At 39.8% G+C, this 144,179-nt stretch overlaps 1 protein-coding gene across 3 annotated transcripts; it reads right to left on the reverse strand.

Moving 5' to 3' along the window:
• Positions 1-9,100: 9,100 nt before the first annotated feature.
• TBC1D19 (TBC1 domain family member 19) lies at positions 9,101-109,150 on the reverse strand. 3 transcript variants are annotated; one of them, XM_008140200.3, is made up of 21 exons: positions 108,963-109,150; positions 82,399-82,471; positions 81,065-81,110; positions 78,259-78,334; positions 72,510-72,584; positions 71,279-71,342; positions 70,244-70,290; positions 67,504-67,614; positions 63,590-63,662; positions 57,960-57,998; positions 56,293-56,405; positions 55,341-55,415; positions 51,664-51,726; positions 38,939-39,023; positions 36,311-36,355; positions 23,663-23,695; positions 22,285-22,394; positions 20,023-20,114; positions 15,456-15,571; positions 10,811-10,881; positions 9,101-9,593 (listed from the first exon to the last, which is right to left on the reverse strand). In XM_008140200.3, exons 1-21 carry the CDS (start codon positions 109,059-109,061, stop codon positions 9,519-9,521), a joined length of 1,581 nt encoding a protein of 526 aa, XP_008138422.1. In that variant the 5' UTR covers positions 109,062-109,150; the 3' UTR covers positions 9,101-9,518. The 3 variants fall into 3 exon arrangements, with proteins under 3 accessions (XP_008138422.1, XP_054585644.1, XP_054585648.1); XM_054729669.1 differs by lacking the exon at positions 108,963-109,150 and adding an exon at positions 108,483-108,505; XM_054729673.1 differs by lacking the exons at positions 82,399-82,471; positions 108,963-109,150 and having other exon boundaries at positions 81,069-81,110.
• Between the last annotated feature and the right edge of the window lie 35,029 nt (positions 109,151-144,179).

Here is a 144,179-nt window from a genome sequence, read left to right on the forward strand (position 1 = left end):
CTTTTCTCCTACATGAGGAGAGGAAGCCCTTCGTTGAGGGTAAGGCAGACACAGTCCTGACGAAAGGTGACAGAGGAAGAGGAAAACCTGCCTATTTCTTCCTATGGAATCTTAGCACTGACATTCCGACCCTCTCATTCTCCCCCCACTGCCCCCTCAGGGGTCAGGCCATCACTGGGCCTGCCATGGGTACAAGCTAAGTTGTATACTGGAGATAACTTTTTGCTCTGTTTCATGAAAACTTTGCAATGATTCCATTTATAAAGAAGGGGTTCCTCCCTCCCCTCCTTTTTATTTATTTTTTTTTTTGGGGGGGGGGTTCTACTCTCTATCTAAGCCCTGAGTAAGTTGAAACAATGAACCAATGAATAGGCAGAAGCCAAAAGAGAGAGAGAGGAGAACCAAATTATTGTGAAAGAAAGAAAAGCTAAGTCACCAAATGAGTGCAGTGCTAGAGCAGAGACAGTCACAAGTCTGGGTGTCTGAGCAGCAGCTGACCTATTAGGTCAGACCATCCTCAGGCTGCCCGAGGGAGCAGCTGCCCCACCCGAGAGAGAAGTGGCGTGGACCACCCCAGCAGCAGGACTGACTGCTCAGTCACCTCCGAGAGGCTCAGCCCATCCATCCCTGTCTATCCCACGCTCCTCAGAATTCCCTGCTTCCAGTCATCAATTCCCTAAACTTGCTTCTCTTAATCTGACCCAATTCCCACCCATCCTCCTCCATCCCCTCCCTAGAAAACCACTCCCTTCTGCTGCTGGCATTCCCAATTCCCAGTGTGAGGTCAATAAACACCTATATTTCCCCTCTCTTCTCTGAAGGTTCTAGTCACCTCCTCACTTACCTAAAAGCTGGCTGTGCCCGGGGGCCTGCGTCTCTTGGCAGTCCTCTCCAAAGGATCACTTCCTTTCTCCTGTGCCCGGGGCGTGCTTCAGCAGCCTTACTCTACCCCTCAGGCCAAGTTTAGAGTGTTACGCCCCCTTCTCTCTTGTGATTGCTCTGCTCCTTTTAGGCTCACCCCATCTGGTTATACCACTCTTCCTCCTCCAAGGTACAGCCCCCTCCTGGATTCAGGGACTGGGACATGAACATCAGTGGGGGACCATTATTTTTCTTTCCTCCTCATTCATTCTCATTAAAACGAACTTTTACAAGCAACTCAGTTTTCTTCTGCATGCCTCCTCCTGCAGTCTGTATTTGTCATCCTTCTTGGTGGCTTCAACGTGCACGCTGGCGGTTCACCCAGCACCATGGATTCCTGGTGTCTTGACTTCCTCATATTTTCAGTGTTGTCTTCTCCTTTACCTCAGTTATCCACCAGGCCTTAGATCGTGGCATCAACAAACATGGCACCGCATTTTCAAACGCTAATATCTCATTCTGACTGCAAATAGTACCCTTCCACGTTACTGGCAGAAGTATCCTTCCTTCAAAAGTGCTTTTACCTTTGTGCTGTGACCTTCAATCCATCCATTCTTCTTTACTCAAATCCATCACGACCCCTCATTACCCTTCATTTCTCTTATTTCTATCTTATATTCTATGATTCATCGTGATACTCTGTTCCTTATAACCCTAACATCTTTGCCACCGAATGAGGTTCAGAGGTCTAATAAACAGCACCCTCCTTCCTGCCTGAGCTGTGAGTTGAGAAAGTGAAAATCTCGGCAGATGGAAGCAGGTGATGTCATCTTTCTTACTGGTAGTTCATAGGGAATATGACTCAAGCATGGGCTTTTCAAAATCAAGTCTCAGACACCTCGTCACCCGTTACCTCCCATCCCACGGGGTCCAGACTTTCTAAAGCTCAGGGCGGAGAGGGACAGTACAAACCCTGTTTGCTGTGAGCTGCTGGATCCCAAGAGAAAGATGAGAGAAAGGGGTTGGCGTTACATGCCCCGCACCGATCCCAACCTCATCAGAAGTATCATTCACTCCTCCACAGGAGCGGGGGGGGGGGGGGTATGTGAAGAGCATGGCATCAGTGACCTCCCTCTACATGGGAGGAAACATTAGGACTTGGTGGTACATTTCCCCCAATACCTCTCTTTCTCCGTTACACCTGCCGTATAAAAAAGTCCAGCTTTCTGGGGTCATTTTCCTATCAGCACCAGAGCAGTAGAAGGTAGTTTTCAAGATACTTTTATAGATGTTATTTTATGTAATCATTATAAAAACCACAGGAGAGAAACTGGACAGGTAGAATCACCCATTTTATAGGTAAGAGAATTGAAACAATGTGAACTTACTGTCATATGTTACAGTTGATATGCTAAACCCAATGTATCTGAGAGGAGGTTAATTAACATATCCTTCGGATTAAGGGCCTGGGGCCTGAACAACAGTGGGGGACCATTCTTTTTCTTACCATTGGACATACCATGCCATTACTTCAAAAAAGAGGTGTTAGTATTCTATTTCCATAAAAAGTGCTGTCTCTTACCACATTTGTTACTGAAAAAGCAAACACACAAATGTATATAAAAACTATGAATTCCCAGCATACTACATTGCTCAAAGAAAACATTTGATGTTCATTGAATATACATGTACACCACACATCTAAAAAAAGTTTTAAGAGCAGAGAAGTAATACATAAACAATTACCTAATTAACATGATAAAGGCACTGATAGTACCTGAAGCCAAATGGTTACGTTAAAAAAACATTTGAAGAAGCCCTTTGGATAATCAGCAACAAAAAAATTACATAATTTATCTTGTGTATCGGTATCTCTCTGCACCTCATTCTGCATCTGCCTGTCTCCTTTCCTCCCACTGTTTTATCCCTAAATTGGCCAAACTATTAAATTGCTAATTTTTAAAATATTTGTTGTACTTTAAAAAAAAATAAGTATATTTAATAGAAAATTAGATGAACTGCAACACTTCTGTATATTCTATTGCAGGTTCTAGTCAGTGAATAAAGAAGAAAAAATAAAAGGCATATAGATTTGAAAAAAAAAGTAAAATTGTCTTTATTTGTAGTTAACATTATATATGTAGAAAATCCTAGGGAAGCTACAAAAAAGTTTAACAAGGTCTCAGGATACAAGATCAATATAAAAAAACCAATTGTATTTCTACATATTAACAAACCATAAAAAATGAAATTAAAAATACCATTTATAATAACATAAATATGTAAACAATTAGGAATAATTTTAACAAAATATGTGCAAGATCTATACATGGAGAACTATAAAATATTGCTGAGTGAAATTTAAAAAGACCTAAAGAAATGGAGTGAGATACCATGTTCATGTATTGGAAAATTCAATATTGTTAAGGTATCAATTGTCCCCAAACTGATCTTTAGATTCAACACTATCTCAATAAGAATCACAGCAGCTTTTTTTTTTTAAGTACAAATGAAAAATCTGATTGCAAAAGTTATTTATAAATGCAAAGAACTTAGAATAGTCACAATACTTCTGACATAGGTAAAGAAAATTACTTGATTTCCAGATTTATTCTAAAGCTATAAAAATCAAGACTGTGCGGTACTGGAATCAGGATAGACATAACCATGAAACAGAATAGAGAGTCAAGAAATAAGCCCACAAATATATGATGAATTGATTTTACAGAGGTGCTATTATTAAAGGGAAAAGACAGGGTGTGCTTTTTTTTCTTCAGCAAATGGTGTCAGAATAATCACATATCTATATGCAAAAACAGGATCCTCAACCTTTAACTTATATCATACACAAAAATTAACTAAAAAGTGAAAGGATCAGAGGCCTAAAAGTAAGAGCTAAGTGACAAAGTTTCTAGAAGAAAACAGGAAAAAAAATCTGTGACTGAGTTATGCAAAGATTTCTTAGATAGGACACACAATGTGAATCATTAAAAAAAAAAAGAAAGAAAGAAAAAAAAAGGATAAACTGAACTCAACAAAATGAAAATGTTTGCTCTTTAAATACAGTTAAGAAAATGAAGAGATTAGCCTATAGGCTGGGAGAAAAATTTACAAACTGGAAGTGTACCCAGAATAAAGAATTGGGCAAAAGATTTGAGCACTTTACAAAAGAATAATTGTAAGTGAAAAATAAGTATGAAAAGATGCCCAACATCATTAGTAATTAAGGAAATGCAAATTAAAATCACCTATTGGAATGACTAACATGATAACAGTGAGAGTTGGTGAGGATTTGGAGCAACCAGCACTCTTTTACACTGTGAGTGGGGATGGGAAATGGTAGAACTACTTCAGAACGAGTTTGGAGATCTCTTAGAAAGGTAAACTTATGCTGACATATGACCCAACAAACTCACTCCTAGGTATTTACCCCAAATAAATGAAGATATATGTCCACATGAAGGCTTGTGCACAAATGTTTATAGTAGCTGTATCCATAATACACTGAAACACGAGAACAACATGGATGTCTATTAACAATAACATATAAAAAAACTGTGAAGTAGTCATTCAATGAAATACTACTCAGTGATAAAAAGAAATGGACTTCTAATTACACAACAACATGGATGAATCTCGAAACATTATGCTGTGTAAAGGAAGCCAAGAACAAAAGAAAAAATATAGGTACTAGTATATATGATTCCATTTACATGAACCTTTAGAAAAGACCAATCTAATCTTTAGGGACAGAAGCATATCAGTGGTTGTCTGGAGTCAATGTGTATATGGGGGACTGAATGGGAAGGGGCATAACGGGAACTGATTCAGGTGATGGAGGTTCTGTGCCTTACTGTGATAGTGGTGGTGTGGTTATATACATTTGTCAAACCTTAGAGAACTGTATACTTAAAATGCACACATTTTATTCTACATAGACTATACCTTAGTGAAGTTGACATAAATGAGAAATATTGAGTGAACTTAAGCATTTCCAGGTGTTTTCACTCAAAATATTTTTCCCTTTTGGACCTCCACAAATCTTTGTTGGTAAAATAGTTGTGTGACATTGGACAAGTAAGTTATTATTTGAAACTGAGCAAGTTTCCTCATCAGTAGAATGAGTGGATTATGCTATTAGATGATTTCATCCATTCATTCAAAAAACATTAAAGCCCACCATGGGGCAAGCACTACACCAGGCTCTAGACAGATAAAGTTGAGAAAGAAACCGTTTTGCCTTAAGGAGTCACAGTCCAGTAAAAGAAAAAGACAATCACATAGTATAAGATTATGGTATAACTATGTATATTTAGGGTATGAGGGGAATTCATAAGAGAAGCAGTCTTCCCTGATGATGCAACACCTGAGTTGGGTTTTGAGGTACAAGTAAGAGTTATATTAAGAGGAAAAGAGAAGGCGTTCCAAGCACAAGGTGCTGTATGGGCGCAGGGCCAACGCAGAGAGACATACTATGTGTTCAAGGTACTTCAGGTAGCTTAGTAGGTCTGGAACATAGAATTCATGCTTGTAAGGTCAGGGTGGGTCTTGATTTAAAAAGTTAAAAAAGATTCCTCTTGCTTAAAATATATAGACAGGGGTCCCACCAAATAATGATTCTCATGATACAATGGATCGCCTAAATAGTCAAATAACTGTACTTCAGTTAGGGTCCTCTCTGTTGCAAAGAGAATCTTTTGGCTCCTGTGATGAAACAGTCCAGGGGTAGACTGGTGGAGTGGGACCTGGACATCAACAGGTCAACAGAACAGCTTTTCACCCTTTCCATTCCTAGGCTGCAGCCCATCCAGACCCTATATCCAGCTTCCCTGAACGATTAAACCAAAGCCTCGTAATCAAGTTTCATTGGTCCTCACTGGTCTTAGATTTTGCACTGATCCTGAAGCAATCCCTGTGGCTAGAAGGATAGCATATGGTGACTGGCTTGGTGAGGACCCAGAGGTCCTGGGGGTAGGAGTCAGCCTCACCTGAAGTTCATGGGGCAGGGGGTAGATTACCAAATAAAAAATAGAGGAGAAATGATGTTTTAAGAAAAACAGATCCTGACAATTTTCAGAACAGGTCCTGGGATACAAATGCATAAGGACAATTTTCTTCTTTCATATTCCATACTAGAGCTAGTCCATGGAAATTGACTTGAGAATAAAGTGATGTGAGAATCAGAACATGTATACAAAAAGCGATCACTCAATATTCCAGGCACCACATAAGTGGATGAATAGAGAACAAAGAGAAGGGCCTAATTAATTCTAATTGACAGCTCCGGGGTGTCATTACAATAGAGAAGATGTTTGAGAGGGGCCTTGATAAAGGGAGTTCCTGATAGACAAAGTGGATGGGCTTGGCTGGTTGAGGATCAGCGTGTAATCAGTGAGGCTGAAGTACAGGATCGTGGAGCAGTGTGGGAGCACAGCAACAGATCGACCGAGCTGTAGAGAATTTCCCTACTTTGCTAGAGCCTGGAGTTTATCTGTTAAGCAGTGGGGCACCATTTAACTTAAGCATGTAAGTGGCCTGTTGAATCTGTATATACTAGTAGAGAGCTGTGGGACTAGAGTAGACATTTCCTGAGATAAGAAGGAAGGAGATAAGTATAAGGGATATAAAGCTAAGTTGTGAAGTGGAAGGCTGCGAGGGAGTTCAAGGCTAATGGTCTTTGTTCTATGAAATAGAAAGAGTACTTGCTGAGTGTAAGGGGGTGCTGTGCAGCTAAGATAAGCTGGAAATTTCAATTAGCCAGCATGCTGCATTACCAAATGTTCTGATCAAGAAGACTGTTCAATAAACTCTTCTAAAAGGTCACACATATTACATTAGTGGGTGAACTGAAATCCAGAAGAGCCAAATATAACTTAGTCTCTGAGTCTATTTCACCATCAGTGCAATGCCGTAGGTAGAATGATTACATAAGCATCCCTGGTCCCTCAGATCCTTGTGAGCACCGGCAGAGCAGATGTGAGGAGGTGTTCGAGAATGGCAGGAAACAGTGAGGAGAATGCAGAAGGAAGGAAGCCAACCGAGGTAGTGGAGGAGGTGCAGTTAGAGATGGAGTGGGCAAGACAGCCGACTGCCCTGAATGCAGTATTCTAGCACGCATCCGAGAGCAGCGCAGGGCTGAGGGGTTTGCGACAGCAGCAGAATGCCTGCAGCCTTCAGGACTGGCTGGAGTCACCTGTTCCAAATGCAAGGACCTTACTATGCCCTGATAAGTTCGTTTTTTACAGACACCGTCTCACATTATCAAATAAAACCATAGAGATGCTAATGAGGATGGACAGTCTTCACATGTTAGCTTCTACCACTTGACCTCAAAATGCCATCATTAAAATTAATTACCAACATTTTATATTTGCTTGGTGCGTTGCAGTTTAAAAAGTCCCTTTCAAATATATTTTCTCATTTGCTCTTACTTAACCCTGGGAGGTACACAGAGCAAATACAATAATTTCCTGATGCCTGTCCTCCCTGCCTGCCCCTAATTGCAGATAAGAGAGTAAATTATCAAGGGACTTAGAGGAAGAAACAAAACTAGCCACCCTAGTGTTTTTCTACTAGACCACGAGACTGCTGCTTTTAAAAAGGCTTATGAATACTCTCATAAAGAAAGAGGCCGATGATGGAGCCTCTGTATAAATTTGACCATAGTCGTTTAAAATTCTCTCTCTTCCTTACGTGTTATTTCTCATTTTCTCAGAAAGAGGAGGGAGACAAGAGTCATAGGTGTGCACATAATTATCCTCAGGGTGAGTGTGCATTTGCACACACAGAATGGCAAAGCATATGACCTAACTGCATCACCTGCAAAAAAACACACAATGGGTTTGTTAGGAATCAATCGCTGAATAAATTAGTCCTTAGTAAGTCAATAAGTACCTGATGAATAAAAGCACATAATATTTTCAAATACCTAGCTATACCAAACTCCTCTACACTTGCAGTATTATGCTAAGACTCATGTATTTCTTAATATATATATATAAATAAATGATTCATGAATACATTTGGATAAAACAATACAATTCTAGGCATTCAGTAAGAGTATTGATATACAGTGAAACCTCGTTTCTCGAACTTAATTCATTCTGGAAGGTTGCTTGAAAACTGAATCATTTTTCCCCCCATTAGAAATCATGTAAATTTAATTAATCCATTCCAGACCCCCAAATGATTCCGTTTTAACCTTTCTTATATACAGTACATGTCTATGATACTGTTTATTCTATAAATAAGCACTTTAAAAACAAAAAAGACATGAAGTATAAATGAAAATTTAACAAAAAGGAAAGGAAATGTACAGTAAAAACTGAAATTTAACAATAATTATAAGCAGCAACAAAAGCAAAAAAAAACAAAAAAACAAACAAAACAAAACATGAAAATATTCACAGCTCAATATCCTGAGATTTTAACAGTGGTAAACTGACTTATTCGTGCATTCTCTCTTTTGCTTGTCACCTGAGAGATGTGTGACTGGCCATACGGTATCAGAATGAAAGGGGTGCCGGGTTGAGAAGCAAATGGTTCGAGATGGGAGATGTCCGAGAAACAAGGTTCCACTCTATTGATTTAGAGTTTTGTTAAAATGATCAGCATCTTGAATTTGAGACTAAAATCAAAAGAATGGTTTTTGGACTTCTTTTTTTCATACTATTATTCCAAATTACAGAAATGGTAGGCCTTTAGAAAGTAATATACGACAAGACCCTTCACTTATAATAAAGACCAACGTAAGACTGAGCCTTGCATGATGTCCGTTCTGGAGGGATTGTCCAGTACCTATTACTGGTCTCGCAGCTGCTCTTTCCTAGAAGTAAACTTCATTAAACCAACCGTCAGAAAAGCAAATATGGTTTTGATATTTCATTCCCTTCCTTGAATCCTTAGGTGTCCTCCAAAGTAACAGAATCTGGCAACAGGCCTCAGCAGTGTCGTCTTCTAATCGCAGGATGAAAGGTTGAGAAGTTTGAACAGATTATGCCATAACTTTGACTTTCTCCCCTACCCCAGGAAATAAAGAATACAATACTGGCAGGTGGACACAATTGTATTTGACCTCCCCTAGTACAAAACATTAAGTGAGAAATAAAGTGGAGAGAGATCTAGAAAATCTCTGGGGAAAGAAACATTGTTAAAAACATCAAAGCACATTTGAATTTCTACTTAAAAGCGTTATCTTTTTCAAGTCTTCTTCCCACTTCCTACCCACCCCTGGTTCTGAGTGAAGAGCAATTTATAAGATAAAACAATACATTATCTAGAGATAAATTTACAAACTGACATAAGAGAATTGTCCCAGAGGCTGCATTACCTCTTCAAGTTTATTACAGCATCTTTAGTTCTTATTGCATATGTTGTCGCATGCTTTTTACAGGTCAGGATTGTATCTATAGTACGCTCAAGTCGCCAGAAGTTCAGTCTATTGCTTCTCTCTTGAAAATCAGCAGCATGCAGTGCAATATTTGGTGTGCTGAGTTATTTTTTCAAAAAGCAAAAAATGACTTAGGTTTGTTTAACTGAGGAGGGAACATGATCTTTATTGGCTTATATACGAAGTGGATTTTGGTTTTATGCAGTTTGCATAGTTCATGATTAGCTTCTAATGAAAAACTTTGTGTTATCAGTGACCTTGAAGAAGATCAGGTGACAGTAGCAAACAAAAAAATCTGAAGAAGAGGCATAACTTTTAAAGTAGAAAGGTCAGCAAGAACTGCCTGAAACAAAAAAACAAAAAGAATTATTAATGTCAGTATTCTCATCAGCAAAGTGAAGCCTATGAAATATGGGGCAACAGAAGCACCATCACAATGTGATGCTGGCATCGACGCACCCTCTAAATTCTTCAGATGTGTCCTAACCTCTGTAATAAAGCTACAATGGTCCTTTTCTTCTCTGTGTATCTTAATGTTAGAACATGTGCAAAATGCTAGCATGGATTTTAGCCTTGAGCCTTCTTCAAATATACAAGGTAGCATGAGTTTATAAGAGGGCTAACATTTCAACTTGCTTCTATAAATAAACGTACATTAGGAATCCTCATTCTGTGGTAGTAGTATAAGGAGTAACTGACTTCAGGAAATCATTTCGAGATGGGACTAATGTTTATTCAGTTGCAAGATGCATAAACATCCTCTTCCCTTTAAACAAAGACTGTAGGCGGCTATTTTAAGGATAAAATGTATGATTCTATGAGAGATAACAAATAGAGTAATATGGTAAGCCACTGTTTAATTTAACCATGTTTCAGGTATACTACTGAAAAGAAACCAGCTTTAAGTAATTAACTCACAATTAAAAACAACCAAGAAAGCCCATTTATCATTAGTATAGCATCCAAACCAGTGGTCGGCAAACTGCGGCTCGCGAGCCACATGCGGCTCTTTGGTCCCTTGAGTGTGGCTCTTCCACAAAATACCACGTGCGGGCGCGCACGTACAGTGCGATGGAAACTTCGTGGCCCATGCGCAGAAGTCGGTTTTCGGCTCTCAAAAGAAATTTCAATCGTTGTACTGTTGATATTTGGCTCTGTTGACTAATGAGTTTGCCGACCACTGGTCCAAACACATGCCCTTTAACTCTCTCAGCTAGTTTTTCTTTGTTTTAGGAGCTTAACACATGGATGTAAACACTAATAAGAAAACACAACATAAGATCAATAGTTTCTATTAAATTACTAGGCGTATTGTTTCCCATAATGATTAGAATGGCTTTCTACAATAATCTTGTTTATGACTCTCTCACAAGATTATTTTCAAGTCATTAAGGAATTTTGAATACCTAATACTACTTAGCTCAGAACTTACAGGTTTTACCCACGTTAAAAACTTAAGCTATGAGTAAAGTGTGTCTCAGGCATCTGAGACTCGAGTGCCCGAGGCTGGCAGGCCCTCAGGAGCTATTTCCATCCCTTCGGAGTGAAACTTATCCTTACTTCAGCTGCAGCCAGTGATGTCACCTCCATCAGGTTGACTGCTCGGAAGGCAAACACGGCAGCTGCCAGGACTGGAAGAGAATGCACACTATTTCAACTGCTGGCCTCATCAGCCCCACAAGTGCACTGCTGTGCCCACAACCCCGCACGAGAGCTCAGAAGGGGTGCTTTTCACAAGCACACACCCGCACCGAGCGAAGGTCCTGCAGCGGATCTCCAGAGATTGCCTCTGGAGAACAGTGCCTGATAAACTGTATTTCACAGTTTTGGGGAAAAGAAACATTCAAAGGCCCTGAAAAGCCATTTTATAAATTGCTTCTTTCATACTTACAACTTAAATCACAACAGTTTTTAAATGGCATGAAGTTCTAATGACTGTCTTTAAATTAAGGTTTATTTTGATGCAGGTGTTTCTTACTAATGCAATAGAGAGGCTTCTAAAAAATTATAAGGAGACTGGATTTTTTAATATATCACATCGTGTTTCCTATGTATTGAGGTGGCATCATGATAAAAATGTGGCAATAACACCTTTTCTTGAAAGTATCTCCACAATATTTTGTTGTATTCATATTGTTATACCGAGCGTTGCTCTTTCTTAGAGGGTCACAAATGGACTTGCATGTGGGGAGAGCTGCGGGGAGGCTGAGCCTGCATTTGGCTACAGGAAAAAGCTGAAACTGAAAAAACCATTATAAACATCTTGAAGGTTAATGTTCTACTTTGAGTAGAAAACAACCTTTGGGTTTTTGTTTTCATTAAGCATAAGCATATGAAAAACGAGCAATGCTAACATGCACCACTTCTTATGTAATCTCCCATAGAACGCCCCGTGAGAGAATGAGTCATCGTGAACAACGGAAGGGCCCGTGGAAGAGGAAGGCAACCCGATAAGGAGACAGTACTCCCTGGAGATGATTCTTGACTCTCCCTCTCCCTTGTTTATTCCATCACCTGAGGTGGTAAAGCATTCACTGCCCAACGAGAACTGAAGTTTAGGAAATGAAATCTACAAAATTATTGGAAGACTGGTTCCTAAATACATTGCATAGCTAGAACACACACACACACACACAGATTTTTACTATGGGAATAATTAAAATAGCAATTAATTATTACACCAACTCTATGAGTAAAATACTACTATTGCCTCATTTTACTAATGCGGAAACTGAGGCACGGTAAGCTTGGGTGACATGTTTAAATCACACAGATAGAAAACAGTAGACCGAATATACCTGGGCTCTGGCTGGGGCATCTAATCACCATGTGATGACATTACTGACATGAAGGTTAGCAGTAACGATTTATTCCTGATGTGGAAATCTGTGTGCTTCCTAAGACTGTCTTCTCTGCTATTCCTCAGGGTAACTTCTAGAGATAGCATGAAGGGTGATGCCAGGTGGCCCTGGTAGAAGGGAAGTCAGGGTGCAGTCCCCTAATTTCCCCAGTGACAGGGAAGCACAGGCATTTTTCTAGAGGAGGACAGATTTTTGACAGCTTTGCAAAAAAGCATGAACATTAGCCAGAGAGAAAAATTCTGGGGGGCAAATGGTAGTGGTAAACAGAATTTAAGAAGTTAAGTCAGCCGAAACAGGTTTGGCTCAGTGGATAGAGCGTCAGCCTGTGGACTCAAGGGTCCCAGGTTCGATTCCGGTCAAGGGCATGTACCTTGGTTGCGGGCACATCCCCAGTAGGGGTTGTGCAGGAGGCAGCTGATCAATGTTTCTCTCTCATCGATGTTTCTAACTCTCTATCCCTCTCTCTTCCTCTCTGTAAAAAATCAATAAAATATATTTTAAAAAAAGAAAAAAAAAGAAGTTAAGTCAGCTGGCATTATTTAACGTGTAGCAAGGCATACAAGAGATCTGCGACACAGAATTTTCCCTTTAGTTGAAAAAGAGAAAACTTGAGTACTTTAAAGCCACTGAGCTTCTTTGTTTACAAAAATATCAAAGAAAACCATGAATGTGGACCAGCAACGTCTTTATGGTTTCCCAGTACCTGGGACCATGTTTGACCAGGAAGACATTTAGAAGCTAAGGCATGTGAGCACGCCTTCCCCTTCTGTGCATAATTTAACAGTCAGTGAGAGCTTGGCAGGAGGGTCAGATCTGCTGTACAGGAAAGAGTGTGCATGGCGGGAAATTGTTTTTCCAAATGTAAAGAGCAGGTCACTACGTGACCTCAGCACCCAGAATGCTCATGCGCTCATAACCTTTATTTATCTTGGTGTCGCATCACAGAAGTTCCTCTCTGCCTGCTCTTGTTTGCTCTGCCCAGCCCTTCCACAGCACGGCTTTGTTTGCCCGGGAGAAAAGGTCTATACTTTAGGGTGTTTTCCACTGAAATCATGTTTCATCTGATAAATAGAAAAGCTAATATTTACTTTGGTCTTTCAAACTATTCTCATTACTTTAATTTTAAGCAATTCTATCATGAACATTAAGACACCTTTGCTTTAAACTGTTTTTACAAAAGGCTCTGATTAATTCACAACTAAAGCCAGTAATATTTACTAAAATATTTCTAAGGACTATATTTAGTAACTCAATTGAGCAAAAAAGATGGATCCCAAATATTCAGAAGAAAAAAATAACAAAATATTTTAAATAATCAAAACTAACTTGTATCCATCTACCTGAAATTATCTGCCCTGTGGCTCTTGATTGGCATTCCAAGGTGGGAGCACCCCTCAGTACAGTGCCATTCTACATGGTCTATAATTCTTCCCTGTTGGTTTTTAAAAACCACGGAGGAAGAGTAAATGGCTGCAACAGTGTGGACTGAATTTCTACCTATTCATCATTAACTTTTTATTTCAGGTATTGCGTTCATAGCATGTGCCTGCTTAGAGCAAATACAGTATTCAATATTAATTTATTCCTTTTACTTCAGCTTGCTGAAGGGCGATAAGTCACAGAAAGAGAACATTTAAATTGGAAGAGACCTTGAAGGCCTTCTAATTCAGCATTTCTTTCATAGTAGAAATTTCAACCCTTCAGGTGACAATTAAAAAGCCCATCTACTTTTGGAAAGTCCTAATTATTAGAAAGTACTCCCTTATACTGAACCCTTTTCATTAACACACTCTAGTATCTTTTTGAAATTATACAAAAAGCTATATACAATACTTTCAAAAGTTAGGACCCACCCTGAGGAGAGTTATTTGGTGGAAAGACTAAAATCCTGTTGCCTGAGAAATGGGAGCAGAAAACAAGTCCATTTAGCCGGGAAAATAGAAGATTTTGGGGAAAGGAGCCGTTTCTGAGAGTAGAAAAACCATGCCGATGACTGGTTTACCGGGCGGACATTTCAGCAAGACGTATTATCCAGAAATGAAATGGGCGACCTGGTAAGACAGGGACTGCCCTGCACCAAAGTGTTCAGGGGATGAGGACCGCCGGAGAGAAACATGTGAAAGAAGTGATACCTGAGGACTTCTAAGACCCTTCTATCTCTAGTTTATATATGTCACTTCATTCAGCCAAAAGAGACGAGGGCAGACCATTCTTTCCTACTCATATTTAGATGGGCTTTAAAAACCATTGAGATAGAAAACATCAGTAAGTGGTATCTCGGAGTACACTAGGGGTGATATTTATCTTTGTGACATTTTATTATTACTCTAATTTTCCTTTTCAAAATGCCACCCAATTACTCTAGACCTCTCAGCAGTCAATAATATGTTAATATAGTCCCTAGAGAACCTTCGACAAGAAAAACATCTTCACTTAAGCATTATTTCCACAGTATCCCAGAAAGGTGTCATACTATACTAGCGATGTAAGGTAAGGAAACAAAGGCTTACACAGGTTAAATAGTTTATTCAATATCACACAACTGGAGAAGGTCGGACCCAGTACTCTGCCTACTTTTCCGCTTTCCATCTATTGTTGTAAAAACCTTGTAATATTTATTTGAATTTTCTGATAATATCAATGATTAAAATAACTGAGTCTACTTTGTACAAGAGAAGCAAAATAATATAATCAGTAAGAATCTGTGCTCTATGTGTTATACAGTTGCCTTGTGTAATATCTGTTGTAAAAACTGCTGAATTATTAAATGAGAGGTGAAACTGACTTCATGAAAAAACAAACAAAACATATAATATTTTTGTTTAAGAGAATACCTAAAAGAGGACATTCAGCCACCAGGGCAGGAGTCAGAGACCACTAGCAAAAAGGAAAAGGTTATGAATTCAGTATAAGTTGAAGTACAGAAGCGCGGGGAGGCTCAGTGTCAGTTAGGATTTCAGGCAGCAGTTGGGCTGGAGCACAGAACAAACGCTAAGACAGTCAGAGGAATCCAGGGTGGAGTGTGTACCTACACTCTGTTGCACAGGCCTCCCAGGTGCTGAGACGGTAAGCCCTGGTTGGACTGAAAGTGGTGGAGGGGGAGAAACGAACTTTCCTGGGAGCCAAAAAGAAAGACTGGGAATAGACCGGTGTTGGGCAGTTACACAGATGTATCTAGATCACAGAACCTCAGTACTTGCCTTCCAAGGCAGATACATGTTCATGAATTAACAATGACAGATAAGTGTAGACTTAAACTCCAATTACGGATGGTGACTGTTAGAAAGGAAAAGGACTTTACTATAGAGACAGCATGTGTTTTACAAATAAGCACTTACTCTTACCAGCAAGAATTTCTAGAGAGTTGTATCCTAGGATTCTATCCCACAAAAGCAAGAGTTGATCTGTAGCTAAGTATCCAGAGAAAGCTCGAACCATCCATTTAAATGATATGCGAAGTCTGTAAGCAAAGAAAAAAAATAAATTTTACCAATGTTTTTTTCTCTTTCTTTTGAAAAGGCACTATCTTAAAAAAGCTTGGAAGAGCCCAACCAATTCTGTTGTTAAATGAATCTTAGAAATCACCTGAGCATTTATAACACCATAGTCTTCAAATGATTGGTGAGATTGAGAGGAAGAATTATATCTGCTTGACCCTCATTTATGCTACAGTCCGGCCTTTCGAAGACTCACTTCTACCTTCTATTTTTCAGGGTATGTACTAATTAGCTATCAGTGAATTGATCTTGTAGTCTTGACAGTTTCAGGCAAGCCATGATCATTGGAATTTTTTTTTTCAAAATATTTGAAAGAATGCTTGATAGCTGCATAATTTTCCTACTCAATAAATTATATTCCTACATCTCAGTCAAATGGCTACATAGGATGAATAAAAGGAATTTCTGAAGACAAAGAAAAATAGTTTTAAAGTTATAAGGGAACTAAGAAATAGATTTCTAATTTCAAACCCTTCATTTTAAAGAGGAGGGGTTATCATAACTCTGAAATATCGACCAGAAAATGCAACTAAATTCCACCTCCCCCCCCTCCCCCCCAAAAAAAAAACCCTAAGAGGTATGAGAGCCCACAATTTATAAGCAGGTTATGTTACAACAACAATTTATCTCTGGAATCAGGAAATGAACTCTTTGGCCTGATCCCTTCTGTACTATCCATTACTATCTAAACATAATTTTTCTGCCCCTGAGAGATGCTAGACAAACTCTTTGATGGAACTGTTTTACTATTATGTAGGTAAATATCTGTGTTATTTTCTTAAAGCAAGAGAAAGGGGCCCAGATATTGTCTTTGTTGGTGTCATATTAACTCTCATAAGACTGAAAAAAGACCCAAAGTTTCAGAAATTTCTCAATATGAAAGAGAAAACTATTGTTCTAATAGAATAAAATACAAAGTACAAAATAATATTGACAAATTAGGTGTTTTGGTTGGTTTTAAAATATCTTTTTAGAGATGTCAAAGAAACTTTTAGTCACTGGATATTTAAAAAGTTTAAATTCATTTGATTTTTAAGTCTAAATTATTAACTTCAAATAATCTCATTTTACTGGATCTCTCATAGCATCTTATTAGAACAAATAGAGGCCCAGTGCACAAAATTCGTGCACGGGAGTGTGTGTCCCTCAGCCCAGCCTGCACCCTCTCCAATCTGGGACCCCTCGAGGGATGTCCAACTGCCTGTTTAGGCCCTATCCTACCAGGATCGGTCCTAAACAGGCAGTCAGACATCCCTCTCACAATCCAGGACTGCTGGCTCCCAACTGCTTGCCTGCCTGCCTTCCTGATTGCCCCTAACCACTTCTGCCTGCCAGCCTGATCACCCCCTAACCACTCCCCTGCCAGCCTGATTGATGCCTAACTGCTCCCCTGCCAGCCTGTTTGCCCCTAACTGACCTTCCCTGCAGACCTGGTCACCCTTAACTGCCCTCCCCTGCAGGTCTGGTCACCCCTAACTGCCCTCCCCTGCAGGCCTGGTCCCCCGCAACTGCTCTCCCCTGCAGGCCTGGGTCCCCCCCCAACTGCCCTTCCCTGCAGGCCCAGTCGCCTCCAACTTCCCTCCTCTGCTGGCCTGGTCCCTCCCAACTGCCCTCCCCTGCTGGCCATCTTGTGGCGGCCATCTTGTATCCACATGGGGCAGCCATCTTTGACCACATGGGGGCAGCCATCTTGTGTGTTGGAGTGATGGTCAATTTGTATATTACTCTTTTATTAGATAGGATAGTACTATATTGTGTTCTTCCTTCCCCCTGGCCAGCCCTGCCCCCAATCGGCCCCACCACCCTGATGGAGGGGCGAGGCTGGCCAGCAACCACTAGCAGCCCCTCCCCTCAGCCGGCTGGACCCCACCTGTGCATGAATTGGTGCACCAGGCCTCTAGTCTATATAATAAAAGCCTAAGCGACCATTACAGCGGAACTACCAGAATGACTGGTTGCTATGATGTGCACTGACCACCAGGGGACAGATGCTCAATGCAGGAGCTGCCCCCTGGTGGTCAGTGCTCTCCCACAGGGGGAGCACTGCTCAGCCAGAAGCCAGGCTCACGGCTGGCAAGCGCAGCGGTGGTGGCGGGAGCCTCTCCCACCTTTGCGGCAGCACTAAGGAGCAGTGAGCCAAGCAGTAAGGAACGAGGGGTCCTGGACTGTAAGAGCGACTGCAAGAGGGTGCAGGCCGGACTGAGGGACACCTCCCCGCCCCCCCGCCCAGTGCATGAACTTTGTGCACCAGGCCTCTAGTCAATAATAAAAAGATGATAGATTTTTACAAATATTTTGAAAGTAAACAATATACTCTATATAACCCATAGTCAAAGAGAAAGTCACAAGAGAAATTAAGAAATATTTTTAATTTAATGACAATGAAAGCACAATATATCAAAATTTGTTGGATAGAGGTAAAGCAGTCCTTCGAGGGCAATTGATAACATTATTAGAAAAGAAGAGAGCTCTCAAACCACTGATCTAACTTTCACCATAAACAAGTAGCAAGCCAAGAGCAAAATAAACCTAAAGCAACCATAAGGAAGAAAATAATAAGTATAAGAACTTATGCTATGATATTTAACGCAGAAAAACAATAGAGAAAATCAATAAAACCCAAAACTGGCTCTTTGAAAAAAGAATAAAATTAATAAACCTCTAGTCAGAATAAAAAAAGAGAGAGAAGATACAAATATCAATCTCAGGATTGGGAGAGGTGAAGTCACTCTGAGTCTATATATATCAAAAGGCTAATTGGGAATAATTAGGGAATATTATAAGTAACTTTATGTCCATAAATAAGATAATAGATAAGATGAAACAAGTACCAAAGCTTAATCAAGAAGAAAGAGGTAACTTGAATACCATATTTTCCGGCGTATAAGACGACTTTTTAACCCAGGAAAATCTTCTATACGCCCAGTCGTCTTATATGCCGGAAAATACGGTAGTTCTCTATCTAGAGAAATTAAATATTGAATTAGAAACCTTCCAACACTATCAGTTTTAATTCATGAAAGCCTTTAAAAAATTTATTTCTAGCTTGACAATTAAATTTGTATACTTTTTCCTGCATAAGAATTTTAATGTTTATCATGTCATTAAAATAAATTTACTTTTAATGATTAAAGTGTATAAATAGGTTAGAAAAAATATCAAATATCAGAATTTTAGTTTCTAGCAATCAACTGTCTTCATTCTAGTAAAGTCTAGTTATATTCAATATACAATATTTCTACCACATTCTTGTCTTATAATCTTCATCATTAACAGATTCCTGTTTTTTAATGGCTACCAAGGAAATAATATCAACTTAGTATTATCAATGTATGATATGAGATGTTGTTTTTATAAATGGCAGTTCTAAGATCTAAGAAGTCTGAAATTCAATGGTGCTTTATAGAAAAAAATAGAGAGACAAAGAAAGAGATCTATATATTATCTATCTATCTAGCTAGCTATCTAACTATCTAATCATTCAATCTTGAAACAACTGCATGAGGTAGAAATTCTCTTGATTTAAAAAATGAGGAATTTAAACTATCTTGATTTAAAGAAAGAAATTGAGACTTAGATAATTTAAATAACTTTACCAGGATTATACCATTTAGCAGAGCTAGAATTTGAATCTGGGTCTGTCTCTGAAATCCACCCACTCATCCATCCATCTGCTGTGGATTTAAGTGTGGATAAGATAAACATTAAACTGTTCCATTTCTCATTAACTCCTTTTGTGGCCTCAAAGAGTTAATGCTCCTTTCATATATGCCCTCCTGAATAGGGGGAAATTGTTGCACGGAGAATATAGTAACAAAACACTGTAAAGTCATTTAGAAATTTATGTTGCCTTATATACATTGTTATTTAAAAAAAGAGAAGAGAACCAATAGAATTTAAGTCCAGAGGTATCCTGCATATTCACTGATATTGAGAAATATGAACAAATACTAAAACTTTTGGAAGGAAAAATCACAGTGTACAACCATTGATAGGTAACTGATTTAGTTTCCTTTAACAAGAGCAAATTTTAAACTTACATAGCTCTCATAAAGTGCTCTCTGATCAATTTAGCCTAAACTGTCTTAATTTTAGTATTATCACATTTCTCAGATAGTATTTGTTTCCACAAACTTTTGCTTCAGTTTTGACCAACACCTTTCATTATGAATAGAAATTAGTTCATTTTAGTGATAATTATACCAGGCACAAAAATCCTAGCAAATAATCCTTCCAAGAATTTTTGGTACAATGCAGACTTACAATTTACTACTTGATAACTACTTTATGAGTAAAATTGTTAGTTTAATTTATCTGAAAAATTACTGCATCTTTGCAAGTGATTTACAATGATGAAACAGAACCTTCTAATGTCAAACAATCTATTCTTCAATTAGGAGAGGAAAATACTCACGGTTGAGCCCCAATTTCTCGTAGATGATAAAAGAGTTGGGGGAGATAAGTTTGAAGAAGAGTCTCAAATAGCAAACAGAGTGACACAATACCCTGCAAACAATAATAAGTCACAAGAGGAATACATATTTTAGTATTTATAAATTAACTGTTGATAAATTATTCAAATGAAAATGAGAAAACCAGTATCAACATAAATATTTTTGTCAACATATTTTTATATTGTTTAAGGGCCAAAAACAGGACATACACTAATGATTTCCAACATTGTATTTAAAGATACATTTTATTCCTCTTTATGGAAACCTACTCTTACAGATATGCAATGGAGCCTCCTTTTAACACAATAGGCTCCCCACATAACTTGGTATGTAATACTCAGAGAGTCCAAAGAAAACATCGTTTTATAGGAAAGCTGCTACTTTGTAAGCCATGCATTATCACTTAGGCCCAGCAAATTAGTTTTTTCTGGAAGCATGCCAGTTTCCAGGTATTTCTCTGGTGCCACAGCCACACCCTTTACTTTCTCCCCCCCCACATATCTCTTCTCTGCCAGCTGCCTCACCCATCAGGGAAAGAATTTCCTGATTTTTTCCACTTTCTTTGAAATCCATCCACAGGGAAAGATTGACTGCTGACAGCTTGAGATTTGCACCAGAAAGTTATCAAACAAGATTTTTTATTATTTCATACAAAGATTATTTTTTACTGAAATCTACTTTCCTAAAAGGGCTTTATTTGTAGAGTACAGGAAATAACCAATTTAAGCAGATGTTTTGCAAGTGCATTTTTTACTTGACAACTCTGAATAAAGTCTTTCTTGCAGCTCAGCATTCCTCAGGGTTGATTTTGGTAAGGAAGTTTTAATCCTCTTTTTGAATTTCTAAAGAAAAAGAGCTGTAATGGTTCCAAATAGTTCAGTCTAGCTGCAAGCCAGAAAAGGAGCCGGCCACTTCTAAGTCTTTATTCCACGGAATAAAGAAAGGGCAGAGGCAGGGCTGGCCCAATCAATGAGCTGAAAAAGGACACCTCAGGGTCAGTATGGAGACAGAGGAATACCCAGACGGCTTAGTGTTGAGCTTCGGAGCTCTGCACGGGGAAAACCCATGGGTGTGTACTGAGCAGCCAGGTCAAAACTCTGAAGCATGAATGGTATAGAATATGAGTGTAAGAAATCTGATGCTAAGAATGAAGCATTAGAAAAGAGAATTCTTGATATATTTCTGAGGATTCTAGATTAAGCATTCATGTAAGATAAGCACTAAATCAAGGTGTCTCAGAGAGAAGAAACCAGGATAACTGGTGGTGCCTCCTTTGTGCACTGGTGACACCTGGTTTCTGTTATTTGCCAGCTTTCACTAGCGATGCGTGAGAGCCAACGGGAGGTGGAGGAAGGGGAATAGGAGCACACAGTTTGCCGGGGGAATAAAGGACAACCATTTAGTTTAGCAGCGGTGACAAGGGCCTCTTTGGGGAAATTTGGTAGCCCTGACACATTCCAATGTAATGTTTCTTCCGGAGAGTAAGTCAAGTTGCTCAAAACAGGCCCAGAGGTGGAAAAAGTGTAACTGAAATAAAATAAGCACTGCTTTTACTCGGGCTCATAGCAGGGAGAAGATACAACAAAGGACCAGCCATGATAAAACAGATAAAAATGTTCAATGCCCAATCTGCTTCTCCTTGACTTTCATGTTGAGGCCAAAGGAGCTACCTATTGAATAAATACAAGAAAAATATCTAGTATGATAACGGAGAATTAGCCAAACATGAAACTGAAAAGTAAGTGACAAATACATTTTTGATTTTCATTAACAACAAAGAAGAGGTGGTGATGATAATCATAACAATAAAAACAGCCGCATTTATTGGACACCTGCCATGAGCCAGTGCCACCGGGCGCTCTGTAGGCGTTGCTGCAGCTCTGCAGGCCACAGAAACACAATGCTAACCTCATTCCATAGGTGAGGAAATCAGTCTTCAAAGAAGGTGGGCGTTTTTGCCAAAGAGGAGAATACAGACATTTCTATGTTTTTCTTTTAACATATAAAACATCATTTAAATGCAATTGATAAAGGACTTTTCCCCTTTTAATTATTACCAAAATATTTAAATATCAGTTTCTTCTTCTCTTTTGTTTGATAGAACCTTGTTGGTGACATCAGAAGTGAAAATTTGTTGCGTTATATTTTAATTGAGTAAGAGACTTTTTCTTGGATAAAAAACAGATTAGAGTCTGATTTGATCCAGTTTTTTATGAACTTACAGAAGGATGAGAAGAGATGGAATGAAGTCTGAAGAAAAAACGCACATACATCTCACGGAATATCTGATACAATTTGGAAGGTTCATTGTATAGAAAACAAAGTGGTGCAACTGAAAGAATAAAAAAAAATCATTGGTAATATTGCAGAACTACTAAAATTTAAAAGATAAATTTATGAAAATGAAAGAGTAAGTCCATCTCTTATAGTAATATTCATTCATAGACAAGTTTAAACTAGAGGAAAGTTTTAATCAAATTTTAAGACATAAATATTATAATTTGAAAGAAAGACAGTAACTAAAACTGAAGTGGTAAGGGACTAACTAGAGTTCCTGGGGGGATGAATTATGATTATTCTAGTCTACTGGTTCTAACTAAATAAGTGGTTATAGCTCAAGTATTTGTGGATGCTTAACATATTTTTCTAAAGTAGTATACTTAACCTCTATAGCATCATCTATTTCCTTAGCAAACATTTTCTCCCTGTGTGTATAAACCTTAGACTATTTCAATGACTAGAAATGTGAACAACCAGGAGTTGATGCATTTTGTGCTCTGAGAATTGTTAGAAGATTTAAACTTTCTGACATCATTAATTGTCCTCCAAATCATTCAAGTACCCCTTTTAAAAACGATTTGCTTCAAAAATTCTTGCAGGTGAAATTATTAAAATAGGACAAAAGGGCTACGATTTTTTATTATTAGAGGTAATATTTATGTCCTCAACCTTTGTAGGTTTTCTATTTTAAGTTCCTCTTATAAAAGAGATAAAGCAGAGCACCCTATAATCCACAATTTCCCCAGCCTACTGGTGTGCACAGCAACATTACATTACAGCATCAGTCACCCCAGCCGACACCATCAAGGAGAGCATAAGGCAAAGGTCCTAGGCCCCTTGACTCCTACTTTTCAACGTTTTGTATTACATCATTCACCATGATTACCTGATGTAGGACACTGAGGGCCTTTTTACAAAGGAAAGTATTAATTTACTGCTGATTCTTTTTACAAAAGTAAAGCATTAATGTATTTCTGTTTAGCCTAAAGGTTGGGGGCAGCAATAGTGGGGGCAACAATCTTCTGTCACCATATATTTGGCCCCCTTTATCCTTTACTATCTTCCTTCCCTCCTAACCACCATACTGTTGTCTGTGTCTATGAGTCTCGGTTTGTTTTAATTCTAATTTGTCACGCTCACCATCTAAGCAATTATGACGACATTGTTTTTTTTCCATTGGACATATAAACTTATACAAAACTCAATGTTTAAAAATGTTCACAATCACTTAAGTGTGTGGTGATGTGCTATAAAGTGTGATCTTCATGTTTAACTTTCTAAAGTGTAATAAAACAGTGAATATTTTCAAGTTCAACTTACCATACATTGAAAATCCATGAAAAGGGATTACACCTAAAAAAATAAAATAAAAAAGTATTTCTTTTCAATTAGTATGCCCACTGAATTATTAGGTAAACTTTAAAGGATTAAAACTGAAAATAGAAAGTTTTCCTATTTTTTGTTTCTACTTTGTTCATGAATGTCAGAAAGACTTAGTGATGGTAACTAACAAAAATAAATGCTTTTTAATATCTTTAAAATAGCAAACTAGAGGTTTGCAATATATATCCAGTTAATTTTCTATTGATAATGTTGAAAAATTAAAACTTTGAATATATACTACAAAACAGGGCAAAACTAGAAGGCAGTTCTCAGATCTAAGGTAAAGAACTAATTATATGGTCTCAGAAAATGAATAGATTATGTCCTTCCTGAAACAAATTTATCCTGTAAATGTGAAAACAATCTGTTAAAAAGAAAGGGAGCATTCCAAGGTACCCTTGTATAGATACATTCCTCTGTAAACTTGTCAAAAATGTTATCATAGAATGTGGTTTAGAAAAAGTATTGGCAGGATATAGTACAAATTCAATGTAATCTTTGGCAAGAATTACACACAAGTAAATGACACATCCACTTCAGAGAAATACTCAAAGCCTAACTTGGTGTGCTAAACATCTTGTCACATTGTAAGTGAAAAATCAGAATTTGTACAATGTAGGTTCAAAACAGAAGTTCTGCAATATACACGCCACTGAATATCTATCACTGTGCCAAGTCAGGCTGCAAACACATTACAGGAGAAAGCTGAGTTTACTGTTTTGAAAACTAGTGTAGAAATGCTTTAATCATCGACATGCTCAGAGGCAGGGCCTTCCGAGGTCATCTAGAGTGAGTTATAATACATTCTTGCTCAGTCTCCATTTAAAGCACATCCAGAGGCAGGGCATGCATTAGTTCCCAATGCAGCCGGTTGCAAACGTTGAACAGGTTGAACTTGGGGGAGTTATTTCTCATGTTGAGTTGAGCTCTGGCTCCGTGGAAGTCTCACTTATTATTCCCAGGTCTGACCACAGAGGTCACACAGAACAAGTCTAACTTGTCCTCACATAGTGGTCCTGAAGAGTTTCCTTAATCTATTTCTCCTGGACCAGCTGCAGCTCACCACAGTCCTTACAGTGAGGTGACTGAAACCACCAAGCATTTTCCCTCCCTGCGCACCACACAGCTAAGACACTGCACAGCTGTTTCTAACCTAAGTAAAGGATTATATTCTCACCTCTTTCACATTTGTTCTTTGGTGAGCCATCCTAGTTTGGGACAATCCTGTATTCCCTACTCTTCCTGGTCCCACTGTACTGAAGTATTCTAAGTATACCATCTAAGTCCTTATCTAAAAGTCTGAACAAGGCAGAGTGACAATAGGACTTGTCACTAGAGACGCCCTCCATGCTGATAGTAATTCATTAATTAGCACCTTATCGTGGTAAGTTAAGAGCACAGACTGAGTATCAGACAGATTCGATTGGGTTCATCTAGCTCAGTGGTCGGCAAACTCATTAGTCAACAGAGCCAAATATCAACAGTACAACGACTGAAATTTCTTTTGAGAGCCAAATTTTTTAAACTTAAACTTCTTCTAATGCCACTTCTTCAAAATAGACTCACCCAGGCCGTTGTATTTTGTGGAAGAGCCACACTCAAGGGGCCAAAGAGCCGCATGTGGCTCGCAAGCCGCAGTTTGCCAACCATGGATCTAGCTCTATCATTTAACAATTTTATGCTTTATGCCTTTTGGGTGAGATTCTTAACTTCTCTAAGCTTCAGTTTCCTCATCTGTCAATCAGAGATAATGCTAGAGCCTCATGATATGATTAAATGAGATATGGCTGTATCTTAGCCATCTTACCTTATAATAGACAAATATGCAAATTGACCGCACCTTTGCTACGCCCAAGCCACGCCCACCAACCAAGCCACGCCCATCAACCACGCCCACCAGGAAACCGTTGCAGGGAAGCACCTGCTCCGATCACAGGAGCCAGCCGAACCCGCTCCTGCGATCAGGTCGCAGTGACGCTGGGGTGCGGGCGGAGCCCAAGGCCCGAGAAGCCGCCCGGGGCTTTCTGGGCCTTGGGCGCCAGCCGGGTGCCTGCTCCGATCGCAGGAGCGATCGGCTCGCTCCTGCGATCGGGTTGCAGGGACGCTGGGGTGCGGCGGAGCCCAAGGCCCGGGAAGCCGCCCGGGGCTTTCTGGTCCTTGGGCGCCAGCCGGGTGCGTGCTCCAATCGCAGGAGCGAGCCGACCTGGGGGTCGGCTCGCTCCTGTGATCGGGTCACAGGGACGCTAGGTTGCAGTTTTCACCTGCACCAGTTTTCTGCCGGCACCGGGACCCTGAAAGAAGGTAGAAGGCGGTGGCCACAGCCAAGGCCTGGGTCCCCGGTGCCGGCAGAAAACTGGTGCAGGCAGCCAGGTGAATGAAGGTCTATTGCACGAATCTTCGTGCAAACGGGCTACTAGTTCTATATAATAAAAGGCTAATATGCAAATAGACTGAACAGTGGAACAATCGAACAACCGCTCGCTATGACGTGCGCTGATCACCAGGGGGCGTGCACGGAATATGGAGGGCACTGGCAATGGCAGGATGGTGAAGCAGGTGAATGGGGGCACCAGACCAAGGCAGGGCGCTGGTCGCTGTTATCGGGGCGAGCCTCTGGTGGTTACTGAAAATTCTTTGCTCCCGCGCCCCACAGTCCCGCTTGGCACTCCCACCTGCTACCGGCACCATCCCTGCTCACACCCGCTGCCAGCACCAGAGCTGCCGCTCACACCCACCACCAGTACCAGCCCTGCTTGCACCTGCAGCTGGCGCTGGAGCCGTTGCTCACACCCACTGCCGGTGTCCAGCACCAGTCCCAATTGCTCGGCGTCATCAGCAGTGCGAGCAGTGGCTGCCAGCCCTAATCACCCCTGAGGGCTTCTCTACCTTCCCCTGCTCCTGAGGGGCAATCAGGCAGCAGCTGCTGCTTGCACCTGCTGTTAGTCCTGGCCCAAATCGCTCTGCGCCCTCAGCGGGTGCAAGCAGGGCCAGCGTCATCAGTGCGTGGGAGCAGAAGCTGAGCGTCGGTAGCGGGACTGCCAGCAGACAGGGGGTCCATGGCAGGAGGGGCCAGGTGGGGGTGTGGAGGATGGGCCGAGACCCACCCCTGTGTCTACTGCAGCCTCATGGCCCACAGTTCTTTTTAAGGTTCATGAATTCGTGCACTGGGCCCCTAGTTAATAAATAATCATCATAGGCCCTTAATAAAAGTTAATATTGATATGATCATTCACAAATAAGCTCATATCCCTTTGTTGTTTCTAGAAGTAATTCTATCAAAGAATATGAGGAAAATCCAATATTATTGGGAACAAGCGTGCCACCCACCACCTTTGGATTTTTACAGCATCACAAGCTGTGATTCTCAGGGTGTCCTTCCCCCACATCCTCTCAATCTTCCAGAACACACCCCGTTCGTGTTGTCCATCTGTGGCTGAATCCTGTGATGCTTATCAATGTTCTTGTTCATCCCTATCTGAGTAGCCATCCTGTTCTTCTAACCTCTCCTGCTCTTCACACCCAATGCCAGAGCTCGCTTTGCTCCTCAGAGGAGGGGGATGCGAGGGGGTTGCTATGAGCCCCCTGCTGCCTGTTACCCCAGTGCCCCTCACATGTTTCAGGTTTTCTCACTTCCCTGAGGAGCTGACAGCTTCACCTGTACCCCAGGCCTGGTTCCTTGACTCCCCCACGGCAGGCAAGCTAGTCAGGTCCCTGGCTTGTTTCTGTGCAGCCCATGAGCTAAAAATGGCTTTTACATTTTAATGGATTATTTTTTTTTAAAGCAACAGAGAAGAATGTGTGATGGAGACTGTTTGTGGCCAGAAAATTTAAGATATTTCCCACCTGGCCCTTTTCAGAAAGAATTGGCCAGCCTCGGCTTTGGAATCCTGCCCACCCATTCTCCCCTCTTCCCCTCATGTGCAACACTCAGCAAATATGTTTGAGCCTCTACATGTGCCGGACATGGTCCTGACAGTTAGAGCTTCCTTTTTATCAGGGACAGAAATATCATAACAAAATAGTGAGTATACGCTGGACAGTGCTAAGTGCTATGAAGGGAAACCACGGAGGGCAGGGGGGGGGGGCCTCACTGACAAAAGAGCCACAGACACCAGGGAGGTGAGAGCCCCAGGGTGGTGACGGACAGACTGCGATCAGTCTGTGCAGATTAGCAGGGCTCCAGGCGGAGAGTGGGGCATCTGCTCTCTCTCCCACTAATGAAGGGAGGCAGGGGTGGGTGGGTGCTAGCAAAGTACTCACGGCTCCAGTCGGTCCTATTCCACTGCAGCCTTTCAGCCAAGGAAATCACACATTATTATAAATATCCTCAACAAGGTCACCATTAAACATCCATTTTCTTCACCGGACTCCACTTTCCCATCAAACAAATCTCTAGACTCTCTCCTTCCCATGAAGCCGAGCTTAGTTTTTTGAAAATTATCTAAATTAACTTCCTTTATGTTCTCATTATATGTCCTCAACTCTTTGTAAACTGGTTTCTAGCCCTATAACCCCAACTTCTACTGCTAAACCCAGGGATCTCCTCTGTGTGTCTTGGCCCAGAGCAACTAAAAGTTCCTTCTCCAACTGGAGCCTCCCCGACATTGATGCCCCTGGCAGATCAGGCTCCCTGCCTCCCAGAAACTCCTGCTGCTGTGTGTGTACACGTGTGTGCATGTGTGCCTGCGTGTGGCTAGTTCTCTCTTCAGCCCACTCCTTACCTGTAGCTACTCTGTCGTATTTGTTTTCTCTCTCCTTCCACCAGTATGTCCTTATTGACCTGCAAGTCAAACTGGGAAAGCCCAGTATCATGCACCTCATTCTGGATTCTCTGTTTCTGTAAAGGACTCCTTACCCCCATGGTCTTCAGGGAAGAAAGCTGTGAGCCATCTTTGCCTTCTAGTTCTCCCTCAGCCCTCAGCCCTAAATGTGACCCTGTTCCTTTCTGTCCCTCTAGGGGAAAGGACACATCACTGTTCAGGATTTGGCCAGAATCCAACATCAGCAGCCTCCTCTCTCTCCCCTAACCCACAAGCACAACTCTAATCCTACCGACTTGATTGCCACCCCTCCTTCAGCCTTGGGCTTAGGACAAGTGCTGTAGGCAATGCTCTCCTCCATCTCCACCCCATGCTGGACCCACTCCTTCAAGGTTTTAAAATCAACACTCCTCCGCAGGTCTCCCTCACAGTCCCTGCTCCTTACCCCCAGTCAATTCACTCATCGTACTCTTGTATCAACTCACTTGCCCTGAGGGGCATTGAGGAGCCCCTTCTCCTCTGTGCACCTAGACAGTCGGCACGATTTTGGCTATCCCACTTTCTACTATGTACGCCTGTATCAGTTCATTAGCCTGTTTCCCCCTCCGGTACTACTCTCAGACCAAGGCAGGAGCAGGGGAGGGGGCATGGAGTAAAGGCCCTGCTCTGGCCCACCTCTAACTGTACCCCTTAGCCAGACTCCATGTCCCTCCTTTCAGAACACAACCCAGGTACCCAAGACTGAAATTCCCAGCCCAAAGGCCCTGGCCAGCTTCCAGGCTCTGCATGGCCTCTTCGGTGGAGCCGCCCTCCGGGTGGAGAGGTGGCCAAAGGGGCTATTTGTGGAAGGTGTGAACAGAGTGTGCACCTGCAGGCTGGGAGGTCCACATGCACACGCATGAAGCCCGCACAGGTGTGGGATGGAGCCATGCCTGGGAAGGGGTGGGGATACCACCGCTAGGGACTGCTGAGGAGCCTGAGAATCTGAATTTGAACCTGGCTTCCAGATTGCTATAAAGGAATACAGAGATGGGCAAAGTAGGTTTACAGTTATAATACAAATAAATAATACAATAATAAATACTAACGCAAGAATAAACTCTTTTGTGTACTCATAACTCTACACCTACTTTTGCCCAGCCCTTTATCTGTTAAGACAAGAAAACAGAGTAGACTTTATCAGTTTATCAGTCTGGTGTATAACGTTTAAACATCTAGACTTATGGTAGGTGGGCCTTTATTTGCACTCCTGCCCTGAGCCCTATGAAGGTTAGTAATAGACCCGTCTTCACCTTTAATCCTTCAACCTCATTGGATAATACCAGGGAGGTTGTGAGGATTAAATAAGGTCATGTATGCAATGTGCTCAGATGCAAAGTCTATACTTAACTAATGTTTCCTTCTCTTATCATAGTGTATTATAATCATTTTTTCTCTCTCCCAACAGAATAAACTCTCAAAGCAGATTGCTATTAAACAAAACTCCTATAATCTTACTGCAAAAATGTTTTCCTTTCACTAAGTTACTGTAGAAATATCTGCAAAAGCAGATCAAGGTGTTCAGAGATGAAGATCTTACTATTATGATTTTCTTCTACAAATATTTATTAAGAGTCTGCTAAGTGTAAGAACACCTTAGTCAGGACAAGGCACTTTCAATTAGAAGCTTACAGTGAATGAAACAGTGAACTGCCAAGCAGCAGAAAGGGATTCATCTATTAAGACAACTCACAGCTAATCACACTTTCATTACATTTCCCTCAAGTTCTGAAATCGATAGTTGTTCTTTAAGCATAAGGTATAAGCTAAATGAGGCAATGGCCACAATTCACACTGCGTATTATCTTTACCATGCAACACAGTATCTTCGATGAGTAAGATGCTCTATATGTGTTGTTAACGATAGAAATCTGAGCAATTATAAATATAATCAAGACTTATAAATAAAATATTAAAGTATAAGAATAATTTATGAATAAGTAATCACCATATAGAACAGGAAACTCTCAATAGCTCAGTGTTGGCTTTGAAATGGCCAATGAAGTCACACAGAGATGGAATTTGAATACCGTGTGTTTCTAGGCAAACTACCAACACTCCGAGTCTCCATTTTTATTCCTGAAAATCGCCGGCCAATAAGACCAACTTCATTGGGTTGTACTAAACACCAATGAGTTAATATATTTAAAGTACACAAGTATAGTGTTTAATACACAGCAGATGCATCAATAACTGTAGCTATTTTATGCTCTCAGATTGGAGAGCACCACATTTCAGCATCAGCTTAAATGTAAGAAAATCTTGTTCTGTGTTAGATAAGGATTCGTTTCAGCTTAATCAAGATTAACCAGGGCTTAAGACTCCAAGAAAAGGTACACAGTCCACTCTGTTGAAGAAGGACAAAGTCAAGATTCTGGCAAACAGAGGTAGGAGGCATAAGAAGCACTGAAGAATCCATTAACACTCTAGGGCACATACCACCTAGAACATGTCTTTGATCTTAGAGGCTGTCATGTTCTTGGCCAGTGTTTTAAAATACTTTCCTTTGGCTCTCATCACTTCAGTGTTTCAAGGGTTGAGTTTCACCCACCTGGCCATCGTCCAGGAGTATTACTTCTAGCAGACATTGGGATGTGAGACACCATCTCTTATCTAGCCTAAGAGTCTGCTATGAATGATTATTTTAAGATCCTAGCCTTCCCTTATCAATCTGAAGAAATTCTTAAATATTAATTGCCCATTCCATTCAATAGAAATAATTTCACAAAGTACAAATTTAACGGGCCTTTGACAAAGCTCAGAATGGTAAACATTGTCAACAAAAATAAATCTTAAACTAGATGAGATATAAATAGTAAATATGACTCAGAGATACCCCAAATATTAACATGCTTTGCACTTTAAATATTTTCCCTTCATTTCCTCACTGTCTCTATTAATACTTAACATTTATAGTTGTACCATAACTCTCACATCTGATTCATTTTACTATCACTCCAGTTAAAAGCAAATTTTGACACTCTTCATTTGGGATTACATAATACAGTTTATTTAATTCATTTGTTGAAATAATCATTTCCTCTGTTTATCCTCATTCCACATGAACCTACTGGTCAGAAAGAATAGGGATTATGACAATGAATAAATTGTGTTCTCAGTATTTCCATGATCTTCCTGAATTCGAACTTCAGAATATGACTTTGTTACTTTTAGTACTTAAAATTTCCCCAAACATCAGAACATATCTGTATTTAAATATCAATGTAAAAGTCATACTTGATATAACATTTTAATTAGGTTTACAACTTATGTCTAAAGTTACACATCAAATGAATTTTAGATTATGAGATGCTTTGAATTTATTTAATTAATATAGATGACAAAGTGCATTGCTACTTATCAACTGGACACTTGCAAGCAGATTTAAAATGACCTATTTTCATGATTTCTTCAAAAAACTTTCCCTAATCTTTATTGCAAGGAGCTGTCCTGTGCACCGTAGGACATTTAGCAGCATTGCAACATACTGGTGGTACCTTCTTCCCCTGGTTGTGATAATGAGAAGCATCTTCAGACATTGCTAAACGTTCTTGGAGGGTTGGAAAGCGGGGGTAGAACTGCCCTTGGTTGAATTGCCCACTGTTCCAGAGTCTTAAAACTCCTCTACTTAATGTTCCCTGGCAATGAATGACCTTCTCTGTCTTATAGAAACAAATGGCACAGCAGATTGGGAAGTTTGCTTCGGTCTCAGCCAGCACTATGTGTAAGTCTTGCCTTCTTGTTTCTGTTCCTGCTCCTCCATATTCTCCTACCTTCATTCCCTCATTCATGTGCGAATGCTGACTGACCAGGGACCCCCTGCCACGCATGACTCCAGGTGCTGGATACCTGGCTGGGCACCAGAACTATTCTGGTCCTTGTCCTCTTGGAGCTGACATTAGAGTGACAGGAGGCTCCTTTCCTGACCACCTTCCCTAAAATACCCATGCCCACCCATCCCCTACCTATACTCAACTTCTTTCCCTTTTCTTGTTCCTGGCTCCCTGACATTATTTTCATGAGCTATTTATTTACTTGTTTACTATGTCTCCCTCATTAGAATGTAAGCTCCTTAGCAGCAGGCACTTTTACTGCGGGCCACTCACCTAGAAGAGGGAGCCAGAGCAGTACATATTTATTAAATGAAAAAATACAGACAAGTTATACATGTTGAACAAAGAATAAAAACAAGTGTATAAAATTCCTGTGTGGCATCTCCCTCAGATCAGCTGTTTAATGAACGTGCAGTTCCACGGAAACCTGCCCATTGACAAGGCCTCCCATGAGGTGAAGAGGTGACATTTGACACCACAGTGGCCTGTCATGTCCACGTGGGAAAAGGGGTCATGGGTGGGTGGGCGAGTGAGCAAATCTCCGCCCCTTTGAGTACCTGCCTGGCCAGGGATGGAGTGTCAGTGAGCTGCAGGCACACCCTTTCGTGTGGGCCACTGAGACCAGGAGACCAAGGCCAGTTTGGTGGTGTTGGTGGTGGTGGTGGTAGAAGTGTCCTTGAGATTTCAAAGTACTCCTGTCTTTGGCAGAGGTTGAGAAATGTTGGGTAATATAACAACTTTGCTGATTATCGTCTTGAGTAAAAACTAAAGGGATAACAGACCCACTGGTCTTTTCCTCTTCCTGTTCAGCTACTGTAGACTCACTGCCCAGAGAAGAGTCTTCCCTGAGTCTGGGAAGGTTCTAAAACAACCCAAGAGAAGGAAGATCCTGAAGAATTGGTATAGGAACAGCTGTGGGGCTACCCCATTAAGCATTAAACTATTTTTATTCTGCATGAAAGTCTTTCTAGAACCGAGTATATACATATTTTACTTTTTCAATATGTTAACCACTTTCTTTTCTTCTAAAAGATACTGTAACAAACTCAGTAATGCTTTCTGAGGCAATAGGGATAGTGATTAAGAATGCTGTGAAAGAGCTTGGGTTCAGAGCCTGGCACTACCCCTCACCAGCTGGGCGAGTTAACACTCTGTGCCTCAGCTTCTTTATCTATAAATAGGGATAATAGAAAATATTAGCACCGGCCTCTGATGGTTCTTGTAAGGATTAAACGAATTAATACATGTAATGGACTTAGCACTCTGCATGGTGTGTAGTATTGCTTGGAAAATGTTAGCTACTGTTGCTGCAACTATTACTGCTATTATAGCAATATTTTTTCTGGGTCCCTTGTGCTCATTATAAATGTCTTAACTTACTATAATAGGCTACAACCCAGAGATACCTTTTTAAAGGCACAGAGTTACTGGCTCTCACATAAAACAGTCCTGGCCTGACTCACTGCAATGTTCTAACATGCTGTTTTATAGTTTCCTATTTTCCTTTTAAGGTCTCTGGTTTTTCACTTCTACTATTGTCAGTCATTTCTTCTAACTCTATCAGCCTCTTTCCATGCTTCCATTTTTACAGGGGGCATAAAAACAGTAAACCAGGTTTGTCAGACCTGTGTGTTAGGAAGAGCTAGTATGTTCTAAAGTAGGTTGGCAAAGCTCTCTGATGAATAGGTGTAACCTCACTCCACAGACATCTCTTTTGGCTTTTCAGAGGTATTTTATTTCCTGATTTAGACAAATATAAAAAATTATATGAAAATTAAGTGTCTGGTGAGACAGATATAACTATGGTTCTATATAAATGTTAAAATTAAAAAGCCTCTAATTAGTTCAAATAAATGATCATTAAACTCTTACTAGAGCTAGATACTGGGGGAACGAAAATGAATGATATAGTCCTGAACCCCAAGAAACTTGCAATCTATAGGGGAGATAAAGCATAAACAAACACTGTCAAGCTAACACAGCAAGAGATACCCAGGCTTTTTACACTGGGTGCTATGGGTGCCCAGAGAAGGGCCCTTGGCAACCCTGGGGTGCAGGGCAGCTTCCTGAGGAGGAGGTGCTGAGCTGAGACTTGGCAGCCTGGTGAGCAGAGGTTGAAGGGGCTGTTCCAAGCCTGGGAACTGAGGCGGTAACCAGGAAGGAAGCAGCGTGGTGCTTCTGTAAAAGTTTGGTGTGTGTGTGTGTGTGTGTGTGTGTGTGTGTGTGTGTGTGTGTGTGTGTGTGATTAATAGTTTGCTATTGATATGATAAGAAAATGTCCTCATGTGCCATGCCAAGATGCCAAGAAGCTTGGACATTACTTATGAAGAGATGAGGCGCCATTAAGAAACCTCTAAGGAAAAAATAGCCATTATCCTTTTAGATGTGTAAAAGGAAAGGACTGTGAAAGCTAGAGCAACACTAGGAAAAGCTGGGAGAAGAGAGGCCAATGGGGCGTCTGTAGCAATTAATGAGCGACAGAGACAGGAAAGCCCTGAGGAGGACAAACAGCAGTGTAGTGAGGAAGAGAGGGGTCCCGCATGGATTTTGAAGATAAAAGTGGATGCTTCTGGTGAATTACCAGATGAAGGGTCCAAGACAGAGGTCGACTGCCAGGCTTTGGGCTTGAATTAGTGGTTAGATAAGAACAATTAACTGAGAGAGAAACAGCCGTTCTTTGTTTTGCTTTAAAATTTGATTTTGTTTTTCTCTTTTGAATAGTGGGCATAGGAAAATAAAATAATGAGTTCAGGTTCAGACATGTTAAGTTTGGGTTAGTTATTGTAGCGGTCAGAACTAAAGATATAAATGTTAGAGGAATTAACAAATGGAGCCAAGAAAGCAGATAAGAAGGCCCTGAAACAGTGTGACAAGGAGGGCAGCAGAACCAGGTAGGTGGGCCCAGAGGACACCAGTGCTAAAGGGGGTACAGGAGGGAGGCCAAGCGGACCTGGGACACACGGAGAGGTGCAGAGGACAGTGAGTTGTAAATGGAGTGGTCAATAAAGAAGCTAAACACACTGGCAACAGCTGCATTTTCGGAGGACTCACTCCATACGCATCAGGCACTGTGCTGTGTTATACCTGGTACCATCTATTATCCATTCGCTCTACATGACGAATCTGAAGTTCAGCCAAGTCATGTCACTTACCCAAGGACACAGGGTTAGCTGGCAGAACTGGGATCTGAACCCAGGGCAGATGGATTACAACGCCCATGTTCTTAACTTGGAGCAAAAGACCTTCTTCAAGATGCAGCTTAATAGTATCATAATGAGGACTGCTGGATATTGCTTTTCAAGAAGCATAACTTAAAAACTATTTAATCATCTCAAATAAACATTTAATATGTAATGAGGTCATTATACATTTGATCACTTTAATGAAAAAAGATTATTTCAGTGATATATTTCTTCATAATCTTTTTATTTTGTAAACACTATATTTATCAAATTGTGAGTACATGCCCTAACCGGTTTGTCTTGGTGGATAGAGAGTTGGCCTGCGGATCAGTGTTTCTAACTCTCTATCACTCTCCCTTCCTCTCTGTAAAAAAAAATCAATAAAATATATATTTTTAAAAATTGTGAGGATAATAAAGTGCAATACAAGGCAACTTCTCATCAGAGCCCTGCTCCAGTAAAGCAAAGGGGAGCTCCTGGGTGGACTAGTCATGTTCTTCAGAGAAAAACTAAGTGCCCTGGGCTTAGACACCTGTCTACTGAGTTTTCCCACAAATACCACCACTGGTCTCAAGGAAGACCAGAAAGGGTATCATAGTGTGCGCAAACCTGCTACAAACATGGAAAAGCTCATTAAAAGCGGTATCCTGTAGAAAGTATATTTTAGATGGTAATTATCTATTTAAAGATAGAGAATAAGAAAGTCATTCCTATTATAAAGGTTGTAATCTTCCTATTTCCCACTAGAGGAAGCAACAGCATTACTCTTACCATTTGGTGGGTAAAAGACAGCATATTCTTCTATTCCTAGTTTTCCTAGGAGAGAAAGCCATAGAGGGTTTCAGTCTGATTAAATAAACAAAACAAAAAATTAACTCACTTTGTGACTGTACTAGTAATTAGTGGAATTTTAAAAAACTACAATAGTAACACTGACAATAGGGTGGTGAAGGCGTGGGGTGGGGAGTAGGGGTGGGCTAGAAGGGGTCAATGGGGAAAAAAGAGGGACATATGTAATACTTTCAACTATACAGATTAAAAAAATAAAACTACAATAGTAAAATCTCATTTCATTGCATTTTATGGTAAGGAATTAATTTGAAAATATGCCAGTCAATTGTTGATATTAGCAAATCCTTTCATCAGTTGAAATCAACAGTATAAGCTTAAGTACAAGGCAAGCCATATAAAATAATTAAAAGAACAAATGCTTTCAAGCTTCTTAAGCTTAGAATTGTTTTTGCTAACTAGAAACAACTCTAATCTATTCATTAAAGCAATTCCTAAGCTTTGCAACGCCTCATTAGTTTACATTTTTATAGAATGTGTTGAAAAGTTAAAAATTAAATGTCTTTAACTATACGGTGGTAATACTTTATGAATCCCAAAACAGTTCATATGTTCCAAGAATAAGGCTAAGTATTTGAAATCAAAATTGTCTCAAAAAATTATACTCATCATATTCAAATGTTTAAAAGAGTCTTTAAAAATAGCTTTTCCTCAAAACTTTTAAGATTCCTGAATATCTTTAGGAAGTTTTTAAGTTTATATTGATAGTTTTTCTAACACATTGAGTTTATGGAAAAGTCACATACAATCTTGCTCTAAGCTTTAAGGTAATATTTTTAATTAAATTTAAAACAATTTTTGTTCTTGTTGGGGGTGGTGGCAAAGAGGAAATGAAAAATAAGAACCATGACTAGTTTAAGTGAAGGTGGAGACAACAGGACTGATTGTGTGTGTAAGGAGAGAATGGAATAAGGAAAAATAGATGATAGGTAGTAGATAGATAGACAGATAGATAGACAGATAGATAGATAGACAGACAGACAGACAGACAGACAGACAGACAGACAGATAGATAGATAGATAGATAGAGCAGAGCACCTGGTGGGTGCTCAATACTGTGCTAGATGTCAAGAGGCAAACAAAATAAGTATAAGACCAGTCCCCCAATCATGCGGCTTATAATCCAGACTGGAACATGAAACATTGAGGATATGTTTGCTAAATTTTCTGGCACAGGCTTTAAGTGTTTTAGAGGTTTAGAGGAGGGAGAAATTGATGCTGGATTGATGGCTCGGTGGGATATAGCCTAGTTCCGTGGTCGGCAAAATGCGGCTCGCGAGCCACATGAGGCTCTTTGGCCCCTTCAGTGTGGTTCTTCCACAAAATACCACGGCCTGGGCGAGTCTATTTTGAAGAAGTGGCGTTAGAAGAAGTTTACGTTTAAAAAATTTGGCTCTCAAAAGAAATTTCAATCGTTGTACTGTTGATATTTGGCTCTGTTGACTAATGAGTTTGCCGACCACTAGGCTAGTTCTTTAAGGACAGATGATTTTGGGGGAAGGACAGTGGAAATTCTTCCAGATGTGGAGGACATATGGAGGCTAGAATGAATATGGGGTAATGTGGGTTAATCAGGAAAGCAACATTAGCTGGGTTAAGACAGGAGCAACTGATGGACGGCCTTAAACCTTGGCTGAGTTTAGAGGTGATTCCATTAGACAATTAAGTTGTACAGTCAGGTTTTAGCACATGATGTTAAAGAAACAAGCAAACAAAAGGCTTCTATAAGTTCAAGGTAGGAGCAATGGAACAGAGAGAGCCCCCAACTTGGGTGGGGGAGCCTGATCCCAGAGTGTGATGGGGCTTGTCCTAGGGCAGGGGTTGGAGGAATCAGGCAGACACTCAGACTCAGTAGATAAAGGAGAAACCATTTCTTTATGGGACCAGCAGAGGGACCACACAATAGCTTTTAAGTGGTAGGTGTTCACCACTTAACAAAAAGGGGAAATTGGGAAAGGGTTCCAGGTGAAATTAGTTCAGTTGTCAGGTGATGCAGGGTTTTGAAATAGTGATACTATCTTGTACGCAGCTAGTGATAAAAAGGAGAAAAAAGCACTAAGAATTATTAGCATGCAAATTCCTTTATTGTGTTTTGTAGCTGTAAATAGAAAAACCTGGGGAAAATTTAACATGAAATATGTATGAGGACCTAAGGAACTGCTGTAGAACATTTTGAGAGAAGAAATATAGAAAATTAAAAAAATTAGAAAAGCAAATTCATGTGATAAACTTATAAAGGGAAAATAGAAGTCAAAAGGTAAGACAAAAACAGCAATAGAGAGAGCAAATAGTCTTGCTATGATAATGTAAGTGTTAAAAAAGATTTCCTTGCCCTGGCCAGTGTGGCTCAGTTGGTTGGAGTGTCGTCCCAAACACTGAAAGGTGACAGGTTTGATTCCGGTCAGGGCATATACCCAAGTTTCGGGTTCGATCCCTGGTTGGGGTGCATGTGGGAGGCAACGGATCAATGTCTCTCTCTCTTTCCCAAAAACTAAACTAAACTAAAATAAAACCATTAAAAATACTTCCTTTATGTTACTAAAATTTTACCTCTTATGTATGATCTTGGTGGTGAAGCACTGTTGTACGCAAAGTGACCCAACACAGATGTATCCCGGGAAAAACAAAGTAAAACCTGGGTATAACAATGGATAAAACAAACAATTAAGCACTGTTTAATTCCTTGCTATTTCCTGGTTGGGAGGCATTGAGGTAGAATCTTTCAAGTGCAGTACCACGCTTAGCAATGGGAAGAGTGCCCTCTATTGGTATATCCACGGTAAGTGTAACTGAGAATGCCAAGTGTGATGGCCAATGTTCCATCCAAGGATTTCTTACTGCTAGCCACTTAAACTTTAACGATAGCCAAAAAATGCAAGTTGCTGACTACCAGTTGATTCCTTTATTGTGTTTTGTAGCTGTAAATAGAAAAACCTGGGGAAAATTTAACATGAAATATGTATGAGGACCTAAGGAACTGCAGTGACATAGAGCAGCTTGGCAAGTGCAGGAAATGGTGATTGCTGGGATGCAGCAGCAGGTGGCTGGGCATGTCAGGGTGGGAGGGAAGGCAACTCAAGATATTTAGAAGGGATGACAGGTGCAGTGGAACAAAAAACAGCCCAATGCATGTTAGAAGCTGACCATCCTACCAGCAGGTAGAAGGTGGGAGTATACCAGAATTAAGAATGTCTATTGGGAGGGGACTGGGTTGCTGACACCAGCCTGGAATTTTGGGGCAGGGGGCCAATCTTCAGGAAGGCAATTAGTGACAGGAAATCTGGGTCTTGGTATTAGAAGACCAGGGGTTCAAAAGATGTTACTAAGAAAAGAAGTTGGAAATGACTGGAAAAGGCAAGGCCAATTCACAGAACAGGGACACAGAGTCAGGGCTGGACTAAAGCAGGAGTGAGTAAATAGGGAAACTATGGGTCAAAGACACAAGAAAGGGGTCAGCTTTAGAAAAACGATAAACATGAAGATTGCGCAGCAGTCAGGCCTAAGGGTGAAATGTGTACCAACCACTGCCACTGATTAATTTTATTATATTTTTAAATTTTATTTTATTGTTTAAAGTATTACATATAGTAGTACATATATCTCCTTTATTTCCCCCAGCTTCCCCTACCCCCTGTAATTTTACTATATTTTAAAATACTACACAAGCAATATGTGTTTATGATCAAAATAAGAAATAAAGATAATCAAAATAGGAAAGGCACTAATAATCCATGCATTGTTAATATTTTTATGTATATTCTTTCAGACTCTTTATACACACATATAAAATTTTCAAACAAAATAGGATTATGATACTGTTCTATAATCTACTAGCGTTCCCGTTGCAGGAAAAATCCTGCAATAGGGTTTCCTGCTGCACTCTACCCCACCCCGCCTCCGCTCCTCCCTTGTCCCCCAGCCCACCTTCTCCGCCAGCCCGCCTTCTCTGCCAGCCCGCCCCGCTCTCCTTCTTCCTTCTCCCCCGGCCCCACCTCCGCTCCTCCCTTCTCCTCCCCCGCAGCTTGCTTGCTTCTCTGCAGCTTTGCTCCCTTCAGCATCTCTTGGCTTCTTTCTAAGCTGTCTTGATATGCAAATTAGCCGCCATCTTAGTTGGGGTAATTTGCATACTCGTCCTGATTGGTTGGTGGGCGTGGCTTGGCTGGTGGGCATGGCTTGGGCATAGGAAGGTGCGGTCAATTTGCATATTTGTCTATTATTAGGTAGGATTTTCTCTCAATAATATAAAATAAATATTTCCTACCCATGTTTTTAATGTGCAGAATATTCCACTATATGGATGAACAATTTTACTTAACCTATCTTTTTTTTTTTAAATATATTTTATTGATTTTTTACAGAGAGGAAGGGAGAGGGAGAGAGAGTTAGAAACATCAATGAGAGAGAAACACCAATCAGCTGCCTCCTGCACACCCCCTACTGGGGATGTGCCCGCAACCAAGGTACATGCCCTTGACCGGAATCAAACCTGGGACCCTTGAGTCCGCAGGTTGACACTCTATCCACTGAGCCAAACCGGTTAGGGCTTAACCTACCTTTTTTATCGATCATTTAATTATCTCCACTTTCCCCACATTATAAACAATGTCACAGTGAACTTCCTTATCCTATATAATAAAGAGGTAATATGCAAATTGACCACCACACACTCACAAGATGGCTGCCTACGACCAGGCCAGCAGGGGAGTTAGTGAGGGATGATCAAACGACTGAACAAGCAGGCCACGTAGGGCAACCAGGCCAGCAGGGGGGTTAGTGAGGGATGACCAAATGACTGAACAGCAGGCTGCGTGGGGTGACCAGGATGGCGGGGGGGTGGAGGGGCTGTGGGGGGCAACCAGGCCAGCAGGGAAGCCAGTTGGGGGCAACCAGACTGACAGGGGGGGCAGTGGGGGTGACCAGGCAGGCAGGGGGGCAGTAAGGAGTGACCAGGCTGGTGGTGGTGGGGGGCAGTTAAGAGCGACCAGGCTGGCCACTCAGTGTGTATGTGTGTGTGTGTGTGTATATGTGTACATATGTATACCTGGGGGGGGGGGGTGTCCCTCAGCCCAGCCTGCACCCTCTCCAATCTGGGAATCCCTCTCACAATCCAGGACTACTGGCTCCCAACTGCTCGCCTGCCTGCCTTCCTACTGCCCCTAACCGCTTCTGCCTGCAAGCCTGATCACCCCCTAACCACTCCCCTGCCAGCCTGATTGATGCCTAACTGCTCCCTTGCCAGCCTGTTTGCCCCTAACTGCCCTCCCCTGCCAGCCTGGTCCCCCTCAACTGCCCTCACCTGCAGGCCTGGTCCCCCCAACTGCCCTCCCCTGCTGACCCAGTCACCTCTAACTGCCCTCCCCTGCCAGCCTCATCGCCCCTAACTGCTCTACCCTGCAGGCCTGGTCGCCCCCAACTGCCCTCCCCCGCAGGCCTGGTCGCCCCCAACTGCCCTCCCCTGCAGGCCTGGTTGCCCCCAACTTCCCTCCTCTGCAGGCCTGGTCACCCCTAACGGCCCTCTCCTGCAGGCTTGATTGCCCCCAACTGCCCTCCCTTGCAGGCCTGGTCCCTCCCAACTGCCCTCTCCTGCTGGCCATCTTGTGGCAGCCATCTTGTGTCCACATGGAAGATGGAGGGAGGGGCTGCGAGCCAAGGATGCAGGTAAACTTCAGAAGCTGAAAAGGCAAGAGAAGGAATTCTCCTCCAGAGTCTCTATATAGGAACATGGCCCTGGCAACCCCTGGTTTAGCCCAGTGAAACTCAGTGCAGACTTCTGACCTTCAGAACTACATCTTTGACCACATGGGGGCAGCCATCTTGTGCATTGGAGTGTTGGTCAATTTGCATATTACTCTTTTATTAGATAGGATGGATATATATATATATATATATGTATATATATATATATATATATTATGTATATATACATATATATACACATATATATATACATATATATATTAGAGGCCCGGTGCATGAATTCAGAGGAGAAAAAAGCACTAAGAATTATTAGCATACAAATAATAATAATAAGCCTGGTCAGGGGGAGGGGACATGGGCAGTTGGCTGGCCTGCCTGCTGGTTGAACTCCTGGTCAAGGGGACAATGTGCATATTAGCCTTTAATTATATAGGATATACAGAGTGGCCAGATTATTATGCATTCAGAGATCATAATAATCTGGCCATTCAGTGTATATAGATAGAATAGCCAAGTCAGTGTATATATGCATTGAAAATGTGATGAATATTTGGCTAATGGACTAAATTTTTTGTTATCTTCTACCCAACATTTCTTTATGTTTACAGTGGAAAGGGGGCTATTGAGTGAGCTCAGTCTCTTATGTTTCCTGGCTCTTTATTTTCCACTAGAGGCCTGATGCATGAAATTCGTGTAAGAGTAGGCCTTCCTTCCCCCAGCTGCCAGCACCAGCTTCCCTCTGGCACCCGGGACCTAGGCTACCCTCCGGCCCCGGTTTCGTCCAGAATGATGCCTGATCTAATTAGCATATTACCCTTTTATTATTATAGATTATATATTCTAAATGACTATTGCTCATATTTAAAAGAGTAAATTATTTTAATATTTTATTTGGTAAACAGGCATTTAACTGAATTATCTTATTAGTTCTAATGGTTTTCAGTTAATTCCTTGAATTTTTATATATTTATACTTGATAATTTCTGATATCTATATCTCTAATTTATTTTTCTTATCTTATTCATTAGTGAGAAATTTAAAAATGACTCATGTTCTTTTCATGCTTTAGTGGGTATATCTGCAGTATTCCTACATTAAGTAACATTAACTTACATTAAGATAGCAAATATTGGTTTTATATAAATATTATTTGTATGTTAAGAAAATATACTTCCATTCTAGTGTATATAGTAAAAAAAAAAAAAAAGGATGTTAGGTTGCATACAGTGTGAATATACTCAGCACTACTAAACTGTACACTTAGAAATGGTTAAGATAGTAAACTTTATAATGTTTTTTACCACAATTCTAAAAAAAATAGATGCTATTAAATACAGTCTCAAATATGTTTTGGGCATCTATTGACATAAACATATCATTTTAAAACAGATATAATTGACATATAATATATTAGTTTCAAGTGTACAATATAATGATTTGAAACTTGTATCTATTGTGAGATGATCATATCATTTTTATTTTTAGACCTATAAATGTGATGAATATTTGCCAATAATTTAGTAAAATAAACTCTAAAATATTTTATATCTAGAAAATATTATCAAGCCAGTAAATAATATTATCCTCTTCTCTTGGGAAACTTCCCTGTATCACCATGATAGGTAGAATAATGCCCCCTGTCTCCCCAGCCAAGATACACATCTGAATCCCTGGAACCTGAGGACATTGCACCTTACATGACAAAAGGAGTTTTGCAGAAGTGATTAAATTAAAGTTAATTAGTTTAGAAGATTATCCTGAATTTCTTGCTAGGCCCAATGTAATAAGAAGGATCCTTATCAATAAAAGAGGCAACAGGGCAGAGTCAGGGAGAGATCTGAAGATGCTGCCTGGCACTTGGAAGATGGAGGGGCTGCGAGCCAAGGATGCAGGTAAACTTCAGAAGCTGAAAAGGCAAGAGAAGGAATTCTCCTCCAGAGTCTCTATATAGGAACATGGCCCTGGCAACCCCTGGTTTAGCCCAGTGAAACTCAGTGCATACTTCTGACCTTCAGAACTACAAGAGAATATATTTATCTTGTTTTAAGCCACTAAATTTGTGGTAATTTGTTATAGCAACAATAATTAACTAATACAATACAAGTAATAAAGTATTTCAACTAGTATAGTGATAACTAATATAATTAAAGTAAAATAATGCAAAAGGAAAATTTACTTACAAATATCTTTCTACTGTTGCCTAGAGCCGTGGTTGGAAAACTGCGGCTCGCGAGCCACATGCGGCTCTTTGGCCCCTTGAGTGTGGCTCTTCCACAAAATACCATGGCCTGGGCAAGTCTATTTTGAAGAAGTGGCATTAGAAGAAGTTTAAGTTTAAAAAATTTGGCTCTCAAAAGAAATTTCAATCGTTGTACTGTTGATATTTGGCTCTGTTGACTAATGAGTTTGCCGACCACTGGCCTAAAGAGAAAACAATTCCTAGAGAAATGTTTGTATTAACTGTCCCTTAGCAGGCTGTTGAGAACACAGTCATGTTAGGAGAAATTCTGTGCTGAAATATATCCCTCTAGAGTCCCTGTTGCCCTAGTGAAGACTAGATATCTGAGCCTGCCCTACAGAGAATACTGGTGTCTGTAAGGTGATAATGCCAGAGGTGGTATGTTAGACATTACATATTGGGATGTAAGCAAAGAACTGCCAACTCTTATGATGATGACAATTTCAATCAAATGAACTAGAAAATTTAACTTTGATTACTTACTAATAAATAAAAATTAAACTTTATGAGGATGAGGTTGTACATGGTAATGATTTACTTTATTTAGAAGAGCTGTAAGAAACTGGACATTTAAGTTCGAACTACTGTTGCAATAGCAGAATCATATCTAAATTGTCCACACACAGCTGCAAAAGGTTTATTTGGACCGATGGCTTTCTTTAGTCCCTTGAATATATATATATATTTATGGTGAATGTTTTAGAGAAGTAAGTTATTCATGTAATAAAAGGCACATAAGAAAGGATGGAGACCAACTGGAGAGTCACTTTAATTTACAACTATGAGACAAGTTTTTCATTGTAGTGCCCTTGTATTTTTATCCAAATTTGGAGAACTTCAAATGAGAAATTTTCAAGGATGACTTTTTTAAACACTCTGCCGTAATTCACATTTTCATAAACTAAAGAGTGCTGGGGCTTACGGGGCTTTGAAACTGAACAGACTGGGCCTGGCCTTGGCAGCTGTGTGAGCTTGGGCTCAGCCTCTGCTTCTCCATCTGTAAAATGGGAATAAAGTTACCTCACAGGGTGTGGTAAGAATTAGTGATAAAGTATGTGAAGTGTCTGGAGCAGATTCTGGCACATAATAAGCACTCTCTAAATGCATGATGAAAATAGTGCTGACAATCTCACTTGCAATGACTGGAAAATACTGGGAGAAAAATAAAAAAGAAAGGCTTTTATTTCTGCTCCAGTTTCGTGCTTAGGCATGGGCTCTCAGATCTTTTTCTTATCACATTTTTATCAAGAAAAATACATTTGTAAAATTTTTCCCTTTTCTGTCTCCTTGACTTCCAACCTATACATCTTACATGTGTTTCTAATATTAATTCCTAGATCACCATGCCTGGACCTATCCAAAACCTGAAACCTCAGTCATTCTTGATTCTTCCATCTCTCTCCGCCTGCATATTTATCCAGCCACCAAAATCCCCCTGGCGCTGCTCTGCCTTTGATAGCTCCCTCCTTCTGTCTTCCCTTCCAACAAGTATTTATTGAACACTTACTATGTGGCAGCCACTGTTCTGCGAACTAAAAATACAGCCATAAGTAACAGTAACAACAACAACAAAACCCCAAATTCCTATCTTCATAGTGATTATGTTTTTATGAAGGGATATAGGATAAAAAGTAAAATGTATTACATGTCATTTGGTGTTCAGTGCCATGGAGAAAAATAATGCAGACAAGAGGGATATAGTGCATGCATAAACACACACACACACACACACACACACACACACACACACACACACACACACACACACACATATTGGGAGAAGTTTGCTATATCAGTTAGGGACCTGAAACTGGTCAGGCAATCAGTTTACAGCTCCCTGGGAGCAGAAAGGTAAGCCTGGAGTTGAAGGGAGAGGTCCACAAAGAGATAGAAAAGTGAGAGTTGTCAGTGTATAGGTGGTATTTAGAGCCATGAGAATAGATGAGAATCACTAAGGGCAAGGACATAAAAACCAAAAGAGGTCCAAGGACTTATCCTTGGGGCACTCCAACACAGGACAGGGAGATGAGGAGAAGCCAGCAGAGGTGAATGAATGAGAAGGAAACCCAAAATCATGATGTCCTGGAAGCCATGTGAAGAAATCAAGGAGAATCAAGGAGAGGGTATGATTAATTGAATGACCAAATACATCAAGTAAGGTCAGAAGTGGGGACGGACTATTTGATTCCGCAATATGAAGTTACTCATGACCTTTGGTAGAGCCATTGAGGAAAAAAAAAGGAAAGGAAAGGAAAGGAAAGGAAAGGAAAGGAAAGGAAAGGAAAGGAAAGGAAAGGAAAGGAAAGGAAAGGAAAGGAAAGGAAAGAGGAAAAAGGGAAAAGGGAAAAGGGAAAAGGGAAAAGGGAAAAGGGAAAAGGGAAAAGGGAAAAGGGAAAAGGGAAAAGGGAAAAGGGAAAAGGGAAAAGGGAAAAGGAAAGGGAAAGGGAAAAGGAAAGGAAAGGAAAGGAAAGGAAAGGAAAGGAAAGGAAAGGGAAAAGAAAAGAAAAGAAAAGAAAAGAAAAAAGAAAAGAAAAGAAAAGAAAAGAAAAGAAAAGAAAAGAAAAGAAAAAAGAAAAGAAAAGAAAAGAAAAGAAGTCTGCTTTTGGAGGGTTCAAGAGAGAATAGGAGGAAGGAAATTGAAAACAGTATCTACAGATTTTTAAAAAGGAGTTGTGCTGAATAAGGAAACAGAGGGTGGGGCAGTAGTTGGAAAGGATATAGGATCAAGAAAAATTTTTGTTTCATTTTATCTTGCTTTAATTTTCAGATGAGAGGATTAATGGCATATCTATATACTGAGAGGAGAAATCTGAAGATAGGGAAATTGACAATGGAAAAACTACAATTGCACTGCCTATGAGAACCAAGGGGAGATGAATTTTAGAGTCCAAATGCAGGGACTGGTTTTATCAAACATAAAAGCAAGGACAGTGCCACCATAATAACAGGGAAAGCTGAGTAGATGGTGCAGATGCAGGTAGGTGAAGTACATGCAGTGATGGGAGTACATGTGGGTTCTCTGTTGAGAGCTTTTATTTTTTTTTCAGAACCAGACATTTCTTACATTTCTATTCTGAAGCCTAAACTGCCCTATTCCCAGAATTTACTTCATACATACTGTGTTTGTATGGAACATTACAAATTATAGAGCTATCAAAATAATTGTCAAATTATAACTATGTATTTGCCCTTCCCCTCATTTTCCACTAAAATGTGAGCTTAATCTTCTTATGCAGCACCTGATACAGTATCTGTATCAAAACACTCACTCACTAATTTGTTTAAATGGATACATGAATAAAGCATATATGCTTGCATCTGGTTCTTCCTTAAACTCCATTCAATGGCATTAAAATATTTGTAACCAGGGCATACTCTAAATGTCAGTACTACTATTAAGCATATGCAACATAAGCCAAGCATATGACAGAGGATTTGTCATACAACAGAAAGAGTAAGTCCCCTTTACTATAAAGAAATTCTTCCCCATGAATATTTTATACACTTTGGACAAAAAGTTAACTTGCAGGTTGTCATGATGCCATTAAGTATGGAACCTGAAAATGATATTCACAATACCCAATTTACTTCCATGGAATAAGAGGCATTTTCTGTTTGAACACATTTTAAAACTCTCACATAATTTAGGACTTTCAGCACCAGGAAGTATTTTTAAGAATTCCAAGCAAAATAAAAACTGAATTTTAGAATGATAAAAAGTTGATTCATTACTCAAAACTTGGTTTCTATACTAGAGGCCTGGTGCACAAATTCGTGCACCAGTAGGGTCCCTCAGCCTGGCCTGCAGGATCAGGCCGAAACCGGCTCTCTGACATCCCCTGAGGGGTTCTGGATTGCGAAAGGGTGCAGGCCAAGCTGAGGGACCCCACCAGTGCACGATCGGAGCCAGGGAAGGACACAGGAGGTTGGCCAGTCAGGGAGGGACTGCGGGAGGGCTCCAGGGCATGTCTGGCTCATCTTGCTCAGTCCTGATCAGCTGGACCCCAGAAGCAAGCTAACCTACCAGTCAGAGCGTCTGCCCCCTGGTGGTCAGTGCATGTCATAGTGATCAATTTTTCTCTCTCACATGGATGTTTCTCTCTCTCTCTCTCTCTCTCTCTCTCTCTCTCTCTCTCTCTCTCTTTCTCTCCCCCTTCCTTTCACTCTCTCTAAAAATCAATGGAAAAATATCTTTGGGTGAGGATTAACAAAAAATACATATTTGTATACTGGACAGTGTTGTTAGCTATAAAATTTAGGTAACTACCATGAGTCATTCAGGAACAATATCTGTGTATCCTTGTAACATAGGCCCAGATTTTCCTTAAAGAGGGATTGCTGAACTTTTCTCATCTGTATACAGACACAGCTATGCCACATGCCATCTAATTCTGTAATCTAGTCACAAACCCAATAAATAGGTTAGACCCAGAACATGACCAGAAACATAAAATTCACTCCATTATCACCAACTATTTTCCCACAGAGCACTTATGTTGCTAGGAAGCTCTGCCAAAGGAAAGCTTGTAATTAATTATAAAAAAAAAAGGCTTTCTTTTGTCTTATCTCACACATACACATACGCACACAGACAAATACATACATATATGAATAATTTTCCTCAGAGACAAACTGGAACTCAATTTTTGATAATCAGATATTATTTTTAATGTGTACAATTACCTTTTTATTATTTAAAATCAACTTCTCTCCAATAATTCAGATAAATGATTAAAAGTTATTATCATGGAGAGTATATTTTGAGTAACTATCCACATGAGGAAAATTTAATTCTGCATAATTCCTAAAGACAGAGCCTGGATGGTATAATTATCCTTTTACTTATGTTACAGGGATAAAGATCCACATTAAAGCTTATTTAGTGTCATTTCCAAAGTTCTATAAGCAGCAAAGGCCATGAGATCTGTGACTGAAAAAATTATATAAAATTTAAAATTAATACAATGTAGATTAAAATATTGATAAAAATGAAAAATAAGGTTAAATCACACTCCTATAGTACTTACTGTCTGTGATAGTAATTTCTTTAACCCTTTGCACTCGCTTGCTTTTTTCTCGATTCCTTTATTCTAATGCTAACCGTGTCAAGTCACACTCGACATCCGAGTGCAAAAGGTTAATATCCAATGCTTGACATAAACACTTTAAAACAATTTAAAAACATTTTTAATGCCCATGTCTTATCTCCTTATCTAGAATAGAATGTAAACCCATAAAATCCTATCTAATAAAAGAGTAATATGCAAATTGACCATCACTCCAAGACACAAGATGGCCACCCCCATGTGGACACAAGATGGCTGCCATAAGATGGCCTGCAGGGGAGGGCAGTTGTGGGCAGTTAGGGGTGACCAGGCCAGCAGAGGAGGGCAGTTGGGGGTGACCAGGCCGGCAGAGGAGGGCAGTTGGGAGGACCAGGCAAGCAAGGGAGGGCAGTTGGGGGGGACCCAGGCCTGCAGGGAAGGGCAGTTGGGGGGGACCAGGCCCATAGGGGAGGACAGTTGTGGGTGATCAGGCAAGCAGGGAGGGCAGTTAGGGGTGACCGGGCTGGCAGGGGAGGACAGTTGTGGGCGATCAGGCAAGCAGGGAGGGCAGTTAGGGGTAACTGGGCTGGTAGAGGAGGGCAGTTGGGGGAGACCAGGTCAGCAGGGGAGGGCAGTTGGGGGGACCAGGACTGCAGGGGAGGGCAGTTGGGGGGGACCAGGCCTGCAGTGGAGGACAGTTGGGGGGTGACCCAGGTCTGCAGGAGAGGGCAGTTGGGGGGGACCAGGCCTGTAGGGGGGGGCAATTGGGGGGGGGGGCAAGGCCTAAAGGGGAGGACAGTTGGGGAGGACCCAGGCCTGCAGGGGAGGGCAGTTGGGGGGGACCCAGGCCTGCAGGGGAGGGCAGTTGGGGGGGACCAGGCCTGCGGGGGGGGGGGAGCGATTGGGGGGAGACCAAGCCTGCAGGGGAGGACAGTTGTGGGTGATCAGGCTAGCAGGGGAGGGCAGTTAGGGGTGACCGGGCTGGCAGAGGAGGGCAGTTGGGGGAGACCAGGTCTGCAGGGGAGGGCAGTTGCAGGGGACCAGGCCTGCAGTGGAGGACAGTTGGGGGGGACTCAGGCCTGCAGGGGAGTCAGACATCCCTCAAGGGGTACCAGATTGGAGAGGGTGCAGGCTGGGCTGAGGGACACCACCCCCGTGCACAAATTTTGTGCACTGGGCCTCTAGTGTGGTATATAAATACAATGGAATATTATTCAGCCATAAAAAAAAGGAGATTCTGCCATTTGTGACAATCTGAATGAATCTTGAGGGCATTATGCTAAGTTAAATAAGTCAGACAGAGAAAGACAAATAATGTATGATATCACTTACATATGGAATCTTTTTTAAAAAGGCAAAGTCAGAGAGACAGAAAGTAGAGTGATGGTTACCAGGGAATGCAGGCTGGGGGAAATGAGGAGGTATTGGTCAAAGGGTACAAAGTTATAAGATTATAAGTTATATATGATTAACAAATTCTGGAGATATAATGTATAGCATGATGATTATAGCTAATAACACTACTATATACATGAGTGTTGCTTAGAGAGGTCTTAAATGTTCTTGCTGCAAAAGAGAAGTTGTAATTATATGACAGATTAGAAGTTTAGCTAATTCTGTGGTGATAATCATTTTGTAATAAATAAATGTATCTAACCAACATATTGTTCAACTTAAATTTACCCAGTGTTATATGTCAATTATATCTCAATAAAGTTGTGGGGGGAGAGTGGAGAAAATGAATTTTCCTTCAGCAACTATTTGCCTATCCTAGAAAACAATGTGTACAGAAAAAGCAAGATATATAGGATATCTGCTTGATGTTTTCCTTTATTTATCAATTTTTAGAATAAGTTGGTGCTCTAGCAAATTCTAAAAGTGACAAATGAGATTTTAGAAAATATATCAGTAATGAGCTGTGGATTTTAATGTAGTTGATCTGTATGGAGTCGGTCACTATACTTTTTGATGCTCAAATTGTTGCATTTTTGGCCAGCAGAACCTGTTTCAGTTTCTAGTATTATATAACAAACCACCCTAAAGTATAACTGGTTAAAGTAACACACACACAAAAAAACACCACTCTGACTTCAGTGTGCAAAATCTTGTACTCCCATATAATCCCACAAAAGAACAAGAGTTAACTTTCTCCCAAATTTAGAACATTTAATTTGAGATAAAATAAGCATGGCTTGGATTTCAGGAGGATTCAGTTAACAACAGAGATATCTCCCAAGTTATCTGAATTAGAGAACTTAAAACAAGAACATTATATATTGTAATTTTTAACTTACCTGATATAAATAATCTTCAAATACAAAATAATAATCATCATTGCTTGCCGTCAACTTCACATCCTAAAATTAAAAGTAGAGACTGCTGAAAACAACCTAAATAAATATGTCTATAGTGCTAAGACATAAATGTAATATCTGGAAAGAATACTAAAATGACTTTACTACTTTATGTATGACTAGAGGCCCAGTGCACGAATTCGTGCACCAGTAGGGTCCCTCAGCCTGGCCTGCAGGATCGGGCCAAAACCGGCTCTCCGACATCCCTCAAGGGGTCCCGGATTGCGAGAGGGCACAGGCCAGCCCGAGGGACCCCAATGACGCACGATCAGGGCTGGGGAGGGATGCGGGAGGTTGGCCAGCCGAGGAGGGACAGCGGGAGTGCTGTGTCTAGCCCATCTTGCTCAGTCCTGATTGGCCAGACCCCAGCAGCAAGCTAACCTACCAGTTGGAGTGTCTGCCCCCTGGTGGTTAGTGCATGTCATAGCGAGCAGTTGAGCGGCCTTAGCATATCATTAGCATATTATGCTTTGATTGGTTGAACGGACGACCGGACACTTAGCATATTAGGTTTTTATTATATAGGACTACAAACTTCTCCATTAAATTTTATCACTGCTCTAAATTTACTTGACTAATATAGAATGTGATATACTATTTGACATTAAATTGCTGACACTTTTAAGGTTTCATTAGTAATTCCTTAGTATTTATTTCAATTCTATCTCCTTTTAAACCAATACTTAGATAACTTAAATAGTGGGAAAATAGATGTAATCATAATATCCAGAAACAATAATAACAATCTGGCCCCAAATTACTGCTCCAATCTCACCCTTCACTGTTCAGGTCCATTCTTGCCATACCCTCAAAATACAAAAAATCTACCATGCCGTTGCAATCATTCACTTGCAAGGCATCACTTATTACAAAAACCAAACAAGTAAGACAATGTTTATCTTTAAGAAGTCTACAACCTCATCAGCAAGAAAACATACAGAGTAGAAGAATGGGAACAATTACAAAGAAATACTGAAGAAATCCCTGATAATATTGGTCAGTCTACAAAATTCAACTGAGCCGTTGAGCAAAGCAGCAAAAAGAGGATGAAATGAGTATGGATGATGCTGGAAGTGGCTGAATGTGTGCTAGGTCTGGAAAAACCTAAGATTAAGAGAGAAGACAGGGTCCAGTCCACTACATCAGCAGACAACATGGGCAGAGAGGGAGATCCACATTCTCCACAGGGCTGATATTGCCCCTCAGGGGGTCAGAATTGGTTCTTGGGCGCCAAAAATTTTACGTATTGCAATGGTTTGTGGACCTCCAAAGTTCATCTTTATCCAACAAAATCTTTTCTTTGGTATTTAACTTTTACATTAGAGAAAAATTAGTTATCTTAGGAGGTTAGAAAAAGGAAAAGGTTGGCAAACACTACTATAAGCTGTCAGGTCATAGTAAGTGATGGGAAACTGTAGACGATGTGGATAAAACACACGTTTGTGAAAAAATATAGTCCAGAGAGAAACATTTAGTAATTTAGCTTAGGGAGGGTTTGATGATGTTCTATATTTAGTATTGCCTTGTTCCATTCATTTCTTTAACTACTAAAATAATTGACTTTATTTTCAGTTAAATTAAAAATGAGTCTTTGCCAAAGGGAGCTGTAATGAAACTTCAAATAATTTTTTAAAATGCTCATTCCCTCAAGGACTGATTTTAATAACATTTGGAGTTGTTTCAACACGATCAGCAGAGATCAACTAACACAAATTAGGAATAATCAGAGACAGATTTCTTCCTAAAAACACTCATGTTGTGGACAGTCAGGATTGATTCTGCCAAAACTTATATTCAATTCTTCAGACACAAGTTGTTTACCTCTTTCTCACATCAGATTTTCTTTACTGATTCAAACTGAAATTTATCCTGGCAGTAAAGGCAATGCTCCCTGATTTTCTGATTTTTTTGTGAGTCTTCTCTTATTTGACTAGGAAAGGGGTTGAAAGTCTTAAAGCCAAAAGATCTCTCGTACTGTTGCTAAAAAAAATCGCCTGAGCACAATCATAACCTCAAAATTAACAGTGGTATCTCTGATCCAAATCTATGTAAAAACTCTGAGAATTGAGACTTTTTATCAAAAGACTCTCCCTCTTAACTCTGCTCATCTTTGCTCCCTGAGAGCCTAGTGGTTAAAAGTGTGGCTGAGAAGTCAATTTACCCAGATTCAAATCTTGTCTTTGCTACATAATATGTAAATTTAAACAAGTTTCTTTCCTCTCCCGTTACCTCGGTTCCCTCAGCTGTAAAGTGCTAAAAAAAAGAGTACTTCCTGTTTTGTTATAACACATGCCACTATGTGGCTGGTGAGTAAGGAAATAATGTCAGTATAACATGGAAATTGTGTTGGTCCATATGCAATTTTTCTTTCAAAAAGGGGAGCCAAAACAGCAAGAGTAGAATTGCAATCATGAAAGGATGATCCCTATTACTGTATTTAAGAACGTTAAAGATGAATGACTGCACTGGGTGCTCCCTCTTCAGAAAGGCACACCCAGCCTTTGTTGTTTTATTTCCTCTCATGCCCACCTTAGCATCAACCCCTATAGCTCAGCCTACCACTTCAATCTACATTATTCCAGCATTTCTACTTTATTGTTTTTGTACATTTTTAATAGCTCCTGCAGGAGCAGCCTGCCTGAGCTACCCAATTCATCTCCCAAGCTACCAATTATTTGCCTTTGTTAGTACTCTGGTTACAAACTGCAAAAGCTACCCAACCCTATTTTTCCCATAAGCTCTATTTTTTTAATGCATGATTTTGTAGAATGCAATTTTTCCCCAAGAAAAAAAATACATTTATTGCCTAAGTGCTTGTATCTGCTACTCTTAAGGTAGCTGTCAGAATCAAATGACAATCTATGTAAAGAGTTTGGAACACTCTGTGGCACATAGTAAGCAGTCATTAAATACTTGTAGTTGTCATGTTCTCCCAGACAAATCTTCAGGTCCTCACTGTGTAATCTTCTCTCCCCCATTTCTGAGATGTGAAATAATATACCCTTCTCTTCTATCTTACAAGTTCTAAATTAAAAATCCAACTGTTTTAAATAGCCTAATTGTTAATTCAGAGTTAGTCATACCCTCTTATCATGTTTGCAGCATCTACATCTCAACTTCTAATCAGATACATGGAGACAAAAACTCAATGCATCCCTATTATAACACTTGAGACATGCTTAACCATGTCTAGAAACTAAGAGAAATAAAAAATTAAAAAATGCCTTCTATACAAGATAATAAACAAGTAGATCCACAAGAATGAAATAAATAAGATAAAAATATTATAGTCTGATATTTCTTTCAGTTGCTTTTTTAGTTTGTGCGGTAAACTTAAATTTATAAGGATAAGAAACCGTTATCATTCTCTTAATTTAAAAAATGGGAGGACCAGTAAAGGCTCATGAGGACAGGTTCAAAAGGAAAGAAGATAACATTGGATGGAGACTGCAAAATTTGAAGGTCAACCTTAACTTTATAAGTATAATGATCACTTAGAATTATTTTTCAAGGTTAATGTGTATCATTATACATAGTGCATGCCCTGCATGTTAAAGACTCTCAAAAATGTTTAATGATGATAATGAAATGAAAAAACTATGAAAACTTTTACTTACTTTATAAATAAGACTGTCCACCAAAAGGTCATGTTGTATCACATTGGTCTTAAGCTGCTCATAATACAAGATATCCTAGAGTTAAAAGTAACACAAAAAAGTTAAAGGTCAATCACATTTACAAAGTCAGCCTCAAACTTTAATAAATAATAATCATTACCCTCTCTATATAAAAGCCTAAGCAACTGTTATGATGGAACAACCGGAATGACTGGAACAATCAGTCGCTATGATGCGTACTGACCACCAGGGGGCAGATGCTCAACGCAGGAGCTGCCCCCTAGCCCACAGGCCCTGACAGGTGGTGGCAGTGGGGGCAGGGCTGGTGAGTGGGCGATGTCAGGCCAGCCAAGGCGGGTGCGAGCAGGGGCCCCACGGTTGCCCCACCGATTACCCCACAGATCGGCCCTGATCGCCAGCCAAGTCTAGGGACCCTACCCATGCAGGAATTTTGTGCACTGAGCCTCTAGTGGTATTATAAACACTAAGAGGATAGGGGCTTTATTTTACTCACAACTACATTTTCTACATAGGGCTTTATTTTACTCACAACTACATTTTCTACACCTGGCCAATACCAGATGCTCAATAAATATATCTCATTGACTTATACTGAGTTGCCATCTTTATTTTTCCTACTGTAACAACCCATTTCTACCACACATCTTCATGAACTAAATTGGCAGACCCCATTTCTTAAAAATTTACTGATTGTTCTGTTGTATGGATAAGTACACACTATCTAACTAATTATTAATAACAAAGACTTCTATGTTAAGAACAATTATTAAATTATATTAATCTTGTCATATAACTCAAAACTACAGTGTTTGAAAACAAAAAAAGAAGGTAAATAATAGACTAAAGAACAAAAGTATTTCCATTTTGAATAACTGGTCTGAAAAATAAAAAATCAATAGTTCAAATTTTGGCTCATCCTTTTCCTTCTTACCTCAGGTTGACTGGAAATATTCAAAATGAGAGCCCATAATTCAGCTCTCAGTGCTGTGGGGCTTCCTTGTCTGACATACTGTTGAGCAGCAGCACTATCTTGTTCTGCTAGAACTGGCAAAATATATTAAAGTCTCATTAGAAATTTCATAATTTAAGAAATAACAGTGGGATCTTTAATTAAAAATCTTTTGGGAAGCCAACATCTCATCTTTATATCACATCATGACAACCTTCCTTTGCTCTCTGTATTTTAATGTGGCCCTATTTACAGCCCTACAAGTTTTAAGCCTTCAGCTCCTCCACCTCCTACCCTGCCTGGTGAAAACTGTTAATGAAGTTACCTTGAGATAACTTTGCTTTAATTATAAGCTCCGTGAATCTGAAACTAGTGCTGCATATATATAATAATTTTTGGATTCTATGATCAGGTAAAGTCATATCTATAGAAACCCTAAGTTTCTTATGCACATTCTACTAAGTCATGAATGTTCTAGTATTTGGAGTTAGTATGATTTTTAAAGTATTTGGCTAAAAATTATAAAGGATATAAGATAACCATTCTATTAGGTGACTAATTCTTAGTTATCTTCCAAAAACAACAAAAAAGAGGGTTTTTAAAAGAAAACCCAAAAAAATGTGCTAACTTTTAAGGAAGCCAAAATTTTTCATAAGTAGCCAAGTTCACAAAATTGATATATTATACTTTTGCTTTTTTTCTTCATTTTTGTGTGTGGGTTTTGTTTTTTTAATGAAAATATCAGCTATTAAGTCTGGAAATAAAGCCCCCCCCACAAAAAAAAATACAAACACACACACACACACACACACAAATAAAAAGACATATTAGCTAACCACTGACATTTGTCTAACAGTACTGTTTCCTTATTTTTCTTCTTAAAAGAAGAAAAATATACTAAGTGAAAATGACAAAACCAAACAAAACAAAGAAGTATGAAATTAAAAAATAAAATTTTAAATTTGCAATTGTGTTTAATAAAAATGTCAATTCATACAAATGAAGTTTAAAAAATAAATATGATTTTGAAAAATTATACCAGGGAGTTTAGGATATGACTATATAATTGCCCTAGAAGGGTCATTCTGACACAAAGACTTATTTGTAGTTCATATTTCAAAGATAAAACAGGATTTACAAAAACAAAGAAAAAATCTTCAGAAGATGGGAACATTACTTCCCAGAACACTAGGCACCGCTCCAGTTATTAAGTCTCAGCATTATGAACAGTCGCCGGTAAGTGTGATGGTTACATTTTCTCCTGATGCCAGAGCATATTCCCATTAACATTAATGGAAAGTGTGTGGGTGCATCAAAGGGAGAACCTACCTCTTTGATTTTGAAATTAAATTCTACTGCTGAATGGATTAAGCTAACATCCTTGAAGAATGTGTGTCTGCATTTATTTCCTTTTTAGTGAACCATCTGTGTACATCTTTATCTGACATTTATTGATGAAGCCAAATGATGCATTTCCCCTCTTTAGAAAGATTCTCATTATGGTATCTACGCAGTTAAATATTACTCCTTTTTAGAGTTTTAGCTCTTTAGAGATTAAAATTCAGTTGGGGGTGGGGGTATATGATAAAGACATTTACTTAGGACTGTCTCATTTTCAGAAATTACCATAAGTATAATCAAAAGCTTACCTTTTTGCCCAATACGTACATGCTCATTTTCAAAAAGTTCTAAAAAAAAGATAAAATAAAATCATTAAACATAAATATGATCAGCCATATTTAAAATAATAATGGGTATATTTTTTTGGTATTAATACTGTTAATTATTTTAAAGTTGAATGGCTCTATAGAAAAGGATAGGAATATTTATATTTATATGCATAAAATCATTTTTCTAAACAGTTTAAAGTTTGTAGAAATGAAGAGTTAAGTGCATTTAATTAGAATAAAAAATGACAAACTACTTTTCTTTTGTTAAAATAAAACAGAATATCGTCTCAAAACACCAAAATGTTTCTGCTAATTCATCTTTGATTTTATCCTAAAAAGAGCAAAATTTTGGGTGACTGCCAGAGGCTGGGGTAGAGGTGGGGGCGAAATGGGTAAATGGAGTCAAAAGGTAAAAATTTCCAGTTATAAAATAATTAAGTCATGGGATGTAATATACACCCATGGTGCCTATAGTTAATAATACTGTATTGCATATTTGAAAGTTGCTAAGAGAGTAAATCTTAAAAGTTCTTATCACAAGAAAAAAAAATCTGTAATTATGTATGGTAAATGATGTTAACTAGACTTATTGTGGTAATCATTCTGTAATATGTACTAATATTGAATCATTATGTTACACTCCTGAAACTAGTATAATGTTGTATGTAATTATACCTCAATTAAAAACCATGTTGATGTATCATTGGCAAATATATTCTCCCATACAGTGGGTTTCCTTTTCAATTTGATGCTGGTTTCTTTTCTGTGCATAAGCTTTTTCTTTTTATATAGTCCCATTTATTTATTTTTCCTTTGTTTCTCTTGCCTTAGGTGTTGTATCAGTGAAAATTCTGCTATGTGAGATGTCTGATATTTTACTGCCTTCGTTTTCTTCTAGGATTTTTATGGTTCATGACTTACATTTAAGTCTTTTATCCATTTTGAATTTATTCTTGTATATGGTGTAAGTTGGTGGTCTAGTTTCATTTTTTTGCATGTACCTGTCCAATTATCCCAATGCCATTTATTGAAGAAACTGTCTTTTCTGTATGCTCTTGTCTCCTTTGTCAAATATTAATTGAGCATAATGGCTGGGGTCGATTTCTGGGTTCTCTGTTCTGTTTAACTAATCTATATGCCTCTTCTTGTGCCAGTACCAGGCTGTTTTCATTACAACGGCTTTGTAGTATAGCTTCATATCTGGTATTGTTATTCCTCCAACTTTTTTTTTCTCTCAAGACTGCTGCAGCTATTCATGGTCTTTTTTGGTTCCATATAAATTTTTGGAGTATTTGTTCTAGATCTGTGAACTATTCCATTGGTATTTTAATAGGGATTGCATTGAATCTATAGATTGGTTTGGGTAGTATGGCTATTTTAATGATGTTAATTCTGCCAATCCATGAACACGGTATAGTCTTCCACTTGTTTATATCTTCCTCTATCTCTTTTTTCAACGTTCTATAGTTTTCTGAGTACAGGTCTTTTACCTCCTTGGTTAAGTCAATCCTAAGTATCTTAACTTGTTGTTTCATTTTAATTAGCTATGATTGCTGAGACTTAGTAACCAAAGAATCAAAGGTTGTCAGCCAATTCTTGTCTCTACAAAAGTGGATGATACTACCAGGTGATACACTGAAAGCAGTACAAAATAAATTCTTTACAGAATTTATTCTATTATATGAAATACAATAATTTTGCTTTCCAAGTACCATACTATGGTCCAAGAATATGACACCCAAAGAAATCAGAACCAGAATTTCCATTCCTCAAAGAATGGTCTGAGGACCACTATGTTAATAGATGCATATACATTAGGAGATCTTGATTGGAAAAAAAGGTTCTCTGGTAAAATGTAATTAGAAGATGCTAAGATCAATGTTTACTTAGGACTTCTCACAGTTTTTAACATGGTAAACCGCACTGTAACTGTATATCTTTAAAAAGTATATGGTTTAGCCTTCCCAAACCTTATTTGAAAACAAGATCCTCTTTTTCACAGGGCATATGGTGAATGTTTCATGGCACACACTCAGGAAATGCTGTACCAAACGAAGATGCTTTATTCTTTCCGAAATAACAACCTGAGAAAATGTCTATTTAGCAGAACCCCCATCTAATAAGATTAATTATTATGTATATTCAGACAATAATATCAGAAATATGAGCCCCCTTGTTCATGAAAGAATGCTGATTCTGCTCATCCTTTCCTCTCACAGCATAGGTCTTATCACTGGTTTCCATAGTAAGTATGTGTGTGTGTGTGTGTGTGTGTGTGTGTGTGTGTGTGTATTTAAAATAAATGTATATTCATGAGAATTTATAGAAATAATAAATGTATGACTTTGTTATGATTATTAAATACAGATTCTACATTATAATGATAAGGATTCTCCTACCAACGTTTATATAAACCTGATAAGTTAGTGAGAAATGCACTTCAAATATAAAAATGGAAAATCAGTATGGGTAAAACATAGGTAATTCAGGTTTTTAAAGATAAGTAGGAAATGAGGGGAACACCGTGTAAATTATATGATTGTCTAACCACTAAGCTGTATACCTGAAACCAATACATAATAAAAAAGTAAAATAAAATTAATTATATATTTTAAAAAGATGAGTAGGAAGGATATAGTTTCTGTAAATCACACTTAAACTTAATCCTAAATATGAAACTTGCCTCTAGCCAAATACTATTAGCAATATTTTCAAAATATTTAGCATTACATTTCCAATTTAACCAAAGCCATAGACATATAGTAAAAAATAAAAAAACTATTTTTTACTACAGGCAAAAGTAGTTCTATATGACCTCATTTTTCTTTCCAAGTAATTCTGTTGCCTAGCAATTCTCAAGACAGGCAAAAAATTTCAGTATTATACCACTAAAAAAAGCTCATTGGATGAACACTAATTCAACCCCATTTTCAGCAGTCCTGCTTTGAAAAGTCAGGGAGCAAAAATAACTGCATCAACTAACAAGATTTTCAACTTCCTCCCGACCTACTGAGGTGCTCTCTCTTCTGCTCCAACTACCCCTTGTATATAATAGCCAAAGCCAGGCGAGTCTTATCTCAATCTTATATCTTCCCTAAAAACAAAAATTATGTCATATCTATGTATTCACTAGTCTCTGGCCCTTATCAGGATCTCACCCACATTTGTTGTCTTATGAGTGAATCAAAGAACTATACTCTAGATTAAGAGAAAAATTAGGTTTTCTAAAGCATAGCTATTATAAGTTTAGAATGATTTAAAACAATTCTTAAGGATTTTTTTCAAAAGTGAAAAACATAGATATCATTCAAGGTTATATTACTATCTCTTTCCCCTTTTGTTAGTTATATATGACTAGAGGCCCGATGCATGAAATTCCTACAAGAGTAGGCCTTGGTAGCTGCGGGCGACTGCCTGGATCCCTCCCTTGCAGCCATGGCAGCTGCAGGCCTGGCTTAGTCCAGGACATCCGATCTAATCAGCATAGCATGCTTTTATTATTATAGATTATCACTTGCCATGAACAGAAGTATAAGTTAAGATATCTGTCTCAGTCTGTTCAAGCTGCTGAAACAAAACTAGGTAGCTTATAAATAACAGAAAATCATTTCTCACAGTTCTGGAGGCTACAAGTGCAAGAACAGGATGGCAGGATAGTCAATTCTGGTGGGGATCCTCTTCTGCATTGTAGTGTACTGACTTTTCGCTGTGGAAGAGGCTGGGGAGCTCTGTTGGGCACCTTTTATAAAGAAACCAATTCCCATTCAGGAAGGCAGACTTCTTAGTTTTGAATCTTGGTTCTACCACTCACTAGTTTTTGTGACTTTGGGCAAGTTATTTCACATCTGCACTTCTTCAACTTTAAATGGTGGTATTACTTCTATCTCACATCATAGAAAAAAAATTAAAACCATAATACAATACCACTATTTAATGCCAGAATGACTAAAGCAAAGAAGATGGAATACACCCAGCATAAGCAAGCATACAGAGCAACTACTGTTCTCACACATTGTTGATGGAAGTGTAAACTGGTACTACCACTTTTAAAATTCCTTTGGCAGTTATCTACTGAAGCTAAACTTATGCCAACCCTAGGACCGAGAAATTGCATTCCCGGGTGTATACTCAACATATATTCACCAAAAGACACACATTAGGATGTTCACAGCAGCCTTATTTGTAATAGCCCCACACTTAAAACTTCCCAAATACCCATCAACAGTAGAATGGATAAATAAATGTGTGTGGTATGTTGATACAACAGACACTATAATGCAAAAAGCCCAAAATATATATAAATTCACACAGCAATATGGCTGAATCTCACAAACACAACAGTGAACAAAAGAAGTCAAATGTCAAAGAGTACATAACAAAACTTTATATGTTTTAATTCATATGAAGTTCAAGAATTGGCAAAACCAATCTATGCCGGGAGGAATTGAATAGTGGTCTTTGACCTGGAGGGTAAAAATTGAAGGAGATTAAGAGGGGGCTTCAATTTATTAATCTGTACTTGTCCAATTAATAAAAATTGCTTGAATCATTATCGTATGATATGCACTTTCCCCAAGGCATTAAAAACTAGTAATTTTAAAGGAGGTAATAAACACACCTTGTAGATTGCTGAGAGAGTAAAATGAGACAATATACATATAACACATAACATATGCTCAATAACTGTTTATTATTATGTTTGTTAATATTACTAAGAATAATAAATATCCAACTTCCTTATTTTATAGAGGAAGAAACAAGTGCAAAGATGTAAAGCGACTTGTCCAGGACACACAGCAAGCCAGTGGCAGATGAGAGTCTAGAATAGTTCCCTGACACCTGTCTAGTATTAGTTCCACTACAATACAGGCCTCCCACATTTTAAAGCAATTTTTACTTCCTTTTTATTATAGCTAAATATGAACCTGGGCTTTTATAATAACCATATTGCACTTCTATACAAAAAGAGAAAAGTTAGGGAAATTTTCTAAATGATTAAGGTTTAAGACAGGCGTCCTCAAACTACGGCCCGCGGGCCACATGCGGGTGTTTTTGCCGTTTTGTTTTTTTACTTCAAAATAAGATATGTGCAGTGTGCATAGGAATTTGTTCATAGTTTTTTTTTAAACTATAGTCCGGCCCTCCAATGGTCTGAGGGACAGTGAACTGGCCCCCTGTTTAAAAAGTTTGAGGACCCCTGGTTTAAGAGATAGTGATTTTAAAGCCTGAGTTCATTCATGGTAGAATGTCTGTGTTTGTGTAATTTGGTGCTATGAAAAATAAAAATAAATAAATAGTACTGTCCAATAAAGGGATAGATGAGGGCTGCCAATGAAGATTTTGCCAACAAAATAACTTGTATATGTCCAATGACTTATCGGAATTATTTTGAGCTTCAAATAAAAAGACAAGATCAAGTTGCACTCTGATCATGATAACATACAGAATTCTATTCAATACTTAGTAGAAACCAAGGAGAGGCAAAAGCATTCTTTGTTTTCAGATATAAAAATGTTACTAGATTCATTTGGAAATAACAAGATACATTTTTACCTCGCTCTCATTTATCATTTATCATTGATCATATGCCATATGGGAGAAATACTAACCAGGAGGCACTTGTGTAGAATCATCTATACCTAGTTGTCCGGTAGTTAAGCCGAGTTCTACAAATAATTCTTTCTGAAAAACAACACACACAGAATTAACATACATCTCAGACTTTGCTACATGTAAAAAAGTAATAATCTTCACCTAAACATCAGCGTAAATAAAAATCACAATACAAAACGAATCTTTGCTTCCTTCAAACATCTAAAGAAGAAAAGGCCTGCCCTAGCCGGTTTGGCTCAGTGGATAGAGCAGACCAAAGTGTCCCGGGTTTGATTCTGGTCAAGGGCACATACCTCGTTTGCAGGCTCCTCCCTGGCCCGGGCCCTGGTAGGGGCTCCTGCAGGAGGCAAGTCAATGTGTTTCTCTAACATCGATATTTCTGTCTTTCCCTCTCTCTTCCACTCTCTCTCTAAAAATCAATGGAAAAATATCCTCAGGTGAGGATTAAAAAAAAGAAGAAGAAGAAAAAGAAAAAGCCATTATTGAACCTTTAAATAGTAATGCACTGATTCAATATTAAGGAGCAGAACAACCATGACTTTTTTTATTACAGTATTGCTACGTAACATTTACATTTTTTATTTTCATGAGAAAAAAACATGAAAAGATAAAAGCTGTTAGGAAAAATCAACATATTATGGGGAAAAACTTAAATATACAATATTTCTCCAAAGGTAGAGCCTTTAGTAGTATTTTTCTTTCTCCTAATTTCTTTTACCTAAGAAAATTTTTACTTTGATGTCAATGTTTTAAAAAACTATTTTAAAAATAGTTCTTGATTTTTTGTCTTTTTAGGTAATAGGCTAATCAGTAAAGTAAGAAATGAATTATCCTTTGAGGAAAGAAATATTAACATTCAACTCTTTCCTGAAACACACATCTGCACACACTATATGTAACAATGGTCAATTCTAATATCATTGTTTAAAATTAGCAATATAATTCTGTATCTATGCTTTCTATGGTACTGTACTTCACTCAGCTCTTAATCAACTAAGCAATGAAAATATCCAAAACAACGTAATTAATTTTTAAGTAAGATTAGACTATCAAGTGCTCTGCTAAAATAAGAATAAATTAGATTTATTCTCCAGACTTCCTCTACTTATCTAGTAATGTCTAAGGAAAGTAATTATGTTTGTCTGTTATTTTTAAAATATATAACAATCCCATTTATTTGTATTATTTTTCTTCCCTAAGTAATTAAATATTTCTATTAATATTTAATTGCCTTAGTGTTTTGTTACTATTCAATTGCTAAAACCAAACTTCCTTCTTCTTTAAAAAATAAAATTAATTTTGATCCTCCCCAATTATCTATTATTATTTAAGTTCATAATTTACTAATGTCCCTCAGAAGACAGTTATTGAGCCTAATATGCACATACATTTCATTTTTGTATTAATTTTAAATAACTACCATTATATTTCAATTCTTAACTACACTTGATTTTCATCTGTACTTTAAAATAACACTGCATCATGTTACCAATTTTTCAGATTAAAGAGGTAAAATTTTAATGTTATTCTTCCATTTGCAAGCATTGTCTTCCATTTATTTTAAACTCTTCCTTCATTAAAATCATTAGAATTAATGATAATGTATTTGATTTTTTAAAATAAATTTGATCTTCATATTACAGAGGGACTTAAGTCCAATAAGTATTTCAGTATTAGGTTCTATAGTCACAATGGGGAATTATACTTATGCTAAGACATGTGAGGAGCATAAAAAAAACTCTGAACATCGTTTTCTATTCCACTGGTCTGGACTATTTTTTATTCAACATCAGTACACCTGGCCCCTAAACTCAAATTTCCTTTAAAACTCCCCTAAAATATCGTGCCTTCTGGGATACCTTCTTTGATATTCCAGGCTGATTTGGGTAACTCTCTATGCATATGGATTACCTTTTTCAACCTCTACCAAACCATATAATCACATCAGATCAAAACTATTTTTTTACTTGTCCATCTTCCCACTACCCCAAAGCTCTTGGAAGACAGAATGGCTCATACACATTTGCACTCCCAGAACTTGGATGGTGCTAAGTGACCCATAGTGGGGCTCAATAACATTAAACCATACCACGGAGCTCTAGTTCCACCCTGCTGCCTCCACCTGACTGAATTAGTAAACAGATGATAGTGTCTGCAACTTTATAGGAATTTCCGTTTAACATGGATGAGTCTATACAACATTGTGACCTAGATTTAAAGGCCATCCAGTATAGTAAGTACCTCATGACTCACTGAGTCTCACCAAGTTCAATACTCATACAGACAGATTACGGATATAGACAAACCATGCATCCTGCAGTCAGAATCATTACACATCCAGGCCCTGTGGTTCAGGAAAGGCAGGGACAACTATCCCTAATGACCACAGGAAGAAAAGGACTAACCATATTGTCAGCAGGTAGAGCCTCAATTTCTGAAAAATTAGTCACAAGCCAAGGCGGGTGCCAGCGGGAGCCCCCCCGATCGCCCCGCCGGTCACCCCACAGATCGGCCCTGATTACGGCCAGGTCTAGGGACCCTACCAGTGCACAAATTTCGGGCATCGGACCTCTAGTTTTACAAATAAGAAAAGTAAAGCTCAAGGTAAAAAAAACTTGCTCAAGGTCACATAGCTAGTTAGTTGGCTTCAGAATCTAATCACCTACACTGTATCTACACGCAGCAAATAGTTTAAGAGGTGAAATCCACTAAAAGACTTATTACAACAACAGCATAGAAGTTCTCTATCTTATACACTCCTCCACATACACACACACTCATAATTGGCCCACTATCCAGGGACAACCACTTTTTTCTGGTATATATCTCCATATTTCAAGAAACAAGTGTATATTGCTATTTTTAATTTACCAGTTTCAGATATTTACTGGGTTTATTTGTTTGTTTGTTTTTATGGGAAGTGAGGATTTTTAGCTCATGTACTTCTCACCATCATCCTATATAATAAAAGGCTAATATGCAAACTGACCAAATAGCAGAACAACTGGTCGCTATGACACGCACTGATCACCAGGGGGCAGACACTCAACGCAGGAGCTGCCCCCTGGTGGTCAGTGCATGTCATACCGATCACTTGTTCCACCGTTCGGTTGGTTTGCATATTAGCCTTTTATTATATAGGATGATGCAGGAGCTGCCCCCTGGTGGTCAGTGCACTCCCACAGGGGGAGCGCCGCTCAGCCAGAAGCCAGGCTCATAGCTGGTGAGCGCAGCAATGGTGGAGGGAGCCTCTCCCGCCTCCGCAGCAGCACTAAGGATGTCCCCCAAGAGCTCCGTACTATGAGAGGGCACAGGCCGGGGTGAGGGACCCCCCGCCCAAGTGCACAAATTTCGTGCATCGGGCTTCTAGTTTCAATATAATTATATATAAACTAGAGGCCCAGTGCACAAATTTGTGCACAGGTGGGGTCTGCCTGCCCCCCCCCCCCAATGGGGGCCAATTGGGCTGGGCCAGTGGGGGAGAGGGGACGTGGGAGGTTGGCCAGCCAGCTCCACCCCTGAACAGGGTGTGGGGGGCTGATCAGGGACAGGGCCAGCTGGGGGGGGGGGGGCGCCCCCCAATCAGGCCCACTGGCCAGCCACAGTGCACGTAATAGCAACCAGTCGTTCCAGTCATTCTGGCGTTCCGGTCACTTGGCTTTTATATATATAGATTCTTGATTAAATCTATATTGTTTGCATTAATATGACAATTTAAATGTAATTCACTGCTAAGCCACATAACATGTTATAAATGTGTTTCCTTTCTTATACTTTTAAATTAAATTCATTTAACTCTTCCTGCACCCTTTAACAATCTGAAAAGATCTTTCTCAATACAATTTTGCATGTGGTCAAGCCAGTCAGATTATCTGTACTTTCAGTGTTTTTCTTAGAGGCCTATACTTACCAATTCAGGGATGTCTTTTACTTTCAGAGGAACTTGGATTAAACCCAAATGAGTCCTGAAACTAAGAGAATCACCATTTTCATAATTTGGGTTGCGAAGATTAATTAATACCTTTAAAAACAAACCCAACAAAATTGATTAGTTTTGTATAGAATGTTTACACTTCTAAAATTGGCAGTGATATACTTGGTGTATCACCACAAAATTAAAAACTATTTGGGGTTAATCATATACTTCAATAACATTCTAAAATACTGGAAAATTGTATTAAAATGTTAAAATACCATAAACATGCTTTTAATTAGGATGGCTTAATATTCCAACAGATGATCTACCATTTCATTATAACAATTTAAAAATTTAATTATAAAGGAAACTTTTTAATGGTAAGAAAAAATAAAAATTGTTTGATTATAACAATTTACCAGGAAAGGTGACAGAAAAATAAAAATTGCTCGACTGTAATATTTACCAAGGAAAATTTTAGAACCAACTGTAACCCTTTTAAAAACAAATATTGACAATGTTTTTTAGAAAGATACTAAGGTAATATTGGAAGGTATCACCTCTAAATCAAATCCACATGGAAAAACAAAAGAAATTTTCAGAAGCCAAGCTAACAAGAAAGACAATTTACATACTTTTCAAAATTAAGCAGATAAAATAATTCTTGGAAATTTGCATATTGTTTAATCTAGGAATCTCATTTCTATGAGTATAGTTGTGGAAATAATATAAAATGTTTGCAAAAATAGTGCAGAAAGAATGTTATGAAGTGCTGTTTATAATGGAAAAACATATAACAACTTAGACATCCCATTCAAGGGAATTACTTAAATAAATTATGATCAATTCACATAATAAAATACATAACTTATTATTACCTACATAATAAGTTATGTAGGTAATAACATGAAAAATGTTCATAATATAGTATGTTTTAAAAATTATGATAATTGTGTCTATTGCTGTATGATGTATTATGAGTAATTTTATTTAAAATTTTCTTCTTATGTATGTTTTCTTATTTTTCTATCAACATTCATTTGGGGGAAAGAATAATAATAAGTTTTTAAAATATTTTAAAGTTGAAACTCTTGAGGGAAATCAGCAATCAAGAGACCAGGGAAGGAGATGATGATGATAGAAACACTATCATATCTGAGGAAGGCATTGAACTGATAACTAATCGCTGATAAAACGGAATGTGCTATAATGCTCAAAGTTTCACAAAATTGCAAACACTAGATTGAAACTAAAAATATCAATGGTATTTGTTTTAAAAATAAAAGATTTAGAAAAGAATCAACCGTGTTAAATACAGACTAATCGAGAACAGCACAATTTCAGACTACACAAATACTGCATGGAGAACTCACAACACAGACTGGGAAAGAAAAGGAACCTATGAATACATGGATGATAGGAAAGATAAAATATTAAAAATGCAGACACTATAACTAAGGAAATAACTATAGAAAATGTTCTTGAATTAAATAAGAATCCCAGCATAAATAGTAAGGAAAGCATCAATTCAGCAACAGTTCCTAAGGAAACAGAATATAACACTATTAGGGAGAAAACACAGTTAAAAATAACCATATAAAAATTACATGAAATTTCAGCCCCTGGTGCTAGAAAAGGAGTTTAGAAGAAACCTTTAATAAGCTAAGAGAAATAATACCATCACTATACAGTTTTGACCAACCTAACTTCTCTTTAAATTTAAAAGGAGACTATTTATACTGCAGACAACTTGATGAAATTTCTAACAATGTTTAATGCTGGTAAACTGGTATCAGAGACAACAGGCTCAGAAAAGAAATAAAAATAAAATGTGAAAGATTCATTCGTTCATTTAACAACTATTCATTGAGCAAGAATATGCTAAGCCTTTGTTGGAGATAGAGCAGTAAAAGATAGGAAGAGCTTGCAGTAGGTTTTCTATTTATGCCTATCTCCAGGGATACCTGGGAGTCTGGTCAAGATGGAATGGAATGTACTAACTTGTCATTTATAATGTGCTATTTAATAGCCCCTGTGTTTATATTGTTTATTGCCTGGACTAGAACAAGGAGGAAATAAAAAGGAAAAAGATTCCCTGAGCACCTATATGTGCCAGGCAGCAAGCAACATGACTTATAGTCACTATCCTACATAATAAAGAGGTAATATGCAAATCGACCGAACGGCAGAACGACCAGTCACTATGACGTGCACTGACCACCAGGGGGCAAGACGCTCAACACAGGAGCTGCCCCTTAGTGGTCAGTGCGCTCCCACAGGGGGAGTGCTGCTCAGCCAAAAGCCGAGCTCACGTCTGGCAAGCGCAACAGTGGTGGAGGGAGCCTCTCCCACCTCCGCAGCAGCGCTAAGGACCCCTCGGGGGATGTCCAATTGCCGGCTGGCAGTTGGACATCCCCCAAGGGGTCCCAGACTGTGAGAGGGCTCAGGCCAGGCTGAGGGATACCCCCTGCCGCAGTGCACGAATGTCATGCACCGGACCTCTAGTTTTTTAATAAAAATCTTCCTAATTGATTTACTTGCCTCTAAACTTTCCACATTCTAATATATTTCCAATAGCAATATCCATACACAAATCTGATCATGTCATTCCACTGCTTCATTGACTTGGGGGCTATTTACATGGTGATTCCTCTGCCTAGAGATATTCTTGTATCATCATTTCTTTCACATTTTTCCCTCATTATCATACACATATTTAACCAATAGAACTTACCTCAAGAAAATCCTTAGGTGCATAAACAGGTCTGAAAAGGCTTAAATCTACAATTAAGAAGACAGATTATAAACAAAATTTCAGTTAACATAGTACATGTTTATTAGTAATAAATATTAATGATTCCTGCATTCATTACTGTGCAGCTAGATTAAGTCAAGCATTTGTAGAGTGATGGTTATTTGTCACACATTGTGATAAGTACTGGTAACACAAAAATAAAGACAGTCCCTCCCCCTTGACAGCCTAGATGGCATATTCTGAAAGAAACTGAGTCTCCCTTTCATATATTTGTAATAGATTATTTATAACTGAACTGAATACACAATGTCAATATAATATAAAAGTTCTATATGAGAATTCTCAAAGTGTGTAGAATACAAACAATACATTCTCAGTGAATTCCTCTAGTTGTACTGCCTTTGGAACTTGTGTGACACACGGCTTCCTATGTTAGCACTTAGCACTTATATCTTGCCCAGTCCCCCACACTTATTTTTAAGGAGGAAAGTGAGCAATTATGTAGGTGTGTACTTATGCCATTATATATACTTATCATAGTAAAGTATATATAGTTGTCATTAATTGTATGTTTATAAAATTGATTGACTCAGTTTTAAACATTAAAATTATCCCACAATAAGTTTTTAAAAACATTTTTAAAAACATTTTAGAAGTCTTAAAAACACCATTTAACTTATCTTTAATATCGCAACAGAATTAAACCTTGAAAAATATTTACCTTAACTATGAGTCTAAGAAACCTAAGAATTATTTAATTTACTCTTTTATAAAAATGTTTTCAAATACTGCTTTAAAAAAGGATAATTGCCTTAAATGTTCTCAAAATAAGAGAGAACACTGACCAAAGTTAGGAATTTTCAAACTGCAAAGCAAACAAAACAGATGACAGTAAATTAGTGGGAAAGGAAAGTTGCTATCTGTCCAAAAGTACTGTTAATATTGTTACTTTGGTCCACAATTAAGAAGGCAATTTCCCCCACTACCACATCTTGGAAAAAGCTCTTCTTATACCTGGTTCATCAGTTCCCATTTCATTCCATTTATTGAGAAGTTCTTTCTGTTCTCCAACTGGCCTCTAGAAAAGGCAATTTAAAAATTAGTTTCATTTTGTGAAGTTTAGCATTGCAGCTGAAAAATTAGAATCAATAACTCATCTAATAGTTTAAATAAGGTACTATAACATAAGGAAAAATAATTTCATTACACACAAACTTTTTTAGAATTACACTTAAATTATTGTTTAACTATTATGTCTAGTTTCAGTGGCTCAGTTAATGAGTCCATGAAAAGAAGGTAAATAATCTGTACTGGCCAGTAAATTTCACACACAAACACTGCTCCTTAGCCACATACTACACCGCTTACCCTCTCCAGCAATCTCAGAAATGCATTGCAAAGGGGACTGGCCAAAAGAGTGTGACTGAGTCAGTAGCATCATCTTCCTATACAAATGATAGTATATTACACAATACTACCTATTTAGACAGTTTTAATATAAATTTATCTTTTTTAGCACCATCCTCTGGTGTCTTCAGTGACTTGTCCTTGGATATTATCCGAAGTACATCCACTATATTCTGTTCAACAGCAGGGAACAAATAGCAGGTAGCAAGAACGAAGTGAAGAGAAACTTGTTCTCTCCTAATTGGGAGCAGCTAGAAAGAATCCAGAACATTCCTCAAGTGGCTTTTCTCTCCTTTTTCATCTCTCGCCGCTCAAAGCCCCGACTGACAGATAAATGTTGAGTACTAGATCTAAGTAAAGCTAATACTATTCCATCTAAATAGTTCTTTAGAGAGATAACAAATAATTCTTTTCATTGCCTATGTTAACACTGAAAGATGGCATCATATTGGCTATTACAAGAAGACAGTATGTCTGAACTCCATGTCTAATTCAAAAATATGGCAATTTTGCTAATTAGCCAGAAAATAGGAGTCAACAGGTAACTGAAATCCTTAACGTGCACCTATAACCTTTACAGCCAAGTCTCTAAATAATCTATAGTGTAGATTCTATACTTTATTTCTACTTATTCTCAAGTTACAGGTTTATTATAAAAAGCATTACAGCATACATAACAGAAATCTATATAGAATACACCCACATGATTAATATTTTATATATTTTTGTTTTAAAACAAACTGATATACTAGTGAAAAAGATAAATCTGCCTAAGTTATAACTTCATGATACTTTCTAGTGCTTGATTTATAATAAAATACTTAAATATTAAAAGTACCTTTCGTGCCAATGGGATACTCAGTTCAGTGCACATACTATTTAAACTCTTCAAAATTCTTTTTTCCCAACTTCCCTGAAACATAAAGAACAATCTATTATTGCTTCTGGTTAACAATACTGAAACTGATTGTAAAAATCAATTTAAAAAATTAAAGATATTATGAGTTATATAGAAATGGTGAGGTTGGTTGAGATTGGTTATCTTCATACCTTAGTTCAGTCAACAAATATTGATTACAGCCTCTGTGCCAGCTTTTCCACTTGCAAGAACTTCAGCCAGATGGTTAAAGAAGTCATTTCCACAGACATCAAAAACAGAAATAGAGTTTCCTGACAATGAAGGGAAATCCAAGAAGAAAGTGGCTGCTTTCAAGCTGGGTCGACCTTTAGGTTCCCTCAAGAACTCTAATCTCAATTAAGTAGTATTTATTCATTCCTTTGTTTACTCGCTGGCTCACTGACTAACATATTGAATGCTTTCTATATGCTACGCACAAAACTAGGACCGTGTGTAAATGTAATAAGGAGCCTTTGACTGGTTATTATAAGAAAGAAACTCCCCAACAAGTGGAATGACTTAACCAAACGGCTTAAATCAATGACACTGAGTTCTGTTTCCAGAAGTACTTAAGATAAAGGCAATGAACTCCAGAGGTTGCGTTGGGTAAACCAGAAGGTCCACTTCCGTTCCAGTTTTATAGATAGTAAATTTTTCTCAGGTTGTATTTGTAGAAGTGACTAAACCCTAACTCTCAAAAATAAATGCTCAAAAAAATCATAGTTATTTGTGAGCTATTAAATTAAAATGTTAATATACACTTAGCATTCCCAAAAAAGAGTGGAATTAGCAAATAAGTTCTTGAAAAATGACAGTTCATTAATACAAAATAAAAAGAAAGTAATGTTTTCTACCCAAAAGACTTATAAGATAAATAAAGTTTTAAAATGTTATTTAGAAGGAAAATAAATGGCCTTTTACATTTATAATGTTTAAATAGGAAGATATTACCTTTTACCCAAACTCATATCCTCGCCAAATGAAATTATTGTTGGCTTCAAATCAGTTTCCCTAATAATTGGAATGTATGATATTAATTCAAAGGATTTCAAGAATTTTATAAATAAGGTAATTTCTAAGCCATGAGAGGCAAAGGATTAATAAAAGAGTCATAACTGTATAAAAATCTTTAAATGGGTATTAGCTATCACCTTGCTATATTTTTATAACAATGGAAGTAAATAAAAAGTATTTTAAAATTGTATAATATTTGTTTTTATTTTTAAAGATTTTAATGTTGACATTATTACAGGAGTTCCCACTCCCCCCACTGTATAATAAATATGCAGCATGTAAAAAAAACCATTTTGAAACTATGAAATTAAAAAATTATTTTCTTTACTCTGACAAAAAATAAAGTAAAACAAAATAATAATAGCTCAGATACTTAATGGAAAAATATTTTAGTAATTCTTCTTTGATTACAAATATAACACATTTAAGATAATTTGGAAAACAGAATATGTAAAGAATAAAATAATAAATACATATCCACAAATTTCCATCATGCAAAAATAACCATTGTTAACATTTTATTCCCTTCTGTTATTTTTTCTACGTCTGTATATATATAACTGAGATATATATGTGAGTATACATATATACACTCATGTACATTCTTAAAGTGGAATTATATTGTCATATATTTTGATTTTCCCATTTAAGATTACATTCTATGCACTTTCCTATTTCATAATATTTCCTCAAAAATGATATTTTTGATGCCTGTATAACATTATCTTTTGGAAATGCCATGTTATATTTCAGCAAGCCCTATTGCTATTCATTTAGATTCTTTTAAAGTTTTTACTCTTATCATGAACATAAATTTCTGTGTTTCTCTGATTCTTCCCTTTAGATAAGATTCTAGATGTGGAATTATACTAGGAAAAGGGGTATAAATATTTTTTAGGAGGGAACTTTTTCTATTTTTTGTTTATTCAATTCATTCAACATTTTAAGTAATATGTATTGAGCATCTACCGTGGGACAGACACTGTGCCAGATGTTGAGATACAGCTGGGAAAGAGAGACACTGATGCTGTTTCACAAGGACTTCAGAATCTAGTAATAATACAAATGAGCCAAGTATTGTGGTAGGAAGTACAGAGTGCTTCCCATGTGGAGGACTAGAGACAGGAAGAGTTAACTGAGCATCTGTTATCTGGGGGTCAGAGAGCCTTTCAAAAGAAACTACCATCTAACCTGATCCCTGAAGAATATGCATAAGTTGGCTAGAAATACATGGGGAGTTTCAGGTAGAAGCAGCAGCATAAGCAATGGTCCTCCTTCTGGAACAACTGGGAGAGGTCAAATATGATTAGACAGAAAGAGTGTACATGTGTGTAGAAGTGGGGAGGGGAGTGGGAACTTGGGGAGAGACAGTGTGAGAAGCAAGAGATGAGACTTGAATCATAAAAAGGGGCAAGACCAGTTACAGCCTGGTAAGCAAAAGTAAAGGGTTGGAATTGTATCCTAAAAGTCTTAGAAGTTTTAAGAGGTGGAGTGACAATACAGAAGACAGAAAGACCAATTAGAAAGGAAATGAGAATTGAAATCATATAAAACTAACAAATTTCCCATTTTTGCTTAGGTTACCGGACTGATAGAAAACAGAGTAAATGCAGCCACATAGCATACCTTAAGTTTGCCTGAAGATTTCTGAACTGTTCAGAGAAATAGGCTGAATACCATCTGGAACCAGACTTCCAGGTTCAAATCCCAACTCTTTCACCTACTAGCTTTGTGAAGTTGAATGAAAGATCGTAAGAATAACTCACCTCACAAGCTTGCCATGATTATTAAGTGAGTGAATACTTGTAAAGCACTAGATTAGCACCTGGCACACGATCAGAGCTGTGTGTGCTTACTAGTATTATTTCACAAGAAAACCCACGAACTTGTATTTATCATGATGTGCATCCTTTTTCTGAAGGGTGTAGCAAAGTAGTTCCCAAGATATTTTACATGGAAATGGAGTTCCATGGTCATGTAAGTTTGAACAACACTAAATCAAAGTGAACAGTTTCTTTATTGAAGAACTTTTTTGAGCCTTTAACATTCAGAATAGATTGTAAGCAACAAAATTAAGAAGTTTTCGATTAAAACCCAAAGTATAAAGTAAATACCCATGAGTTTATACTGATATAAATAAGTGATTAAATAAATAAATAAATAAACAGAGAGGAGAGGAGAGGAGGAGAGGAGAGGAGAGGAGAGGAGAGGAGAGGAGAGGAGAGGAGAGGAGAGGAGAGGAGAGGAGAGGAGAGGAGAGGAGAGGAGAGGAGAGGAGAGGAGAGAGAGGAGAGAGAGAAAGAGAGAGAGAGAGAGAGAGAGAGAGAGAGAGAGAGAGAGAGAGAGAGAGAGACTCTTCCATAAGGAAAAAATCCAAATAATTTGTTGATACTCCCTCCTCAAGGAAGCAGAGCATAACTACCCCTCCTTAAGTGTGGACTACACACAGTAACTTCCTTCCAAAGAGTACAGTGTACAGAGGAGGGAGGGAGTGACTTGACAGTGAAGAAACCTCACAAATACTACCTCTGCCAGATGATCAAGGTCAACATTAACAAAACTTCCTAGCCACCTCCCCTAGAGCACGCAAACAGCACTTTCTACCTTACATTACAACTACCTATGTCCAAATCTTCTTAAACCATGAAGTTATGTAAAGGCAGAATCTAAGTTTTTTCTGAATCTCCATAGCACACAGCAGAGTGTCTTCTCCTAGTAGGTATTTAGTAAATATGTTTTAAATGAATATTGTAATCCTTGGTAGAAGAGATTGCAAATGCCTTTACTATTCATTCAACATAAACTTACTAAGCTCCTGCTATATAAAGGTTAGCATACTAGATATAATGGGCATATAAAACTGTTTTTAAATCATTGCTGCTTTCAAACGACATAAATTTCAGAATGATATGTACATAAATTACTATAATGGAATGCAACTGGTGATAAGGGCCATGAAATGATTGTGTGCTTCAAGAGTGCAAAGAGGGAGAGATACTTTTCAACAGTGGTAGTAACAACATCAGAGATGTCATCTGAGTTAATCCTCACAAAATAAATAGGGTTTTCATAATGCAAATCAGGCAGAAAGGGCTTTCCATGATGATAAAAAAAAATAAGAAAGGTATTAAAGATGCAAGAGGGAAAGACAAAATAATTCACTTGGATGGGCACATAGGACAGTTCTAAGACAGCAAAGACTGATAAAGTGAAAGGGGAAGCTGGAGACAAATAATAAAAATTCTTAAATGTTGGGCTTTGGAGTAGGCAATTAATTTGTTAGGCAATTGGGAGCCACTAAAAGTTTGTCAGAAGGCAGTGAGATACATTATAAGGGTTCATCTGCTTGTAGTTAAAGTTCATTGTGTTGAGATTACATAAGGTGATAGAGAGACTCATTGAAAGTTAAGAGGTGTAAGAATAAGGCAAGGATGTTAATTAATATCTGAAGCCAAGTAAGCACTCAATGAGAGATAGTCATCATGATCATCATCATGATCATTGTGATCACTATGGTAATAATGATGAAAAAGAATAGAAGGCTCTAAGACTATGGAAAGAAATCATTTTTAGAACTTAGTGACTCTCTGGATTTGGAAAACTGAGGTCAAAAATATTTCATGTCTCCATTAGTATAATAATGATGGAAACCAATCATCAGAACTAGGAAAGTCAGAAGATACACTCATTTTAGAAATAACATCAGAAACTTGGTTTTAGACATGCTGAGTTTGATCTAACAGAAGAAATGCACAGTAGACAATTGATCATAGAGGAATGGATCCAAAAAAGGTGTAACAGCAAAGCAGGAAGCTAAGCAAGCTTGAATTAGATGACCTAAATATTCTTAATAAAATAATTGGCAAATGTTCAAAATGAGTGAGATAGAGGTAGAATTTCAGGCTACACAAGCAACTTTGGGAAAACCTAACCAGAAACCAGGTAATACTAGTAAGTAATGAATTATAAAAGGATTGACAGGCAGCAAAATGAATCTACTGGAAGATGAATAAATGGATTTAGTCAAAATTAATAGTTAACCTAAAACATATATGATTTTCCTCCTAACTGTTCAACAGTTGGGAGAAGAGAACAAGTAGATGGTAGAGGTAGCCTACGCTGAGGGACACGTTTCAGGAGTTATTTTCTTTTTTAATTGCTTTTTGCAGTTTTTCTGTTTAAATTATTTTATTCTTTTAAAGTGATTTTTAGTTGTTTTCAGCCCATTTATAGTGTATGTTCGTTTGAGTTCTGCAACAGAACGCAATGAGTACATAACAGCCTGCTGTGAGAACAAATATATTTCACATATGCCATCAGCAATACTGGCTTCAAAAGTCAAAATTTTAAGGGGACAGTGCATCAGTTCATCCCAATTTCATGCCTTTAATATCACAGAGCTGGGGAACTTCTATCATACCAGTATTTTAAATTTCAGACCAGTATGGTACATAATATTTTTTTTCTACTCAACGTTTTCAGGATTACTTTAAGTGCGTGTGATCCTTTGTTACTGAAAGTAAAAAGAAGAGTATACAAATACTATTCACATCACTTTATTGGTTCTTACCCAGTTTTTCATACAGTGAATAACATATACTCCTGACACCAATAAGGATCTTTCATTCTGCATTATATAACCTGACATGGAAAATAAAAGTAAACAATAGCCAACCTGTGCTTTCCTCATGTATACCAAAGGCTCTTTAAGATGTTCAGGAGGTACTGCAGGATGACTAGGTAGAGGAAACCTAGGAACAAGAAGAGGCAGCTTAATATTGTACATTACTATTGATAATTAACTAATTCTCTTGGTTAGAAATTACTTACCTCTGTAGCCCATGTTATGAATGAAATAGAATATTTATTAGCAGTATATGTGTTGACACAAGGTGCAACAGCCTGACAAACTTCAACTCTTACCCTACCAGTACTGTAGTTTTAGATTAGCAATTTGATTACTTGTTAAATTGCATAATTATCTGGATTCATAAATTGAAGTAATTTAAAATATTATTTGGCTCTGTAAATGCTCATGATAATTGTCATAACTATTCATTTTAACAGAAATATAAACATTTAGAGGAATTTTTAAGGTTAAAAAAATCCATTGACATACTAACATATCAACTCTTTTCCTTTTCCACATGATTATATATTTTATAAAGCTGAAATAATAATAGAAATATCTATTTGAATAGCCATGTTTTATTATATAATACATTCATTTACAAATTTAATAAAATTTAAAATTTTAATGTTTTATGAATTGTTTTCTAAGTCACTTTACATTTTATATTCAAAATGTATTGTTTTTTATTAAGAAAACATTTATTTAGTCAACAGATTTTTGAGTCATTCTAGGTACTAAATATATGATAGTGATTAAGACAATATCCCCTGTTCTCATATATCTGACATTCTAGTAAAGAAAGACAGTGAATAATTATAAAAACAAGTAAATACATAAAATAACACCAGATAGTATTAAGTGTCATGAGAAAATGAGAGCAGGTGATGGGATAAAGTGCTTTGGAAGGGTAAGCAAGGCATCTCGGGGAGCATCTAGGAAGAAGCAGCCCAGCATACAAAGATCTGGGGCAAAGGGAAAGCAAGCATAAGACCCTGAGGTGGAAACATTTGGGATATTTAAAAATCCTTTAAAAACCCCCACACAGAATGGTTGGGATAAAGGCACAGAGTGATGTGAAATCACATAGAAGGCAATGGGAAAACATGATACTCAAATCATTTACTCCAATCTCTTTCACACAAAAAAAGTATAACTCCTATTGAAGTTAGTTATAGGGCCTGTAACTGCAGCTAGGCAACTATGTTCCATAATCAAGAACCATACATTGAATTCTCAAGAAATTCCTCATCCAAAGTGGGACATCAGCATGTGAAGGGTTAATGACATACTAAGCTACCTGTACCTATCCCAGAACCTAAATGCAAGAGGCTCAAATGTCCATAACAAATGTTTCTAGAATAGAAAAAAGTAACCTATCCTACCTCATTTAAAGACAGCTTCACTTACTGATTATTTCTAGCTAATTGTTTTTCCCACTAAAATCTGCATTCCATATACCTGAATAAATCACCTTTCACAAAGGAAAACATGATAACCTCTAGATACCTCAGTATTTCTTATATGCAAGATCACTTTAAAAACCATTATTTCATAGTGCTCATTATGTCATTTGTAAAGGGACATGTGGTTTAGAATTAAGTATCACTCCAAAATCCTTCTATTTTAATAACAATTACAGTACTTCTAAATGCAATAAAATTTAGAAATGTAGGATTGAAATTGGGTGCACTTACTGAAGAGAGAGGGTTGTGAGATAGAAACCTGTGCATCATTCTTCACTCCTTCCCCTTCTGATCCCCTAAACCTCCCCAAAATAGTTCTCAGCTTTTCCCTCCCCCACTGACACTGTTTCAGGGAACCAGCATCTCTGGTCTGCATTCACCGGTCAGACTGTCCCTGCTTCCATGCTATTTTCAACCTATTTGTCAATTTGCCTGGCTGCTTGGCAACTGTGCCAGGAGCAATGTCTTCCCTATTCACCAGTGCTTGCAATCCTAGTGTCTAGCATAATGCCTGGCGCACACTAGATAACCAATACGTTGTTGAATGGATAAAATGCAAATATGATCATGTCACTACTCTGCTTAAAATTTTAAATTGACATCCAAATGCTATTAGGATCCAGTCTACAAAGCCTTGAGTATGAAGCACATTCCTGCCTACGTGGCTAATATCATCCTTTACCATGGCCCTGTCCCCTATGCCACCCAGCCATTCAACTTCTGTTCCTTCACTGAGCCACAGGTCCCCCTCCAAGTCTCTGAGCCCACTGTTCCCTTCTGCCTAGAGCACGTTTCTTCGCATGCTACACTGTATTCCCAGTGCCTAGAGCGGTGCTGGCACATGGGAGGCACTCAATAAATAACTGAGGAATGATGGAATATTAAATAAACTACAAAAGCTAACATTCTAGATCTACATTTTTTGTAATGACAAACAGTTCTATATACCTCAATGGATGCTGAGGGCAAGTCCACATACACAAAGAAGTTAATTTTTTGTATGTTGTTCTTAATAATATAATAATATAAATGATGTTCAAAAGGATCATTTATAAAGAGAAAAAGGGTAATATCCCAAATGGTAGCAATAAAAAGAATCAACAAGCTTCAGTTTTCTGAAATATTAACTTACAAGAAGCAGCTTATTCCCTAATTACACTGAATAAATAAATTTGTAATATAATATAAATTTTGGTGACATAAAAACTCTATATAGTTATTATTCTCAGGCAAAACTGTAATTTTTAAAGTATTAACTAATTTTAAATGCTATAAAAATACTAATAAGAAATAATACAATGAGCATATATAACAATATTGTATTCAGCACTTACAAAGTAAATATAGCTAAACATAGTATCTCAACATAGGTAGGAAAAACTCACACACTCAGTTCACTATAAACAGCATTCTGAAGTTTCTTCTCCCAACCTGTTTTTAAAAAAATAAAATATATAAACATATTAGTTTCAAAGGTAGATATACATTATAATTAAATGTATCTCACTAAAACTGTAACATTATACTCATTTGTGAAAAAACTTTATCAGCTGCCAATTGCTGTGTAGTGTTATTAAGGATTTAGTTCATTATATCCCTTGGCAAACACTGAGTAGCCAAGTTGTCAACATTACAGTATATTATTGTTTAAGTAAAACTATTGCACCATTTCTCAAGATGGGAGAAAAAGTTCCTTCTTCTACCATTAAGTTGCTCAACAAATGCTGAAATCCCTAGTCATTGCACTGCTAGTACTATGAGGACTGTGCCTAGAGGAAGGCAAGGAAGAGCCAGGCAGCCCGGCTGGTGTGGCTCAATGGTTGAGCATTGACCTATGAACCAGGAGGTCATGGTTTGATTTCTGGTCAGGGCACCTGCCTGGGTTGCAGACTTGATCCCCAGTGTGGGGCGTGCAGGAGGCAGCCAATCAATTATTCTCTATCATTATTGATGTTTCTACATCTCTCTTCTTCTCCCTTCCTCTCTGAAATCAATAAAAATGCAGGGAGGAGGAGGGGGGGGAAGGGGAGAGGGAGAGGGATGGGGAGGGGAAAGGAGAGGGGGAGGGGGAGGGGAAGGGGAGAGAAGAAAGAAGAAGCAGCAGCCACCTCTGTCAGACACTTGGAAAACACAGACCACAAGTAATCAGTTACAATGAACTAGTCAGTAAAAGCCTAACAGCAGAAGTGGATTATTATAAGGTACCTACCATGAGTCAGACCAGTTATGTTGCCTGCTAACTAGTTGAACTTTTCTGGATAAGCAAACCACTTAATATCTCAGTTTCCATGTACAAAGGTTAGAACAGGGAACCTCTCTTCTTGCTCTAAAAGGAGGGGGATTTTTGTTGTTGTTGCTCATTGAAAGGGTAGAAAAGAGGAGGGAAAATAATTGTAGAAGGAAAAAATACCACCAAAAAAGGAAAAGACAAGTTGCTGAATGAGGAAGATTTTTCATATATTCAGGATGTATTTTGATCAGGAAGATAAACAGTATTTAAAACTAACTGATACAAAGCAGTCATTTCCCCAGTGACCCTAAATTTTTACAGCATTTATTGAAATGTCTGAAAATTCTAATTCTTCCCAAACAGAAATATATTCAGCCACTGTTTCACAAGTTTGAATAAGTAATTAGATGGGGATGAAATATTTCCTTCAAATACAGTATTTCCTTATTTTGCCTTAAAGAATTAGAAAGAAAAAAGCAACTTACAAACCTGATGTTTTAAAGAATCTCTTAATATCTTCTTTTAGAGATTCAAGTTTAATATCAGTTCTCTGAAGACTGGCCTAATTTTAGAAAGAAGAAAAAGAGGTCAAGATAAGTCATTGGTTTGATATTTAATGTTAATGAAAATTTTTAAAAAGCGTGTCCAAATGTACAGACTATTTAAAAACCCCACTCTGAGGTCAGAGCACCTGGGAATTAACTAGATGAGCTCAAAAGACAGAACTCTTTTTCAATTACTCTGAAATAGAGGATCTGTGGTAGTAAACATTTCTACTCAAAATATAAAAACTTATAGCTCATAACTATCTAACAACATCTAGTGTTTTTATCTTTATGAATACTTAACATTATTTTTCCAATAGAAAAAATAGATTTCATAAGTTCATTCTCCTAATATTATACCCAACATATACAGCATCTACACCTAATGACCAAAAATCCAGTTGCATCGTTAAAATGGATTTTTGAATAGTATTTTCCTCTTTGAATTGCTGCTCAATGTGAACCTGCATTTGTTGTGTACATTTATGGGAAATATATAAAACTACTATTTCACAAATGCTTATTAGTGTCTCTTTCATCTTCAACCATAAGCTTTTCCTTCTACTGATACTTCATACTGTAATTTTTACCAAAAATAGTAATTTCTCGAACCTATAATGGCTTCATGACTTCCAATGTGTTGATCTTTCATCACTTAGCTCTCTCTATCAGAAGAAGCCTACTTCTTAAGAAGTTATTTCTATTAGAGTATCTCATAAGCATTTCAAACCTATGAAATAAAAATATTAATCTTCCATTTACTACCTTTCTCCTTGTCTTCTATTTTTTAATCCTCATCCATGCAATTACTATCCACCAGATCTTCCAACTCAGAAACATCTGTTATTCTCAATTCCATTCTAACTCTTCTAGGAATTAACTCATTTCTGGAAAGATCGCATTGATGACAATGAGTTGTTTTTGCTTTTTTTAATCTCCCTGATTTCCACATAAAAACAGACCAAGCAACTCGATACCAAAAGCAAAATCCCATGAAAAACATGTGCAATAAAACTTGATAAGATATACTCTACAAGCCTAACATACAGGCAATTGGGGACACACCAAGGACACAAGATCTATAACGTATGGTAGTAGCATCTGTGGAGGGGAAACAGAGGGAAGCAGTAGGGTATCTGATATATGTAAAAACAGAGAACTTCAAAATAGCCAACAAGTTCATTGGAACATATGATAAGCCAATTTTAAACCAGGAGCTGAAACTGAGAGGGGTTTGGCCTCATCCTGTCGAGCAGATTAGGTCTGAAGAGACTGGAGCAGCCTAGCACCTGTGAATTCTTGAAACTGACCAACCAGTGCACCCTTTTCAGACAAGGCCACCTTTAAGAGAAAATACTGATAAAGCAACAAGAATTGAGGATGACAGAGAACCAACTTGTTACCTTGAAAACTGGTAAATAAAGTAAAAGTAATTTATCTTGCTTTTCCTATGGTAACTGTACCACTGGGCAACCAAATCTATACTAATCTATACTAATAAAAGGGTAATATGCTAATTAGACTGGACATCCTTTGGGTCAAAGCCATGGTGGCGGGGGCCAAGGCAGAGGCGGTTAGGAGCAATCAGGCCAACGGGGGGGCGGGGGGAGGGCGGGGGCAGTTAGGGGGCAATCAGGCGGCAGGGGAAAAGTTAGGGGGTGATCAGGCTAGCAGGGGAGCAGTTAGGGGCATCAGGCCAGCAGGCAGAGGTGATTAGGGGTGATCAGGCAGGCAGGCAGGTGAGCGGTTAGGAGCCAGCGGTCCCAGATTGAGACAGGGATATCCGGATTGGAGAGGGTGCAGGCCGGGCTGAGGGACTTCCCCCTTCCCCCCCCATGCACGATTTTTGTGCACCAGGCCTCTAGTCCTCTCTAATAATAGACAAATATGCAAATTGACCATACCTCCGACACACCCACAAGCCATGCCCACAAGCCACGCCCATCATCCAATCAGAGCGAGTATGCAAATTAACCCAAACCAAGATGGCTACAGCCACAGAGAGCAAGGTTTCCTAGGTAACAGAGGAAGCCAAGCTTTCCCCCTGCCCTAGCCAGGCCTAAGCCTCCACTCAAGCTACAAAGTTTCAATTATAGAAGGTAAACAAATTCAAACAAATGGCAGCAGAATGGAGCTTGAGAGAGCAGGCCAGGGTTGCTGCCAGCAACAGGGGAAGCAAAACTTTTCGCACACCCTGGCCAGGCCCACCCGCTTAAGGCAACAAAGTTTCAATTATAACCCCAGCACAAATGGCTGCCGGCCGGCCTTGGAGGGAGCCCCAGGCTTGGCTCCGCTCCAGGCTACAAAGTTTCAATTGTAGAAGGAAAATAAATTCCAGATACCAGGGCCTCCGCTTGGGTCGCCAGGGGGCGTGGCCGGCCTGCAAACCACCACAGGCCCCTCGCTCAGGCCGGCCCACACCCCAAGAGAAACCCCACCTGATCCAGGACGCCCTTCAGGTCAAACCAGCTGGCCCCCACCTCTGTACCAGGCCTCTATCCTATCTAATAAAAGAGTAATATGCAGATTGATCATCACTGCAACACACAATATAGCTACCCCCATGTGGTCAAAGATCCTGCCCCCATGTGGACACAAGATGGCCACCACAAGATGGCCAGCAGGAGAGGGCAGTTGGGAGGCACCTGGCCTGCAAGGGAGGTCAGTTGAGAGGGACCAAGCCTGCAAGGGAGGGCAGTTGGAGGTGATCAACCCTGCAGGAGAGGGCAGTTAGGGGTGACCAGGCCAGCAGAGGAGGGAAGTTGGGGGCAAACAGGCTGGCAGCAGAGTGGTTTAGGGGGTGATCAGGCTGGCAGGCAGAAGCGGGCAATCAGGAAGGCAGGCAGGCAAGCAGTTGGGAGCCAGCAGTCCTGGATTGTGAGAGGGATGTCCGACTGCCCGTTTAGGCCCGATCCCGGGGATCGGGCCTAAACGGGCAGTCGGACATCCCTCAAGGGGTCCCATATTGGAGAGGGTACAGGCTGGGCTGAGGGACAACCCCCCTCCGTGCACGAATTTCGTGCACCGGGCCTCTAGTCTATAATAATAAAAGGGTAATATGCTAATTAGACTGGACGTCTTCTGGACGTCCTTCCTGACTAAGCCGGGGCCAGAGGGACGCCAGCCGGGTCTGCAGGCGGCCCAGGGGAAGCCAGCCCAGGTCCCGGGTGCCAGAGGGAAGCCGGTGCCAGCAACCGGAGGAAGGAAGGCCTACTCTTGCACGAATTTTTGTGCATCAGGCCTCTAGTAGTAGATAAGAGGAAATGTCTCTTTACAAAGGAATTCCAGCTAATAACTAAAACAGATATGATATAATTCGAATATCACCATTTTGCAACCCCTAATAAATTACTAATTCTAGGCATTGAGCAGTAACAGCTAATAACATTGCAAAAGACAGATACTATGTGCTTCTCAGTGAAAGAACACTTGCTGCCAACATCAGCGGTCACCTGCGTCTGCTCAAGCCACTGGGTCTAGCTGTCAATTTACAAGTCACACAAAGGACAGAGGAACATGTTACGCTTCACCATGGGTGTGCAATCAGAAAAACCCAGTATGTGAGAAATTACAAAGGTCAAACGGGCCAGTTCTTCAGCGATAAAGTGTAAAGAAAAAGAAGGGAAGAGGAGGAAACCTGTAGATTTTTAAAGACTTTAAAAGGCACATCAAAAATATTTTTTTAATTGGCAAGACCAAGTTAGTGTCTATGGATATACATTTGGTTAATAAAACTATCAAGAAATGCAGGAAAGTGATTACCAAATCAGGTGGTGGGGGAGGGAGGGGTTCATGACGGGGATGGGGCAAATGAAGGGGTGTCTGGTATGGCTGGCAAAGTTTCCCCCTTTTTTATTTCTTTTTCAGTTTTTTTTTTTTCAAGAAAAACGATTTTAAATATAATAGTGTTACATGCAACAATCCTTAATATTTCAAGAAAATGATCTTAAATATAATGTTACATGCAATAAACATTAATATCTCTAGAAAAACAAATTTAAATATGATGTTACATGCAATAAACACCAATTATTTAAGAAAAGTTATCTTACATATAATAATACCACATGCAATAAATATTAATATTTCAAGAATAAAAGGATTTTAAGTATAATAATATTACCAAAACTGTACCAACACATTATTACATCACAAAAGTTGTAGGAAATATCAAAAATCTGCAAATAACAGGATTACTTCAATTATATTCTAGAATATTTTTCCCCCCTCTGGCTCTATTTTTGTTCATCAGTTTATGTTGTTCATTATATTCCACAAATGAGTTCGGTCATATGATATTTATCTTTCTCTGACTGGCTTATTTCACTTAGTGTGATGCTTTTAAAGTCTATTTTGTTGGATATGAGTATTGCTACTCCACCTTTTTTTTTTTCTTTTCCATTTGCATGGAAAATATTTTTCCATCCCTTCATTTTCATCCTGTGTGTATCTTTTGTTTTGAGATGGGTCTCTTGTAGACAGCATATAGTTTGGTCACCTATCCATTCAACTTAATTTAATTAGAGCATTTAATCCATTTACATTTAGGGTTATTATTTGAGCATTTAATCCATTTACATTTAGGGTTATTATTGGAGCATTTAATCCATTTACATTTAGGGTTATTATTGAGAGGTACTTATTTACAGCTATTTTAATGCTGTATTGCTAGGTTTCTCTCTTTGTTTCTTCTTCTCAGCAATCCCTTACAGAAATCTCTTTAGCATTTCTTGTAATGCTGACTTGGTGGTGTTGAACTCCTTTAGCCCTTTTTTTTTTTTTTTTTTTTGTCTGGGAAGCTCTTTATTTGACCATCTATTTTGAATGATAGCCTTGCTGGATATAGTAATCTTGATCTCAGATCCTTGCTTTCCATTACCTTGAGTACTTCATTCCATTCCCTTCTGGCCTGTAGAGTTTCTGATGAGAAATCAGGTGTCAGCGTATGGAAACTCCTTTGTAGGTAACAGTTTTCTTTTTTCTTGCTACCTTTAAGATTCTCTCTTTGTCTTTAATTTTTGGCATTTTAATTATGATGTGTCTGGGTGTGGGTCTGTTTGGGTTCTTCTTGTTTTGGGTGCTCTGTGCCTCCTAAACTTTTGTGACTTTTTCCTTTACCAGGTTAGGGAAGTTTTCTACCATTATTTCTTCAAACACCTTCTCTATTCCTTTCTCCCTTTCTGCCTCTTCGAGCACCTACTATTTAATATTGTTACGTTTCACATTGTACCACAACTCCCTTAAGCTGTCCTCCTGCTTTATAATTGTTTTTTTTTTTCTTTTTGGTTCTCTAATTGAGTGATATTTTCAACTCTATCTTCTAATTCACTGATTCAATCATCAGCTTCCCCTAATCTTCTGTGTATTTCCTCCCAATGTGTTCTTTATTTGTGTTATATCATTCTGTATCTCAGACTGTTCTTTTTTCATAGCTACTATATCTTTTTTCATACTGTTGAGTATTTTTATCATCATTACTCTGAACTGTTTCAGATAAATTTCTTATCTCTGCTTCATTTATCTTTTCTTCTGGAGAATTCGCTAGTTCTTTCACTCGGGGGTTGTTTCTTTGTTTCCTCATTTTGTTTGTCTGTTTTGGTTTGTGACTATGTTTTAGGTAGATCCTCTATACCTGTCAATCTCTAATGCAGGACAGTGTTAAAGGCTGCTTCTGACTAATTGGATCAGACACAGACTCAAAGCCTCCAGAGACTGCCTTTGTCTACAGACTAATAAGATTCTAACTTGAATTGCTCCCACGCAATTGTCCTCAGAGTTTTTTCAACAGGGAGGGGCAATTGCTTCTGCCTGGAAGCTAATTGTTACTTTTAATCTCTTAAGTGGCCTCAGGGCAAGGTGTTTTCCAATAGGGTGTGTCAACTGTCTTCCCCCCAGGCAAGGCATATGTCTATGTGGGAAAGATGTCCTCTGCTGTGTGAGGGAATGACTCAACCCAGGAAACTCGGGTGTCTGCCTTCTGAGCTCTATCCCCTGAGTCCCCAGTCCTGGGTTCTGCTCTCACAGCTCCAGTCTATTTCACCCTCCCTCCGCCAGAGCACAAGGTGGGTGGCTCCACAGGAAATTTTTGTGCATTGGCCCTTAAGGAGGGTACCCGAACTTTCAGCTGCCACTCCCTGGCAGACAGCACCCCACTGCTCTTCACAGCTAGATGTTATGTGGGTACCCTCCTCAGTTTGGTGCTTTCTGCTGGGGAGCCCTGCTTCAGGATTAGATCCCACAGTTCTCAGTGGCTTCCCCGACAGCTGAGATATCTCTCCAGGGCTTCAGCTGCCATCTGAGGGTGCCCAGCCAGCCCTTTTGTACCTCCACCCCTCCTACCAGTCTCTATGTGGTCTCCATCTTCAGTCCTTGGGTATCAGGGTTCTCTCCTGTGAGTTTTCCATTGATTATTCAGGAAGCCTTTCAAAGTTTCCCTTTTTTACCAGAGTAGATTTGACAAGGTAGTTCATCTTATAATAATTCATTATATTATAGATTTGTGTAGTTTCCATTTGTGTTTTATGAATAAAAAGCAGTCAAAAAAGATTTTAAAAGGGTTAACAAAGATTAAAAAATATATATCTCCCAACCTATTCCCTGTCTCCATTCTGAATTCCACACTTAAGTCCTCCTCCTTTCTCGTTTGGATTACTGCAACAGCTTCTGAACTAGACATCCTGACACCTTGTTTAAATTGCAACTACCAACCACCCCAGCCTCACAGCCCCTTATTCTTCTTTTTCTTCTTTCTTAGTATTTATCACCTCCTAATATGCTGTGTGATTAATTTATGTACTATGTTCATTGGTATAGTGTCTATCTCACTTCACTGGAAATGGTGAGCCCCACTAGTAGATATCTTTGTTTTTGTTCACTGCTGTATCCTAAGTGCCTAGGAGAGTTCCTTTCCTTAGTGGGTGCTCAATAAAAGCTTATTAAATAAATGAACCAGTTTCTCCCCTTTTCAGTCCATCCTCCAGCATTTTCTTCCTAAAATATAAGTCTTTCCTGGCTATGGATCTCCACAGCATACACAAGAAGCCTAAACTTTTTAACAGGATGGGCACATGGCCCTTCGCTATGTACCACCTATCTCTCCAAATTCAGCAGCTGCTCCTCCAATGAGCTGACAACATCCTCTCTTTTCTTACACCTCTTCCCTGAGCACATCCTGCTCTTTAGTCACAGTGAACTACATTCACTAATTCCCAACTGTCAAATATGTTAAGGATTACAGGCTTTTGTCCATGTTGTTTCCTCAGATGCAGGTGCTCCCTCACCACCTTAGCAAAGACCTACTAGTTCCCAAGACAGCCCTCAAATATTACCTGCTTCCCCTACTCCCCCCATTCTCATCTGCAAATATATCCATTCTGTTCCTCTTTTAAAGCACTTATCAGATTATACTGTAATTTTCAGCTCACCCATCTATCTTTCCATTACATTCAAGGGCAAAGACCATGTCTTCTTCATTTCTGCATCCCAAGTATCAACTGGCCATTAATTGTTGCTTGACAAAATTATATTGACCAAACTATATTATATCCTTTTTAACAAATTTTTCCACAAATAAACAAGGAACTTTATAAAAATTATTTTTAACTGAAGAGACTAGTTTCCAGTCTGTTACTCCTAGGATTTTAAAAGCTGCACAACCCTGCTCATTATTCAAAAGTACCATGGCAAAAGGAAACAGGTTTTCTTGCACTAAGCCTGTATTTGAAATGACTCAGAGGTAGCACAATTTAAAGAACTTCAAGAGAGAAATTGGTTATTACTTCTAAACATTTCAATACTTCAAAGTTGCTATACCTCTTAGATATACTTTTTTTCCCCTCACCTGAGAATATATTTTTTATTGATTTTTGAGAGAGAGAGAGAGAGAGAGAGAGAGAGAGAGAGAGAAAGAGAGACATCAATGCGAGAGAAACATCGATTGGTTGCCTCCAATACTTGCCCCAACCAAGGATCCAACCTGCAACCTAGTTATGTGCCCTGACTAAGAGTCGAATCTATAACCTTTTGGTGTATGGGACGATGCTCCAACCAACTGAATAGCCCAGCCAGGGCAGATATACTATTTTTTTATATCAAAGGCAAACCACATTAATTAATAATCTCAGCTAATTATAAAAATCTTAAGAAATCTGAAAATCAAAAACAGGACAGTGACAGAAGGATGACATGGTGAGGCACAGCAATTCTCAAACATGTTTTAGTAGTATAACCCCTTTTCCAAATGAAGTCTGAGCCCCAGTAGGAACCCTACTATATAAAACACACTGAAAGTGGTGTTTCTAGACAATGAAAACAACAGTCTTTTCTCATTGAGTGAGGTACGATTAACATTAAGACACAGCTTTATTCTGATAAAGCCTCAATATACACTTTTTTTTGTACTTTGTTTTGGTTGCTCAATATAAAGAAAAATCCTGATTCACAGAGATATGTGTTTGCTTTTTTAATGGGCTTCCTGGTGATCTCAGCACATCCCCAAATAAACTGCTGTAAAAAATCGGAAGAGAAGTGGTTGGAAATTTTTATTTTGAAAGCAAATCACTAAAATGATTATCAAAAATACAAACAAAAAAAAAAAAAGAGAGAGAGAGACAAAAAGCTTCTGATACTTGTAAGTGCTAAAAGTAGGCATGCCATGGTACCACCTCACCGGACGTGTTCCTGGCTCTCTTGCCCGCATCTCAGCAGCACACATTATGGGAGATCCTACTGAGCGGATGCACCTGCGCGCTGTTTGGCCAATGGCAACCGCATACCCCTGCAGTAGGATCCTCACTGGTACAATGTACCATGAGGGGACATGCACAAGCCCAAATACATTGAAAGACCAGTGCACAATTACATCCTTCCTCATTGATGACACATTTCTAAGTGTGCCAAACATATAAAGAAATATGGAAGAAGCAGGGGTCCCCCCCCCCCCGCCTGGGATCTACCCAGAAACAAGTGAATTTGGAAGCTCTATAGTAGATTATGAAGTATCCTATATAATAAGAGGTAATATGCAAATTGACCACCACGCCCTCACAAGATGGTTGCCTACGACCAGGCCGGAAGGGGGATTAGTGAGGGACGATCAAACAACTGAACAAGCAGGCTGCATGGGGTGACCAGGACAGCAGGGGGGGTTAGTGAGGGATGACCAAACGACTGAACAAGCAGGATGCATGGGGCGACCAGGCTGGCAGGGGGGTTTGTGAGGAATGACCAAACGACTGAACAAGCAGGCTGCGTGGGGCGACCAGGCTAGCGGGGTGGGGGGTGGGGTGTGAGGGGCGACCAGGCCAGTAGGGGGGGGCAGCTGGGGCAACCAGGCTGGCACAGGGGGCAGTTGGGGGCGATTAGGCTGGCAGGGGGGGCAGTGAGGGGCAACTAGGCCAGCGGGTGGCGGCAGTTGGGGGCAACCAGGCCAGCATGGGGGGGCAGTTAGGGGTGACCAGGCCGGCAGTGGGGGCAGTAAGGGGCAACCAGGCCAGCAGAGGGGAGCAGTTTGGTGTGACAAGGCCAGCTGTGGGGGCAGTTAGGAGCGACCAGGCTGGAAGGGAGGGGTCAGTTGGGGGCGACCTGGCCAGCAGCAGGGGGGCGGGGAAGTTAGGGGCAACCAGGCTGGCAGCGGGGGGCAGTTAGGGTTGACCAAGCAGGCAGGTAGGTGAGCAATTAGGAACCAGTGGTCTAGGATTGTGAGAGGGATGTTCGACTGCTGGTTTAGGCCCAATTCCCAGGATCGGGCCTAAACCAGCAGTCGGACATCCCCCAAGGGGTCCCAGATTGGAGAGGGTGCAGGCTGGGCTGAGGGGACACACAACCCCATGTACAAATTTCATGCACCAGGCCTCTAGTTGGATATAGCAATGCATTTGAAAGTTTTATTTCTTAATATAATTTTAAATCAAATATTTTTAATGAATAGAACATTCTAAAAATCATTGATGTAACAGAGCATAGTTTAAAACCCACTTGGGATTAAATGAGAGTGGTACTGTGCATCAGAAGACCTGGAATCATCTCTCAGTCTTATGTATTATCTCAGTCAATTGATTTAACCTCTCTGTATCTCAATTTTATTTTTTATTTTATAGGGAAACTAACAGCTAAACTACATTATTTTGAGACTCAAACAGAAAATTTTTCCAAGTTATTTTTAGGCTGTGAAATCCAATGTAAGTTAAAGTTGTGTTATAAAATGTAAGATATGCCCAGATGGCAAGGGGCTAAATGTAAAAGATTGGCAAGGAAGGAAGGAATGGAGGTAGAGATTTTTAATATATCTACAGCAAAAGCTAAGCCTTCTTTTAAACAAACTGCCTCTGGCTCAGAGCTGGCTAAGAATATGTTCAGAAATATAATCCAGCAAGAGTGTACAGTCCGTTCCTAGTCATGACCTTCACCCATTTACTTATGCTGGCATTTCTGATATCCTCCACCACTAACAACCTAACAACACAGGTCCATCGGAGGCGGGGCTTCAGCTGGTGGACAGGCTGCTGCCCACGGTTTTGAGTGTAGCCAAGTGCTGAGGGGAAGTCTTGGTCTTTCTGGATCCGGGCTCAGGGAAGGGGGCTATCGCTTGTCCTCACCTTGACAAATTGGGGGGCTGAGGACTGGAGGTGTGGGGTAATCAGAACGGGGTAATGGGGGGGAGCATCTCAGGCTAGTTTTTTTTTTTTTTAATATATTTTATTGATTTTTATACAGAGAGGAAAGGAGAGGGACAGAGAGCTAGAAACATCGATCAGAGAGAAACATCGACCAGCTGCCTCTTGCACACCCCCCACCCGGGATGTGCCCGCAATCAATGTACATGCCCTTAACCGGAATCGAACCTGGGACCTTTCAGTCCACAGACCGACGCTCTATCCACTGAGCCAAACCGGTTTCGGCATCAGGCTAGTTTTAAGGGCAGCGTACTTTCTAGGGACATTCTGAAGGTGTGGCTAAGTGTTCACAAAGTTTCTTTTAGGGTATTCAGAAGGGAGGGATTCTAGGGAGCCTTTCCATGGTTTTCTTGCTAGGAGGGGCTGGAGGGGATGTACAGGAGAGTTGACCCTGGGGTGCAGCGGGCAGAGGGGTACAGCGCAGGCAGAGGGGTGCAGGGAGCCTAATATTCCTGTCTCGGAGACTGGAGCCAGTTGATGGGCAAGTAAGGAAGCTGGTCGAAAATTAGGCCAAAAGGAAACAAAATTAAACACACACACACACACACACACAAAACCACATGACCATCTCCACCCCTGCCCTCCTCCGCGCCCCCCCCCCCCCCCACACACACACCCACGCGTGTTAATATTCCAGTGTCTTTCTACTTTCACCAGAACAGTCTTAATCCAAAGCATTGGCCACTGGCAATTTTAAATCTCTAAACGTAGCAAGTAAAGGAAACTAGAGGAGCAAAGTGGCTGAAGTAATAGCTGGGTCAAAAAGCTGAGAGGTAAATACTCCTGGCTTGAAGTACAAACCAGGTTATGGGAAGGTCTACAAAAAAAGGGTGGTAAGGTTTCTTTAATTCCCTCTAAGTGGAGAGGCCCCATCCCTCCACTTCTTACTATGCCACTATGCTAATCCTGGACTTCATCTTTCTGTGCCTGGAGAACATCAGAACTTCAGGGTTAGAAGGGACTATGGAGTTCTTCTAAGTCAACTAACTTGACTGATTCTCTTCTCCAAGTGGTTTTCTAGCTCCAACTTAGACTCTGAGTTACCTTTCCAGCTTACAAACTCACTACACCTTAGCCAATCCCATCTTTGAACTATTCTGGTAAAATTCTTTTTATGAGCTAAAATCCATTCCCCTTAAAATCAGCCACCATCATCACTCCAACCCCACCCCACAAGGTCCCAGAAAATAAGCCTAATTCCTTTGCCGTGAGACAGCCTCACATATTCAAAGATAGCTATTGCGTTTTTCCTAAAAGCCTCTCTTCTCAAGGCCAGATATATCTCCCAAATTCTCTATGATCTCTTCATATCATAGATTCTTCTTACCACTCTGGCCATTCTTCTCTGAGCCAAGTCCAATCCAACTTGTCCTCTACTGTAGTCACTTCCTCACTGACTTCTCTACTTCACCAATCCCACCAGAACAGGGGAGGGGAACATCCGGCCCACAGGCCATATAAGGCCCAAGAAATTTCTGCCAAGGCAACCACAGGCAGAAATCAAAATTCAATAAATCTAGGAGCTTTGTTCACAGCAACATAAATTTATATTAAGTGAATGATGTTATAAATATCCAAGTGGCCCTTGGCAGAAAAAAGGTCCCCCACCCTTGTACTAGACCCCTTCATTCTCAAACTTCTAAGTCGAAGGATCCTCTTAAAAATTAAGACTCTAAGAATGCCTTTGTTTATGTGAAGTGCATCCATTGATATTTACAGCATTAGAATATGAAAACAAATTAAACCCGTTTGCTTATTAGTATGGCAATTCCTCAAAAAAAATTTTAATTAGCATATGATTCCGCAATTCTAATTCTGAGTATATACTCAAAAGAACTGAAAGCAGGGACTCAAACACATATTTGTACACTCATGTTCATAGCAGCATTATTCATAAAAGCAACCCAAGTGTCCATAGTTTATCCAAAACTTGGGTAAACTATGGACACTTGGGTTGCTTTTGTGAATAATGCTGCTATGAACATGAGTATATACATACAGTACAACAAAATACTATTTGGCCTCTAAAAAGAAAGAAAATTCTGACAAATCTAAAACACTGATGAGCCTTGAGGACATTATAAGTAAAACTAGAGGCCTGGTGTAAGAAATTCCTGCATGGGTAGGGTCCCTAGGCCTGGCTAGTGATTAGGGCCAATCGGGGCCTTCCGGCTGCTAGCCGGGGCCTTCCTTTGTTCCGCACCGCTCCCTGGTAGTCAGCGCACATCATAGAGAGTGATGAAACTCCCGGTCTCCCTGGTGACACTTTGCATATTAGCCTTTTATATATATAAATAAGCCAGTTGGAGAAAAAACACACAAATATAGCAGGTCATCAAAAAACATTGTTTCATTTTATGCCATTTCATTATAACATTGATGAGATGCCATAGGAAGTTAATTCTTATTTATATCAATTACCCTAAATTGGTTTCAATATATGTCATTTCACTTAAAGTCAAGAACCTATCCATGATGTTAAGTGAGGACTTATTGTACCTTTTGATTCCACTTATAATAAGGTGAATCAAATTCATAGAGGCAGAAAACAGAATGATGGTTTCCAGGGCCTGTAAGGAAGGGGAAATAGGAAGGGTACAGATTTTCAGTTTGGGATGATGAAAAAGTTCTAGAGATGGATGGTGGTGATGGATGCACGACAATGTGAATGTACTTAATGCCACTGAAACATACATTTTAAAATGGTTAAAATGCCCTAGCTGGTTTGGCTCAATAGATAGAGCATCGGCCTGTGGACTGAACGACCTGAAGGGTCCCAGGTTTGATTTCTGTCACGGGCACATACCTTGGTTGCAGGTTCACTCCCCAGTCAGAGTGTGTGCAGGAGGCAACCAATGGATGTGTCTCTCAGACATCAATATTTCTCTCTCTCTATCTCTCCCCCTACCTTCCACTCTCTCTAAAAATCAATAAAAAAAATATTCTCAGTTGAGGATTAACAACAACAAAGAAAGGTTTAAATGGAAAGCTTATGTATGTTTTACCACAATAAAAATTATTTAACTCTTTTAAAATAACACTATAAATCCATTCATTATTTTTTGTGTGTGTTGTTTCCTCACCCGAGGATATTTCTCCATTGATTTCTAGAGAGTGTGGAAGAGAGAGGGAAAGACAGAGAGAAACATCGATGTGAGAGAAAAACATCAATTGGTTGCCTTCTGCATGAGCCCCGGCCAGAGTCCAGGATAGGGAGAAGCCTACAACCAAGGTACGTGACCTTGAATGGAATCGAACTCATGACCCTTTGGTCCACAGGCCAGCGCTCTAACCACTGAGCCAAACCGGCTAGGGCCATTCATTATTTATTAACATAAAATATTTTTATTTTAAAAAACTGTATTTTCAGAAATAAAAGTTAACGAGAAAAAGAGGCACTGTCTTAGATTTTTTGCAAACCTGATGTTTGACTTAATAAAATATAGCTGGATTCTTCAATATTCTGTAACATTCCAACTGGGGCACCATGTCGTTTCCATTGATACATGTGAAAAAAAATCAGTGTCACACAGATTGTAACTGGAAAAGGGGAGGGTACTGTAATATCCTTTTCTAATAATGTTGATATTCTCCTCTGATAGTACACCAAAATTTGACAAGTAGTAGTTTCAATTATTTGCAATTTTGAATGTGAATATCAATAAACTTCATATTTTATTACATAAACATGTATTATAGATCTGCCTTACACTTTGACTCAATCTCCTATTTATACATAATTTTGTAACATTAATCATTGATCATTTCAAATATATTAACTAAGTGATGCAGTGGACACATTTTATTAAACAATATCAAAAAGTAGCATTCTTTAACATCACCATCAATATAATTGAAGTCTGTAAATATTGGAAGCCATCAAGTTCACAGTGGTGAACACAAGCTTTACAGAATCTAATTTTTATTTAAAGCATAAATTTTATCATTGGCAACACATAACTGTTTTCTTTGAAATGAGGCTCACTTTGTTCATTTTAGAGAAAATATCTGCAAAATACCTAAGTCAACAATAGCATGTCAATCACTCTTAAGTAAAAATGGTGTTTCAGTTAAAAAAAAAAAAGCAGTTCCACTTGTAACTCAATCAATTAATTAATTGCAGAATTGCTTTTCCTCTTGATAAACATCTTATTTCAATATACAGCAGAAGTGCCTTATACATACTTTCCATTTCCTTGAACAGAATATTAAAAAGAAATATTTTCAAGAAATTAGATTTAATAAAACGAATCATTGTTTGCTGTTTCATCAAGGACACTCAAATAAAACTGGCTTTTTATTTTACTAAAAATGTGTGGTGATGAAGAATATAGTGACTACTAGCACAGTTTGGTGCCAGGTCCTTGATTGGTGCTAAGACACCAGCAGTTAACCCACTGCCATTGTTTTATATCATCAGCACAAATGACAGCACAATTAAATTTTCTTTTTTAAAAAAGGTATTATTGTATTATACATTATATATCTTATTTACTATCCTATCTAATAAAAGAGTAATATGCAAATTGACCATCTCTCCAACACACAAGATGGCTGCCCCCATGTGGACACAAGATGGCCACCACAAGATGGCTGGCAGGGGATGACAGTTGTGGGCGATCAGGCCAGAAGGGGAGGGCAGTTTGGGGGGACCCATGTCTGCAGGGGGGGCAGTTGGGGGGACCAGGCCTGCAGGGGAGGGCAGTTGGGAGGGACCAGGCCTACAGGGGAGGGCAGTTGGGGGGAACCAGGCCAGCAGGAGAGGACAGTTTGGGGGGACCCAGGGCTGCAGGGGAGGGCAGGTGGGGGTGACCAGGCCTGGAAGGGAGGACAGTTGGGGGCGACCAGGCCTGAAAAGGAGGACAGTTGGGGGAGACCAGGCTGCAGAGGAGGGCAGTTAGGGGCAATCGGGCCAGCAGGGGAGCAGTTAGGCGTCGATCAGGCTGGCAGGGGAGTGGTTAGGGGGTGATCAGGCTGGCAGGCAGAAGCGGTTAGGGGCAATCAGGCAGGCAGGCAAGCGAGTGGTTGGGAGCCAGCAGTCCTGGATTGTGAGAGGGATGTCCGACTGCCCATTTTGGCACCGATCCCTGGTGGGATCGGGCCTAAATGGGCAGTCGGACATCCCTCGAGGGGTCCTAGATTGGAGAGGGTGCAGGCTGCACTAAGGGACACGAATTTCGTGCACCAGGCCTCTAGTTTCATATAAAATAGTTTTAACCTGAAAGGATCTTATAGATCACGAGGGATTCACAGATCATACTTTGAGAATCACTCTACTAGACTATAGGCTTTTGGAGGACAAGAGTCTTTCATCTCTGTACCTAGATCCAGCACAATGTGATCATAGTAAGTTCTTCATAAACATGTTTTCAATTAATGCATTTGCACTACAGATTGCTTAGATCTACACCAGCAAAACTCCATGGGAAACACAAAATGAACAAGACCTTATCCTTGCTCCCTGGAATTTTTAGTCTGAAAAAGGAAAAAGCCGATTTTAAAAAATAAAACAAAAACCTAACTCCACTGTAAGAAAGAAAAAATGTTACAACAGAGGTATCATCCATAGAGAAAGGAACATTTATTCTAATGGAAGAAACTGGAAAGGGGAGCAAAGAAGTATAGGCTGTGAGGATGGACTGAGCAAGGGCATGGGGATGCTCTTGTGCACTGACAATGTGTGGAACAGCACAAGTTCCAATGGAATGTGGGAAGGAATAAAGAGGAGAATGAAGCCGATCACTCTCTTCTATTCCTCTCTATCCTGATCACCAATGTCAGATTAATGCTCCTAAAAACCACCTCATGTCTCCACTCTCCTCAAAATACCCCAATGACCCCATTCAATGCCTATAGAATAAAGACAAATTCGTTCTAGCATTTACAATCCTCTAAAAGCCTAGTTCCACCCAGCCTATATAATATCTCTCTCTCTCTCTCTCTCTCTCTCTCTCTCTCTCTCTCTCTCTCAGTACCCTACCACAGAAGAAACCCTCTGCTCAGCTTTATCGCTGTTCCTATATTGGGAATTCATTCCCATCTTTCCACCTTGAGTGCCATCCAAGCCTTCTTCATCCCCAGCCTTTTCTTTTCAATATATCCATACCTAGTATATGCCTATTAATTTGCATTCTTCTTTCAATAATTAACTGGACACTTCCTATGTTCCAGTTGTTGGGTATAAAAAGAAATCCAAAACATAGTTCTCCCTCACTCTTGAGGAACTCACAATGTACTGAAGAACATAAACAAAAAACTAAGAGAGAAGTGTGATAAAAAAGGATATAACAACCTTTCCCACATCAATCCCCAAACATTCTTTTATCATTAACATAATTTTGGACTTCATCTATTTTCTGTCAAGAGCCCATCACCACCGCAGAAGAGGGACTCATTAACGACAATGAGGTATCATCAACAAATCGACAAACAACAAGTGCTGGCGAGGATGTGGAGAAAAAGGAACTGCTGGTGGGAATGCAGACTGGTGCAGCCACTGTGGAAAACAGTATGGAGTTTCCTCAAAAAATTAAAAATGGAACTCCCATTTGACCTAGTAATCCCACTTCTAGGACTATATCCCAAGAAATCAGAAACACCAATCAGAAAGGATATATGCACCCCTATGTTCATAGCAGCACAATTTACAATAGCTAAGATTTGGAAACAGCCTAAGTGCACATCAACAGATGAGTAGATTAGAAAACTGTGGCACATCTACACAATGGAATACTACGCTTCTGTAAAAAAAAAGAAAGAACTCTTTCCATTTGCAACAGCATGGATGGAACTGGAGAGCATTATGCTAAGTGAAATAAGATAGAGAAAGATAAATATCACATGATCTCACTCATTTGTGGAATATAATGAACAACATAAACTCATGAACAAAAATAGATACAGAGACATAGAAACATGGAACAGTCTGTCAATCCTCAGAGGGAAGGCAGGATAGGGTGAGGGTGGGGGGTAAAAGATCAACCGAAGGACTTGTATGCATGCATATAAGCATAACCAATGCACACAGACACTATGGGGGGCATGTGCTGGGGGGGGGGTGAGTGACAATGGGGAAAAAAGGAGACATATGTACTACTTTAAACAACAAAGAATTTTTTTTTAAGTTGAATTGGATATTCCCGTTGCTTCCTAATAGTTTGGGTTCTTTCTAAAATTATAGACCAGATGTGTTTCTGTAATCCTAGTAGTCCTGGTAGACATGCATTATAGCCAGGAATGAGTTTTAGTTTCCAATTGGGAAGACTGGCTCTGTGCGAGCTGACCATGCCTTATACTCAATCTGTGTTGTGTAACTGGAGCCCTGCTCTGGTTTCTCTCACCTGAGGATGGAGCCCTCACTGGCTTTCTTTTGCTGACATCTCCAAGCTGGCCCTCTTCTCTGCCAGGACGGGCTGTCTTACCCTCCCCTTATGCCACAGCTTTACTTCTTAGCCTCTTTTCATAACATATTTTATGCCTGAAACAGTCTAAACTTCTCCTTTACTAATCAATCGTTTCCCTGTCATTTCAAGTTGGCCTTGCCTAATTCAAGAATCTGACATGACCTTCTCTAAGTAACTCAGTGCTGAAGTAAAACACGAAGAGATATCTTACTCACACAAAGCAAACTTGCATTTTAATAGGCATCTTATCCCTCAAGTACATAAATTCTATGAAGACAAGAGGTTACCTATTTTGAAATCCTGTACACCACCATCCACTTCTTCACTGTCTTACTTTCCAGGATTAAAGGGTATGACAGTAGCCACGGTAGATGTGGGTAAGGATAATACCACTTCAGATTCACACCAAACTCAATCCCAGTCCCTGAATTATTCATATATATCAGCTGCACTAGCCCAATCAGGAGCTTCCCCTAGTGTTTGCCAATTCCCACCTTCGAGAGAAAAAAGACAGACAGCTCTAGTCATGGCACAGGCTTTTAAATACCAATATATGTTCTATTTTATCCATGCCTTACATAAAATATCTTTATTTAAAATCTATTTAATTAAATCCATTTAATTTGCATTTTCCTAAAATAAATAATAAAGGTCATATTCTTTTCTCTTTTTATGATCTCTAAATTCTGGTGCAAATTTATGGTAATGAAGAATACAAAAAACAGTATTTAATAAACAATCTCTTAAGATTTTTAGTAGAGACACTAGCCTTGAGATGCTCTTGGGTTCTACACTTATGACAACATCCTATCATTTATATTATTTCTTCTCTCTCCAAAGCCTATCTTCTTTCAGGTTCCTTCCTTTCACAATTGTATTATTTATAATAATAATCTGAACAACAAGACCTATTAAATATTTAATGGAATGGTAATAACATTTGAGGTTTTACACAACATCCATTTTAAGTACAAATAATGCATGATACAAAGTAATATGCTGATTTGGTGCTAGACATCAAATGTGAATTTAGGCTATTATCCTAGTGTCTAGAGGATGAGTGAGCAAATGCAATTTTAAGATGTAGGTTGACTTCATAATAAAGTAACTCAAGAAACTCAGAAAAAACAACAACACAACATAACCCCTTTCTAGAACCACAAAATTCCATGTTATCACATTAATATTTTAAATAATTGAACTTCAATAAATAAAAGGATACATTAAAATAGAATCAATGTTTAATCATAATACTAAAAGAGAAGCAATAGTAGGGAAAAGGGTCTAAAACCATTTATATGGTTTAGAAATGTGCTGTGTGGTTTTATTTTTCTAATTAATTTGGGCCACACTGCTCTAGACCCTCTGGGTAGACACAGACAGACAAAATGGAAGCAGTTCAGAAAATGCCCTCTAGATTAAAATTTTAAAGGCATGTAACAAATAAAGAGCCAGTTGTTTAAAAGTATATTACCAAATCTGGTTGTAAAATTGCCTTTAAGCATTAGCTGATTTATATTGCATGTCTGAGCTAATTGATACAAACTAAGGCAAAGTTGTTACCACTTTTTTTTTCAAGTCCAAGACTGCACTACTTTTAAAAGATCTATGATTATATTTTTATGAATTTACTGGAGACCCGGTACATGAAAATTCATGCACTGGAGTGGGGGGGGGGGCCCTCAGCTCAGCCTGCCCCCTCTCACAGTCCAGGAGCCCTCAGGGGCGGAAGGCGACCCAGAGATCAGAGGAAGGCAATGCCCCATCACACCTCTGCTGCTGCCACTGCCGGTAGCACAAGCCTCAGCCAGCCCTGGTTACCTGAGCCTTGGGCGGCCCTGGGCAGCTGGGCAGCCACCGCTATCCAAGGCTTGCCTGAGCCTCAGGCCGGCCCTGGGCGGCTGGGGTGCTGAGGGGACTGGGGGACTTCAGAGGCAGGCGCGCCTGCCACCCCAGGGGGCTGAGGGGACTGGGCACTGCCATCTTGTGGCTGTGGGTGCCACCATCTTTGAGGGTGGGGCAGTCGATTAGCATATTCCCTCCTTATTGGCTGTGGGCACTACCATCTTTGAGGGCAGGGCAGTCAATTAGCATATCCCCTCCTTATTGGCTGTGGGCACCACCATCTTTGAGGGCGGGACAGTCAATTAACATATTCCCTCCTTATTGGCTGTGGGCACCGCCATCTTTGTGATGGAGCGAGGGTCAATTAGCATATTCCCTCTTTATTAGATAGGCTAATAGTATAGGTTTGTTATTTTCTTTATCTTAAGAACTAGTCAAATATAGGTTTTGAGTGTCCTATGTAATCATCTCCTTAAACTGCTTTATTTTTCTATTTCTTTGCCCTACTTTTTTATTAACCGTTAAATGTTATAGGTGCAGATACATAACCCTTTGCTCGAAATTCTGAAATCTGAAGAGCTTTGAAAACTAGTGTTTGTGTAATCGAATTGTGGCAAAATCTGCCCTGATTTGAACTCATTTGATGGCAAAATCTGATCTGACCTGAATTGACATGAGACTATTTATAGTCCTTATTTAACACACTGAGTGTGAAAATTCATACATTTGCCACATAAATATTAATCTATATAATTACTGGGTGCTGCAAGAACTTGGTAGGGATATTAAAGAACATACAGAATATGCATAAATTACCTTTCTAAAATTTGAAAAACATGTGAATTTTGAAACATATCTGGCCCCAGGTTTTGGATAAGGTATTGTCGACCTGTACTTATTTTTAATACTATCATCTCTACAGGAGGGTGGTTCTTAATTTTATTCACTGTTGTATGCCCTGGGCCTAGAATTGTGCCTGAGATAATAAATACTCTTAAAACACAATAATCAAAAAAAAAACAACATACAATTTTAAAAGGGGCAAAAGATCTGAACAGACATCTCACCAAAGACATACAGATGGCAAATGAATATATGAAAACTTGCTTAGTCCATGTTATTAACCAAAGAATTTATGTGCATATATGCATAACCCATGGACACAGACTATAATATGGTGAAGCCTGGAAGGGGGTGCTGGGGCTGGGGTGGGGTAGAGGGGATCAATGGGGGAAAAAGAGACATCTGTAATACTTTCAGCAATAAAGATAAATTTAAAAAACAAAAATAATAAATTACAAATTCAAACAACAGTCAGATATTACAACATACCTATTAGAATAGCTCTAAAATCTAAAACACCGAATGCTGGTGAGGATGTGGAGTAACAGAAACTCTCATTCATTGCTGGGAATGCAAAATGGTATGGCCACATTGGAAGACAATTTGTCAGCTTCTAACAAAGTTAATCATAGTCTTAGTCATACAACCCAGCAAACATCCCCTTGATATTTACCCAAATAAGTTGAAAATGTATGTTGATAAAAAAAAATCTACACAGGAATGTTTATAGCAGTTGTCTTCATAACTGCCAAAACTTGGGAGCAACTGACATCCTTCAATAGGTAAACTTATAAGCAAACTGACACATCCACACAAAAAAATATTATTCAGCAAAAAAAACACAACAAAACAAACAAACAAACAAAAACACACATAGAAGAACTTAATATATATGACTAAGTGAAAGAAGCCAGTTTGAAAAAGCTACATACTGTATGATCCCAACTATAAGAGATTCTTAAAGGCAAAACTATAGTGACAGTAAAAAAAATAAATAAATAAAAAATCACTGGTTGCCAGGGATTTAGGAGAGAAGAGAGAGGAATGAGTAGGTGGGAGCACAGATTTTCAGACAGTGAAACTATTCTGTAAGACACTGGAATAGTGGACACATGACATTATACATTTGTCAAAACCCAGAGAACTATATAACATAAAAAGTGAAACCTGATGTAAACTAAGGACTTTAACAATAATTTATCAAGATTGGTTCACTAATTGCAATGAATGTACCACACTACGCACATGTTAATAATAGGAGAAACTGCTCAAGGGGAGAGGGGATGTGTGGGAACTCTGTACCTTCTGCTGAATTTTTTCTGTATACCTAAAATTGTTCTAAAAAATAAAGTCTACTAATAAAAAAAATAAACCTCCCCAAGGAAAATTTGAGACACGCTTCAATGGAGAATTCTTCCAAGCATTTATGGAAAAAAACACAACCACAACAACCTCATACCAACCTTTCAGCAAATAGAAAATAAAAAAAAAGAGGGAACACTTTCCTATTCATTTTATCAGGCCAGCATAACCTTGATATAACACTTACGAAAGACATTACTAAAAAGGAAAATTACAGACCAATCTTTCTCGTGGGCATAGATGCAATCTTTAAACACTTACTAATAGAGTTTTGATAATGCATAGGATGTAGAAAGCCAGTACAAGATGTGTCACTCCCATCCTAACAAATGAGAAAAAGTGGTGTAATCTACAAAATCATAACTTTTGAACCCACCAGAAAATTGAAGATGTGAGACAATCCAGTGAACTAAATTCCAAAGAGTAACAAGCCCCTCCACGGACAGAGGGGACCCCAAATGTTTGACAGAGAACATGAGGAAAAGAATGCTACCATACAAAAGTGAGAAAGAAGAATTTAGCTAAGAATTCAACAATTGCAGATTAGATGTGGGCTAGCATGTCAATGTAGAATAACCGGGAGCTCAGAACTCAAGGGCGATTCCCACTCCCTCGCGTGCTCTTTCCCATGGGTCTACACCAGGTGCCCACACGAAAGGCTGAGGGCAGAGCATGGAGCTGCAGAGAGCCCCCTTTTGTGACACAGGGGTGCACGAAGGGACAGCCCGCCACTGCAGAACAAGCATAAAACCATGCTACCTTGCCCAGACTCTCCTCTCATGGGAGGAAAATGCCTCAAACCTCTAGGGGAGAGCTCAGGAACGCAACCACTCTGAAAGGCAGTAATACATGGCTTCTGGGAGTAAGGCAGATGCAAAAACCATCTTCCTCATGGAAAGGTAAGAACACCTTTGGGCCCAGGATCCTACACCAGTCTGAAGCAGAGGAAGCCAGCTCTAGGGCGGGGCAGGGATCTCTCTGTCACCCATTATCTGCCACCGATACAAGGCAGAGTTTGGCTGCAAAGGGAGAAGAGGAAGGAACACTGAGAAAGACCTACCCCAGTGTACATGGACCGGGACAGGGCCAGGAGACTTTGCCACCTGCACCTGCCATGCACTTAGGATGGGTAACAAACAGCAGACTACTGGGATAAGAGCGTGGAGAGAGACTTCCCTCTGGGACACGGGCAAGCAGGGACAGGTGTCCTAGAAACACTGAGAAAACCCCCCAAGACCCCCAGAACCCTTTCTAAGGACAAAGTGTATAGCAGCCCACCAAATCTGAAGCCTGATACAACTGAAGCTAATGGCAGTGATAATAAAACTTCTGACAGTGTTGACTGAAGCCTCTTCCTAGTAAGATACAGAACACTTGAACAAAATTGTCTGTCTATTTGACCTCATTGACATTTGTAGAACAGTAATAGCAGAACACTAATGCTTTTCAAGTACACATTCAACAAGATAAATAGCCCAAATAGCCCTGCATATATTTTAAAAATTAAACTTTTTATTAAAAATGTTCCCACAAAGAAAATTCCAGGCCCCAATGACCTTACCCAGAATTCCACCAGACATTTAAGGAAGAAATAATATTAAGTCTACACAAATTCTTCCAGAAAATAGAAGAAAAGGGAACACTGCCCAACTCAATTTCTGAGATCAGCATTAACTAATATCAAAACTAGACAAAGATGTTAAAATAAAACTACAAACCAATATTTTTATGAAAATAAAATTCACAAAATCTTCAACAAACTATTAGAAAATTAAATCAAGATATATATAAAAATAATAATGTATTGTAACCAAGTGAAGTTTATCCCTGAAATGCAAAAACAATCAGTATTGTTCACCATATTAACATATTAAAAATAAAAATCACATTGAGAATCTCTACATATGCAAAAAAGGTACTTAACAAAATTCAACATTCATTCATAATAAAACTCTCAGAAAAACAGGAGTAAGAAAGAGATTCTTCAACCTAATAAAAAGTATCTATACAGCATTGTACTAGAAACAGTAGCCAGTATAACAAGGCAAGAAAAATAAAAAACATATATATGGGAAAGGAAAAGTAAGACTGTCTTTATTCACATATGAAACATGTACTTGAAAAATCATAGCAATATACAAAAGAGATACTATAATAAATAAGTTTAGTAAGGCTGCAGGATACATGGCAAATAGACAAGTATCTATTGTATTTCTACATACTAACAAGAAACAACTGGAAATTGAAATGAGAAAAAGCATCAGCATTTATAATGGCATAAAAAAAGAAATACTTAGGGAAAAATCTTAAAATATGTGCAAGATTTGTATATTGAACTGTAAAACACCAACAATAGAAAATAAAGATATAAACGAACGAAGAGATAAAGTATATTCATGGGCCAGAAAATTCAATATTGTTAAGCGGTCAATTCTCCCCAAATTGATCTATAAATTCAACAAAAACCCAATCCAAAACTCAGGAAGATTTTTTGTAGTAATTTATAAGATAATTAAAAATTTTATATGGCAAAGCAAAGATAAAATTTATATGGCAAAGCAAAGGATGTAGAATAAACAAAACAATTTCTTTTAAAAAGTTGGAGGACTAATTACCTGATTTCAAGACTTACTATAAAGTTACAAAAGTAAAAAAATGTAGCATTAGCATAGTGATAGACAAATAGGTCAATGGAACAGAATAGAAAGCCAGACAGAGTCCTCTGTGCGTGTGTGTGTGTGCATGTGCGTGTGTGTGTGTGTGTACTAAAGGAATTTTCAACAAAAGTGCCAAGGAAATCAGGAAATAAGCACTAGAAATAGGTGTGGTATTGGGCATCTACATGCAAAATAAACCAAAACGCTTTACATAGCAACATACACAAAAATGAACTGGAAATGGATCACAGATCTAACTGTAGAAGCTAAAACTATAAAACTGCTAGAACAAAACAGGAAAGATTCTTAGGTAAGGCACAAAAAGCACAAATCATAAAAGAAATTGATAAAAAACATATCATCAAAATAAAAATGTTTTGCTATTTGAAAGACCTAGTTAAGAAAATGAAAAGATAAGCCACAGGCTGGGAGAAAATATTTGTGTCCTTTATATAAAGAATCCTTACAATTCAACAATGAGAGAACAAACTATTTTTTTAAAGGGCAAAGGATTTGAACAGCTTACTTCACCAAAGAAGATATAAGCATGATAACACACTCGATATCATTGTTATTAGGGGAATGCAATTAAGTCTCAGTGCGGTATCATTCCTCTCCTACCAGAACATTGTAATTAATACATAAAAATTAGTTAATAAAAAACTGACATCAGTATTAGCAAGGATGCAGAGCAACTGAAACTCTCCTAATTGCTGGTAGAAATGCAAAATGTTACAGCCACTCTGGAAAAGTCTGGCAGATTCTTACAGAATTAAACATACACTTATCATACAACTTAGCAATTCTACTCCTAGGTATTTACCCCAGAGAAAAGAAAGCAAATATCCAAACAAAACCCTACACCAGCATGTTTGTATCAGATTTACTTAAAACCTCTATAACTGGAAACAACCCATAACTTCATAACCCAGGATGCCCAGCAATCAGTGAACGGATAAACAAATCACAGTCTACCCAAACAATGAACTATTACTCAACAATAAAAAGGAACAGAACTTCTCTGTGGGAACCAGACCTATCAGGGTATATAAATATCTAATCACTATGTTGTACACCTTATACTAATATAATACTGTAAGTCAACTGCCACTGAAAATTAAAAACAATGTTTTTTTTCAAAAGAAACTGAACTACTGAAACACCAACACGAATGAGTCACAGAAGCATGATTCTAGATGACAGAAACCAGGCACAAAAATGTACGTACTGTATAATTCCACTTACATGGCACTCACACATACACAAAGACCTCTTAATCAATCTCTGCATCGAAGAACCTAGCCAGCACATAGGAAAATGCTCAGTGAATGCGGGGCGGATGGACAGAGGGCGGATGACTGCAGGGAGGGTAGAGGCAAGAAGGTGAGCGATGCTAAGGCAAAAACCCACAGACAGAAGAGGAAAAGTGAGGGAAGGCGTGGCCCAAAGATCTAAGCTGATTCCAGCCGTTTTAAATATTAGACCCTGTAAAGGGCTGTAAGATGAATAAATAGCGTTTCTGTGTCCTAGAGAAAGGCATGATGCGCCCCACCCTCCTTCAGAAACCTATTACCCCACGCGCGAGGCTGAGCCCGGGGACCTGGAAGAGAGGGCTTTCCGCGCACAGGAGCGGAGCTGGCGAGACCAGAGGCGGCTCTAGCCAGAGGGGTTCCCACGGAGCCCGCCACAGCCCCGTCCCCATCCCTTCCCACCGGCCTCCCTTACCCAGGCCTGACGTTCCAGCTGAGCGTACAAACTGGAGCCCTTGAGTTTTTGGACTATCTGAGCGATACTGAGAGACAGATCCGACTCCTCCTGCCACATCTCCCCTGCCGCAGCCCGCCAGGCGGCGGGGACAGGCCGCCGGCGCGGAGACAACGGGCTATGGGGTCCTGCTGAAAGGCTAGTGACACTTCTCCCGGACCTTATTACGCTGGGACTCCTCAGCGGGCGTTACCAGGCAACCGCCCGGCGTGCGTCCGTTCCTCTCTGGTGCCCCCCGCGCCTGACGACCCCAGCACCTGCGTTCCGAGTGCAGAAACGACACCAGAGGGTAGATCTTCATTTGCATTGTTCCGGCTTAGTCTGTGGTTGGAAGGCAAGAAGAGCTCTTTCCTCCAGAGCCACAGCGTCTCCGGTGCACGAGGGGAACTCGGAGAGTTGCTTATTCTTGTGTTTTATTATAAAGGATCCTTCCTCTTCCACCTTTCCATCTCTGCAGAAACGCGGCTGTGCACACAAAGACATGCAAATTACTTGCAAGAATAATCAGGCTCTGACCCTAGCAATGTGAACTTGGGCGAGGCACTTAAATTTCAGAACTCGGTTTCTGCCTCTCTAAAATAATACGTACCCAGTCCACAGATATTGTGATGATAAGCTGAGGTAACAATTGTAAAGCTGTCTAGCACTGTACTTAGCTCTCCGTCTTATTTGCATTTCTCCTGCTTCTATTCGCTGTGGGTTTATGCCAGGAATAAACAAACGAGGTCTTCTCATCTAACAACTTATCCAGGACGCGTTTATTATTAAGTTTTCTGGGACGCATTGGCAATTTAAGGATGACTAAGACATTGTCCCAGTCTTCAAGGAATATGCCATCTAGATTCCTCTTCTTTCATTTACTCAGTCACTTATTCAGAATTCATTCAGCTTTCAACTTACTGAGCATTCACATACAGGAATCTGTGTGCCCACAAAGTAAAACATGATTCTTGCCTTCAAGGAAACCTCAAAGATTTTTAGGAAAACTAGAAGTAGCAGAGTTAACTAATTGAATGATATTGCCAAAGGCAACTAGAAAAAGGCCTATGGAATAATACACAAACTAGAATAATATTGCCAAAATAACAAAAAAATTATTTCAAATGTGTCTATGCATATATATATTTTTTTATTTTTTTATTAAGGTATTATATGTGTACATATCTTACCATTGTCCCCCCCACACCCCACACCCATACATGCCCTCACCCCCCCCCCCAGAGATTTTAAATTAATTTTGTTGGGGTGACATTGGTCAACATGAACATATAGGTTTCATGTGTGGATTTCGAAGTTACAAAATCTGTATATAGCACCATGTGTCCACCACCCAAAGTCAAGTCTTCTGTCACCTCATATTAGGACCCCTTCTTCTTCTCCCTCCCCCCATCCCTACCCTGTCAACCACCACACTGCTGTTTGTGCTCATAAGTTTCAGTTTAATTTCCCACATATGAGTGAAATTGTATGGTTCTTAACTTTTTCTGTCTGACTTATTTCACTTAGCATAATGTTCATCCACATTGTTATAAATGATGCTATTTCATCCTTTCTAATGGCTGAGTAATATTCCACTGTGTATATGTACCACATCTTCTTTATCCAGTCCTCTATTACAGGGCACTTTGGCTGCTTCCATGTCTTGGCCACCATGAATAATGCTGCAATGAACATGGGGGTGCATATATCTTTGCATATAAATGATTTCGAGTTTTTCGGGTATATACCCAGGAGTGGGGTTGTTGGGTCATGTGGTAGCTCTATTCTTAATTTTTTGAGGAATCTCCAGACTGCTTTCCATAGTGGCTGTATCAGTTTACATTCCCACCAGCAGTGAATGAGGGTTCCCTTTTCTCCACAACCTCTCCAACACTTATTATTGTTTGTCTTGTTGATAATGGACCTGTAACAGCTATAAGGTGGTATCTCATTGTAGTTTTAACTTACATTTCCCTAACTTAGGCATATGTTTTAAGTAAAGCAGAGGTCAGGTTCCAAGAGAACAGACCAAGGTTGCTGCAAAAACTGTAGTCTAACTACCTTAAACTTTAATGTGCTTAGGAATCACAGATTTTTTAATTCAATAGGCCTCTAGTGGGATCTGCTAATCTGCATTTCTGGAAACACCCAGGAGATTGTGACCCTGTTGGTCTAAGGGCTACATTCTGAATAGCAAAGGACCAGAGCAGGTAAACAATGGGAATTCAAAGGGACTGGATCTCTGGCATCTATGCACAACAGCCTGACATTCATAACACCACTGTTCAGAATAGTGTAATGGGAAATGCAAGAGTCCAAGTAACCTATTTGGTCAGGGTTATTTGTTAAAACAATTTTGGAAAGAGGCAGGCAGGGAAAAACAAAGTCCTTAAAGACAATTAATGACAGACTCTACCCAACATGTAATTTCTCTACACAACATGTGATTTCTCTACAAAACATGTGATTTCTCTACAAAACATTCTTCCACAACTCAAAATTTCTCAGACTTGCAGATGAGTGAATCTCACCTCTTTACCATTTCTTCATCACAACACCTTACCCATTCATGAATCTCCCAGCACAAACCTCACTGTAAACGACATCAAAAGAAAGAAAACTATGGAGACGGTTCTTTTGAGATTGAAAGAGGTGACGTGATTAATAATTAAAAAGATAAGGATGCTTATGCTGAGAAGGTTAAAAATCACAGAGGGGAAAGAAGATGAAGCTGTGGGGCAGAAGAAAAGGCAAGGTGCCTGGAGTAAGAAAACAGCCTAAGCCCCTTCCTGCTATGTACCCTTGGGAAATCATGAGTCCCTTCCCACAAGAGGGTTTCAGCTTTCTCATTAGTAACAAGAGAGTAAAATACCCACCTATGGGGATATTATGAGAAACAAATGTACCCAGCATTAAAACATCAATAAGTATGAATCAATGAAATGTTAAAATTGAGATAATAAAACCAATGCTGTGTACTGTTGACAAGGGAATGAATGAAATAAATGTAGCAACATACATAAAAGTGCACAGAGTCTTTGAAAAAAAAAATTTTTTTTTAAGAAGAGAATAATTTGAAGTCTTCAAAACAACAACTTTGAAGTTTGGATTTGATTCTGAGGCATGCCCAGGCAAAAAAAAAATGTTTTTAATTCCAACATTTAAAATTTGTTTCTTACATAGATAGAAGCATGTGTGTTGGAGTATAATACAATTCTAGGATGCCCTCAGTTCTCTTTTTCCGATTCAATTTAGCAAAACTTTTCAGAACAACTGTTCTGTGCTAGAAATAGCAGAAACACAAAAATGAGTAAGAAAGTGTCCCTTCTCTCAAGGAATTCTCAATCTCAAATGGATGATGAAGCCAGAACACATGGAGCTGTAATGGTACAGAGACCCTGTTAATCTCCCACCCGTGTATCTAGAAATTATATGATGTACTTTGAAATCACTGCTGCATAAGAAACAGAGGGGAACTTTGACTTGGAAATTCTTACTCTACCCAGAGTGGGTAAGGATTGGGAAAACATTCTATATCTGACATTTTGGAGTAGACCGGGACTCAGCCTAACAGATTAATAGGAAAAGGGATCCAAGCCCATCTGAGTAGTTAAAACTACATAAACAGAGACAAAAGACAAACAGAGGCAGAGTGACGTCTCCTCAAAATTCCCTCCCATTCAGAACAGAGGCATTTCAGGGCCAACTGTGTAAGGCTCTGGGCCCAATCCTGCCTTTCTCAGGCCTGCTCTACTTTGATCCATTTCTATACAATATGTTCACTGTGGGCGAAGGGATGGAAGGATGCATGTGAAAACCACTGACCAGTGGCCTCACATGAGCAATGATACAGACATCAAAAACACCTGGCCAGCCTAACACAAACATGAGGTGCGCTTTAAGGTATACTGGAGCATGTTCTTACTCTATTCACATGCGTGTGGCCTGCATAAGCCTTACAATCTGCAATGGAAAGTATTTTCAGCTCTTGGCAGGCTGTGTCTGCCGAATAGATTGAACTGTGTGCTCTCTGGAATTGACTTTAAAAATAAAAAGCATATCGCCCTAACAGGTTTGGCTCAGTGGATAGAGCATCGGCCTGCGGACTGAAGGGTCCCAGGTTTGATTCTGGTCAAGGGCATGTACCTTGGTTGTGGGCACATCCCCAATAAGGGGTGTGCAGGAGGCAGCTGATCGATGTTTCTCTCTCATTGATATTTCTAACTCTCTATCCCTCTCCCTTCCACTCTGTAAAAAAATCAATAAAATATATTTTAAAAAATAAAATGTATTATGTGTGTCGTATCATGAATGTCACCGGCCTCAGTGTCTTTGGGAAGAAATGAGCTCATAGTGATACCAGCGACCTGCCACTGGATAATTAGCACCCCTCTCCATGCTGGAACAGGGCCTCCGGCTCCTTTTCAAAGTCTCGTCCAGTTACTCTGGGAGTCCTCAGGAAGTGGCACATATGTGGTTAAGAAAAAGTCTGTTTGTGGTCTGCTCTGCCTGCTTCAGTGATGTCTGATGCCCCAAAGCCAGTGTCCAGGCTGAGTATCAGACTATGCCGTCCTCCACTTCCCCATCCTTCATGGCTCTAAATAGGGAGAACTGGGCAGCTGGCTCCGTGAGCAAGCTCAGGACTGTGCTGACTCACAGTAGAAATTCCAAGCAACAGCGATTTAAATCATAGAATATTTATTATTACTAACAAGTCTGGACCAGGGTCCCAAGGTTGGCTCAATAACTCAGCTGTGTTTGTCTTTCTTTTCCATTCTGCCATCTTTGGCATGTTGGCTTCCACTCTCCAGTTTATTGCCTCCATCCCAATTCCAAATATCACTCTCTCCTTCCACTGCCTACAGAGGCAGGCATGAAGGGGGGTGGGGGGAGAAAAATAAAAGAGTTCCCAATGAATGTGTATGGTTCTTTTTTGAGGAAAGACTTTTCCCAAGAAGACTTACCCATATATCTTATTGCCTGAAGCTGTGTCACATGACCATTTCTAGCTGAAAGAGAGGCAAGCAAGGAATGATCTGGTGTTTTATCTTCAATCCTGAGAGAATGATGAAGAAGAATAGCTTGTAGGTTCTCCAGAGGGACAAAACCAATAGAAGGAACAGATATAGACATAAATAATAGATTATAGATATAGACATAGATCATAGATCATAGACAATAGATATAGATACATAGATACATAGATACATAGATATAGATATAGATATAGATATAGATATAGATATAGATATAGATATAGATATAGATATAGATGATATAGATACATAGATAGATTTATTTTTTTAAATTGACTCACATGATTGTGGGGACTGGAAAATCTGAAATCTCTAGGGCAAGTCAGCAGGCTGGAAATTCAGGTAAGAGTTGATGCTACAGTCTTGAGTCCAAAATCCATAGGGCAGCAGACTGAAAACTCCAGCAGAATTAGTTACAGCCTTGAAACAAAATTCTCCCTTTTCCAGGAAACCTCAATTTTTGGTCTTATGGTCTCCAGCTGATTGGATGAGGCCCACCCATATTATGGAAGGCAATCTGCTGTACTGGAAGTCAACTGACTGCTGATGCTAACCAACTCCAGCAAAGATCTTCACAGCAACACCTAGATTAGTGCTTGACCAGACAACGGGGCACTTCAGTCTAACCAGGTTAACATATAAAAGTAACCATCACAAGAGGCATCTGTCTTCTTAGCATAGTTCGTTAACAGCCTTGTTCTAATCACATCTTGTCCTCATCCACAAAGTCCCATTCTACTTGGACCCCTCTTTGTCTCCCTGACATTCTGACTTTCTCTATAGCACTTCAATTCTGATTTTCTGTTTTACGGGGCTCTTTGGCCCCTTACACTGCTGATTGTTCTTCTGTTACTAGTTTGTCCCTGCTAAATTGGCCTCCACTCTTGGGACTGAACTCTTGAGCTGGGTCCAGAGTCCCTTTCCAGGGTGCCACTTTTCAGGCATGTAGGTCTCCTAGTCCATTGTTCTGGATCCCAAACAAGGTGTGATTTTTCTCTCCAGATTGCCAAAACAAAGTTTAATTCATGAAATTAACCTTTTACACTTGGATGTCGAGTGTGACTCGACATGGTTAGCATTGGTAGCAGCTCGTATGTCGAGCCACACTCGACACGTAGTTTCACCGTGGGGGGGAGGGGGATTTTTGTCTATTTTTCTAGTATCTTTTCTTGTTTTCATTAGCATGAAAGGACAAGTAAAATGTAAATGCAGTCTCAACTGATGCCACCACCTAAGCTTCACCAATGGCATCTTCAAAGGCTATTTGTTTCTAAGACACATCAGTCACGTGAAAAAGGTTAGACCAGTACACTAACTTCCAGGGGTAGATTATTATCCACTAGCTTAGAGCAACGTTTAGATGGAAAGCTCCATATAATCACACCTCACCCTAACAAAAAACACAAAGATTGTGTTGTTTGTTCTAACAGAAAAGTCAAAGGAGGAAGAAGAGAGACGATTTATATTTGTGAAACATGTAAATGTAAACCAGGTCTTCATGTGGGTGAATGTTTCAAAAAATATCACACCATGAAAAATTATAGAGATTAAAATTACTCTTTGAATGTATCAATAATTTGAAATATAAAAAAAATCCAAATAAATAAGTTTGTATGAAAAGAAACTCCAGTTTTTTTATTCTACTGCCACGCTTTGTAAAATCTGGGGTATTTAAAAATTAAATCCCGAGTAGAATAAAGGAATCGAGAAAAAAGCAAGCGAGTGCAAAGGGTTAAACATGAAATACCTGTCAAATAGTACTTTTGTTAAGGGAAAGGGAAGGTGGCAGAGTAAAACCACAGTCTTTGGAGAAAAGGGAGGCGAGTGGTGGCTATGATTCACCATTAGTATTTTAGTCAGACTGTGTGTGTGTGTGTGTGTATGTGTGTGTGTGTGTGTGTTTGTGTGTGTGTGTGTATGAGTGTGTACTAGTATGTGTGTGATGTTTAATATCAAAACATACTAGAAAAAATTTAAAAGAGTGTCATTGAGCCCTAGCAGGTTTGCTCAGTGGATAGAGCATCAGCCTGTGGAGTGAAGAGTCCCGGGTTCGATTCGGGTTAGGGGCACATGCCCGTGTTACAGGCTCGATCCCCAGTAGGGGGCATGCAGGAGGCAGCCGATCAATGATTCTCTCTCATCATTGATTTTCTATCTCTCTCTCCCTCTCCCTTCCTCTCTAAAATCAATAAAAATATTTTTTTAAAGTGTCATTGACATCCTATATGAGATAAATAAATGTTTCCATCTCAACTGACTTGTTTGCAATTAACAACTTCACTTGATGATACAAATAAAGAAAGGGGCAGGAAATGTGGAGGATTGAAAAGCACATTTTAAGGTTTTCAAGATATAAGCCAAAGTGTGAAATTCTTTTATAAATTTCAAGAGTTACATTTTTATGTTCCTGCAACGTGGACTGTCAGAATTAGAACAAACCTGTGAAGCCCAACAAATTCATTTTCCTTTTGACAAGAGTGAAATTTGCTCTTTCCGAGAGTGAAATTAATGGAATTGTTTCAAGTCACACAACCAGATGGAAGCATACCTCCAAGTTCACAGCCAAGTTTTCTGATGATTTGTCCCATGCATTCCCACAATTCCAGAATGTTCATTTTTGGTGTGTGTCGTTTTTTGTTGTCATTGTCTATTTTCTTTTTCTTTCTTCCTTCCTTTCCTTCCTTCCTTCCTTTCTTTTTTTTTTAAGCTTAAAGATGCAGAGATTCAACATGGAGGGGGAAAATATTATCTCATTTAACCCTTGTAATACCTTCTAAGGTAGATGTTGTTTTCTTTAAATTTTACAGACCATCAAACATTATATAACGTGTCAAAGTCACAATAAAGTTTATAATAACAGAGCTGGGATTTGAACTTGGCTTATTTAGCATCACATTTCCTCTCTGGGATAGATGGGGGTAATTTTTGCCTCAAAAATGTTCAGGTCCCACCTTTGCCTTACAAACCCAACTAGAGATAAAAATGATAATTTCAGACGTTTTCAGAAATTTCTTCTCTTCATAATGATAAATTTAAACTTGAGAAATTCTATTTACTAAACAGGTTACAAAGTATAAAATGGAATAATGTTTCCTTTTATTCATTGTATATTTCTGCACATCCCTATAAAAGTTCCTCTGGACATCTAATATCTCCCTCTATATTATTAATTTCTACACATTAGAAGAAGAATAAAATTTTATTAAATCTTAGAAATGCAATCTTGAAAATGTAAGAAACAGTATTAGTAAGAAAAAAAGGAGCATGGGACTCTGCAGCTAAATAATACTATTTTGGTCTATTCTTCTAGAAAATGTATGTTTTCTCTAATAAATGGATAGACCTAAGGGTCATTTTTTCTATTCTTCATTTCAAAGATAATAACAAAATTCATGGAATTATTAGTTTTGTATTTGAGAGCAATTATTCCTCTAGCTAGTCCTTGATTTAAGTAGGCTTTATTAGACTTTGAAGTATATTGGCATTTACCCAAGATTCTATTGTTTTGCTCAAAAGAGTTTTGTTAGCAGAATATTTTTTTTTTAGTAACTAAATCACCTGATCAGAGAAACTGGGATATTATTTAGTTTAAAAAGACTTATTTGTAGGAATCTGATTTAAATCTAAATGAAATTCATCTTTAGATTCTGCAAAGAGAAAATATCATCCGAGCAGAAGAATATAGTGGTCATGAACTTGGGGCTCATGGTCTAAGCCCATTGGTGCTTTGGTTAGACCCTAAGATCAGTCATTTACTAGTTGTGTGATCTTGGGTACTTTTCTAAGGTTCTCAATGCCTCGGTTTTCTCATCTATAAAATGGGGATAATACCACTTCCTACTTCATTCGGCTATTATGAGAACTAAATGAGTCACTGAGTGTTAAGTACTTAGTAGCATGCCTGGTTCCTGGAAAGCCTTAGAGAATGTTTAAACCAGGGCTTCTCAGACTTGGGTGGGTATTAGAATTTCCTAAGGAACTTGACAGAAATACAAAGACTAGGGCTCTAGTCTACCTCAATGAGCTTGGGCCTTTATCCTTTTTATTAGCTTTCCAGGTGATTCTGGTACACATCAGATCTTAAGAACCACTGGTTTAAACAATAAACACTCGTTTATCTTTTACATATGCCAAGCATGGTGTTCAGTAACAAAGACACAGAGAATGCCATCTGTCAGGATTCAGTTACAAAAAAAAAAAAAAGAAAACGCTCTAGCATTTTTAAACAGAAACAGATTTGCTACTGAGCACTGAATAGTTACAAAGTAGTAGGAAAGCTCTCAGGAGCGAGTTTTAGACCAGGGCTACAGAAATGGCTCTCAGAACAACACTGCCAAGGGGGGCCCACCGAGGTGGCGGCTACCTTCACCACCATCAGGGGTGAGAGAATCAGTACCTTCAGGAACTGCTGACTTTGAGGATACAATGCTTGAGCTTCCATCTGGCGATCAGCTACCTCAACCATCACAACTGCCTCTCAACACCCTCAAAGCCTGGGACTTGATACCAGAATGCTGCTGCAGAAAACCCCAGAATCTTCTTGTCTGTGTTTGTCTCAACAACACCCACAGCAGCCCTAATTGGCCCCTGGCTCACTTCTACTCTCCAAATCTCCCATGAGAGCATCTAATTGGGGAAACTAATGTATTCCAGATACCAGGGCCTCTGCTTGGGTTGCCAGGGGGCGTGGCCGGCCTGCAAACCACCACAGGCCCCTCGCTCAGGCCGCCCCAAGGGAACCCCCACCTGATCTCAGACGCCCTTCAGAGCAAACCAGCTGGACCCCACCCCTGTACCAGGCCTCTATCCTATCTAATAAAAGAGTAATCTGCAGATTGATCATCACTGCAACACACAATCGCTGCCCCCATGTGGTCAAAGATCCTGCCCCCATGTGGACACAAGATGGCACCACAAGATGGCCAGCAGGAGAGGGCAGTTGGGAGGCACCCGACCTGCAAGGGAGGGCAGTTGAAAGGGACCACGCCTGCAAGGGAGGGCAGTGGAGGTGATCAACCCTGCGGAGAGGGCAGTTAGGGGTGACCAGGCCGGCAGAGGAGGGAAGTTGGGGGCAAACAGGCTGGCAGCAGAGTGGTTAGGGGGTGATCAGTCTATATAATAAAGAGGGAATATGCAAATTGACTATCATACCATCACTAAGATGGCAGCACCCATCGCCACAAGATGGTGGCGCCCAGTCCCCTCAGTCCCGCTGGAGTCCCCCAGTCCTTTCAGCCCCGCCGGGCGGGGGCGGGGAAGGAGTGGCAGGCATGCAGTGAGGTTGGAGGACCCGCCCTCAGCCCCCCAGCCGCCCAGGGCTGGCCTGAGGAGCAGGCAAGCCTCGGATGGCAGCTGCCCAGCCGCCCAGGGCCGCCCAAGGCTCAGGTAACCAGGGCCGGCTGAGGCTTGCGCTGCCAGCAGTGGCAGCAGCAGAGGTGTGATGGGGACGCTGCCTTCCCCTGATTGCCAGGTCACCTCCCACCCCTGAGGGCTCCTGGACTGTGAGAGGGGGCAGACCGGGCTGATGGACCCCCCCTCCTCCAGTGCATGAATATTCATGCACTGGGCCTCTAGTTTGTAACTAAAAGAGAACATTTTGAGCTCCTGGCCTCTATGGTATAGGAAAAAACACTGGAGGGAGGTTGAGTGCCCATCTATGCTTCCACGTAGACCAATCTATTCGTTGGCTAGTGCTGCCATAATAATATCCCACAGACTGGGTGATGTAAGCAACAGAAATCTATTTCTCACCATTCTGAAAGCTGGAAGTCCAAGGTCAAGTTGTTGAAGGTTTGGTTTCTCCTGAGGCCTCTCCTGCTTCCTGCTGTGTCTTCACCTGACCTCTCATCTGTGTATGTGCCCATCCCTGGTGTCCTCTCCTATGGACACAAGTGTCCCATTAGATTAGGGCCTTCCTCTTGTGACTTTGTTTAATCATAATTACCCCTTTAGAGGCCTCGCCTCCAAGTACAGTTACACTGGGGTTAGGGTTTCAACATATCAATGGGGGGGGGGGGGCATAATTTAATCCCGAACAATGAGTAAGACAGGCCTCGCCCTAGAAAAATTTGCTCTAGAAGAAAAGTTATAAACATAGTCGCAGGTGCTGTGTGTCATAACTGAAGCAGGCAGAGATTATGGTGACCATATAGCACAGGACAGGATGTAGGTGTCTTTGATGATGAGTTATATGTGTCTGTATAGAGCTTATAAGTAGAGTCCTTATCTGAATTCTTCGTTTCCATTCCATTCCATTCCATTCTGGTGCACACTCAGGGGCCCAATAGTGAGGCCAGAAGATGGTACAAAATACTGCCTGAAGGAGGTGGCTGACATTCGGCATAAATCTCCACTCCTTGGACTTCAGGGGCAACCTAGTGGCCGTGGGAAGGGGGAGACAGAAGCTTTGCTGGTTAGCACCCATTTTATTGACTGAAAATACATCATAAAGGTGACAATTTTGAGAAGAAGCAGATACAGTGCTAAAACCTTTTGTGTGTTTCCTCTAAGCCTCATCTCAGAATGATCTGCATTTCCCAGGATTTATATCTCAGCTGTTGCCAATGACTAGCCTCTTATTTGTGATGCCAGGAAGACCCAGATGCTCTGCCCTCTGACCCCTAAAGGATGGCATTCCCGGGGATTACTGCAGGAAGCGTCCCAGTTCAAGCCCTCTATGCAATATCATCCCTTTTTTGTCTAATTTATTTCTGCTCTTTCATCTTTTTGCTTTCTTTAGAATTTCTACCGGTAGAATCATTTAAGTTAAATAAGTTCATAATAACCAATTAATAACCATTTTACTTTTAATTATCTGTCTCTGTGTGTTTTATTCAGTCATGTTTTTTAGTTATTCCTAACTTTTTTGTATTGCTCCGCTTGTCTTCTAGGACTTTCTCTTTTGCATGGCAAGTTATAACTTAGTTTTCATCCCAAAGGAAAGAAAGAGATATAATTAAGGCCATGTGCCTTAGGCTTTCAGATATTCATTTAACAAATACTTATTCCATGTCTTCCATGTGCCCAGCTCCAGCCCAGATACTAAAGGTCCAGCAGTGGACCAGAATCTGGTCTTACAGCGCTTACACCCCACAGAGCAAATGCACGGTAAAGGCATAACCAAATAATCTTTTTAAAAGGACGATGTTCAATAATCCTGATTGGTTTAAAGAGAATGAAACACTGTGATGGGTGGAGGTGTCTGTTGTGTAGATTGGGAGGTCAGAAAAGGCATCTCTAACATTTGACAAGACTCACCTAGTTTACTTAGTCACCGACATCAAACTATGTTAATCATCTAAATAATTAATACAAACTTAAAGGTAATTATTGCTGTGTGACCAAATGAAAATAAATAAAAAGAAACGAAGCCCAGGCTGCTAGCGGTTGGAAATTTGGCAGCTCTGAGCAGCAAGTGTCTGCAGACGGATGAATAGATGTGGGTGAGAGCAGACCTTTCTCATTCAGTACAATCTCCTGCTTTGGTGTGTCCTGCCCCGCCCCCCTCCCCACTGTTTTCTGGGCACCAGGAATTTCTTTGCTGAACTCTCAGATGAGTGTGAATCCTTGAAGCTGCGAGTTAAGTGTAGCTGGTCTTTCCCGTTAGTAATCAGTAGAACTCAGGGGTTAGCCTTCCAGAGACCCTGCCATTATACTGAAACTTTTCCAATCATTGTCTTAATGAGCACTTACATTTAAAACACACCTTATCATGCCAACGGTATGCTGGCTTCTGATTACAAGTTGCAGCTCAATTGCTTCAGTCCTTACTCTTACATTATATTTTTCCTTCAACTAATTTTTGATTATATGAGTTGTGCTGTTTTGTATCCGACTACGTGATATTCATTCATTAAGCTAGCAGTCATCAAAATCTGTACCTTAAGTTTTCAATTATATTCCAGGCAGATACAAATTGTTCCTTGACAATAATGCAGGCTTGAATTAGATTGTGTCCGTGACTGTAAATATGGATAATAAAGAATTTAGGCAGCCCGGCTAGTGTGGCTTAGTGGTTGAGCATCAACCTATGAACCAGGAGGTCATGGTTCAATTCCCGGTCAGGGCACATGCCCAGGTTGTGAGCTTAATCCCCAATGTGGGGCATGCAGGAGGCAGCCGATCAATGATTCTCTCTCATCATTGATGTTTCTATCTCTCTCTCTTCCTCTCTGAAATCAATAAAAATACTTTTTTTAAAAAAAATGTAAGCAGTCACTTGTGAATAGCTATATTGTCATTATGTAGCCAAAATGCCTAGACAGTTGATTATTGCGGGGGGTGGGGGGGTTGGGAGGAGTTCTCCCCCCACTCTATTTTCCTTCAGATGATTCAGTGTATATGCAGCCTAGGAATTGTAAATGCTCAATTTCACAGCAGATTACAAATATACCAGCATGAGGCGTCAGGCTTTCCTCAGGAAGAACAATTTCTCCATGGACCAGTCCATTTTCTTAGGAATTCTTTGACGTTAATCTTGAATGTAACCTTTGCTCTTTAAGATGAGCTTCTGAATTTTAAACACAAAATTGGAGACAGTTAATGACATATAACAAACAGCCAATTCAGATTTTATTGGCTTTATCACTCAGTTAAACGATTTCCTTCCTTGTAAGGCCAAGCAAAACAAAAGGATGTTGAATGGAAAAATCTTGGAGACAAACAGATCATCTCAGAACATTTTGAGTGATCTCATGAAGCCTGGGAAAAGAATAACCTCTTCTATTCCAGAGTTGGATTTACTCCAGAGGCATGCCAGCTAGCATTCTCTAGGTTTGAAGTTTATGGAATAAATGTCTTTCTGGAGCCACCAGAGGCCTCGGAGCTTGTAAAAACGGTGCCATGCAGTATAGTGGACAAAGACCAGGCTCTCATTCTGGTTCTGCTACAAATTAGGTGTGAGGCTCTTTGGGTCTCAGTAACTCTCTAAAAGCATGATCTCTAAAGATCTTTCATCAAAAATCTATGATGGTGTAAAGCTAACAAGGAGTCCAGCAACTCAGCAATGCTGTATTTTAAGGAATGATATCTTTGGTAAGGTGATGAAAGAACCTAGAATTAAAGAGAATCTGTTAACTTTCGTATGAAATATTACAGAATTATAAACGAATAATGATTAACCTAGGGACAAAAGGTACTGATTATCATAGATCAAAACCAAACATTGATAGGCACTGGAATAGTGACATCTCCTATTTCTCAGATGTACTAGTAGTTCAGTTGTACTTATGTAATAACAACAGCAGCAGCAGCAACAAAATAGCCAACATACTATACCTGGCCTGTATCTAAATAACAATACATCTTAAGAGACTTTCTTAATCAACTCGATGTTTGGTTCTCACATCATCAGCTTCCTTAAATTAAATCATTTTGTACATCAAAATTACAACTCAACTTCAGAACAACCATCATTCAGAATCGCCTGAAATCTAGCTGAAGAGAAATCCTACAACTAAGAATATCAAGAAGAAGGCACATTGAAACTCGTAGGAGGGGTGGAGATGTGGAATGGGCTGGTCTCACACTCACATGTGACAGATAAAAAACAGGAGGAATATCCTTGCTGCAGAGTTACCCTCTGAGGAGCAAGGTGATCCAGCCTCACACAGCCCCCCACCCCCCCAGCTTAGGGTTCCAGCACCAGGAAGAGAAGTCCCCATAACTTCTGTCTGTAAAAACTAGTGGGAATTGTGGCTGAGTAAGAAAGAGGGCTGCTGGAGTCCCAGGCAGTTCCTCTTAAAGGGCAACACGAAAACTTATTTGGACTCCCTCCCTCTGAGTTCCAGGTCTGGGGATGGTTGAAAAGGTGAAAGGATTAAGAAATACAGATTGGTAGTTACAGAATAGTCATGGGGATGTAAAGCATGGCACAGGGAATATAGTCAATAATATTCTAATAACTATGTATGGTGTCTGATGGGTATGAGATTTATCAAAATGACCAGTTAGTAAGCTATGTAATGTCTAGTCACTAGGTTATACATATGAAACTAATATAATATTATATGTCAACTATAATTAAAAAAGAAAAACTAATTTCAAAGAAAAAATTTTTTAGAAAAAGAAAGAAAAAATAAAGCATTTTTGATCTGTGGTTCTCATTAATCAGAATAATTTCTCGTCCTTAATTTTCTTATCTATAAAATAGGAGGTTTGGCCAAAATAACTCTAAGATTCTCCCCATGTCTAAAATTCTGAGTGTATATTTTTGGATAGTTTGTAAATATGGACTTTAATTCATTAAATTCCACCAAATATAAGGAATGTAGCTTCCTCAGCCACTCCCAGCGCCAACACGGTCCGGGGAGGCCGGGTGGACGCCGGCTACACCACCCCCTCGCCCCCCGCCCCAACCGGAACAAAAGCTGCGTGTGGTATGTACCGGTCTGTATTCATGTGGTACTCTCTTGAGTTGTCCCCTTGCTGAAACCCACAACCTACAGAGGCACCACCAAAGTGTCCCGCCCCCACATGCTTGTCTTTGGGCAGAGACAGATTTTCCTCAACTTCTCTGGGGTCGAGTTGACCGTTGATTGCCTGGATGGCTTCCGGGCTTAGTCGACAGGCCTTGGCAAGACCTCCTCCCTGAGCTGAAAATCATGGATGTTGGCTGGGGTGTGGAGGTTGTGGGCCGCAAAAGAGAAGAAGGAAAAGAGGAGGGCGGGCAGGTGGCCGGAGAAGAAATCCATGAGGAAGGAAAGAGACCTGATACACTGGGCTCCATGGGCAGTATGCATCCCGATGATGCTTCCCGCTTGAAAACTGGATGTGATATGTATGTATTCAGAGGATGTTTCCTTGAAAAACCTGTCTGGTTTTTTGTTTTGTTTTTTGTTTAGTTCCATACAAAGATTCCTATTTATTTATATCTGAAACCCGTATGGTGCCCTGACCGGTTTGGGTCAGTGGATAGAGCGTCGGCCTGCGGACTGAAGGGTCCCAGGTTCGATTCCTGTCAAGGGCATGTACCTTGGTTGCGGGCACATCCCCAGTGTGGGGGTGTGCAGGAGGCGGCTGATTGATGTTTCTCTCTCATCAATGTTTCTGACTATCCCTCTCCGTTCCTCTCTCTGTAAAAAATAAATAAATAAAAAAATAAAATAAATAAAATATACTTTAAAAAATAAAATAAAACCCATATGGTTTTATGGAAAAAAAAAAAAAAAAGGAATGTATGCTGAGCCTTGCAAGACCCAAAGAGAGGAACACCTTACCAGAAAGCAAAATGGTTTCCTAAACAGTTTTCATTTGAGGACTATCAAAAAGGACACTTCAAGTCATATATTCTCCCTTTCCCCCAGAAAACCTCTCCTGCTGCCTGGCCTGAATTACAGATTCATGTGTTTAACTTCAGACCTTATCTTCTGGTAAAATACAAATGCCTCCGGAAAGGTCACACATTTAACATTATCAGTCATTTTACCTTTGTTTGAATGCATTTTTTTCTTTTCAGTCTGACCCTGTCTGGTTCCATAAAAGATTTGAAGCTGCTTCTTGGGAATGAGTTGAGATCAGATTTTATGAAAGCCCAAAGGGGCCAGGGGAGAACACAGGAAGGAGGGTTCCACCAATAAGAAAAGCTCTATGTAAATTGCAAAGTGCTGTAAAAATATTAGACGTTGTTATTAATAACGGGGAGAGGCTGGCTGGCTAAAGATAAGCCTTGCTCATTTCCCAATGATTCAGAGTCTGCTATTTCAACATGTCAAATTGTTCTTTATTCTCCTATGAGTCTTAATGTTCCTTTTGTGATTCTTTGGACACTTTGTTTGAAAAAGAAATCCATTCATAATTTGTTCTTTACCTTGCTCATGTTGCTTTCCTATTTCCTGCATGTCATGAAATTCTCTTAGCCGCTGCGCCGCCTGGGACCACTATTTGCAGCCTCATGATCTTCTCTGTTTCCTGGAAATGCAAAGATCTTTTCTCTGTCTTTGCAGAAATAGGTATCTATTAAGCTCAGGAAGGGAAAGAAAAGAACGACTTTAATTTGAAATGACTCTCTCAACATGACCAGAGCTGACTGGAGCAACACTAATAGGTCCGTCAGAAACAACAAAGACACAGCCCATTTTCGAAGACACAAAAATCAAGACATTTCTAAGTTGTGCTGTACAGGTCAGGTCTCCAAGATAACATAACCTTGAAAAAAGAAATGCATCAACCCTGAGAATTAGACTGACACTATGTCCACTTAGTAGAAGATGCCAGTGCAAGAGGAAGCGCCAAGAAAGAGAAGCAGTCCTCTGGGGGTAGCCTTTCTGACCCTGCCGGCAGAACCTAATATTGGATAAACAATTAAAATATCCTGCTAAGGAACTGTTTTACCGTGATGTAACTCTTGGCCTGAATTTGCATTCTCTAAAACAGGATCGTAAGATCAAGTTCTTTTTATATGCATTTATCTTATAAAAATAAAGCTAAACTTCAGTGTTATGTACTGTTAGGATTGCCCATATTTAGTCACTGGCCGTATTGCACACCAAGCAATGGGAAGTACCCTGGCTGAAGAGTTTCAAGAAGGGCTGACCATGGTTGTCTGACACACTTCACTTTCAGCAGTGTGGGACCCATGGACTTCAGCAGGGGGTAGTCGCTTTAGATTGTGTGCTCAAGTTTCAATAAAAGCAACCCCCCAAAATGGGTCAATAACAACAACAAAATGATACCTGCAAAGAAAGCATCAACCAAACTATATTGTATTTATAATCAAAGGACCCACATGCAAAATAGCCAAGTTGTATTTTGCAACTCCTGGTACAAGCCCTTTGTCAACCACATGACAATGTAAGACGTTATTTAAAAAAAACAATGATATAACTAGAAGTTGGCCATATTCCTTGACCATTTTAATAAATCTATGTAAAATAGAGGTTTACATCCACTTTTTAAGTGCTTGCCCTCACTTTAAATGTACCTTGTAGTTTAGATATTAGTTATTGATGGTCTGGAGACATCACCATTTTTAAGTCCCTTAAAATCAAGCAGGAAAGGATTCTGGGAAGAAGGCAGAGTAGGAAGTATCAGAAATCCATCTACCCACTCAGGCAATAATCACACTGACAGAATCTGTCTGATATAACAATTTTTGGAACTCTGGAGTCTAGTGAAGGCTTGAAAATTTCGGGGGAAGGCTTGGATGGTCAATTTCAGCTCTTAGCTCAGCACCGTCACCCACTCTGGTGGCGAGGAGCTGTGCACATGTTCCTGGAGCCACTTGCATGCAGCGTGTGGGAGCCAGGGTCGGCAATAAAAATCATGTAATACTAGGGATCTGTAGTCTGATTCTGATGGTGGCTTCTGATCGCAGAAGTACAGAGACTTACTGTTGTCACACTTGCCTGCATTGTGCTAAGCCCCTGTTTCTCCAGGTGAAGTGACTTCCAGGAAATGTAAAGGGCCGGAGCCTTTGTTTTCTCCCTTCACTTTTTCTTTATTTCCTTTATTTCTTTTTGGATTCAGACATTAAAGACTAGAACATGCAAAAGCAGCCACACATAAGGGGGAAATTAGAGAGTCACCACATGCCGAAGAAAAGGTACAGGCTCAGAAAAGGCCTAAAAAGGGATTTAATTTACAACTCAGGTCGACTCTTGCCAAGACACAGTCCACGGCAATCAAAACTAAGCAAAGCAAAGCAAAGCAACAAAAACAAAAACCCAGAAAAACCTGGGCAAAGGGGAGAATCTGATTTCCAGTTACCACATTATTAGACACAAATGTCCAGTTTTCAACAACAAAAACTCACAAGGCATACAAAGAAATATAAAAGGGAAATATAAAATATGTATATATTTCCCTTTGTACATATACAAAGGGAAATATATACATATACATTTTAAAACTGTCTTCAACCCTAGCTGGTTTGGCTCAGTGGATAGAGAATTGGCCTGTGGACTGAAGAGTTCCAGATTTGATTTGAGTCAAGGGCACATGCCCTGTTTGTGGGCTCTATCCCCAGTAGGGGGAATGCAGGAGGCAGCTGATCAATGATTCTCTCTCATCGTTGATGTTTCTATCTCTCTCTCCCTTTTCCTTCCTCTCTGAAATCAATAAAAATATATTTTAAAAAAATAAAAATAAAGTAATAACTGTCTCCAAGAAAGACCTGATGACCTATTAGGCAAAGACTTTGAAACAACTGTTTTGATGGTCAAAGGTTGAAGAGAGACATGATGAAACTCAAGAAAATGATGTATGAATAAAACTGTAAATACCAATAAAGAGATAGAAAGACTAAAAATAAACCTAAAAGAAATTCTGAAGCTTAAAGTACAGTAACTGAAATGAAAAATTTACTAGAGGGATTCAAAGGCAGCTTTGAGTAGGCAGAAAAAAGAAACAGCCAACTTGAGGATAGGACAATAGAAATGATTAAGTGTGAAGGACAGAAAGAAAAATAGATTTTAGAAAAGTGAACAGAGCCTAAGGGACCAGTGGGACACCATCTAGAAGAAAAGAAGGAGAAATGGGGTGGAGAGAATATTTGAAGAAACAATGGTCAAAAACTTACCAAATTTGATGAAAGACATGAATATAAACATCCAAGAAACTCAAAAAACTTCAAGTAGAATGAACTCAAAGAGACCCACACTGAAATACATTATAATCAAACTGTTGAAAGACAGAGGAAGTATCTTATTAGTTCATTACAAAATAACAATAACAAACCCATTATATATTAACCTAAATATTTTCATTTAAAAGAACTGTATTTTTAGAAACAAAAATTAGTGCGTAAAAGAGATTTCTACAAATCTCTCTGATGTTTGTCTGGCTTAATGGAAGACAGCTGGGTTCCTCAATCTGCTGTGATATTCAACCTGTGGTGCTATGTTGTTTTGGTTGATGAAAGCAATCTAGTGTCACACAGATGTGTAACCGGAAAAGGGGAAGTGTTTTGATATCCTTTTCAGATACTATGGATAGTCTTCTTTGATAGCACATCAAGTCACATAATGAAGTCAAGTAGTCAGCCCTGACTGGGTGGCTCAGTTGGGAGGAGTGTCGACCTGTACACCAAAAAGTTGTGGGTTCGATTCTGGGTCGGGGTGTGTGGGGATGGGGAGGGGAGGGAAGGCAGGAGCAGCAATCTATATTTTTCACTCTCTCACTCTCCCTTCCTCTCTCTCTAAAATAAATTTTTTAAAAGCATATCGTTGGGTGAGGATTAAAAAGCAAGCTAGCAGGCAGAACATGAAAGACCCCCTACTGCTTTTCAGCAATATTTAAAATCATGTGCTATAAATCTAGCACTTTACAAAATTTGGTTTAATTGAGTGAGAAATATTTGGAATGCTCATAGTAGATGTCTTAAGACTGAAACCAAATAAGCCACATACCACCAGTGGAAATACTAGTTCCTCCCAAGGTGGTGAAAATGGCTAAAACAACACATTGAAACAGTATGGTTAAAAAAAAATACATACTCATGGGCCAGAAAATATTGTTGGAAGATGTCAAAAATAAACCCTTAAAATTTGAATAAATTAGTGTTAGTACAAGTTAAGTTGCTGGGGTTCTTGTTCCAGCATTACAAAGGGTTCAGCAATCTGGAGAAAGGCTGTGTGTAGATTAAATAAGAGTCCAAAGACGAAAGATAATTTTGAAAGGCATTGGGGGTCAGAGGAGCTTAAGCTAAATGAGCTAAAATTCTCCTTGTCTCAGGACCCTGGCTTTTTATTAACACAATTTGTCCTAAGGCAAGGTGGAGATAATATACTTCAAAGGGTAGGGTACAGAAGCATTGGGGAATAGCCTACAGCTGTTCAGGTGTTTGGCCAACAGGAGGCAATAACATGTAGATTAAGATGCCTTGAGCTGTCTGGCAGCAAACAATGATCCTATTCAGGTTTGGGGGAAGTGCCTTTCAGCCATTCCAACAGGTGATTATATATGTGACTCAGCCCTTGTTGAGCCCCCAAGTTTCATCAACCTTTTGACAACACTCTTGAAATTATGACATGCTGGAATTGGCTTCTGGCATTAAGTGGTTTGGGAAGTTTGTTATTGTGTTGGAGGAGAACACAGACATTTGTTGGCATGCTTCACTTGATAGAGTTTTTGGGGTTCTGTGTCAGTACTCAACAGAGGAAGCACTACTTTTTTGTGTTTTTTAGAACCTCAAAGGAAAGGAATCTAATAGAAGACTTCAATAGTGAATTCAATAGGGTATGACTCTTCCATTCAAAAAAGTAAGAGCCTGGCCGGCATGGCTCAGTGGTTGAGTGTCAACCTATGAACCAGGAGCCCATGGCTCAACATTCCTGGTCAAGGCACATGCCCAGGCTGTGAGCTGGATCCCCAGTGTGGGGTGATCCCCAGTGTGAGGCATGCAGGAGGCAACTGATCAATGATTCTCTCTCATCATTGGTATTTCTATCTCTCTCCCTCTCCCTGTCTTGGGGGTGGGGAAGGGGGAATATATATATATAAATATATTATATATAAAATTTTATAAAAAATTTTTAAAAAGAAAGAAAGATGTTTTAGTTAAAATCTGTGTTAGTGTCACCCCTGATGGGGCAAGAGTACTGATAGCAATAAATAAACACATTCCTGGGGGAGACTGAAAGAGAGCACTGCTGGTTTGTGCAGCATTCTAGTGATACTCTCTTGTCATCACAGAAAAGGCCAGCGGATTGGTAAGATTTACATTTTATTTGTACAAAAAATAAAGTATTATCTTTAAGTTTCACAATGATTTTACCTTGAGATAACTGCTTTGTCTGTGGGGTGTGTCACATGTTTCAACAAGATGAGAAATGACCACGAAACCCTTGGGAACGTGTGGTGAGCTGAGTTATCGGTCTTGGTTATTCATTCTCCTGCTGTAAAGTTACACTCCAAAACCCTTGACGTGGACGCGTGGTGAGCAGAGTGCTCTTTCTACTTTGGAATCTGGATTTAGCCTGTGACTCATTTTGGCCAAGGGGATGGGATGTTATAGCAGAGGTAAATTACACTAGCCAGTCCCTGAGAAGAACACGCCTGGATTGCTGCTGCCTGTCAGCCGGGGCTCTGGAATGAGACTCATGGAGCAGCCCAGAGCCAAATCCATTAACCACAGCCAAAAGCAGAGTCACCCCAGACCTGGAACGAGAAAAAATGCTTACGCCAGAGGCCACTGAGGACAGACAAAGCAGTTATCCCAAGGTAAAATCATTGTGAAACTTAAAGATAATACTTTATTTTTTGTACAAATAAAATGTAAATCTTACCAATCCGCTGGCCTTTTCTGTGATGACAAGGGAATGTCACTAGAGTGCTACCTTACAGATGTTTTTGAAACAAGTAAATATGTTAGATCTGTCACTTCAAGGTAAAGGTAATTTTTAAAGATGAGTACAAAGGTCATTGCTTCTTGCTAATATATTTATGCAATGGAGGGATTATTTTGGAAACTGGTGCTGGGAATTTTTCACAATTATTTCATGTTACTGCTCCAAAGAGTTTAAGTTTGTTACCTGTAAAAGCAGCCATATCTACACACTTGAAAAACATGGAAACTGAATTTTCTGCTGTTTAAAAACCCTCTATTGAGGTTAAGATCAGTGTATTTTACTGTGTGTAATAATTCTTTTTTACTAATTAAAGAATTTATTTTTTCAAAAAATCTTTATTGTTGAAAGTATTACACATGTCCCCCATTTTCTCTCATTGATCCCTTCTAGCCCACCCCTGTGCCCTGCCCCAGGCCTTCACCACCCTATTGTCTGTGTCCATGGGTTATGCATATATGCATAGCAGTTCTTTAGTTTATCTCTTCCCACCCACCCACCCTCTCCCACCTTCCCTCTGAGTTAATAAAGAATTGCAATGGATTTGAATGCCATTTGTTAAAAATATAGACAGAACACCTTACAATTGGTTTACAAAAATAAATGATTGACATCAGGGAAGATGGAAATTTCCTAGCTGAATTTCAGTAACAGCCCTTGCATAATTGATAGGTGGGAATGAAAAAATGAGTATCATGATTTGGCAAGCAAAGCAAATGGTACACCAGTTTGGTTCCATCTACATATCTTTGTGAAACATCTTTTTCAGGTATGATGCACATAAAATCGAGTGTCAAAATAAGCTGAAATTAGAACTAGACCTTTGAATTGCCATAATACAAAATGGTAAATCAAGACTTTCAAAAAGAGTGAAGCACATTCAATGACTTTGCTGCTACTAAAAACATTGTGATTATTAATAATATATAGCAATGGATATAAATAACATATTGAGTACAAAAGATTTATGTATCACAAATAATAAAGCTATTTTAAAATATCTTATTTTATATCATTTTAAAATATTCAACTAGAAAATTTTATAATGATAAAATTATGGCATATACCAGTATAAGCAAATCATAAGTAAACTGACTTGAATTCAATGTAAGCCCTCAAAAATATTTTACCAATAGGCATAGTACAATCAGAAGATCCAATACCACTCACAAAAAAGAAGAAGAAAATAGAAAAAGCCCATTTCCCTTATATCTGTGGGTTCACACCTAGGCCCTCGCATCTATGCTTCCTTAGTTCCTGTTGGGCCTCTCCCTTTCTATTGAAGCATGTACACCTCCATCCTGTTTTGAAATAAAACACATAAGAGCATCCTCTCTTGATCCTTTAACTTCCTCTAGCTGAGGTTCTATTTCTCTTCTTTTTATTGCCCAATTTCTGGACTAAGTGGTCATAAATGGTGCCAATGTTGCTTGTTTGGTCCTATTATCCCAGCGCGCACACACGCACACAAGCGCGCGCACACACACACACACAGTCAAGCACACACACACACACGCACAGACCCTGCTCACCAGACCCTGCAAATATGACACCATACTTCTGAAACTGGTAGTTCTGATGTTCCCATAGGTCTTAACATCAAATCGAAGTCTTTCTTTGGTCCTGGACCTCTTGTCCCCAATCAAGTTTATTGCCCTTTCACTTTACTTTTACAAACTATAATAAAATAAAACCTTTTGCACCCATTCTGCATTACTGCGGGAAATCCAGTGTCTTACCAGATACAGCTTAAGGTCACCGGGTGAGAGATGCGTGTCACCTCCCTCAAGATGATTGTCCCAGGCTGTTCTATCGGGCACCTCTTACCATCTTGACACTCTTGCCCAAGTGTGGACACAGTCTTTTCCTAATTCTCCAGGGCCCTGCTAACACAAGTTTACTGTGAGGAATTATCACATAGTATAAAAATGTTAAACATGGTATCTGTCATAAATCAGACACCACAAATCCTAGAATTCACTGGCTATGCCCTTCATGGAGGGAGGGCAGAAATGGGACCGAGGGGCCATCAATATTGGCAGCTCCCTCCTCAGCCCTGGGCCAGCCACCATGTTGCAGAGGGTCCACTCCTGGATCAGATCAAAGACCCTCCCCATCTTGTTCTGTCGCTTCCAACTCCCCATCTCTAGCGCTATGCAGAGAAAGCTAAACTTCCAAAAGTCTTCATGTTCTGCCCCCCAGGAAGACCGCGCTTTCACCTCATCACATAAAATAGTTTAGTTTGGTGGTTCTCAATCCTGCCTGCACCTTGGAGTCACCTGGAGAGCTTTTGAAAAATTCCAGTGGTTGGACTGCTCCTATACAGATTCTGATTCGTATTTGGAATCGGGGCCAAGGTATGGTCATGTTTTCAAAGCTCCCTGTGCGGTTTAATGTGCAGCCAGAGTTATGAAGTCCCAGCTACCCTGCTGATGGTCTCAGCTCTCGATGCCAGTGTAAGAGTCTGCGTTCCCTTCTGCATCGCTAAAGACTTAACCACGCCTTTCTCCCACCAGATGTGAATCCCGTCAGTGACGTTAACAAAATCAATAACAAGCAGAAGCTTTGAACTTATTCATTTCCCCAAAGGCTGCAAAGACCGCCCGCCCCCCGACCCCAATCAAATTCATAAACTCGGCTCAAGGCCAAGTGTTCAGGCTTCTTCTAAGCCCCCCCGAGCTTTCCCTAACCCTTGGGGGGCCAGTTCCAATTTGGGTCAGGACTGATTGTGGTGGCAAATTGCGTCTCATCTCTCTTCCAGAACAAACCAGGGGGGTGGGGGCTCTCTGACTTTTTAAAAATGTTTATGCCCTAGCTGGTTTGGCTCAGTGGATAGAGCGTCGGCCTGTGGGCTGAAGGGTCCCGGTTTTGATTCCAGTCAGGGGCACATGCCCAGTTTGCGGGCTCTATCCCCAGCGGGGGACATGCAGGAGGCAGCCAGTCGATGATTCTCTCTCATCATTGATATTTCTATCTCTCTTTCTCCCTCTCCCTTCCTCATGAAATCAATAAAAATATATTTTTTAAAATGTTTTTAATTTTCTGATTCACTGCAGGAAACGCCGCCATCTCTCCATTTGCATTGACACTTGATCTATCTTGGCTACAGTGAAGCTTCATAAGCCAGATCTCACTTCCCTGGCTCACCTTCTGTCTGTTCAGCATCCTCCTGGTCTTCCTCTCACTCATTTCCCCAAGGCTCAGGTCCTGGTTCTCAGCTTCGCTTCGTCCCCACACTTCCTCCAACAGGTTGTTCATGATGATATCTTCAGCAATGACACATGCTCAGCAGTGGGGATACAATAGAGAGCTTAAACCAGCATGGCCTTCCCTCCTAGGGTTTACACTAGTGGGAGCACATCGGACTCAACAAGGCATGCAAGCAGATGCAGAAATGCAAGTTGCCTTGAGGAAAGGGACAGAGCTCTATAAGAAGGGATGCACCTAGTTTTAGAGATCAGGGAAACTGACATTTGAGCTGAGATTTGAAGGATGGGAAGGTGAAATCAGCATGTTCAATGGCTGTGGGTCTTCCCCTTAGGGAACTCCTTAAAGAGACAGTGCACCTCAGACTATTGCTGTGCCTGACACTCAGTGTCAAGCTTCAGAAGCTCAGAAAATATCTATTGATGGAAGATTTATTCCAAACTAGAGGCCCGGTGCACAAATTCATGCATGGGTGAGGTCCCTCGGGGTGGCCTGTGGAGATGAGGCTCCAGCTCACGCTCCCCAGCCTCGCAGCCCTGCAGCCCCACCTGGCACCCTGCCTTGGCCTGGTGCCACCCCCTCACCTGCTCCACCATCCTGCCTGCCAAGCAATCAATTGGGGCTGGGCCCCCCTGCCCAGCTCCCTCAGCACCTGGGAGCCGGGTGGTGGCCCTGCCTCCTGCCGCCACCACTGGTAAGCTGACTGCAGAGCAATCGGTAGGGCAATCGGGCCCCTGCTCACACCTGCCTTGGCCTGGTACCACCCACTCACCTGCTCCACTATCCCACCGCAATCCCGCTCTCATCGGGGCCCATCGGGGCCAGCAGCACTTCCACTGCTGCCCGCTGCCAGTGCCACATCTCCAATGTCTGCCATGTTCCGTGCCGCCCCCCGGTGGTCAGCTCACGTCACAGCAAGCAGTCGAACTCCCAGTCTCCTGGTTGAACTCCCCATTGAACGACCACCTGAGGGGACAATTTGCATATTAGGCTTTTATTATATAGGATAGCAAAACATTTCTGAAGTGACGGTTATTTTTGCCCATTCAGCACATCCCCTCCAAGCAGAGAAATGGATTTCTCCTCCAATCGAGTGATTCCTCTGTCCTACCCTCACCCCGGTCCTTCAGCCATTCCTCTGTGGAAGGCCACAGTGTCCCATTCACCTGGACTTGGAAAAGGGTTCAAAGGTGAGAAAGTGACCAGGCTGGGATTTCTCCATTTGCAGTTGAAGGCACAAGGAGAACATGAAAATGAAATGGGGGCTGCTGATGGCCCTCTTCCCTACCACATGGAGAAAGCTCATCTTTAACAGGTGAGAAAAAAACAACAAAGAGAGACCAGACAATATGACAGGCAAATGATGTAGCGTTCCGGAGCACTGGGGTTCAATTCCACTCCCAATTGCCCCTAGAGCTACCATGGTTTCTGGAAATTGGTGTTAAGTTTGTGAACTACCCATTATAGGATTCACAATGAACTCCAGTTCACAATGAACTTCAGTCACTTTGAGTTAAAATTCTGTCCCTTACAACGGACAGAGTCCTGTCTAAGACATGCTGGCTTAACTTGATTCACTAACAGATTTTAGGGGGGTTAATTTGTCTTTAATTAATATAAAAATTATGCCCATTACTTATTATGCCCACAAGTAAAATCAACAAACCATGTGGCACTGGAACTATAGGGATGAAAAAAGAAGTGGCCCGGATGGTGTGGCTCAGTAGTTGAGCATTGACCTATGAACCATGAGGTCATGGCTTGTTCCTGGTCAGGGCACATGCCTAGGTTGCAGGCTCGATCCCCAGTGTGGGGGGTGCTGGAGGCAGCCAATTAATGATTCTCTCTCTCCCTTTCCCTTCCTCTCTGAAATCAATACTATCCTATATAATAAAAGGCTAATATGCAAATCGACCAAACAGTGGAATGACTGGTCGCTATTATGCACACTAATCACCAGGGAGCAGATGCTCAATGTAGGAGCTGCACCCTGGTGGTCAGTGTGCTTCCACAGGGGGAGTGCTGCTCAGCCAGAAGCCAGGCTCATGGCTGGCAAGGGCAGTGGTGGTGGCGGGAGCCTCTTCCACCTCCACGGCAGCGCTAAGGATGTCCAACTGCCGGCAGCTTAGGCCCACTCCCCATGGGGAAGAGCCTAAGCTGACAGTCAGACATCCCCCGAGGGCTCCCAGACTGTGAGGGGGTGCAGGCCGGGTTGAGGGAACCCCCCTCGAGTGCACAAATTTTGTGCACTGGGCCTCTAGTATATACTAGTATATATAAAAGAAGTGGATGCCACTGTTATACAGTCAACAGGGGAAACACTCAGCAAAGAGTTACAATACAGTGTGAAGAGAGCAAAGACAAACTATAAATAGGATACAGTGATTCTGCACCTACAGGACCATTCCAATTTCATCTTGTCATTTAACATTTATGGAGAACTAATATTCAAATGGTATTTGCTCCTGTCCTCTGCCTCCCCAAAATGTGTAGGTGAACAATTTATATAAAATGCAATGCAGTTTTTTAAAATCTTACAATTACCCTTTCTTATCCTATTGTATGACCATAAGTTTAAATCAAGTAGCCAGTTAGCAGGCCTTCCTCTCAGTTGCAAAGTAAGAAATTGTTTTAGAGCAGTGACATTCAGGGCACATCTTTTCAACCCGTCCCCTCCTTTACCATGAATAGATTGGCTTTTATGCTTTCTTCACACATTTCTTGGAACCTTGTCTCGGTTCCTTATCAGGTTCTGTCAAATTCTTTCTAAAATAGAATGAGTTTGGACCCAAAGCTTGAACTTAAAGATAAAAGGAGCTTTCTTGGTTTGTTTGTGACTTCCCTGGGCATAGATTCAGGGGTGGTTTGGGTGTGCCTCGTAGAGCCTATGTGACCCGGGGCAAGTTATCAATCTCTGCAAACCTCAGTTTGCTTATCAGTTAAATGGGGGTGATAACATTACTTCTCTTATAGGATTCCATAGTGCCTGTCTCTTTAAGAGTATCCAACAAATGCCAGCTGTCATCTCTCTGTAGTGTTGGGTCCAGTGTGAGTTGCACTAAGAGCTGATTCTCCATCTGTCCTGTGTACACCCAAGTCTTTCACAACCTGAGTCACTGCCACTCATTTCCCCCCAAAATTACCTCACTTGTTCCTTTTGAAGTTTATTTTTATTCTTGATGGATCATTTTCTCTTTGGTAAAGGTGACTTTGAGTTATATTTATTTTCCCCAATGTGTTAACAACAAGTCTCAGTGGGGTAATCAACAAGCAATATAAACAAGCCTTCACATGTTTTCATTCCCATAATAAGAACTAAATCATTTTGACCTCTATCTCCTAGGGTACCAATCAGCCTGAGTCTCCAGGGTGACTTCCAGCCACCTGTCGGTCTACTTGTACCACATCTTCCTGATTTAATGAGGAAAATCATTATCATCGTCAGATTTTCATTAACCGCCTGAAGCAGTGCTAAGGGGAGAGAGAGAGACAAACACAGAGAGAGAAACATCAGAAAGAACTGATCTTGCTTAAAGAGAGAGACATCTGAATACAAAAACTTGTATAGAGCATGTGGTCACTAGGAAACAAAGAATAACATATTTAACTGCATTTTAGGTCTGGGAGCCAAGTTTGGGTATATTAGCTCTAAGATATTATTCCAAGTCACATCCTCTTCAAGGAACTTGGGATATAGGACTAACTAATAGAAACTACTTGCCTTCATGGAGTTATAACCTCGTGAAAGTGATAAAATAAATAAATATATGAATGCATATATTGCATTAGGTTGTCATTGGTAATTATGAAGAAAATAAAACCAGGTGATAGGGTTAAGAAGAATGAGGATGGGAAGTGGGGGAATTCTATTATTTAAGAAACTAGAGGCCCAGTGCACAAAATTTGTGCACTGGGGGGGGGGGTGTCCCTCAGCCTGGATTGCAAGAGGGCACAGGCCAGGTCAAGGGACCCCACTGGTGCATGATCAGGGCTGGGGAGAGATACGGGAGGTTGGCCAGTGGGGGAGGGACCACAGGAGGGCTCCAGGGCATGTCCAGCCCATCTCGCTCAGTCCTGATTGGCTGGACCCCAGCAGCAAGCTAACCTACCTGTTGGAGCGTCAGCCCCCTGGTGGTCAGTGCACGTCATAGTGAGCAGGTGAGCGACCTTAGCATATCATTAGCATGTTATGCTTTGATTGGTTGAACAGTCGACCAGACGACCAGACACTTAGCATACTAGGCTTTTATTATATAGGATAATGGTCAAGAGGCCTTGTTTTAAATGAAGTGATATTTGAAGCAGAGATCTTAATGGAGTGAGATATCTGGCCATGCATGTATCTGGGGGAATACTTCTCAGGCAGAGGGACACAAGTGCAAAGGCCCTGAGGCAGGAATGGCTTGACATATTGGAGGAACAGTAAGGACAGTGCAGCTAGAGCATGGTGGCAGGGTAGGGGAGAAGGAAGGAGGAGGAGATGAAGTCAGAGAGATGGTGGAGTAGAGGTGTGGGTACCTAGATCGTGTAGGGTCTTGTAGGATACAGAATGGCTTTGGATCTTGTTCTGAGTGAACCAGGAAGCTGCTAGATGGGAACGGCAACAAGCCATATAGAAGCTTTGTTAGTGCTACAGTTGAGAGACAATGATGGCTTAAACTGTGTGGGTAGTGCTGGAAGTTGAGAGAAATGGTCAGACTACAGCTTATTTTGGCAGTAGAATGAGAAAGATTTACTGAAGGGTTAGTTATGGAGGATAGGAGAAAGCAATGAATCAAGGGTTTTGGCCTGAGCAACTGGGAGACTGAGCTAACTAACATGTACCGAGATGAATGAGGAGTGAGTTTGAGACTTGGGGTGGGGTGTTGAAGTAAGAGTTTGGTTTTGTCATATTAAGCAGGGCCAAGATCAGAGTAAAGCAAGCATTATCCTTGCCATGGGCAGGAAATTTAAAGGGCACCAAAAAAACTCAATTATGAAGATATTCTAAATAAAAAGTATTGCAAAAAAAAAAATGATGTTGAAGAAAATATCAGAATTTTAAGTAAAGACAGGGTCTTGGTTGTTTTATGACCCTGCATTATGATGCCACTGGAGCGATCATTTGCATCAGCCTGTGGTCCTGGTGCCCCCTCCATGAGGGCTGACAATGACATTAGAACCGATCAGGCCACACAGGGTTTACATATAGTCATTTTTAATGTAGCACTTTTATTACCTTTTCCCACTTGGTTCAGAATACTGGAGTATATGTTGATAAGCATACATAGGGGCTCACATGTTTGCTTTTGCCTCAGGCTCCAATATGCTCAGCACAGCACTGTATCCCAGCAGAAAGACTGAGTCTAGACAGAGAGCCTGGAGTAGAGGAGCAAAGTGGGAGCAGAAGTGTAGGGCCTGAGCACATAGATGTGGTATTTAAAATCACAGGACTGGTTGAGGTCAGATAGAAGGAAAGCATGAAGACAGGGGAGGTCAGAGATCTGAAGGGCCCAACCTGATCCATTGAGGATCTTGAGATGAGGAGATCACCCTGAATTATCCAGGTGGGCCCTAAATCCAATGCCCAGTGTCCTTCTAAGAGTGAGGGAGAGAGACATTGCACAGCCAGAAGAGGACAAGGCCATGTGAAGATGGAGACAGAGACTGGAGTGATGCTGCCACAAGCCAAGGAAACCAGTGGGTGCTGGGAATCACCACAAGCAGGAAGAGACAAGAATCTCCCCAGAACCTCTCAAGGGAGCATGGCCATGCTGGCCCCTGGATTTTTAGACTTTTGGCCTCTGTTGAGTTGTTCTAAGCCACCAAGTTTATGGTAATTTGTTATAGCAACTCCAGCAAATGAGTATAAAACTCTAGAATTAAGGCTGTGGGGAAACCAATTCTCTTACACATTAGTGATGGGTGAGAAATTACAGGGCAACTTTGACAGAGGGCAACTGGTAATACTTATCAAAATGTCAAACCCACACACCATTTGAACCAGCAATCCCAATTTCAGGAATTTATTATACAGCTATATTCGCATGCCTATAAACATTATGTATGTGCAAGGTTATTTATTGAAGCATTGTAGACTGGAAATAATCTAAATGTGTTGACCTTTGTGTTAAATGAGCTTGATTCTATAAGGTACAATAAAAATATAATTTATTTTTTCTCTCAATGTGGGGCTGGCTTTTTTCTGCCCCAGGATGAAATTGCAAGCTATTTTCATATTTTATTTACCCATCGTTTAAGATAATAAAAATGCCTTTGGTAATTTTAATTACAAAATTGGCCCTATTATATTAGCCTGAATATCCAGCCCTGGACAATATTACAGTAGTCATATTTTTAACCTATTTAATGATATTCCTTCCCCACAACCACAGGCTGGAAGTCTGCCATGGAGAAGGGGCATGGCTGGCTGCCTTTTTTTTCTTCTTCTTCTTTTGGCTCCTCTCCTGTCACAGAGTCAGCCTCTGACTTCTCCCAGGTTAGAGGGGGAGGACAGTGGTGAGGAGAGGAAAGAGAGGTTAGGGTCAGATATAATCTGACAACAGTGTCGATGTGTATCAGTGAGATTTACACTAATAACAAACCATCCCAAATTAGAGTGACTCAACAGGAACATTTATCTCTCGCTCATGTCACAGGCAATGAATCAGCATTTGAGCCAGGTTGGGAGGCAGAACTCTGACCCACAAGTCATGCAAAGCCCCCCTCCTTCCAGGTTATGGTTTCTCCAGCTTTCAGAGCCTCATCCTGCTCTGCTGTTGGTGGGAAAGAGAAAAAGCAGAGGATTCCTTGGGTGCACTTTAGTTGGGAAGGGGTCTAGCATGCCACTCCTACCCACACTCCATTGGCTGTCACTCAGTCACATGTTCCCACCAAACTGCAAGGGCAGCTGGGAAATACGCTCTGTGTGCCCGGGAGTTGCAATGCATGGCATCGTCTCTACTATATGGAGGTTCCCAAAGCTGATTCTTTCTCTGATGCGATGTTTCCATGGATTCCCTAGAGATGCCCCAGGAGATGGCAGTTTCCTTAATGTGGAGGATCTCCTCTCTCATTGGCTACTATAATTCCTCCTAAGCCTGAGGCTATCTGACTGTCCCCTCCCTCTGCTGGGGCCACTTTACCCTTCCAGAAAAGTTCTCCTGGATGGAGCCCAATAGAACTCCATGTTGAATCCTTCCAATTGGTCAAAAGTTGGTCCTGCAGGAAACATTTCTGCTCCCCATCAGCGAACTACAGTTTGCTCCCACTCAGCCACCTAAGGCTGCATCGCCGGCCACCTGCCTGCAGAATTTTGCAGAAGTAGGTCAAATCCCAGTGCTCCTTCAACTCCCGGGAACACGTGACAAGCTCTCTTGTAACCTGCAGAATTTGGGTTAACATGGGAAAGCAGCACTCTCCTCCACACCCTCGTCAAAGGAAGGCCGAGCACACGCAGAGACAACTCTCTTTCCTCAGTGACCTCTCTTTCCTCAGGGCCACCACATGGGTTTTTAAAAATATCTTTTGTAAGCCCTGCATAGATGGTCTAGCTTCTCACTCTGGAAAGTAGAAGCTCTTGGCATATTTTCTTGCCTATGGTATTTTTGCCATGTAAAAGCTCTTTGTTGTCGGTTGGTTATTTGTTTAATGCAGTCAAATTTCTCATTCTTTTGACCCTGGGTCAAAAAAAATTTTTCTTATCCTACTCCGGGTCTTAGAAACTTGGATTTTCCTTCAGTTCTCCCATTATTAGCTGAGCTTCTATGGGAAAATTGCATTACAGGTTCGAACCTTGGTTCCTTTCCAGTAAAATGGAGTGATAATATGCAAGTCACAGTCATTGTGGAGGTCAAGCATAGTATGGCCTGTGAAAGCACCTAGTACTGTGCTCAGACAGACTAGATGTTCTACGAGAAAGATCTGCCTCCATTCTATTTTAAATGTTTTTTAAAATATGTTTTTATTGATATCAGAGAGGAAGGGAGAGAAACATCAATGAAAGAATCATTGATTAGCTACCTCCTGTGCACCCCCTACTGGGTATCGAGCTTGCAACTCGGGCATGTGCCCTGACCAGTAATCCAACAGTGATCTCCTGGTTCATGGGTCGATGCTTAACCACTGACAGAGTGATTTAAGGTAAACTTTAGATTTTACTTTATTTCAGCCAATCCCAAATAAACATTGCTAAATTGCAAAAACTATCTACTGCTCTCTGGTAAGATCTTTCTGAATATAAGATGCCCTGGAAAGACTGATGATATGCTCTGAAACAAAGCAAAGAAAGGATGTATTTGGTTTGCAACGGACAATTGGATTTCTGTACAGTGTTTGGATAACACATAGTCCTGACATTACCAGGGAGCCCTGGCAAGTTTGCACACACCGGGGTAGTGATGTGGGTGGTCCTGATGTGTGAAGTCAACCCCTGGCATTTGCAGTTAAAACAATGAAATCACAAGCCAAGCCTGAAGGGCTAAGGTAACTTGCTGGGTGTCTGTTCTCACAGTTAGCTGTATAAGGGTAACCTGCTGGGTGTCTGTTCTCACAGTTAGCTGTATCAGGCATCTCCCCTTTCTGGGAAACTGGACGGGTTTGAAAAGGGGTAGCTCTGATAATTTCAGGAGTCAGAGATGAAAATTTCAGCTGTTTCAGATTCAGATTCCAGGGGCTTTGATCAGGCTCCTACCGTGCAGTGGGGCATGTGCCGGGGCTGAATCAGTTCTGAAGTAATTGAGGAATAAGACAAAGGAGTTCTTTTTTAGCAAGCACGTGTGTTGGCTCTTCTGCCACCTCTCTAAAGTAGGGAGGAACGCCACACACGTTCCCAGCTGAGGCTGAACTAGGCAATGCTCCATCTTTTGTTTCAGCTCTCAAACTGGAAACAAGTGTCCTTTTTGCAGTCTCTTTAGGGCCACCTTTTGCATTTCTGTGCCTTTTGTTGATTTCTCTGTTTAATACAGTCCCCGTGTGTAATGCTGTCTACTGTTCCTAAGTGCAAGAAGGCTGTGCCACACCCTGTAGAGAAGATACAATTTAGATCAGTTTCAGGCATAAGTTATAGTGCCATTGGCCATGAATTCAATGCTAATGAGTCCACAATATGCTAACTACGGTGTTTTTAAACTGAAACACACGTGAAATAAGGTATGTATTGATCTATTGATAAACATGTTGTGACCATAGGCTTGCAGGTGCTTAACCTTGTATTTCCCCTTGGAGCAATGGTTCAGGTGTCAATTAATATAACGTTCTTGGCAATTAATATAAAGTAAGAATCAACTGTAATAATAGCAAGAATAATAATATACCAATGTGGTCATTTTGTTATTTTTAATGACATAATCATTAGAACTATTATTACAAGACAGAAAAATTGGCAATGGAACATTCTGGTCCCTATGTCTCATGATAACAGAAATTAAAGCTCATACCCACGTAAGATTTGCAGTAACAACTGGAGGTGTAGCCGTCATGTAGGCACTGCTGCAGGCCACCAGGGACCCATTTAGTCACTGCACCTTATTTAGCCCTTTCTTTCAGACTCTCCAAATGCCTGTTGCAGGATGTGGTCAACCCACTTTGATGGAGATCAGTAAATGTAATTTTTTCACAGTTGGTGGGGTTGCCAATAGAGAGTGTTAACAAGATGAAAGGGTTGAGAAAATCAGCTCTAGGAAAAAAAGACTAAC

This window comes from Eptesicus fuscus, chromosome 2 (genome assembly GCF_027574615.1).
Source record: "Eptesicus fuscus isolate TK198812 chromosome 2, DD_ASM_mEF_20220401, whole genome shotgun sequence".
NCBI lineage: Eukaryota > Metazoa > Chordata > Mammalia > Chiroptera > Vespertilionidae > Eptesicus > Eptesicus fuscus.

Coding starts and splice junctions, on each gene's coding strand:
- TBC1D19 (XM_008140200.3), bottom strand. CDS start 109,061: ATGTGGCAGGAGGAGTCGGATCTGTCTCTCAGTATCGCTCAGATAGTC. Junction 82,472..108,962: donor AGCTGGAACGTCAGGCCTGG/GTAAGGGAGGCC, acceptor TTCTAAAATTAG/GCCAGTCTTCAGAGAACTGA. Junction 63,663..67,503: donor TAAAAGACATCCCTGAATTG/GTAAGTATAGGC, acceptor GTTGTTTTTCAG/AAAGAATTATTTGTAGAACT.